We start from the raw sequence: 144,179 nt of genomic DNA, 5'->3' as shown, positions 1-144,179 counted from the left end.
AACATAAATCCAGTAAGGTTCAAAAGTCTGAGACCACTTTCCCAGAATTGGAGAGTCACACTTTCAGACCCTACTGTACATGTATATGTACATGTAAACAATCTATATGGCTAATATTTCCTCACATAAGACGAAAATAAAATACATAACATTAGAAACTGGAAGGCAGTTAGTGTAACACTTATACATAATAGCTCAGCACATTTTATTCAATAAAACTTCTGACATGTGCAGTTCAGTATACAGTATATTGTGTGTGTGTTTGTGTTTGTGTTTGTGTGTGAGTGAGGCGGCTTCAAACGGTTTCAGGGGAAGCTCAGTGAATGGAGTAATAAAATTATGACAGTTATCAAAGGGAGATCATGTAGAATAGCCTAAATGTGTGTGATTTAGTTAAGGAGACAGTTCAGAGATAAAGTAATTTTCCCAGAAACAAATAAATGCCTTGAGACAGATATTTTATGGATTTGGCGTGGTCTGAAGTTACATCAAACAGCAATATCATCCTGGCTCAATTGAGTGTCTATGGATCAAATAGCATAATCATTATCCCATAGCCATCCAAGAATGGAGCATAACTAAGCAAATAAACTAAGGCGAGGGGTGGGTGTGTTTTTCCAAGTCTCGTCTGAGGTGAATCCCACAGTCTCAGACAGAAAACCCATACTTCAGACACAGCTAAATACAAGAGCTTTTATGCAAAAAAAAACCCTTCTTCTCCAGGTGAAATAACTACACATTATTATTCTATGCCAAATACCCTAATTCACCTTGAGCATTTGGGCCAATGACGCACTCTCTTGCTGAGCCATGGACACACCCATCAGCCTTTCTACGTCTCCCAGCTGTCGGACTGACTCTTCAATGGATTCCAGGTACTGGAGCTCTGCTGTCATACGTTGCTGCAAGACAGCGGGCGAATATTGTAGTTCACCTGGGAGAAAATAAATTAATAGAAAGATGATGGTTGAGTGTGATGATTCATAAATAAGGCAGACAACAAACATATTAGTATGCATCTGTGTAACCAACAAATTTTTTCTGTCCTCATTTTTAACAGTCATGACTTCAGCTAGACAGGCATGAAATGTGATGGCAAAGATTAAAACTTGTCACGTGTCATTAAAATTACCTAGTTTTTACATGATTAAGTTATTTATCTGCAATATCTAATGTCAACTGCATCAATAACAGATGTGTTTACTTGCGGTCCTGGTCTCTGCTCTAGCACTGCGGGCTGAGGTTGCTGTATTCAGGTTAGTTGCCCCCGGCAGAGAGCCACCTCTCAGAGGCTCACAGGGAGAACCTGCTCCTGGAGGAGAACCAGAGCCAGAGGGAGAAGCCAGTCTGGGTTGTGCTGCAGGAGACTTCTTACCATCCAGCCCAAAACTACAAGAGCAATTAAACAAAAAGTAAAGAAACATTGATTATTATTGTTATATTAAATTTGAGACCAGAAAAGCTCTATTGTCTTAAGTGAATACATTTGTAACTTTCAGGCTGTTAAGTTTCTCGAGGGTATCTGCAGATGTCTTAAGTAAATGTTATAATTAAAGATGTTTTGGAAACAAAATTTAATACTGACAAAAAAAGCTGACATGTGAAATGGTGATAAATATGTGAAAAATGTTAATGGTAACTAATGTAATATACACTACTATAATTTAAGACATAGTTTTAAAAAATAGATGTTCAAATCATGCACAGGAAAGTGGGATGTTGCAAACTCTACAAAATGGGTTGGTGGATATTATAATAAGGTGCAGGTTGAGCAAATAATTTAGAGAGAAGGGGTCCATGTCCCTGCCTGCAAACGCTTGAACTGACTGTGGCCCTGCTGGGAGGTCCCAGGCTATGAATGGATATATTGTGCTGCTCTGAGATGAACAGAGGCCAAGGACGAGGTCTCAAGAGATCAGGATACAGACTACTTCACTATTAAGGAAAGTAGACAGAGTCACCTTTTTTTGCTCAAAGGATGAAAATCAGATTCAATTACTGTATCATAATACACCAATGTTATTGGGATGTCAATTACATAGGAAAATATAATGAGTGAATATGGATGCATGCTCCGAAAAGTACAAATCAGCGACACTTTAGTAATATATCAGTTGTCACTGAAGAAGTTATTTTTGAGACTGTTTCTGCCAGTAAAAAACTCTTAATCTCTACCTCCACAGTACAACAACCGCTTGCTTTGTAAATGGGGCTAAGAAGAACACAAATCATGTCTGAATGTCTTGCCTTTACCTTTTAAGACATAAAGCCTCCACAGAATGACAGGAATCTGCCACCTGGGCTTCAGAGTACCATTAGAGGGCTCAAATATCACTCCTGGGCACTGAAATTAAGGGGAAAAAACTCCTTTCTTTTGGCAGCAGGCCCAAACTGTGGTGAAGCTGGCTGACCTGACAAACCACCCCGCAGGCCCCCAAAACAAAGTACTAGTGTTTTCAGTCGAGCTGCAGACTCCTCCTTTTGCTGGGCACTCTACGGCTGCTTAAACCCTCAACCCTTCAACCGAACAGCAAGCCACAATGCTGTTTAAACTGGCAGCCTCAACTTGGACTCTCTTTGCAGAGTTTAGTGTTTAGTCATGCCCAGATAAATTAACCTTTAGTAATTACAGAATATACCAAGAGGAGTTCTCTGAGTGGTTTGAACAGGAACAACTGAGATGAACCAGTGCTGAAAAGGTCCCATTCATTTAAGAGTGCACATAGATTTTTAAATTCCATTGAAGTATAGCTCAGTGGTGTAACTTCAAGAGTTTATTTCAATATGCCTTTGAACAGATTAATCTATCAGCAAGTGCAGTTGTAATAGAAAACAAACGTTTCAAATCATTGTGATAAATCTGAGTTTAAAAAAAATTAAGTATTGTGACACAAGACACATTAACAGCCTACAACATGAAGGGTAGCATAACACGCCTCAGTGTTGCACTGAAGGTCACTCTAAACCAGGAAGGAAGGAAATACCAGAGACAACTGGATGTGTGGGTAATTTAAACTTATGGGAACACCATTCCTCATTCCTTCTCCTCACTAATACCACCTTACACACTATTCAATTTGACATCTTAGAGATGCTCTTAACTGAAAACACAGAGTGAAACTTGAACCTTGCAGGTGAAACTTTTACACCAGTTAACTAAACCAAAGTAACAAACCTCCCCTTTAATGTAGACTGTCAAGGATCATTACCTTTGGTGAGAATGCCCTGAAGCTTCCCCTAAAGTGTCATTAGAGTGGACACTCTTGGCTTGGCTGTGAGCAGGGCTTTTTTCTGAGCTTCTCTTCCTGGAGTCTGAGGATGGTGCTTCTGAGGGGGGTGAGCAGGAACTTCTCTGCTCTTCCACCAGAGTGGCATCACTTTGGTCTGATGCTGTGCCTGCAGAGGAACGGGGGGGGGGGGGGTTATCATCACAGATTTATAAAATCAAAAATACAACATACAGCCTTTAAGAGGCAGTTTCACTCAACAACAACAATACATCCTATCAACAAACTTCAATCTATTCCATTTGTGCTTTTTAGTTAATTTTTTAATAAGTTGACAATTCAGAATCATACCACAAAATTATTATAGAAAGTATTTATTCCCACCTCTTTTTCTAGTGGAGTGCTTTGAGAGGGCTGAAGAACCAGATGGGGAACCAGATGAAAGATGCGGTGAGTGAACAGATGAATGGAAGGATGAATGGTGGGAACTGATGCCTCCTGTATTTTTCTCATAAGGAGACCTCCTCATCAGCTCCTCAAAGTGACTGTTCACACTAACAGACAGGGGAGAAAAAGGAAGGGTCACAATCACAGTTTAAAATCCAATTAAGGATCTTTGACACAACACAAATAAATAAAACACACATAAATGTCTAGTGACTGTACTGGTTATTATCCTCTTTATAAAAAGGAGAAAATCAACAAACTGAACAGTACAGAGAATGACTGTTGCCTGAAAGGACTGCATGAGCTTTCCAGTTGTGTGACATGAATGCCACCCAGTGGTCACTTTAAACAGCACTTTTACTGTATTTATCTTACCTGGGTGAATTGGAGCCTCTCTTTAACTGACCACTGGCTCCACTGCTGTGAGATGACACAAAGTCATCTTCATAGACTGCTGCATCTCTGGAGTAATTTCCAGAGTGGGCAGAATGTGCAGAGGGAGAGTTTCTCTCACTCGCTATGAGAGAAGGCAGAGATTGAGAAGAAATAGTATTAATATGACAAACAATACAGCATTACTTTTAGAGTTTGTGCAGCCCTTATAGTTATATAGTCTATCAGATGCTTACTCATAAATTCCTACATCATTCTCACAATTTCCTTTACTTGCATATTTCTGTGTTGGCCACAGGCATGGCAATATTAACAGGAATACACTTAAAAGAGTAAACACCTCAATAGTCCATAAATCCTGAAATAAATACTAAATATTAAATTAAGAGACACCCACTTGACACACACAGTGACTTTGCTACAGGCACAACAATTAAGAGGATGTTTAACACAATTCTTGCCTGACCACCTCCAAAGAAAACTGACAGTTTTCTCTTAGTTGACAGATACTCATCTGTGAACTAACCTTTATGTTGGCCTTGAAGGTTCTTGGTGAAAATGTTGATTACACTTAGAGGGCTTCCTTTGTTCAGCTCCTCCCAGGCTGCTTTGCTGCTGTCCTGCTGAGCAAAGATTGGACTGAGGGCCGAGCACTTTGCTGCCTCCCTCCGGAACTCAGAGAGACGCTGGTAGTCTCTTCTTTGACTTGCACAGAAATCCACTGCCTCCAGGCAATCTGCTGGTCTAGGTACACGATGGCTGGAGGGGTGAGCGGGGCTTGCTTCATCCTCGGAGAAACTGCCTTCACTCAGCAGAGGACCCTCACTGATGGAGCCTGCACTTGAGTCATGGAGGTCTGATCGTTTCTCCTCCTTGTCTTCTACTGCTCCATACTCCATCCTTTGTGGCATTTTATCTATTCTCTCCACCTTCTCCAAGCCATTGACGAGCTTCCTCCTATCTTGTGTATATTTGTTACTGATGTGCCCTGTTAGATCAGCAGAAGTTATTTGTGGATTGGTCAAACTGGGGTGCTTACTATTCTTTTCTTTATGTCCCCTGAGGGTGTGCAGATTTCCTACTCCTGGAAGAGTGTTGCCATTGAATGAGCTATGACCTGTGCTAGTCAAAATCCTCTGGATTCTCATTGCCATGTCATTATTTTCTGTTGGGGCACGAGGAGATGTTTCTGCCCAGCGTCCATCATCAAGATTAGCCTGAGAGGACCTAGGAGCCAAAATAGAATCCACATCCACTGAAGTTGCTGTACCATAGTTGATTCCTTCCCAAGCAAGCTTCCGTGCCTCACTCTCTATACGATTAGAGAGGGACGCGGCTGTGGCCTTTAGGGTTTCTATGCGGGACATTTTGGATTGTGACCTTTTGGAAGGTGCAGTGGCTGGCCGCTGAGTGTGCCTAATGTCACCAGCTGCAACCGTGGTGTCCAGCCTGAGAAGCTGGGAAAGGAGATGGTCATTAACAGGTGCTAGTGCACTGCTGTTAGGACCAATGCTGGGTCGGACAGCTGGGCTCAGGTGGTCGGGCTGAAACAAGGAGGAAACTCCAACATCCAAATCATTCCTACAACAGTGGGAGCAACACAGAATGGGAAAGAGGAAAGAGAAATGTTAACAGCTGTCTTTTAAACAATAATCAAATAAAAAGAATATGTAAGTGTATTAATTATGTCCACTGTGGTGACCAGGTGAGTGAACTCTCATTTTGAATGCTATCGACATCCGCAGATGAGTTGTGTACAGCTATTCTAGGTATTCAGTAAATTCTGTTCAGTAAAACATTTCTGACCAAACTCCCATGCAAAAACAACTTGATGTATAGCAGAAATAATGTCTTTAATAGCTATAGTTTGGAATAAATGTATCCAGCAGCCTGATATGCAACTCAAATGGTATAAAGCATTATACTCTCTATATTTGCAAAAAAAAAAAGAAATCACAGCAGAATAAAGCATAAACAGCAACTGGATGGAAGACTATCAGTAAAAATAACTATTTTTTACATATACAATGATGGTTAATACATTTCACAAGTAAAATCGTTATATTTACACTCAGCTATCTACAATGTTCTTTCATGCACCTTAACCAGAAGCAGTGACTGTAAACGTGCACTACTTTTGTGTATCTTGTACTGAAGTGAAGAGCAATAAAACCTGTGGGGCACTTGCAAGAGGTGTTCATAAAAACCAAACATCTGAGAACAGACAGTTTCTATGTTTGGTGCAGTCAGGTGATTCCCTGGTTATTATCCCTACAAACATTATTTCTAGTAGGAGTATACTTGCAGGGAGTCTTTTGTCTGTGTATAAACATGAATGCATTGTTTGTTTTTCTGGGGAGTTAAGTAGGTAGGCAGTTTTGTGTATGAGTGTGTGCACGTGTCTACCTGGATAATGGCGGAGGTGGCTGATCATTCAAAGACCTATCACTGCTTGAGGGGCTCTGTGGTTGCTCTAGTCTTTTATTCTCTTTATCCGACTCTCCTGAAGGCTGGTACATCGGCCTCTGTGGCAGGACACATGACAACACAATTCAGAAAATCATCAATTCTTTCTTACATGAAATACATTATTGTTTTCACTTAATAAAGCTTTCATATATAAATAAGGTGACCATGTTTAATGCTTGTATTCAGTACCATTTGAATAGAAGGAGCAGCAAGTTGTGTCTGTGTGGCCTCTTCGCCCAGCTGGGCCTCTTCCAGCAGCAGTTTGTTGTAGGTCTCATGTAATCGCTTTTGTACAGGTGCTACAGGTGCCTCACTGGGAAGGGCCACTGTTTTAGCAGCTTCTCTTTGCTTCCTGTAAAGCTCCTGTAGCCTCTGGTTTCTCTTCTCTGCCTCTTCCCTCATTGCCTTCTTCTCTTCAGCTTGACGCCTCTTTCTGTCCTCTTGCTGCCTGGCAATGTACTGGCGAACGCTATCTGCATCATAGTGGCGCTTTTTCTGTCCCCTGTCAGCCATGCTAACAGTCTCTGGTCTGTGTGTAGTGGGGCTGGCACTGCGGCAGCCTCTTGAGGAGCTACCTGTTGGCACAGTAGTTCCCCAAGCAGAGACTGGAGTCCTTGTTCGTGACCATGAGGCCCCTCTCCCTCTTACACCACTGCTCCCTCCTCGAGACCTTTGTCGGGCCCTCTCATCCTTTTCCGCGGCTTTGCACTCCAGCTGAAGGTCATCAAGTATGCCCTGGATATCCACTGACAACAGGTCTGTGCTTACACCCACTGGCGTTTTGTCCTGAGCTGCACATGGGGGGGTGTATGTGGTTGTGTAGTGGCCTCTGGATTGCCCTTGAAATGAACTGCAAGACCTTTCTGTGCTATTAGGACGAGATCGTTGGTTTGATTCTGAGCGTGGGTGTGAACTGGAGCGGTGACGGGAAGCTGGTGAGATTCAAAGAAAATCAAGATGTTAATGCTGTTAGTAGTATTCAATTCAATAATAATAATAATAATAATAATAAATAGCTTCAATGATAAATTAAGACTTGAAATGGAAGGCAGATTGATGAAACACTGAAAATTTCAACTTTACAATCACAATTCATATATGTATCAGACTTATGAATGTGTTGATTTATAAGGTCCATTCTTTCTACATAGTAAGTAAGAAGTAGGTTATAAAGCCTCTTTTCCTGTTTATGTATGATCAATATCTGTAGTAAATAGGTTTAACACTGAATGAATAGCACTGCATTATACAGCAAGTGACAGCAGCAGATTTAAAAACCTCTAAAGCTGAAGCACTCAACCCAGACAAACTACAAATAATAAATGAGGCTTGAGGGGGAAGGCTTGCCATGGCAACTCTAATCTGGGCCAAATAGAAAATTCCCATCTAGATTTTCCAGTATTAATCCAGACAGTTCTTTTGCTGGACATGACTACAGTGAGCCTCACAGCATCTCCCTGCCCTACTCTGCTATCCCCCAGAGAACATGCCGCCTGCAGTGGGGCAACTTCGTGAAATCAGGCCATGTCTAATTGTGCAACCAACCAGAACAGCCAGTCGATCTCTATTCCTTCCGGTCAATGGTACCCAGTACAGACACAGCCAGCACAGACAGAGGTAGATGATGATAGTGTGTATGTGTATAAGAAGAGACAATGGCAACGTGTGTGCAGCAGCAGCCACAGACTATTTATTTATTGATATTCTTTTGGCTGGGTTTATTGTCAATCCCACAAGTGTGGGTCCCCGACATGCAAACCCCCCATAACAAACTAGAAATTGTGTATTTTATAACACCTTCCAATTCAAAAGCTCTGTTACAGGTAAAAGCACAAATGTATGTTAAATTTTACAAGTGAAAGATCATTTGCTCCATGAGACATCAGAGTAAACTGAGAACACAAGATGGCTGAAAAGTGAAGGGTAAAATCTAATTTACACTTTGGCACTATTTGTGACATCAAGTTGGCAAATTATGAGCTTTTCTTCAAAGCCTAGATTGCTAGTCGCCTTCTCTCTACCTCTTGTCACCCTTGATAATGACACTATGTCAATAAGTGAAAGAAGATAATTTGAGAAATGATTACAGCAGAGTTGACTAGGTTTTAGGTAGGCTGAGTCAGCTGTTGGGATCATGAAATGAGCTTACATGGTAATATAAGATAGGGGTGTAGTGGCATGTATAGAAGGGTAAGAGTTTAGGTCTCCAAGCCCCACCTGTTCTGCTCAGTCTGTCATCTGGTAGAGACCTGTCCTCTCTGGACAGCCTGGGAACTGGACCCAGTACCATCTTAACCAGCTTTTGGCCCTCCCGCCACGAAGCAGGGCTAATCACTGCAGAGAAACAGAAAGTTAATACCTTAGACACTGCTACAGAGTAGAACAGCAATTCAATATGGTTCATGTTGACTTCATGGAACATGACTGCATATGTTAGCATCTAGACACACCACCACCACTTGAGCATAAATACACAACTTAGAGAGAGGGAGACATAAAGGAAAAACACTTCCTAGTCAAGGTGCATAGTGTGACCAGTTTAAATGGTCACTTTACTCAAACTTATTAATATGAAAAAAGGACTGGATTCTGACTTCTTTTTTTAAAGTTACAGAAGTTGTTGTGTGGGGAAACTGATGCACCAATAGCAATTGACAAGGTGTCTGATATACTGCTTGTTGTTGTAGATTAAAATAATATTTTCCTCCATTACAGTCCAGTACAATGAATTTGAGTAAAATTTCAGTTGTGGTGTTCAGAGCATTGAACATTTCAAAAACTTAACAACAGTTTCTTTCCTTGGACTAATATGTAGAGCACTTTTCATTATGAGTGTTCCACCAAAGAGCAGTTCCTGGTAATGAAGCTGTACATCTACTAACCAAGCAGCTGTTTGTACTGGGTGGATGAGCCAACTGAACCTGGCCACAGATTGCAGAGGGCTATTTATAGTGCTGTGCCACATGAAACAGAGACAAGCCAGAATTGAGAGGCAATACAAAAGTTGGAAGAAACACAAGAAGACACCAGTCGCAGAGTGAATGAGAGAAAGAAAACAGGACAGAGGAGCTTGTGCGCTCAGGACCTACCACTGTGTGCTTGTTGTGTTTACGCGATAATAATGGGTTCCTGAATCATTTACTTAAGATCCTCTTAAGGTGACAATGCCTAGCATAATATATTATCAAATGCACTTCCTTGTGTCCACATCTACACAGACCTGAAGCAAGCAACCAATAATGTTGACACGTGTGCCTTAGGAAGCATCTTTGTGAGTGGGGAGGGGGGAGTTTTCTCAGCTGTCAGAGGTGTGCTATAAACCAAGTTACTGTAGCATGTGGCTATGATTCTTCTATGAGGGAGTCTGTTTGCTACTTGCTTGTCACAAATTGCATGTCACACATACTGAACATTTCTTCAGGGATTAGAGTCTTAACACAGCCTCAGCACCCAGTGATGGCTCTGTTCATGTACTGGAACACACGCAGGCCTGGTATGGGATGACTGAGGCATCGGGGGATTTATGACATACACTAATTTGGATTAAAATATTTGGGTTATTTCATGTACACAAAGTTAGCACTTTATGTGACTACATTACACATATTGTGTATACACTCACCAAAAGTCTAAAAAATAATGCCATATAAATGATTATTGATGCCAATGAGAGCATCTGTGCAGAATATAATAAGAGCAATATCTACACAGAAATGAATATGGGAATGAAGGTAGATTAGGCAGAACAGCACAGACATGACATGGTTCAGAACGTTTTATAACGTATGCAATGACCGATGACAAAATCCTGCTAGACTATTCTATGGGCTTAGCTTTCCTAATTCCTGCTGTCACTAATTAAAAATAGATCAGAAGGTAGGTTGGCTCTCACATAAAAGAGGATTATTATACCTGGTTTTGCATTTAGGTCAGAGGCGGCAGCAGCTCTGTGGACCTTCCTGACTGGTTTGGGAGCCCTCCTCTCTTTAGGTCTGTCTGTTCTCGGTTCCCTTTGCTGCTGATGCCTGGATCTGGTGCTCTCTGTACACAAAACACATATACAAATAGTAAGACACAGGGCAATAAAGAGTGACACATTTTTCATAATTACATCAAAAAAGACAGTTAAAAAACAGTTAAAAGACGCAGCAATGTGAGCTGTCGTAGAAATCTTTGATGTTATAAAACAAAGAATGTGTTTGCTGAATGCAGACATACTAAACTCGTCAATGGAAAACAGCTGTTACATCATTCAAGTGTGCCTAGAGACTGATGAATACAACTCTGTGTTTTCCATTTACAGAATTTATTTGAGCGGCACACTAATAAATTTTCCCCAATCCAACCGTCAAAGTGAAAATGCTATGAGGGTGCAATCGTTATCTTGTTAATATGGTTTTGAAGATAATTCCAATATGTGCTGAATACAATTACCAGGTCCGCTCCCTTCATGAGAACCATTACATGCAAATTCTTCACCTGTGGGAAGCACTGACAGTTTACAGCAGCCTTTATTGGTTTTCTGTATCAGTGAGTCTGATAACAAACTATATGTAAAAAATGTTCAGTCACACTAGCAGCATGGCTCTATAAAATGCCAGTGGTAATGTCAGTGTGTTGATCTGACCACCACTTTAGTGCAGACTGAAATATCTCTCACCACCTACTGGATGGATTTCAATGAAATGTTTGTATCTTTTTCAAAGCACAGCTGTGTCAAAGTCCAGCATCATAGAGCCACTGGCACAGCTGTAAACGTGTCTTGTTTAAACAACTATTCGTAGAATAAATCAACTGATTCAACACAATAATTTTTGTCACGTTATTTTAGTCGACATACATTTAAATAGTCTGTACATTTCATTCTTCCTCTGAATAAAACTTTTTGAGGGATAATGATCCTTATGTTTTGTACTGCACCTCAGGTTTGTGTGATGCTGGTGGATATTACACATAAAAAACAGTGGACATGAACTGTAAATGTTGTTTGTGCTTACCAGCAAACTGTCGTGACAAGTCTCTGTATATTTCTCTACTGAGGTTATGAAACTCCTCCTCTTTCCAAACTTTCCCGTCAGGAGTCCGGATCTTTGTCTCAGTACTGTTGAACCCTGAAAGTAAAGAAATTGAAGATGTAAGCTGCAACATCGCGTTTTCTACTTAAATGGCTCAAATCTGTATTCCCCAAACTTCAAAGTATCACTTCACATATAATTCTTACTGAATTTAGTCAACACAAAATAAAAGTTAGAAAGTTAGAACGTCTTATAGCCAGAATACCTTTGTATATAGGTGCAGGCGGTGCAGCTGTTACTTTCCGTATTTTGGCTGAGGGCATGTTGCTTGTACCACTATTGTTACTCCCCACGGTGGCCATTATGGGCTGTTCTAGATAACCCAACATCTTCTCTCTCTCTGCAGCCTCCTCCAGATGTTGTCTCTGCCTTCGAATACGCTCTTTGAGCTTCTCCAGCTTATCATCGGGCTGATGTCGCCTCAGGTTCTCCAACCGCTGGGAAGCTGAGCCAGGGCTGGTGGAGGGAGTGCTCTCCCCTCGACGTGTGTAGCCTGGGGCTGGAGCTACACATGAGCTTGACTCTTGGCTGTCCATGCTCTGGGAAAATTGTGCTTTGGGAGTGCTGTCCTCCTTAGCCCCCTCCCTTGCTGGGACTCTTACACCTGTCAGATGTGACAGGTTTGCAACAGTCCTCAGGGTGTCTAGGGCTGGCTGGTCATTGAGGTAGCGGACCTCGGTGCTCTCCAGAGCCGAGGAGTGTGTGCTGTCCAGGTCCCTGTGTGTCTGTTTGTCCCTGGTGTCTCGCTGGTAGACCAGCTGGCTAAGCAGAGGATCTAAGGGAGGTGGAGAGGATGGGTACGAAGACCCTGGCACTGACTGCAGGCTGTAGACCTCCAGCTGAGAGGAGGGATGTGGTGGTGGGGTGGCCTCTCTGCAAGCAAATCAGATTACATGGGATCAGGAAAAGGATCAAGATTTACATTTACCACTCACTGAGCATACAGAGGAACACATTTATGGGTGGTGGAATTTTGAAATTTTGGTAATTCTGACTGATATAATTGTAGAATAAGATTAATGATGGCTCTCCGTGGATAATAATATCAAAAAGTGATCTGAATATGATGCACTATTCTGCACATTTGCTGGTAATAGTAAAACGAACAAAAAAGGAAGTCTGACATTTTATTTCAAAGATAGGTCTTGCTTAAGAGTTACTGTTCAAAAATATATGTTAGAAAGAAAACTTTTTCAACGTACACAATTTAGTTTTAATGTGCAGCATATTCAAATACTAGAAACAACATTTTAAGGTTTTGCAGTATCCCAACACTGGAGCCGAGAGACAAGAGCTACTGAAGTATCGGTGAGCTATTCACCTCCGGACAATTCAGAGGGGACGTCAAAAACATATGGTCTCTGAATGGAGGTCTTGAAGAGTAAATTGCGCTGAGTGACTTGTCATAGAAACAGTCCCTCTGATGTAGGAAGTGTAAACAACGAGCTGGTGCAAAAATTACAATGAAAATATTCCAGCCCAGGTGAGGAATAAACACCATCTTATCCAGCTGTCACCTTACAGAACACATATACAGACTATATTACTATAAAAATATGATCTTCATGTACTTTTAAACATAATGCTATAGAAAACTGGCAAATCATTTTGATTTGTATGTTCAATAAATGCTTTTGGTTATAGATTCAGGTCCATTTTTTGTAAAAGATTCAGCTAGAGAAAAATATTACCAATGTTATATAGTCACTTTAGAGCACAAACTACAGATATCCAGTCCAGAGGATTATTGTATACTATCCTTCCCAAATGTAGCGATGTATCCACAGAGAGCTATACATTTTTCTACAGTATTTGTACCTGTATGAGGCCAGTGGTTCCCTGAACTCCACACTGTTGTTCTTGCGGACATTGCTGTCTTGAGTGGCATTTCTCAGTGGGCTGCGAGAGCTGCTCTTTTCTGGGCTTTGTTGACTACGCCCCCTGTGCTTTGAAGACCCTCCAATGTCATCAACTTGTCCATCTGTGACAAGAGAGAAGTGATGTTAGTCAGTACACATCACACATCACTCCGTGAAATCACAAAACTACAAATACAATAATAATTTGATAAATCATTTATAATTTATTTAATCATAATGTGTTTTAGCTTTACATTTTGGAATAACTCACCCCTGCAGCGGACTGTTCTGGAGGATTTCTTCCTGGGGGGGTCCATGACAGAGTCCAGGAGAACTGATGACCCTGGAGTTGCCTCTATACAGTTTTCTATGTGCCGCAACTAAAAAGAAAGCAGACAAATGTCAGACTCCTTGGGTTATGTGAAGATGAAATTGAATAAATTGTCATTAGATATTGCGGATTCTATTTCATTACTTTTCCTGAAAGGCTGACAAATAATGTATTCATTTATTCAGCAGAAAACTGTTCTGTGTGTACTTACAGCAGCTTTGGACTGAGCCAAACCTTTCCATGCAGTTGTCAGCTCTAACAAAGAGAAAGAAAATTAATTACAACAGGAGACAGATCCTCTTACTGCAACCCACATGACACAGTTACCTTATTAATCATGACAACACTATACTAACTTTGAAACTAAACACCACTAAAACTAAATTGCATTTTTTCTTTACACACCTGTGCCAATATTATGATCAGTGAGCTGCAGAGCAGAGCTTTTAAGAGACGCCTCAGTCCTCTTGCTGCTCCTCATCTCTCCCGTTCACCTGCAGCCAAGAATAGACATAGGCATATATGAAAAAACATTATTCAACATTAATGAGATAAACACAAAAAAGTCATTAAGAGAATAATATACTAATGTACTCTTGCACTATGTACATATTACTGTAAATAATGTTTTTACAAAGGCAGTAACATTTGAAAAAAAAAACCAAGCACTTTCAAACAAAAGAAATGACTCAGACAGAAACGGGTCTCAGACATAACAGTCTCGATGACACCCTGCACTCAATGCCTAGCATCTGAATTAATTCAAATATTCAATATATCCTATTTAGTATGGCCGAGTCCACTCCAAGTGTAACATCTATTATGTCACCCTGTTGACAACGTGCCGTTTAAAACTGGTTCAACAGCAGCACATTCCCCGGAGGATTTCCATGAAGGAAGGTGAGCAGACCTTAACTTTGTCACATGTCAACATTGTGATGTTTACTTAAAACACCTGTAATGCTAGAGAACCGGTGTGTCGTCCCAGCTACGTGCAACCTTGTTAAAGTCAAATATACAGTACAAACTTGCTGCTGACGTTTACTTTGTGTGCATGTTTTTTACTGTGAATTTTTGTGCACACACTTCAACCCAGTTTCTCTTTAGGATAATAATGAAGTTAATGCATTCTTCTCATTAGGGAAACTCTTACTGAGACAATACTGGCTCAATTTGTTGACAACTTTGCTCCATTAATCAGTTAATGAATTATATTATGGCTCTATGAGCAATCCCAGCCTTGTTACTGGGTCATTATGTGTGTTTTGCACTGCAGCACGTCATATTTTACACTCCTGAAGTCATAAGGAGTTCTTCAGAAGTCATGCAGTTTAGTCATAACAATCATGTGACACAGCCCTGAGGTGATCACTTCACACTGAAAGAGCAAACAGGAAGAAAGCAAAGTCTTTCTCCAAAAACAAGATTTCTTGGCAGCAACCCTTTTGGTTAATATATCATCCTACACTTGATAACCATGATTATAAACCTTGATCAATGATGCGTATTAAATTTTGCCTATTAAAGCGGACTACAGACTGCAGTCTGTGTATTTCTGGTATATGTAAGTGAATCCAAAACGTCTGGAATGAGAACCAAAAGCAGCTAGAATTATGTGGCGTTAAATTGTGCACTCATATGAGGAACTAACTTTCATGTTGTCAACTTGACTATCATGAAAAGCTGACGTTAGCTACTTTTGGCACAGGCTGAATACAGACCTCAGTATTATAGAAAACACTTGCCTGCTCGAAGCTAATTTTACATTGATAATTGGCGTGTGTGAAAGAACCTTACTACTGATGTTAACCATCATAGCCAGCTTATCAATTCAAGTTGACATCCAAAGAATCAGAGGTACTGTACTGTATATCCTGTGGTGCTGCCTATGTTAACTGACACCATCCACACATGTAGTGCTCATAAAGTGAGTTAATGAAAGTATATTTTACAAACTCAATGGAGGGAAGGTAAACTTGGAGGAACGTTGAGTGAAAAACAAAACACACGTTCATCCTACAGAGTGACGGTGATCACCATTAAAGCAAACACAACCCGCATACAATCCAAGCTGTCACATGACTTCCTCTTCGCTCACAGACTGCAGCACCATGCACCAATGCACTTGTTGCTGCCACTTAAGGGCAGACTTTACATTACAACAACACTTATGTTGTATTTTTGAGAGCATATTTTGATGATTATCGGATAATATCATTAATTGCATTTATTTGGTTGAGGACAATCATGACATGACATTTTCATATCGTCCCATGCCTCCATAGCTTACGAATGCAGAGTTCGGTCTGGCAGTAACAGGCTGTGTAGATGCAGTCAGGCTTATTTAATGCAACTGGAAAAGCCCACATAGACCAGTGTTGGAAGAATGACTCAAACCCATGACAAAGGGTTGAAGACTGAGATCATTTGAACACCTGCCAGAGTAAATAATGTGCGGAGCATAACTAGCTAAATGTGGCATACATAAAGGGTGTACAACTTTGAGAGGGTTTGGGGTAATGGTTAACATAATATAAAGAGACACTGACATGCAGGAATTGATGTTTTTAACTGCCTTTTCTTTTCTTTTTTTAAATAAATGTTTTGTTCCTATAAATGGGTACTTTGTTTGTTTTACCTTTGATTTAACATATCACACTGACATTATCTGTATTTTTGTACTGTTAAAATGTGAAAACGAATAAAACTTAAATGACAAAAAATACAGAATTCATGCATTGACTGTTGCAATATATCTTCCGGCCACTAATGTCAGCAGTGAAAAATCCTGCGTTAGGCGAGGAAGAAGTTATGCGCCATCTTTGGTTTTACATGGGTTGTATTTACTGTTAATGTAAATCACCTTTACTCCGTGGTAATAAGTCAAGCTTTTAACACTTTTTCACCCAATTGATTTGACTTTTTTTTGTCTCCGGGTCGGTCGCGGAGAAGATAGCCGCCGATTTGGATACTTAATAATGTCATTATTATTTTGCAATAGTATTTTATAAACGCTGAGAGACTAAAACAGATAGATTCAGACCAACACAGCAACCCATTATGCAGTATATACAACCGATACATGTTCTTAAACATTTAATTAAAACTAAATATAGTTAACAATAACAACAACTAAATGAGCTACAACTAAAAACTCAGCATCCAGGAAGTACTCATCCGTGCACAATCCATCATTAATCTACTTTCGGGTGTGTGAACTAACAACCAGTTTATTACCGGTGTTTTAAAACCTAACTATGATTTCAACTACGTCAACTTTTCAATTGTTATCTTCTGTTTTGTAAAAATCATTCGTTTTATGTAAACAATGTTTGCCAGTAACTCAATCTAACCTCTGACTTCAAGATGACTTGTTTCTGAATGTCTTCGGCCCAGGGAATAGTCGGAGCCGCCAAGTCGAGAGTTAATGTTAGCTGACAGGAAAGTCATGAATTAACTTAGCTGAACCTTTTTGAAGAGACATAACACTTACCTTTACGTAAACGACCCGGTGTGTCTAGATGTCCACATTCACGATGGTGGTCTCATGATAAGTAAAATCACCAACTTCTTCAAACTTGTTCAGTTTGGTTCAGCAGTCTGTTTGCTAATGTTAGCGTTAGCTGGCGAACATTAGCTACCACTTGTGCCAACTGAGCTGTACCAACTTTTTCCGCGACATGTACACGTTTGTTGATATCTTTGCCGTCATTCAGGGTAACCAAATATCCAGTCTCGGTTGTGTAATTCCAGGATAAGAAATGTGGCCACCCGCGTCTGGGGGTCGCCTTTCCCGGGTTACTATGTTGATGTTTCTCAGCGGTGAAACTGAGCAACCAGGATGAGTCGGTAGCTGATGAGCAGCCGAAACATCGCGAGAGTTGGGCCACGTCAAACGGTTGAGCCCTACACACCCAACAGACACACACACTCTCAAAGCAAATAGGAAAAAAGAATGACGTATTTTTTCTTAAAAACTTTATCTATTCAACAAACATACACAGGCTCTCTATGAATGAAATGGAAACGCAGGTAACGAGGGATGATAAAAAGAACCAAATAATTAGGCAGAATAGTAGCTACACACTACATTTGAAATTTCCAGTTGAAATTGATTTCGGTTTGTAAATAATTATACAAAATGCATTTGGGGAAGAACTGTAAAAGGAACAGTCAACAAAAATAGCAATTAGAACCAAGGCTTCATAGGTACCCCCAGGGGTCCCTGGGCACTGAAGCTCATGTCCCCCAAAAAGTTTTATTTTATTCCGATTGGATAATACTGCTGTCGGGTGGAAAACTTGTAACTCCATATTTTGTTTTTGGACATACTAAGTTTCTGACAGTGACAATGATCAACATCAAGAGCTTTGGTCAAGTTTTGTGTCGTATTTCTGTCGAGCTGAACAAAAAAAAAAGCACACACATTTTTTTCTTCATCATTGAGGGCCCTTTTATGCTCAAGGGCCCCTGGGACTTGCCCAGATTGCCCTTATGGTAGACCCTGCCATGTTTAGACCTGCTACCAACAAAACAGTATGAAGAATGCAGTACCATAAAGAGTTTCTACAGACTGAAATGATGTTGGCTGAAGTTACAGCTTATTATCCCTCAATCAGAGTTAGAAATAGATTTATTGCCAAGTAGGTTTACATATACATGGAATTTGCCTTGGTGTTGTTGTGCATAACAGTCAAAGAAGAGAAAACACAAGTAAGAGAAAATTACCACTATCACAAAAATAGGTGATTAATAGGTGATTTAAATGTGAAATACAATTAAATAGTAAAAAATATATTCTAATTGAAAAAGAGGAAGTGAGTACATGTGATGTGCAAATGTAAATCTACAATTAATTGTGTTATTTCAACATACACAATACACAATACACAACCTAATAGGTTTCAGTAGTAACATCAGACATATTTTACCCTATCCCTTCCATACTAATGGCTACATTTAATTTGATCCTTTTAACAGATGTACAATATTATTGGCTCACTCTCAGCTTTTGGTTTCTTAAGTTAGAAACTTGTTTTGACAATACAAATGGCTTCGATTAAATTAACAAAAAAGAAAGAAGAAAAGTAAAAAATAAGTAAAAATAGCCCACAGGAAAATAAATTTCATAAAAGAAATGTTGAGCATATACTATAAAAAGGTCAGACTCAAAGCTCATTGACACAACTTAACCCTAGATAGCCCCAGGTAACCCTAGGTAACCCTAAATGTGCCCATAGTTCACTCATTGTGCTAATAATTGTTGGTCACTGAATAAAATAATTATGTTTTAGGAAGTGACAATGCTCTGGTTAAGGTCTGCTTAGGCACTGCTTTAAGCACAAAAACACTTTGTTAGGGTTTCGGGAAAGATCCTGGTTTAGGTTCAAACGATCACTCTCGCGAGATCTTTCGCAAATCTGGGGTTACCATTTAGACACGACTTCAAGTTATGTGCACTTACTGCCATCTTGCGGCTGAAGTGTGTATTTTAGGAGTGGTGCATGGCATCACCTTGAACGTTCCACTCTTTTAAAGAAAATGACCATAGCCTACTAAGCCCGAGTCCAGTCCATTTAAGTCACTCATCATCTCTCGGCTGGCCTGGGAACGCCTCGGGATCCCCCGGGAAGAGCTGGGCGAAGTGGCTGGGGAGAGGGAAGTCTGGGCTTCCCTGCTTAGGCTGCTGCTCCCGCGACCCGACCCCGGATAAGCGGTAGAAGATGGATGGATGGATGGATCATCACAGGATATTGCTTAATTTCTTTTTCATGTCACTGGCCTTTATTGTAGGTCAGAATCTTCTTTTATTGGTCCCTATGGCAACAAATAGAGAGCACATTGTAAACAATAGTTTGATGGTAGGATTTGTGTGCACACTGTTAACAGTTGAGTCATAAATAGATAAACTGCAGTCATGACCATTCAGCCAGAGATTGAGGTTTCCAGGTTAGGGCTGCTTGCTTGACCACGCGGAGACAGAGGCAACAAGTAGGTTACAGTGATATCCATGAGCAGTACGGCTTAATATTAATGTTAGACTAAACAAACAGCATTTTCTGTGTTTTCCTATCTTTTCATTCTCTTTATTCTCGTCTTTTCAATACAAGGTGGTGTAACAGGCAACTGATCCAATTTCCCCTGGCTTGACATGTTATCTCTCTCTCTCTCTCTCTCTCTCTCTCTCTCTCTCTCTCTCTCTCTCTCTCTCTCTCTCTCTCTCTCTCTCTCTCTCTCTCTCTCTCTCTCGGCGGTCGTGGTCGTATCTGCTGCCACATTTTTATTTCCTGTGGAAAGGTGACCGAAATGGAAAGGAGTTCTTCCTTTTTAGGTAAGAAATGTTGCGTGTCTAATATTTTTCTAACAGGTGTTTACTTGGAGGAGAAAAACAACACTCGTGACAGTATTGAGCTCGCAGATGACAACTAGACTAAAGCTTTTTGGCACATAGGTTATGTTTGTGTACGACCCAGAGGAACAGGGTGTAGAAATCCATTTCCTCAGTCTTCATTGTTCATGCAGATCAGTGAGAATGATACAGCTATTGCACGACTATGGAGCTTTTACCTGACTTCTATGGAAACATCCTGCAGTTTTGTTATCGTTGAAAACGCGTTTTGAACAGTAATTATGTTGCTTTCGACATTAAGTCTCTTCTACGACACTATGGTGGGCAGGTACATGTTTCTTTCTAAATGTTTGGAGTTGTTTTGTCACTCAACTTGGATTGTTGCATTCTTATTTAATCTTGCAAAACATGGACACAGCAATGTGATGAACCTTGGAAAGAGTACCAATTTGTGTTAAACCAGTGCAACAGCATGAGAGGACAAGAGAGTGAGTCATCACAGATAAAAAAAAGAAAATATCTTAATTTCCAGAGTGTTGCTCAGAGTGATAGTGCAGGTGTCAGTATGAGGGCCAATTAAATCTGCTTATTACTAAGTGGGCTTTGACCAATTAATGATATCATTTTAAGTGTAGGACAAGAAATCTGCCCAGTTCGATCCCAGAGCTTAGGAAATGCAGCAGTCATTACCACAAGGAGGGAAGAATTAATTAAACATGAGAAAATCGAGACTACATTTTCTTCAGTGAGCAGAGAGAAGTGTGTGTCTGACAAGTTGTTAAGGGGCTTTGACATATTTGCTTGTATTATTCATCTTTAAACTGTGCTTGTTTGTCTCTGCACTTGTGTTTCTTTGATGTGGGGAAATATCAAATCATATGTGTGTGTTTTTTATCATTTTACTGAAAAATGAACCTACTCCCTGGCCTGTAGCAATGTGTTTAGATAAGGTAATCTATTAGAACAAGCAAAACACTATGTATTCTTGGGAGTTTGACAATAAAGACAGAGGCAGTGTTATAGATGACAGGCTGCTGGAGGCAAACACTGTGATGTAAGTCGACTTCATGTCACATTTCTCTTTTAACAGAAGTAAAGCTTTAAAATCGCTGTCATGCAATCTCCTAAGATACCCAGCTGCTGTTCAATGGATAAATAGTTAGCCAAGTCAGTTAGCACACCCAATCTAGTTTGTCAATATTTTCCTGTAATTGTCTTTTATTAATCTTTTCTTGTCAAGGGCTCTGATTATGTTCTGATTAAATAACACCACTCTCCTTAGAAGGGATTTACATTGGTTTTCATGATGTATAAATGAGTGCCTCTGTTGAGCACAAACCTGAACCCGAGTGGACCTCTGAGCTGATTCTGATGGAAAACAAGCTGCATATTTGTTGGACCACCATAGCTACAGTCAGATACAGACGGATTGTGATTCATCAGAGTCTTTCTGTGAAAATGTTATGTGCAAGTTAAACATTTCCACAATTCAAGGTGTTAAAGACAAACAAAGCCTTTATCAAAGTGATTAAAGATTACAGCTGAGTAGATTAGTGCCATGGGTATTTTAAAATGCCTAATGTGTAATCATTGGTTAAAACACAACTTACTGTAGATACTGACTGATAGCACATCAGTTCATCAAGGACAAATGCTGTCTATTGAATTGTGAAATAAATGAGACTCTTACTCACATTGTCAAGCTGTTTCAGGTACAAGGCTCCGTCCACAAGGCTGGTGCCGACTGTAAACTAGTTAGTTTGTTTAGACATCAATGCTTGTTTTCACATATAAGGTCTTAGGTGTACCATGGATATCTAAAAGAGGGCATGTCACTTTTTTCTATTTGATATGATCAGATCTGTATTTCATGGAAACTCCTGTTTGTTTGAGCATTTCATTTCAGTAGTTATCCAAGTCATTGGTTTGTGAGCAAGCAGGGATTTTAAAGGTTCTTCACTGCCATGATGGCTGTAACTGCGATCAAACCTTCTAGTTGTGTGGTAGTACAACCACCCTGCTGTGTCCTTTTTGCAGTTGTGGTTTGGCACTCACTACAATATAATATGCCAGAAATGTAGACAAACACCAAGAAGCAATTCATGCCGATATGCTAAAACCTGCCCATTTGTATCAATTAATTATCAACTAAAGATTTCATTACAGTGATCTCATTTTATCACAGTGTTATAGTTGCCTCTAGTTGGGCTGGATTGAGCTGACTTATGAATGCAACAGATCATTTGCTGCTGGTTTGCACATTTAAGTTATAGTAACAATCAATATCAGCATATGCCTTTCAGCACAATCTCAGAACAGATAGAAATTGTGTTTAGATATTCCTATGTTTTATGAATGGGTCTGTGTTTCAAATACGAAGATGTATCCGCAGAATTCAATTACTGCTACGGTATGGTCCCATTCAATCAAATTATTTATTATTTATATCTGTATATTATTCCATTTATTCTGCACATAAGTGAAAAACAAATCTAGTGTTAGGTGAAGCATGTTTTGTATATAGCACTGTCAGGATATGAGCACCTGCCTGTGTTACAAACCTTTTAATTATCTTAAATTATTAACACATGTTAGAGTCAATACAGAGCACCTAATACATTAAGTATAGTATTGTACAACACATACACACACATGCACATATCCGGAACAGGCCCACAAACCTCTCAAGTGTTAGTGTGGTGTTGTAATAATAATTGTGATACTTCTTCACAAAGCCTTTTATCAAGCATTCAGCCAGAGCTCCTGCAGCCCAGATTTACAGAATTGCTTTTGGCCAGTTTATACAACTGATTTATTCTCCTCACTGTAATGACAGGTGTTTGCTACATGTCTAGCAGTGCAAAATGGGGCGATTTTAATCTAGACTCCTTCCAACACTTTGCAAAACTTCGGTTTACATTTTATAATGTCTGCTGCACACTGTAAAATATGTCTCATCATGACTGACATTTACTTTAAAGCATTGCATACAATTCAGTTTCCCTGCAAGGTTGCATGGCTGCCAAAGTATACAAATCTGATTTACAAGACCTGGGGGACTGAGTGTTTCATATTGGTGGTACTGACAAAGAATATAATATACTTTGCTAAACAACTTCGAGTGGTTTCATGGTCAGCAGGTTGGAACAGGAAAGGATGCCTTCCTTTTTTATCAAACACCTAAACATAATTGACATTTTAATAAGACATTCACTCACGGGACATGGGATTGTACTGTACATTTTCAACCCCTTGTTCCCTCAAAGCAAGGTAGATTTTTTTTCTTGAAAGTGATCCACTAATCTACACATACTCCAGGGCCAGAAAGGAAAAACTCCTGGAATGATTATTGCTTTTCTGAATGGACTAGTTTTAACTTACTCGATAGTTCCACTTCTGTTATTTTATTGTGTTACTTGCACTTACCTACATTAGTAAATTTGGGTATTAGATTATTTATCACAGAATAATAATTACAGCACAGAGTTGAAGAAGTGCTTCACTATCAACCCTATGACCGTTTCTCCAACCCTTTCCAATGAGGCTACTTCACCTTCCAATGATTGGACTGTAATGGTGTGGAGGTCCTATTAGTAATGTTGATCATTACTGACATGCCAGTGGTGGTGCGTAATAGTCTTTCCTGAAGGTCATCACAGCAGTAGGATCTCTTTGAGAAATGTCTTTTCATTATCTGAAGGCTACATGTCATGGAATACCGGGCTGCAGTTAGGGACAACGCCTAAATGCGTAACTTTCCTTTTAAGGTGGGTTGTATTTTTTTCAAGAACTGCTGACAAACTCATAGAACACACAAATACCTTTCATTTTAAATGATATTGTGTTGTCCCACAATGTTTCCGATTAGGTGCAAGTGAACATAGCTATACATGTATACCCAAATCAAAATATAAGAAATTACACCAGTTAAAAGCAAATGATGTCCAGTAGACTATTAAGATGACGGGTCTACAGCCATGCTAGCAGCTCTGTGACACTGTACTTGTGCACAGGTGGTGCTTTGAGCCAAATACTAACATCAACGTGCAACCACAGCACGGACGCGCTGTTCTCGCTGTACGGAAATGCACATTTGAAATGCTACCACTGTACCAAATTTAATGGCAATCTATCCAACAGTTGAGACATATAACAAAATAAAACTAAATATGAGTCAAAAAAGTAAAAGGTATTATAATTCATCCTTTGAGCACCACAAATGTCTGTACAAAACTTTGACAACCTATCCAGTAGTTGTTGAGATATTTCAGTCTAGACCAAAGTGGTGGATTGACTGGCTTACCAATTTACTAAAACATTTAAATAGGCAAACATTTTATAAACCTATTAGGAATGTTCCACATTTGTCCTGAAACATAATTACGTGATTCATCGTGCAGCTTGAAGCTTCTTATTGAATCATCTGCTGCTGGGCTCAGAGCAGAAAAATTCATACACAAGTTGAGTCACCCTGGACGTTCACAGTCACAATGACAACTAATTGATCCACTCAATCTTAGGCCATTCTTTGTTTATGGGACAGAAGTTACATAATGATAGTATGAAACTTTAATAAACCCTAGAGGGAAATTTGATTGTTGCTGTTGTTGTTGTAGGATACAATATAATACTAGTGGGATCCAGAAAAGAATCATGGAGTTAAAATAAGATTAAAGTAAATGGATGCATGAAATGAATGACAGTTAGAGCAAAACTTGGAAAGTATGGAAAAGAGTGTAAATGGAAGATATGAAACATGCAAAGGTGTAAATATGACATGTATAATACATACATGTATACATTGAAATGAAGACTAAACATTAAGAAGAAAATGTATAGGTATAAAATGTATAGGTCCTGTTAGGTAACACTAGGTCATTAAATAAATTACATTTCTATATACAAAGGATGAAGTAATGAAATAGCAACAACAATAGAAGCAGAGGGACGGCCTGTGGGTGGAAAAGACATGAAATGCATGATACAAATAAAAAGTTTGAAAAAAGAAAAAGACTGCTGGCACAGTGCAGTGGAAAAGTTTTGCTGGTTTATTTTTGCCCCCTGTAGTTTCCTTCATCAGTTGCCATCAGAAGCTCTTTTGTTAATATTCAATTCGAAAACATGGTGTTCATTAGTTGGATAAATATGAGATGAATGAACAGTGCAGAGGTTAACATTGTAGTATTTACTTTTTACCTCAACATCTTTGCCATTACCTTAGGCATGCTGCTAACTTTCTGGTTTAGTGTGTAGAAAGGTCACCACTGGTTTTTTCACCCTATGTTTCCTCAATGATCTTAAAATTCTAACATATCCCTCATCTGCATATTGCCTTTGTCCGTTAGCTCACTGAAATGCACCACAGTGTATAATAGAAAGTTGTAAATGTAATATGTAGATGTTGGCACTGCCTAATGCACTCTGTATAATACAGAACAGCAATATGCAGTGGCTGCATTTTAGAGTGAGATGCTAACCGAGAAAATTAGACTCCTCATTGAGAGGATATGTCCACATTGAATAGCTCTTTGTTCTTCTGTTTGTACCAGTCGAACAAAGTTGTAAGATAATCCACAACCTACAGAGTGACTGAAAATGTCTGAAGAAATATTATAACTTTGACACAGTTGAGTCATGTAGCTATCTGCAGCATATTGTTCTGTACCTTCTGTTCCCACTGCATTGTGATGGATAACTTCTATAGGTGCTGGCAGCTGTCTGTATGTCTTTTTTACTGTATATATTTTTTTATTTAAATTGTAGATGCATCACACTAACAGTCTATGAAACCTTTTTCTTTATCTGCGAATTGACACCTTCTTTTATTTTTCCCTTTTGTTGAAGCAGCAGATTTAGACAAACTTAAGCAAATTATAGGAAATATAAAAAGTGTCAGTTATTAACCTTATTCCCTTTATCTTTAGTTTAGAGTTACTATTTGCACTTGTTATCCCTCCTGTACATGAATCTCCAGCACCTCCCTACAAACAGGATGGTTATTTTCAGCTGACAGAATAGTTTACGGCTGATTTCCTTTTTAAACACATCACTCCCATTAGAGTTCCAGGTGACACAACACTTCTTGACACGTTTGGCTTCTATCCAGGTTGACAAGTTGAGGGGACGATGCGGTGAAATATGATGTGTAATCACGCAGGTGTGTGGGCTGATGGGGGTAGCAGGTGTGAGAAGGTTTCCTCGCCTGCCTGAGTGTCTCCTTCACTCCTCATTAGTAACATTGCAGACTACAAGCTGCCCAGCAAAGAGCGTAAAAACAATTTGGTAAGATTTTTATTTTAGTTTTCGCGACTCACATTCTTTTGTCTCCGTTGATCAGACCCTAAGTGACTGAGAAAGCAGTACACAGCTGTGAATAACACATTAGATGTTTGTGGTCAATTTAAGATAATGGCAGGCTCAGAGACTAAGGCTAATCAACAACCAATCTCTTCAAAGCTAATGAGGAGAAATGTATCAAACCACAGTCAAATTTGTTGGCATTGGGATTTTGGTGATTATGAAGAGCAACCGCAATGGAGCATGAACGCAAGCAGTTGAGCCTTGTTGTCCGACTCTGTGCAGTGTGCTTTTAAACTCTGTGATGAAAATCTGTTGTCGAACTGGTGATATGGGTCTTGTTGTACTAATGGTCTTGATAATGGTCACAAAACATGATGCAGACAGGGGATTTAGACTACATCTTTGATTATTACCTCCTGTTTATGCTTCTAATTGTTCTTTTTTCCTCCACTTTGTCATCACAATATTAAATGTGACCCAAAAAGATGATCAACTATAACAAAAAGAATATAGATTAAAAAGACAAAATCTATCATCTAAGGCTAAGGTATTGTATCTGTCTTCTTTATCTCACTTGCAGATGGTAGATGACCACAATCCACAGTGTAAATTGCCTTTATGTAAATGCACCATAGATGAGCAAAGTGCATTTGTTTTTTGATAAGAATCGACTGGATTGACTAAAAAAGTAATCTCGTACTTGTGCCAAAATACAATCAATGTTTATTGTCCTATACAGTATACTTTTCCTGCCAATATCAATACCTGTGTTTATTTTTAAAGCTTTCATCCTCTACAAGAGGCCTGTTACTCATTAAATCCTTAACTATTAGCTGTCTCAAAAAGTGGACTTGTTCCAACATTTAAGTCTTGTAAATATGTGTTTGTGTTTAAATGCTTGTAACTGCCTCTTTTGTTGATATCAACCATGAATATGACAACTTTTTGAGTAAAGTAATTTTATTGTGAGAATTTTTTTCTATTGACCTTGAACAGATGATGTTTGTTTCCTTTTTCTTGTCTGGACAATTTCTAGTCTTTTATGTAAATTGTTGATTTGTCCTTTGATGTATTTTCCTGTTCTTGCTTTTCTTGTTATTGCTCTTTCTTGCTAAAAGTAAAAGATGCGGTACAACCAACGTCAGCCGAGTGTTGCAGGTGCTTTTTCTGGAAGTATCATACCCAGATCCAACCGTTCAACCTCAAACATCTCTACTGTATATATCAGCTAATTGAGTTGGCATTCCTGTTCAAGCAATTTGAAAACATAAATTGTAAAATGGATTCAGTAAGCACTGGATCAATGGAGGTTCTCCTGCCACATCTCAGATAAAGCTTCCACTGCCAGGAACCAAACACTGGACATTTATATGGACAAATGTCTATATAGTCATATGTATATACTGTATCCACTCAGTGAAGGTGGGGGAGAGGAGGAAGAGGGCAGGATTTGGCCACAACAGGTTTTTTCTGTCTTTATTTGAAGCACAGCTCGTATTCATTAAGCAGCCACAATTAAAGACACTTTACCTAGGTCCCAGAGCAGCAACATTGTCATTATATGCCATTAACCCCCAAGAGAGTAAGGATTTTAAAGTGTCAGAGGTAATGGGCAGGGTCAATCAGAAACTACAGAAACACCACAGATTGTTAGGTTTGAAAAGGAAACCTGTAAAAGTCAGTTTCAAGAATTGATTTATTATTTTTATGGTTTTCAGGCTAGGTAGATAATTTCAAACAGTAAAAACTGTATTGACAGTACTTATATTGGCAGTGGAGATTACTCCATATCCAGTAACAGTAGTCATAAAGGTGTCTTCAACTATTATACTGAATTTCTTTCTTCACCAACCCCTCTGTGTAAAAGATAATTTATATATTTAATATTGTCAGAGAGGTGGAGTAATGGTCCTCTGTGTGCCGTGCGGTAAGAACATTATGGCAGGGATAGGAACCTATTGCAGTTGTATCCACAACTGTTTGACTGTCTCTTTGTTGCTGTGTCTCTTATTATAATGCCTTTGATGAATGAAATTAGTTGAGAATAGCTGGAAAAAGCACTGAAGTATGATAATTAGCTTGCTATTGAGTTTGAAATGCAAAGCGTTAATAGCAATGAGGATGGCTTCTCCAAAAAACTGTAATACTAATTATAACGTTTGACTGCATCCTCAGTGGAAAAAAGTCCTCAATCTAACTTAATAAATTAATTTATTGGACATTTAGAGACAGTACAACACACTTTAACAACATAACATTTATTTGCCACAGTGAGACTTTTAAGATCAGATTAATGAACTCCAGCTCCATGTCCTTGTTTGCTTTAGATAGTTTAAGAAATAATGTAAATAATGCATTTTTATTTTTTAGACAGACTCTGTAAAGTGGGTCCATAGGCAATCATAGGACAACTAAAAAACTGTTAACACTGTCACCAACTGGGTCACTTCAATCAGCTCTAATGAGCTGAGCCAGTCACCCATACCTCAGGAAAACATTACATTTGATGATTAATGTGCAGTATTTTTTGTCACCTTTATTTCACATTTTTTTCATTTATTTTTTATGCCCCCAAATGATACCACTTTCTCTCTTGTGAATTCAATGAATACAATTGTTGCTGTTTGATTTGTGTCCTCAGAGGAGAACATTGTATCTGCTGCATCTCAGCCTGAGGTGTGTCTTTGTTATTCATTACATTAGTCAGTCAAGCAGTGTTTTCATAGTTTGTTCAAAACATTTTTGATATCTGGAGGTGTGTGTTGAGACCTCTTGAAATCAAAGAGGCTCAGCTTTCTTGTACAAGTGATACCATCATTGTGATCATCACCTGAACAGCCTCTCATCATGTCCACTTATTGCCACTCCTAGGATGCTTCAGCAGTCTGGAGGTTTTTAAGCTGTTACTCCAGACGGTTGAATGATTTAATCATTTCATCTTATCTGAACTGTACAACTATACATCCTCTTTTTACTGCTCAATATCTTCAAAAGTTATTTAGAGCCCTTCCTCTCAAACAGACTGTAAATCTTACATTCTGCTAACTAAAATGACAAGGGCTCAGTAAAACGGGACCAGTAAAGAGGTTTTTGTAGCTTTAAAATATATTGTGTCAGCATACCTGAAACCAGACTAAATCTCAATGTTCTTACTAGCTAAAGGAGAAAATGGGTTGATGAAATGACTTTCCTTCTCCTTCCTCCCTCTTCCTAATTGCACCAATAAGCCTGCAGTGGCAGTGTTATATGATTGTTTGTTTTGAGGGCTGCATTACAGCTTATCTAATTGGTTCTGATGCTCAGAGGACTGGTAATATTTTAAACTGACTGAGGACAGTGCGAGCTATTGGGCCATTGACACATTGCCTCTGAGGCTCAGATGCATAACTTACACAGAAGTCAGATCTCTTCAGCCATTTGACTGTTGTTGTAATCAAACACGTACAGACTGTTTGGGTATCTGGACCTCTAAATGAGAATGATATAGCTATACCACATCTGTACAACCTCTGTGAAGACACACACACACACACACACACACACACACACACACACACACACACACACACACACACACACACACACACACACACACACACAATAAAATTAGCATGGAAATGAAGTGTTTTGTGACTCTTTGATGTCTCTTAATGATTATACATTAATGTTATGTCTCTCTCGCTTCTCTTCCCCCGTTGCATTCCCTTTCCCTCATTCCTGCTCTTTCCTGCAGCAGTATGCTGAGATCTCGGACAGCCTTTCAACCATGTTGGAACTGGGCTCCTGTTTGGTCAGCTCTCAGTCTCTGACAGGGGAGCACAATGCTTTGGGGCTGTCTAGAAACCCAGGAGGGCCAGAGTGTCCAGATGATGGTCTGGATCTTGGCATTGGTGCAATGTGTGGTAGCAGCAACCCCAGGCGCCAAATCCACCACACATCCCCGACAGACTGTGAAAGCTGGCAGAAGCATCGTGCAGGACTGGCAGGTGACTCAAGCCTGTTTTCTGGGTCCCACTCCCTCCTGGAGCCCCCGAGTCTCTCCACCAGCTATGACACCCTCTACCTCCCACACCTGTCTGGCCCTGCTCCACCTCTACACCAGGACCGCCTCGGCCTGTCTCTTGATGTGACCTCATCGTTCGAAGTCGGAGGGGGAATGCTGGGGGTAGAAGGAGAACTGGTGGTCAGTCCCAATGTGATGAAGAGACGTCGGGGTGGTCTGATCGAACAGAGGGACATTGTGAAAGCCCACCAGGCTCATAAGATACAAAGCACACCACAGGCACGACGCAAGGAGTGGGAGTGAGTATGATTCTGATTTAAACTCTAAACCCTGACTCTTTCTTACTTACCCACTAAAACGCTCTGGGTGTTTTCTACATGACTGTTTTTCTGAATGTTTTGAAACGTATAGATCACATCGGCTCACAACTCTCATAACATGGAGAAACAGACCACAGCAAAACAGTTGTATACAATGTCAACATTTGTTGATATGATAACAGGAACTATTTTTTATTGAACTAGAACTAAACAAACATTACTAAGCTATGTTTACATAGAGCACTGAGAGCATTTTTTTGTCTACAACTTCTGTGGTACATTAAGTTTATTTTATTCTCCACCTGTGAGCAGTGAAGTCAGCATACCTGGGACCAAAGTTTAATTTGAAAAATCTATGCAGCTGAATACCTTATTTACGTAGTGAACGATCAGGTAGAAGTGGGTGAGACACATTTTCCTATTACAGTAATTCTTTTTACAATACATGTATGGTGATATAGTAAACTTTCTTTATAATCAATTGAAAATATAAGACCAAACCAGTGTTTTCTCTCAGATTTCTCTCTTTGGGTACAATTTAAAATAAACTATGAAATACAAAAATACTAACACATGTTTTTTCATTAGCATTTTCAAACTCACAATGAGGACAATGTATGTGTTGACAGAAGTTACAGATGCAAATATGTATTTAAAGCATGGATGTGTCTTTAGTGTCTTTTGATTGCCAGTTTAATTGCAACCATCCTACAGTGGAATGGAGATGGACAATGTCTTCATCGAACTGATTATCGTAAGAGTCTAATTTCAGCAGCTGTTTGTTTGTTATGTTGTCATCCCAGTCACTGACGCAGTGATGATGATTGTAATTCTCAATCATCATCACACATCATATATATATATATTGTATGTAAGTGTGTGTGTTTAAGGTATGCTCATTCACATGCTCATGCCACGTGTATGGGAGTGTGTGTATCTATTTACTGGTTTCCTGCCCTGCGGTGCAGTGGGATTTCTTGCTGATTATAGTGGTGATGCCTCCCTCTGTTTCCCTGCTGAAACTGGGGCTTCATCTCTAGTGGAATTGGCCCCAACTGCGCTTCCACACCCTTCCTCACCACAGGTAGAGGATGCCACATCCCATGCCGTGTTATGTGTATAACTAGAGAGACAGAGACTTGAGGTGCATGATGGCAGGAGACAGATGACATACAATAAATGGAGGGGGATTCATGAGGAGGGTGGGGGCAAAATGTGTATTAGGAATAAGAGGAGTAATTTTGAATGAGAACTTTTTCCATTCAAATCTGCATTTGTTTAAGTCCATGTGACAGTAGTTGATGTGGGCAATTACTGGATTACCAGGCCTGTATAGATGCTCGGTCATGGACTGGATAACTATTCTCTGGCCTGCCTGATATAATTAATATAATATTTGATGTCAGATTTACACTTCTGATACTGAGAGGACAATGACCATAGTGAGTCAGGATCTGTTACAACCATGAACATTTACCTCTCAGGGCCACTTAGAGGCAAACATACAGCCACCTGACAGGACAATGGAAAATGAAATGTTGCACCTGAGCCAAAGTGTGCACCTGCTTTTATATTTTGAAGGGGGGTCATTGTGATTTTAGACCAAACAGGAGAAATGTGTTTATAAAAAAGCTCATGAGGTTTTTTTGTGCCTGTTATTAGCAGAGCAAATTTCACAGGTTGCCATGAAATGTCCTGCCCCTAAGAGCACCCTGTAGCGCACCCCCGGGGCAGATTATCAGTGTTGTATGCAAAGTAACTACTGGCATGAAAGTTGTTTAGGGTATTAATGTTTCCTGGAAGATGACCCTCATGCCTATTAAGAAATGTTAGTATGACAGTGGTGCAAGAGGAAACTTGCACTCTCACTAATATTTCTGCTTGGTACAAAATACAGCATATAGTAGTTTTATTAATTTGCTCTGTTGATTACATTTACAAAATCTTCAATGTGCTTTGTCCATTTTCTTACCTCTTGTTTTGTGGCCTGAAATGAGCAAAGCAGATTCTATGAACCACTGACTTTGTCCTTGTTCATGTGCCTCCAAATGACATCTTCTGAAAGCTTCTCATGTCACATTCAGAGCCCTACTTGAAATACATGCTACAATAGAAAACACGGCAATTAAGCCTCCAATTCTGGTATCTTGTTATCTTGTTCTGCTTTTAGCAGGGGGTTAACTGTGTTTTGTTTGTTTGTGTAACAGATGCATGTGTGTGTCTGTGCATGTACTCTGTGTGTGTGAGCATTTGACATGTGGATAAAGATATCCTTTTTGGAAGTGCTGGATAAAATAACAGTACTCAGTGTTGGCTTTAACGTGACCTCAATGACAGTAATCACACTGAATCAATCTGGCATTTCAACCGCATCAGGAGTAGACATTGGAGAGCGCTAATATCTTTTGGACTCTATTTGACCTCATTGCTGTGTGTGTGTGTGTGTGTGGTGTGTGGTGTGTGGTGTGTGGTGTGGTGTGTGGTGTGTGTGTGTGTGTGTGTGTGTGTGTGTGTGTGTGTGTGTGTGTGTGTGTGTGTGTGTGTGTGTGTGTGTGCTGTAATTTTTGAGACAAAAGGTGGCATAGGGAGAGTGTTTATTGTACAATTTGGTTTCTCTAATTAGTTCCTTGATTTTCTTTGATTTCCATTCTTCTGAGTCCAATGTCATATCTGCAGCTCTTTGTTGTTTCACCTTTCTTCTGCTCTGAATGAGGGCTCATACACACTCCTCTACAGTAAAGGGATGCACCATGAATGAGACTGGTGCTCCACTGTCTCTGGAGGACTGAATTGGGCAGTTATTACTAAAAGCATCTTCATGTCATTATTAAAAGAGATTTCAAAAGGAGAGTAAACAACGCCACAAATGTCTTCTTCTTCTCCCTCTCACAAACAAAACGTAAACATGTGTACATCATCTGTTCAAGTTATTGCTTAAATGTTTTAGTAAGAACATTGGGAAAGGTCCAAGGTGAGTAAAATCAGATTTTATATTCTTTTACGACAACAATGTAGAGAGAGAGATTAAAATAAAAAATGATCTTTGTTTTATTAGAGTTGTTTAACTCTTTGTAAATGAAGTAGGTAATTGTGACGATCATTACAATATTTTCATCTGGGCCTTTTCAAAAATTATATTCGCAGTGCAAATCAGGAACAACTCAGCAGATTAATCAGCTTCACATCAGAAGAGCATTTTGTTATTTCATGAAAATCATCACCCCACTTTTGGAGTAGAATCAGTCAAACCATCAAACCTTCATATTTGTCTCAAAGCAGAATATGATGCACCAACACCTATCAGAAGGATTTATCATTTATTCATGACCTGACATACTGTCTGTATGCTAACCGGTAACATGCACATATATAAACACAGACAATATACTGAGGGTACTGGGACACCAGCACATCATAATTGTGTGTGTGTGTGTGTGTGTGTGTGTGTGTGTGTGTGTGTGTGTGTGTGTGTGTGTGTGTGTGTGTGTGTGTGTGTGTGTGTGTGTGTGTGTGTGTGTGTGTGTGTGTGTGTGTGTTGTGTTATCAGTGGTTATCTGTGAGGCGATGCTGCAAGTGTCCTGTGTTGATACTATTCTCGGCAGGGGTGTTTACGGACTTGGGCAGACAGTGTGTGATCCTCATCTCTTCTGATCACAACGTGATAGAAACACTGGCTGTGCCTCTGGCCATCCATAAAACGTCCGTTGCTCACTGCTGCTGTTGGAAAATTGCCTGTTTGCAGTAGCTTTTTTCATTCTTTACACACTGAGCACAAGCCTCATTATTTATCCACCAGGACAAAGAAAGAGGACCTCTACTACAGGTCTCAGTTTAAGTCTGCATGAGGTTCTGAGCATTGAATTCATCTAGTATTTCTCATTATTTATTTTATTTCTATCTGTATTTGTTTTTTATTCTCTTTTCTATTCTCTTTTCTATTTCTCTTAAAGTTGGTTTTCAGTCAGTACAGACGTGACTGTTGTATAAAAGCTATAACCTTGTGTCTTCCTCTGGCTGAATTATTATTTTCAAAATGACATTCAAAGGAAAAATATTTGCACAGTTTGATCAAAGCAATTTGATGCTGTCATTTCTGTTTCTCTCAGATGAGACTTTTTTGGGAAGCAGCTCTACAGATTGGAAAGCCAGTAATATCGTCCTGGAAACAGTGATACCACCTCTGGTTTCAATTTGTCTGCTTCTCTAAGTGTTTGCCCACAAAGTGTTAGCTCTGAAAGAGCGTATGCATTCTGCTGCCCTCAGAGGACCTCACACTTTGGTTTATTCTCAACCTGTTGACCTGAGAGTCAGACAGATATTCAGGAGAGGAGAGACAGGGATTTAAAAAGTCCATCACTTAGTCCGCCAGCAAGTCTGCTAGCAGCTCATTCACATATTTCCTTATTCATGTTTGTCTGTTGAAAGCTGAGGGAGTGTGTGATTGATGTTTGAAGCAGAGGCACAATTGGACAGCAAGGCATGCAATCTAAATGTCATTGTTCATTCACACCAATTTCACTAGATTTGCTTAAGGGGCTCGACTGCACCTTAAAGTTAATCCTATGCCATATGTGATTTGTTTCGTCTCCTTCATTGTTCATGTTTCTTAAAGCTACAGAAACTCACTTCAACTCAATTTGTGCTCAATGGACCATCTCTAAAAAGGTCATCACAGGCAGCTTCCATCAGTGTTTTACTACTGATGGTTTGACACTTTTAGTAGTCCTGATCCTTTCTAATTTCATTAGTACACAACTGAGAGAGAATCCGTCTCTCGCCCTCTCCGTCTCCTTCTCCTTCATTATTGTCTTGCTGTCAGTGTCAGACAGACACCCAGCGGAGTGTAAATGTCAGAGCTGTTTGTCATAAGTGAATTATTAATGATGACATGCTGAAAGCCATTTTCTGCACCACAAAACCATGTGTCTGTCAAACAATATGCAGAATGGAGACGGCAGCATTATTGAGAGAGCATGTGTGTCGAGGGAAAAGTGTAGAAATGTTTGCTCACTAACACGCACTATAGAAATGTTTTCATTTAATTCAGGCTGGCATATTTGTTTTATGACAATGACATATTTGTGCTGTGTTTATGGTAGCTTCTCATTAATCTCTCTGCATTCATTCTCTCTCTTTACTTCTTCGTTGCTCTCTCTCTCTCCTTCTGTATGTCCGTCTCCCTGAATCTCGATTGCAAAGTGTTGCCAACTAACACTGTTGATGACCATCACAGAGACAGAGCGAGATCATGAGTTACTGAGATGTGTGATCTGTCAGCGGATGATAGTGTCCGAGTTTGACTAAATGTTGCTATGGGGTGCAAAATGAAAGCAGTGTAGGGATGAAAAAGAATTTGGGAGTGTAGCAAAGAGGAAAGAGACAGACACAGGCTCAAATAGTGTTAACTTTTGATTTTGTGTGTGTTCCCTTGTGTTTAACTCATATTTGTGACAGAACGGTTTAAAAAAAGCCCCTACAATGATTTTGATTATTACAATTTCTGCAAATTCTAAAGAATTAGTTCGTGTTTGGTTTTAGTAAGCTTATAATTGCAACATGTCCTTGGTTTGATTCCAGCTGGATACCTTTGTTGCACATTATCCCATCCCCTTTCTCTCGCCCTATGTTCCTGCCTATTTCTGCCACCATTAATAAATGCAAAAATGCCAAAACTAAATATTAAAAAATGGCTTTAGTTTGCTTCAGTCACCATCTCTGTTTCAGAAATGGTCTTTAAAATTTTAATTAAACCTGAATGTGATCAGAGCACACCATCAGATGGCCTATATTTTCTCTCGCCTCAGAATATCACTGGGACGCCCCCCATTCTCCTTTCCCCATTATAATCTTAAATGTTACTACCATGCATCTATGGGCTCATGCCCCGCTTTACTGACACCACCTTCATCCCCTGAGGGAACCCTCTATGAAATATGGCCACTGGTCCTCCCTTTCAGCACCACATGAAGGCAGCATGTGCTCTCATTTACTATTACACACACACACACACACACACACACACACACACACACACACACACACACACACACACACACACACACACACACACACACACACACACACACACACACACACACACATGTTTCCATCACTTCAGGGGACATTACATTGACTTACATTCATTTACTGGACACATATCCTAACCGTAACCATAACCACTACATGCCTAATCTTAACCCTTATCCTAAACTTAACATAACCCTAAACTTATATTAACTTTAAATCAAGTCTTCACCCTAAAATAAATCATTTACCTTAAGGGGACTTGCTTTTTGTCCCCATAAGACAGGCGAGTCCCCATAACATAACTGTGTGAACAGATTTAAGTCCCCACAACATTAGGAATACCTAGTACACACACACACACACACACACACACACACACACACACACACACACACACACACACACACACACACACACACACACACACACACACACACACACACACACACACACACAGCTCTGAGTTGAAGTCTTAATGTACATGGGTTAGTAGACATGTAGATAGATAAACATTTATTATCTGTTTAATAATTAAAAACCATAGATGTGCAGATAATTCACTCGCTACAAGCAATATTGTAAATTATGTTTCAGGCTATGCATTGGAAAAAAGTTTAGTGTCAGTTTAAACATTTACAGTTTTATCTTTTAATGAAGTGCATGCTAAGAAGTGTAGCTGTCTTAATTGTGCTTCTGGAAAATAAAACCGCTGCCAGAGGTGCATAACGCTACATTGAACTCATTTACATTCATCCATAAGAACAATTTATAACTTATTAACATATACTATCAGTACAAGAGAAACATCATCACATTACTCCAATACTTAAATAACTTTACTGGCTTCACATTGATAGGAGAAATCCTTTAAAATCCTCCTGTTGGTTTTTAAGGTAGTACCTTTCTGACCTGCTCACTCACTAAACCCCCAACAGACCTCTCAGGTCATTAGATGGTGGCTTTCTGGTTGTATCCAGAATAAGATCAGGTGCTAGTGCATTTATTTACTGTGCCCTCTGCAGTGCTCTGTCTGATGACAAACTGTATCCACATTAAAGCTGTGTGTGTGTGTGTGTGTGTGTGTGTGTGTGTGTGTGTGTGTGTGTGTGTGTGTGTGTGTGTGTGTGTGTGTGTGTGCGTGTGTGTGTGCGTGTGCATGCGTGTTTGTGTGTGGTTCAGCCCATGAGAACGTTGGACTGCTCTGTATGATCTTCCTCGAGTATGTGTGTGTATGTTCCGTATTTGTGTGTATGTAGGTATTGTGACTATAAATATTTTATATATTGTTGTTGTTTTTATTATTTCTGATAATCTTTTAATCTACTCTTTTCTTTGCATATGCTTGATGTTTTTATGTCTCTTTTAAAAGAAATGTAAAAACACATTGAGTTTCCATGTAATGAAATATGCTCTATAAATAAAGCTGCCTTGCCTATCAGCCTCTTCCTGGAAAAAAAAACCCCATTTCAACTAACCACATAGATAAATACACTATAGTATATTGATTAATGTTAGATTATTATTTTAACTGTGTTTACTCGCTCTTTGTCTCTTAGAGAGGTATATGCTTTTCTGAACAGCTGGTCTGCTATCCAGGCAAGTCTGCTAGAAAAAAGCAGCACTTTGTGTTGACCCCCATATGTGCACACACACCGACAAATAAAACACTCTCATGTAATGATGTTTGCATAGAGAAGAGGCACATTTAACCCCCCTCTTTCAAAATAGGAACAGGTCATCAGCTTACATAAGACAGAAAGTGATGTGGGTCTTGAATGTCCTATTTATTGTCAAGCCCAAATCACTGCATTTTAAACGATAAGACTGGTGTAATTGTCATTGTCAACAAAACCCATGACATCAAAAGATGTGTGGAACAAAAAACTTGAACCACGTGCTGGACATAAAAACCCAAAAGCATCAAGGAAAGAAATTCTGCACACTGTTGCTCCCTTTGCAAATACTGTTTTAACCAGGGGAGTGACGTTTCTAGTGCACTGCTCTTCTTCAGACTAAAACCAAATATATAGTCACCATCTTTAACAGACAAAGGCGCAGGTCACATGACAGTCACATGAAAAATGTTGTGTACTCATAATACACAGAAATATAATCCAAAGTAGTAATAATTTAAAAAGTAAAAAGTTGTACAAAAGCTGTTAAGGACATGTCAGTGAGCCATTAACACATTTCACAATTTCATCATGTCATGTCTGAAAATAGTCCTTAACAGGCAGACCATCTACTGCTGTTTAAGTAACATAGCTAAAAACTACCTTGCCCATCTGTTTTAGAAAAATATTTACCCTTTTAAGGATTAAAAAAAATGTGTGTGACCCTTTTTAAAAGGGAGGTTTTCAGAAGATCTTCATTTAGATCCAATGGGCATGAGGCTGAGAGCCACAGACACATAGGGAAGTAAGAAAGGATTTAGAGACAGTCTAACACACTGTTGGTTTTGGTTCTTTCATGGTATTTAACTTTTTTTCTCAAAATTAAATGTGAAAAAAAATGTAATACTTAATTTACTGTGATAACTGTGTGTGTGTGTGTGTGTGTGTGTGTGTGTGTGTGTGTGTTTGTGTGTGTGTGTGTGTGTGTGTGTGTAAGGTATGTTTATGTTTTTGTGTGTGTACATGCTGAAACTGTGGCTGTCATATGCCTCTTTGGACATTAAAGTCCTGAAATGTCGAGCCCAGTGAATGTGGGCCCCGTCATAGACCTTGAATTCAAAGCTTCAGATTTAAATATCAAAGATGATTGTGCTGTGTTCTCAGAGTTCAATGCTGTTAGCTTATTGGAGCAAATAATACCTTTGTAGTGCAACAGGATTTCTTTCAGCCACTGATGCTTTCAAGCCAAATGGGAACCCTAGCTATATCTAAATTGCCCTTGTTGGCTCCTGTGTTGATATTATAATTCAGTGATAGGTTGTGTAGCATGTGGTCAGCATCAAGATCCACACACTAGGCTTTGTTTGAAGCTAATAGGGAAACAAGCCAGATGCATGCCTAAATTTGTGTTTGTGAAATATTCATCATCCATTTCCCTCAAAACAGGAGGGAGTCTAAATGTTGCTGCTGTGTGACTTATGTTGCTCCAGCATGGAGTAGTTTTGACAAATGAGTAAAAGGCACTTTGTAAGCAAACTGAGTCCATCATAGCAGCAAACTGGGACCTCAGCGTCATGTTTCTGACCTCTAGTGGAGCTACTGAAAAATGCTTACTGCACAGACGGCCTCATGCATGCATGTATTCATGAGACAAATGGATGGTGTTTAGCCTCTAATCATTTGTTTATATTATGATGGCATCTGAAATTACTGGGTAAATATGTTGAGAGGTGTCAGTCCAACTGGGGATTCGCACAAGAAGTGGAATAATTGACATAGATTTTCTTGAGAATTATACATGCGGAGCTACAATGAGAACGAGGATGTGAAATCTGACACATTTATAGTTTAAAATCTCTTTTTAGCTTTATTGTGAATGCATTGTGGTCTTCCTCACACTGGGACCTCCTTGCATTTGTAAAGGGCAGGGGGCAGTGGCAGGAGCCGCAAATACACCAAGAACTGGTGAATTATTCTCCTATTTTCCATTTCAAGTCAGTCTTTTCAGTCCGATAATGTAAAATTAGCCTTGTTTGCTGCACCAGAGGACTTCCCTACTCCACAGTCTTAGTCATTCACCATAGCTTCAGTCGAGCTTGTCTGCACAGTATGTTTTTTTCAGATCAGAGCAGCTGCCACTTTTAGGTAATGATGTAGGGATATACTGTCATGTGGAGTGAAAAATCAAGCATACCCAATCTGCAGTTACTGGGATAGTAATCTGAAGAAAGTCACAAACATGCATGACATTGCTAAACTGCCATCCTGGGGCTAAGGGATTTAATTTTGTAAATATTTGGGCTCATTTCCAATGCCAAGTCTGAACATTGATCCATACTTTCACTGAGGAAAACAAGACAAAATAAACAAAATCACTCAGTCACCTTATATTCATTGCACCTTTGATTGAATCGGTTAATCAAGTTAAGAATTCAGGCATCACTCATGCTAACTGCGTATTAACTGGTTCCTCTCAAAACTCAGGAGTATGCAGCCATCAACCAGCCTACCAGCCATCTGCTTATAACTAGCAAGGCCCTTGCACACCTCCATGATAAATTTACAGCCGCCTGTTGACAATATTGATCTGCCGGGCTGGCAGTTTGATTATTAACACACTTTTTATTCACTCTAATTTTGAGCTAGATAGATATATGAGCTAATGGATGGTTTAATTTAAAAAAGGAAATGACTGCAGCACAGAGCAGTCACTGAGAACTCACTCCCTCTTTGGCTGCACAAGTTGGAAATTCCTTATTCATGGTTTTTTTGATTACCCCACCTGCTTCCTATTCACTGTATTATGATGGATTTCCATCATCAAGATTTGCACCATGTCGTTGAAAGGTTTGGACTAAGAAAGTTCTCTAAACTGCTGACTATTCATACTGTACAATATAAACATTCTCCAAACCCCCTTAATGTTTTGTTTTCTTTGTATAAGCACACTATATTTAAGTTTTTTATTCTACAAACTAACAGTATTCTCCTCATGCCTCCCAAAGTAATTTCAGTTCCTTCATCTGAATAATAACTATGTGCTTTCAGGGAAAACAACTACAGTGGCTGAATAACATAAAAAACGTTCATGTTTCATATGAAAAACGGTATCTCTGTATATGATATTGAAAGATAATATATTATAGTAACGTTTTTTTCTATCTTTTCTTAAGGGAGGTAATACTAGTCAGTGATACCACAGGATTTCATTTAATTTATTTTCAAAATATCCCATTTCTTATTCATGATCTCTATTCACAACAAACTCAAATCAACTGAGAAAAGGAAAATACAAAAATGTCAGTTTTGATTGAATGTCTGCATTCAACATTTTTAAAGAAAACTGGGATGTTGAACAGGAGAATGGGGAATTATCCACATGATAGTTCTCAACTTTGCAAGCACAAACACTGCATACAATACAGTATATGACCACAATTTGGAATTTACAGTTTTGAAATGATCCAAATAGCACACAAGAATTTAAAATGTCTGGTTTGTATTGAATGTAGTACCTCTGTTTGTCACTAGATGGGGATAATTGCTCAGCAATCTTATTTTCTTCCTCGTTTCCTACAACTGAGAATATTGCTAAAGGAAAGTGAGGTATGAAACAGATTTTAGGATTCCTGGAGTGACATGTAATGTTATTACAGACATGAATTAGTGTTAGGCTGATATATGAAGCTAATATTGACCTTTCAAATGTCAGATAGCAGCCAAAAATGTAATCTACCTGCACAAAGGTGGGGGCATGCTCCTGGAAAGTCATTAAAGCAGCCTGATAGACCTGTCACATTTTTGTCACAATTTTCACTGATATTCCATTAACTGTTTAAGTAAGGCTTTCACAACTTAGATTATTTAATTTATAGACAAACAGTTTTCTGTATCATGGGTGTGATGTGTCACCTGGTGTGTCACTTAGCCTCAAGGAACCGCCAATGCTTAAAGACACAAACAAAAAATCATTTTAAATCACTCCCAAATTAAATTATTTTTTTTTTTCACTGCAAGGAAAAAAATTAGACAATAGACAGTTCCAAGTAATTAATGTTCTGTTTCTGTAAATGATTGTTTATATTAGTATTATTTGTAAATAATGAGTGAATATGAGTCAAATTCAGTATTTGAGCATATAAGTCATAAATGTGAATATACATCTAATAATTTATCTCATCAGAAGTAGTTGTTTATTGTATAATGATTTAAATGCCAATGCTTTTCCTTCTTTTAGTTATTAGATGTGAATATGAGGATGCTCATCATGACATGGGCAGTGTTGTTGCTAAAGACTGCATTGCAGTGTTTTTTTATCTACCGCTTAAGGCTGAATATATGAATTTCTCAAAATGATCAGGTCAGTGTCAGGCTAATCCTCTCCCAAGTCAATAAATTCACCACAGCAGCACATTCCGTCCATAAAGTCTCAAAAACGTCCTCAAAAGCGCTCCTCTTCATCTTTCTAAATGAAGTTGCTTAAATTCACTCAGCATCCCAGACAGCTGTGTAATTGTCAGCGTTATATTTGTGTCTTTGGTAACTGCAGTGCACCATTCACTGGCCAATTCGTTGCTTTGACCACTAAACTTGCAATATGGCGGAAAGAACCAGGTTAATAACAACCTGCTTGTAGACTGAGTCGTTTGTCTGGAGACAACAACCATAACTCAGCTCCCCGTTGGGAACAATGATTTATATAGGTTATTCCATAAAATCTAGGGTTATGGCGACAGATTCACAGGGCTGAGAATAGGGGGCATGTCAGTTCAGTTGCTAGGAAACAAGTAGGAGGAAGACAACAGTGGAAAGGAGAAATCTGGGTTGGGTAGCGAGAGGGAGAGAGTAAGACATCTAGAGAGATGGGAGGGTGAGAGAGACAGGAAGAGATATCGTGCCGCAGGGTAAATGTGTTTCATCATATTTCCTACAGGCATTGATCAAGGCCAGGAAAGAAAGCAACAGAGCTGCTATTTTCATGCTGTGTTATTACAGAGAGATGACTATTCATTCTGTCAAATCCACTTGTAATTATTTCTGTTTTTATGATTAAAAAAACTGTCTTCCCTCATGTAAAGCCCAGAAATTCAAATTGTAGCTCTTGTACAGCTCATCATTAACACACACTAAGACAGACACACACACACACATGCACGTACACACATAAGGTCCTCTCATGTTCCAACCATTACCATCTCAATGAAGCTAAATATAGTCCAATCCCCCAGCCCCCTTCATCTCGCCACATCAATAGGTCTGGCTTTGTTGTCTGTCTATCTTGCTCTGTTTACCCCAAGCTGTTCTGTGTCACATTGAAATCTGTGCTCTGGCCGATGGCACACTGACCCAGTGCACATTTATTTTTGGGGGAACTTTATAGGTTTCGTTAGGTTTTTTGGAGATTTGAGCATCGCCAAGTATACAAGCTCATTCATTAGAATATCAAACATCAAAATCCCCTTTGTGTCTCTGGTAGATCCATCAATCAAAGTGCATGATGCTGACAGTTGACTAATGCTGACAATATATCAAGTGATTGTAGGTAAATAATATCCAAAATAATATATTTTTGGCAATAAATATGTGTTAAAATGAATTACTTGAAAATGCAGAAAACAGATTTATTATAACCTCAATACTGTTGTTGTTGTGATTGTTCAAACCACGTCTTCATCCAAGTCTTCAGTTGTGCACTATGCTCATTTCTAATGGAAACAGCAAGTAGTCGCTGGATTTAAAACATATTCTGTTTATGCATTGGCAATGTGGTTATGTTTTCACCCATATCAATTAGTTTGTCAGATATTCAGCAGCGTACATCAGCTGCATCGACAGACTGCAAGAACAGACTGTTTTTGTGCTGATTCAGTTCTACATTTTCCACCAGTCCATGCTAATTGTATTTTGAGGCATATCACTAAAATATGCAACTTGATTTCAGTCCAAATGTAATGGTGCCTTTGCAAGCTGAAGAAAACCGTAAATTCAGCTCAAAATTGAATTGATTGAAATGATGTATTTGTGTGTCTCCCAGAGACTAACAAACATGTTTGATTTAACTTGTTCTTTGCATCTAATCAGTAAATTGTTCTTTACCATAATTGGATATTAATTAGGGCCTGAGCACTGACCAGTGCGAGGCCCTATTGTATCTGTCCTGATTATTATTATAGTTCCTATAAAACAAACGCCTTTTTGACAGCCTAAACGTGCCCCAAAACTTACAATCATGTCCGATCCGGCGAAAAATTCGATATTTTAAGGATCGCTGAAATGGGCGACGCAAAATGGATAAATAGCGCCCCCTAGAAAATTTTTAAAAAACGAGCCCCTCGACTCAGATTGACGTAGTCAAACAAAATTCGGTAAACACATGTATCATGTAAAGACTACTTTACTACTTCACTAAAAAGTCTCTTGGACCCATGACGTCACTCCAACAGGAAGTCGGCCATTTTGAAAAATATGTGCGATTTTGGCGAACAAACTTGTCCGAGGGATTTCATCCGACTGACTTCAAATTCATTCAGAATCATCTTGAGACATTGGGGATAAAAAATTCAAAAAACCTTTCTGATTAGGGATTCGGTTTGGGCGTGGCGGTGCCGACAATTTCCTTCGCCATTCCATCCTTCGCCAAAAAGCAGGAAATCCTTATAACTCCTACAGACATCGTCCGATCTACACCAAATTGATCACGCATGTAGAGGGTCCTGCCCTGAACACGTCTATTCATCAATACTGTGTCATATACACAGCGCCACCTACTGGACACAGGAAGTCAGCCTCATATGACAAACATTATCCGATTTATATGAAATTTACAGGATGTCTTCTCCACATTATACACTACAACATGACATATAATTGGTGGGTGATCTCTAGCGCCACCTACTGGACACAGGAAGTCAGCCTCATATGACAAACATCCGATTTATATGAAATTTACAGGATGTGTTCTCCACATCACATACTACAACATGACATATAATTGGTGTGTGCTCTCTAGCGCCACTTAGTGGACACAGGCAGTGATATTTCACCACATCATGCAACGTCAAATAAAAGCCTGCGAATGAAGACGTCTACCTGCATGCCCTCCGACTGCGCCACAGCCCGACATGCATAGGGGGGGGCGAGGGCCCGTTCATCGCTGCTTGCAGCTTTAATTTTAGGTTGGATTTAAGTATGGATAATTGTTGAGAGACAATTGTTTTCTTCTGGGTTTTGTGTAGCAAATTATCTGTCTCTGAATAGCAGGTGCAAATTTGCACAGGTATGAGCAAATGCTGTGATGGGTAAGAACAAATTTAATCAACCTGTATTCTTCAGAGACCTGCACTGAGAGGGAGCGCAGTAGCTTATAATAAATGAAAACAACATTTGACTGTGTTAGAACACCATACAAAGAGCAGACAGGGAGTTATGGCTCTGTGGTCATTAATCCTCAACCTGAAGTTGAATGTGATGTTCATGGAGATGCTAACTCACTGTGGTGAATGGACTCTTAGGACGCGTATAATGTGTTTTCAAAAGCATTTCAATCACCACAGTGCATTAGCTGTTTAATGGACAGCAAGCAACCTTCTTTGTTGGGTGAGACATTTTATAAAACATTAAGGTGTCATGTTCTTTTTTTTGTCGCTACCTTACTATCAGTCTTTTTTAAAACTTCCACATTATTGTGGTGCACCCCCCCTCCTTCAAAAGAAGAAAAAAAACAAGAATGTCTTTCTTTCCCACCACTTTCTTAATACACCTGCTGAATATACATATACTCCTAAGAGGTGGAAATGCACTGTTCCTTGCAAACTGTGTGGAGTAAAGTTTGGACATCCAGCAGAATGTGCAGTCAACCAGAGTTGTTTTCTGAAAACAATTTAATGCTCGGTTAACCCAGAAAAAGTAAAAAACTTTCAAGTTAACTTTAGTTTCCTCCGGCTTGGATACACATTTAACACACTTCACTTCACTACCCAGAATCCTTTGTTGCAAAGATGCTTATTTGACAAATAGTGTTTAAAACAAACTTAAATTGATGTAAAACATAGTCTGAAATTAGGAGTGATCATGGAATAAGTGCCTAAATGAAAGTACCATTAGACTCTTAAAGGATGTTTATGTGTTATGATCGCACTGCCTAATTGTATTTTGATCTGCTCTTTTATAACCTGCACAATTAAAGCTCCACCCATAGCTGTCATTGAGTGTGTTCATCACACTGATGAAAAAGTGTTGACACGTTTATCTCAGACGGACAAACAGATTACTTATTTGATGCTTCTCTCTTGCTCTGTCTGTCTGTCTGTCTGTCTCACAGCACTGTGTAAATAATATGTTGCTCACTACAGCATTTACACTCGTTCAATTACACTACCTGTCATTTTTTCAGTAATTACGTATTCCTTTCCTTTCCCTATTACCCAACTGGATTTCAAATTTAAGTGGCCAGCAAAGGAACAAAAATTAGAAACAACTTAATCGACAGAAGTATGTGTGAATAATCTGTCATTTAGTATTTGGTAACATAAGATGTATGATATTTCTTAAGCTGTAACATTGGAAGTGGGGTTTTTTCTATATGTAGAGTTGTGTATCCTCTGTTCTCATTATGTGTCTTGCACTGCTCTTTTGCACAGTATGTGTGATCCTGTTTCCTTGCTAAGTTAGCATAATGGCATTAAACGTATGTTGTAGTAATGTGACTGAATCTGATATTTTTAGAGGACACACATGTTTCTGCCTTATAAATGTGTCACCTTCTTTCTTCTCTGCTCCAAATCCATGTCAGACAGAACAAGAGGAATAAAATAAAATAACCTTCAACCGGTAAACATTTTAAATTATATCCTGGCAGTGGGTGTTTTATAGACATTGGCTCTCCTGGTTGTCTTTTGTAGTTATTATTTCTGGGTTTATGTGGATAAAAAACAGGTAAACTCTACACTGCAGCATGAAAATAGTTCTCACAGAAAAGTGGGACAAGCCACGTTGAAAGTGACTGGAGCACATTGGAAAATGGAAACTATTAAAATATTCACAGAAGACAAACAAACATGTGTCCAGTAAGTACATGTGTGTTGAAATAATATGTAGGACTATTATAGTATCTCAAAGGAAAGCAGCTAATTTAGTTAGAGTACTATTAGGCTGAGAGGATGATAATGACCAGGTTTCAGGTACAAGCCCGCCAGGTATCTTCATTTACACGTTCTATTTTTGAATCAAAGTCTTTGTTCACACCTCAGTCCTGTGGCACTAAGTCCTATAGAGACTGTCAACCTGCTGTCAAAACAGTGGGTAACCGTGGTAACCCCATGTTTCTCAGCTCAATTTTTGCAAGTTAGACACCTCATCTTCAACAGCTTAGGGATTTTCCAGGAGTGTATACAATGTCAAATTAAATGTAAGTTCTCCAGCAACATTTATCTTCTATAACTTTATATTTTACATTGTGATAAAATCACAATGTAAAATATAAATAAAAATCCTATTTGACTTTCTGACTTACAGCTGTTTCTAATGTTTTTTAAAGACACAACTCTGTCAGGACCCTTTTAGCTTAGTAACTTAAAGTTTAGTTAAGAAACATTTAAGAAACTTAACTGTAATAATAGAAGATACAATAGATGCATATAATTAAGTAACCACAGAAAAAGAACACTAGATACATCATGCCTAGCTGCTGTGTATAAAATATATAGTATTGAAAAAAGGTGCTAATATGTACACCACAAAACTACTACAAACTACAAAGTCTGTTGAAACACAAAATATTCAAAATAAGTGTTGAAATGAGTTGCAACAGATAATTTGATTTAAAAAAACTGCACTTACAGGAATTGAATCTGGTTTTGAGCAAATTGTGTAGTGTTAAGTTATTTTAATGCCTACAGTAAATTCTAAACTAACTCAACTAGCTTTGATATCATACGATTTGATTTATTTATGTGTGACAGACACAAGAACAAAATCCAAGGGATATAGATTTATAAGTCTGTAAATCTATTAAGCTAATGATGTCAACATACAGATTTGACTGAGTTGGAGGCTAGTTAGTCTGAGCTCATGAGTAAATCCATTAAAGTCATACTGCAGTTGGGTTCAGTCACAGTTATTCAACTAAATAACTTGTTTGATTCAAAATGTGGGTTTTCAATTAGAGAAAGAAACAAACAACTACTGACTTAAAGCATCGTTTACAACAAAGACTCTCTAACCGCTGTCTCTCTGCCTTTATCCAGGAAAGAACCATCAACCTTCCACCCTAATCATCCCAGTTGCTAACACCTAATTACCATTATTCACCCTTCACTTCTCAACCAAGAAAGCTGTGACTGCTGCTTCTGTATGCTATCATCCTGGCAGAAAACGATGTAATGGTATCACTCGCCTAGACTGAAATAACAAAAAAACAAGATAAACATGATGTGTTTCAGCAGTTATAACTCCCAAAGCCGATTGAGAAACACTATCACTTCTCACTGCGCGTAATGAGAAGACGTCTGATTTCTGTCTGTTATGTGTTCTATTTTTAATGCCCATAATATGTTGAAGCACTAATGAGTTGGAGGCCACACACCATTGATCACTGCCTTTGTCATACCACCATCACTAAATACCCGCCCGTGCTTGTGTGGTGGTTAACACTCTCCTGTGGTTCCTCTTTTCTTTGTCTTCTGTTTCCACCAACATCAGTTTATTCTCTCAGTTGATATGATGCTGGTAGCCGGTGACTTTTATTTGCACTGACTCCTCCGGTGTGACACTGGTTGATACTATTTGAGAATAAGAGCTTTTATTTCAGTCGCTTGAAACCTTTATTGGTTTCTTAATCTGTTATTATAAATGTTTTTATTATCAACAAATCCCATGAAAATACCAAAACCAGCAATGTGTTTGTTTGCCTCTTAGTACTTTCCGACGTTCCCTGCCCTAACTATGTCTCTTTGCCTCAAGTACACTGGTTGCTACTGAAGTCATAAATCTTTTTAAAAAGGGTCACAGATAATAGTTTCAATTTCATTGTAGTTTTCACCAAACATTACTCAAACAGGAGTAAATGGAGCATTTGTTGGGGACTATTTTAAAAAGCGGATTAGTACACATTTAGTCACTAATAAGGATTAATGTATGGCTGAAATTGTCCCCAACAAATGCCCTATTTACTCTTAATGTTTGGTAAAACAGGAGTAGATAGTAGATAGTAGATATTTCCAGCCGTGGATTACAGATTTACAGTACTAGTGAATATTTACAGCAGCAGGATGGTGTATGTGGGATCAACAACAAATAAACTACAGTGTCTGTGTTCATTATAATGAAGCAACATGTGCAAAGGTGCAGCTCATTGATAATTTACTTGTTTGTTAGTTTCTTTAAGAGCCACAATATAGATAAATATTGTTTCACAGGGAGCACAGCAACACCACAGATGTTGGCTGGCACTAATTTGCAGCCCAGTTGGTGGTTTTGCACGTCAATATAAGTTACAACAGCCCAACAAACATATTGCCGCAACAGATTTAGAATATAAACAATAGAACAGATGTGTGCATGTGAATGGATGATGGTATATGCACTAAAAAAATGTGTGCATATGTGTATGTACCGTATGTAACAAGTGGGTCTGTTTAGTGTTTGTTTGGCTATTCTGTGGAATTAGTTGACAATTAGAAAAATACCAAAACAGTTATCCTTGAGAGTTAATTCTCCTGGTTCACAGCTTGCTCTGAAGTCATGAAGTCGCGTTTCTCATATCTTACATGTGTGACTCCAACCCCCAACTTTAATGGGTCCTTTCCCCTCCTATTTCCCCTCTTCATTGTGAAAATCCCTGATCCTCATGAGAGTATATGATCAGGCAACACACAGAAGCATGACGCCCCCCCCACTATCACGCCTTGCAATAGTGGGTTTTGAACCCTGTAATTAGGCAAAGATGCGTGCTGCTGTCCTCCTCAGTGTCTTGCTGGCGCTGGGTGTTTCACAACAAGTGTTTACTCTCTCCTCCAGATCTGATGCGTGACCAGCATTTAGTGTGCTCGCCCTGAGGCGTGACCGTGCAGGGCGTGCAGCGAAGATCACAGCGTGGCCCCTCTTCAAATGATAGTTGACCAATCACATAAAGAGCTAGGATGATCCTTCGGGCAATTTAAAGTATTTTCTTACCCCCACCCCGGGATTTTTTTTAGAGTCACAAGAAAACCATGAAGTCGGTGCATATTTGGAGTAACAGGTTTACAGCCTAATGTTAAATATAATTGGTTACATAATCAGTACTGTATGTAGGCAGCAACATCTATTGTTTGTTTTCATTGCATTTTAACTTTATCTGTTCAATACAGTACTGTTTCTGTTGGTCTTTGTTTGCTGTTAATGTGTTTTGTTCGTGCATAGTAAACTGCGCGGGTAGAGAGAGGTTAGACAGAGGTTAGGAGAGAGGTGTGTTGATCTGTCGCATAAGGAGACATTGCCGTCTCCTCTCCAGCTCATGTAGTGTGGGAAAAGGAGACGCTTCTTTCACTATCCCACTGCTGACAAGACGGATTCAGAAGGTCTTTTTTTCTGTTTTGACGCCTCCTCTAGTTGACCGCTTGTTGCTTTCACGTAGGCATTGTTTCTGGGAAAATGTGGAAAATGCCAAAGTTTTTTTTCCGGTCGTGCTCTTACTCAAGCAGTAGTAGGATAATGCTCTTGTGGTAGGTGGTTAGCGGAGAAGAGAGGAGAGGAGACAGGAGTGATGTGCTCTGAATTAGTCAGTGGACTGTTGCTGGTTTATTTAAAAATCCATGGATCAACCTGCACTTCTTCTTTTCGCTCAGAGGACTGATGAGGATGGCTGAAGACGTGACCTGTTGCAGCTTTTCTATAAGCTTTTAGTGTTTGGATGGATAATACCCTGCAGAATGCACCGTCGAAATCTGTTTTTACAGCTTCATTTAAGGTGACGGATTGTGAAATGAAGCAAATATGAGTTACTTTTTGGATTTATGTCCTTTTTACTCAGAGCGCACTTGAAAGGGGGGTTGCTACTTTGACTGGACCTAAGACGCGACAAACTGGACAAAAAACTGTAAATGTTTTGAACTGAAAGCTCTTTTAAGGTGAAAGCGGTGTTTTTGTGACTGAGACCGAGGATGGACTAAAGCTGATCAGGATCTAAATTCTCAGCTGTTACTACACCGAGAGCAGCACCGCGCCCTGCTTTGGAGGAGACTATAACCTCCTTCTACTTTCCTGTCTCACTCTGTCTTCCCTCCCGTGTGGTTTGCTTTTGACAGAATGGCCCGATTTGGAGACGACGTTCCGGGCTTGTTGAGCTCAGGAGATGGAGGGTCCGAGCGCAACAGGAACCGCGATGGTGCGGCCGTGTCCACAGGTGGCATCTCCCCAGCCTTCAAGCAGACCAAAGCGCAGCGTGCCCGAACCATGGCCTTGTACAACCCCATCCCGGTCAGGGAGAACTGTTTCACCGTCAACAGGTCCCTCTTCATCTTTGGCGAGGACAACATGGTCAGGAAGTACGCCAAGAAAATCATTGAATGGCCATATCCTTTTCTGCTTTATGGTGACAATAAAGCGAACAAGGTATGATATACCTACAGTATACAAACACTAACACAAGACATGCAAGTGCACACATGCACACTAACACAAGACAAAAGTCGTGTATGATTGCAAAGGGGGGTAAACTGTTTCTGTTGGTCAACAAACAATCATTGCATAAAAAAGATCATTTTTTCCTCAATCATTTTAAACCCCCTAACATGAGTACAATTAACACGTTTCCACAAGTGCAAACTAATTTAAAGGGAACTAAAGTCCTTAGAGAGGTGAGTCTCTTTTAGTGTTTTATCCTCACATTCTCTGTACTATAGACTGTATGAAAAAATTCAGCACCATGGACAGCAGACACACACACACACACACACACACACACACACACACACACACACAGACACACACACACACACACACACACACATACAGTGAGTTCAGTTTAGAAATAGTTTGAGTGATAAATTGGTGGTTCATTAACCAATTCATTAATTGAAAGAATCCAATACACCACATTAATGTACAACAGAAAATTAGGAATTGAGAAAGTAGACATAAAACATGTTCTAAATCAGACTTTTTCTAGTGTACCACTGGAACTATTTTTTATTTTATAAAACAATACCTCGAAAGTTGATGAAATTATCAGTGTAAATTTGACATACGTTATAGGATAGCTTAATCCAAACAAAAATTAGAAGGGGGAGGAGGCATGCGTCAGTGGAAAGTGGATTACAGGAACACACAGGAGTTTCACTGTTCATGGATGTAAATCTTTCTGTCAACAAAAAGCTATGAAGACCTGATGTTGCAAACATGTTTACTGTCCCTGCTGATTAGTTTTCTACACTATATATCAAATTCAACCACAACAACCTGACCTCCTCACTCATATAAACTCCCAAAATAGAATATATCTGCCACTATCAGCCTTAATACAGAGAGGAGCATTATTTGAATCTTACATAACACTATTATTAACTTTCACTTGTGCTGTTACAATAATGATTATTGGGCTGATTGCTCAAACCTAATGACTCCCTCTACTATTACTGGAAAGGGAGAGGGTGTATTACTTTCTCTGCCTGTTGCTAAGGACGGCGACCACACACAAATGTCCATTAGTGGCGTGTTTGTGCTGCCGCTGTGTAGCTCACCAGGTGTCTGGGACCAGGTGTGGCCTCTTCACTGCTATTGTTCTGCTCTATTCAACAGCTTCCTGACTGACTGACTGGCCTATTGCTGATTTTTAAAAACCCAGCAAATAGAATTCTTGTATTGTTGATTGCCATCTATTGTTGTTTCCCCTGGGCTTGCCTGTTCATTGAGGTGATTAAAAATAGAAACAGGATGAATTTCAATCAACAGCTGTGGAAAAAGGGTTGACGTGTTCGTGTTTGTTAACGTATTACATATGTGTCAGCCCTCCAGTGGCTGCGTCATTACCAGTAACGATAATACAACTTCACCTACAGGCACATCTTATACTCTGGCAGCAAGAACATGGCTTTAAAGCAAAATGTCATGTGTCCTGTGCTATAGTGACCAGAAGGAAAGAAGCCAGACTAGCTAACCTCCAGGTTAATGTGCTGTTTAGGAGGGAGTGTCCCATTACATCTAATGAGTTCTACTGTATCTGATTAACAGACATTAACAGGAATTATATGTAATGATGTCTGATCGCAGTGTCATATGCTATTACAACAAGTCATTCGTCACTGAGTCATATTGTATTATATTGTGTGCTAATATGGTTTTGAAGGGCGTGATGCTGAACTGAATGGTGCTGTGCTTTGGTCAATATCCAGTGTGGCTGCCTGCGATGATTGTCTCAATCTGCTATATGTGAAACATGTACATGGTATATAGATTTACATAGAAATACACAGGTAAGCACAAATAAAGACCAGATGCTGAACATATAAAGACATATAAGCATATAAACACACTGGCATACACACATTTGTTCTTCCATACTTGTGAGGGCCCTCTAACCCACATTGGAGGTTGAAGAAATATCACAATAATTATCACAGTGTATCCTGCATGCAAAGTTACACATAAGTAAAAGTACAGTAAGTAAGTAAGTACAAAAGTATTATCACTTATAGGGATAGTTTCAATATAGTTTGCATTTGGAAATACACTTATTTACTTCTTCTTTTTCTTATAGAGAGTTAGATGAAAAGATTAAAATCACTCTCATATCTGTTGAATATGTTATAGTCAGGGGACTATTAACTTAGCTTAGCACAAATACAGGAAGCAGAAGGGGGGATGGCCTGCCTGGCTCTGTCCGAAGGTAATACAATTGGCCCACCAGCACTTCTAAAGCTCACTTATTGATATTGTTTGTTTCATCCACACAATAACTGAAGTGTAAAAATGACAAGTTGTGGTGTTATCTATGTGTTATTTGTGGTGGAATATTTTTTGTTTGGGAGTAAGTGACTTCCTGGGGTCTTGTTGTCACTTGCCAAACATGTTTCAGAAATGCTTAAACTTAATCTAATCCTACTTCTATTTTTAAATGTGAAGTCTTGGATACAGACCTTTGAAGAAATGACCACAAAAACATAGTCCCCTCCTGCAAACATCCCTAATCTCATGGTCTGAAACTCACATTGGTCCTTACAAAAATGGAAGTATACAAGTGCACACACAATCTTTGTAGGTAAAGGTCAGCCCTGTGTTTGGAGCACAACTTGCCGCTGTCACCTCGCTGTAAGAGGCTCTTTTTTTCTCTGACTGCTCAATTAACAGCAGATGATCAATTCAGGAATTATCTGGAGGCTTCCGCAGCTGGGTGAGTAACAATGCAGCCAGTCTGCTGTGTGTGGGCTTACGAGAGCATATTTTGTGATGTATTTGAGTGTATGCTCTCTCTTATGCCTATGTGTGAGCTCACGGGACTAAGGGATGATATAGTGAGTTTGTGTACATGTATGTGAGAGTTTGACTGTCAGGTGAACTGCATGAGGTTGCAGTCGATGGAGGCCTGGCAGGGAAGAGGCAGAGCTAATGAAGCAAACGGCCAGGGTTAGTATAGCAGGCCTGGGGAGGATTGGCAGCTGCTCTTCCTGTCTGATCCCCACTGGGATCCCCCGCAGTGGGAAGTGTCCCATTGAGTTGGTACACCTCTAAATAATTGATTGTTGGATTTAATAAAATGTGTTTCATCATTGCACACATAAGTAACATGAGTGATTTATTAGGTGGTTAGACTTACAGTTAATTCAGGTTTCATGTCAGTGCTTTTTTTTTTTTAAAGCTATGTTTTGGACACGTGGGTCTCTCTCAGAAACAAAAAACACAAAAGTGAAGACTGGTGAGGTTGAGGTTGGTCTTCCATTTGGTTATTTAATTAGGGGAGCATTTGATGTGCACATGCCTCTAGAGTACGCTTAAACTTGAGAAAGCCCATTCATTCTCCTCTAACTAAATTGCATCCTTGCATGAAAATGGAAAAATTACCAAGGAAATGACCCTAGTGTTACTCTCATTTATTTCCAATCACAAAAGACATTTTTTTGGTTGTTGCTTGCTTTTTCACTTCTTCAACGGATATTTTAGGATGAAACTAGCTGAAAAAATATGTGACTAGTATAAACTGCCATGCACAAGTTCATCTAATCTACAAAGCATCAAGCATGAGGTTTGTTTCACCGCCCTACTCTGGTTACCTCAAGGTCATTAGCATCTACCCACCTCTATATTTCCTGACCTAGAAGTGAAGATAAGAGAGGTTTTAACTCTGAGTTAACACAGTTTGCTTACAGGGCTGCTGTGTATAAACAGGGCTGACTGAACTATGGCCACATTTTTCCTCAAAATTGATCCTCAGGAGCAGGTCACTGTTGCTTGGAAGTGATGAGGAATTGCAGATGGATTGGAGTATATCACATGTTTTTGATGCAGGAGCCCATTTGATCCACAAAGTTGTTAAATAACAGCACGATTTAACATTTTAATAATAGCACAGTCTGAATTTGTTAAGAGATTTAAGTTGCAGTGTGTCAGTGTTTTCTTTCCCTAATGTTAAATGGAGATTACACCCCTGGCTTTCCTCTATGTTTGTCTATGTAACGTTGCTCTCAGCTTCACAGATTTCCAATAAGCCAGACCTCAGATGCCCGTGATTCATTTATGATTTTCACCTCTATGTAATAATAATCACAGGGGCGGCTTGGATCCAATCTGGGCTTGAGCGTATTCACAGATGCACAGGGCATCACACTCTGTCTCCATGTCTATTTTTACACGCATGTTTGAGGAATCGAGGCAGATTGCCAGCGTCACAGTGACTCACAGGATTGCTCACGAGATATCTCGCTGCTAAAGCTGGTAGACGATCCATGAACCACGTGACACACCAGCTGATAGATCCAGAACAGCGCTGAGGAGAGGAAAGAGTTTTCACTTTTTGAGTTTGTAACTTATGGCCTGGCCTGGGATTTCTAGAACATTGTGCAATGTTAGAGGAGCACTTCTTAAAATCATGGAGACTGTTCAACACACTATATGAATGTATATAATGTGTTGAACACTATATGATTACACTTCAAAATGTGGGACAACATTTACAATCAGCTGTTGCCCATTTTCTCAGTGATACCTTTGACAATATGATAAAGTAATTTGTTTCAATGATACTAACATGTTCTTGCTCTTTAAGATATGTCATGTAGAGGTTAAAAGCCTTTTGTACAGCATCAAGCTAAAACCCCAGTCTCTGTGTGTGTGTGTGTGTGTGTGTGTGTGTGTGTGTGTGTGTGTGTGTTTGTGTGTGTGTGTGTGTGTGTGTGTGTGTGTGTGTGTGTGTGTGTGTGTGCGTGCGTGTGTGTGTGTGTGTGTGTGTGTGTGTGTGTGTGTGTGTGTGTGTGTGTGTGTGTACATGTAACCACAGAGATAGTTCAGCTGCCCGGTAACTGTCTCATAGCATTGACTTTTGGCTGGAGGAGAAACCAGTTGCCGTGGATACCTCTCTCCTCTTTCTTTCCATCTTCACCCCCCCACTTTGTACCTCTCTCTCTGTCTGTCCCTCCATCTCCTCTCTCCTGTCCTCCTGTTTGTTGTGTGTGTGTGTGTTTGAGGGAATGTAGGGTGTGGTGGCTAGCTGCTGCTGAGAGCTCTCAGTGAGGCTAAAGTAACAATAGTTATTTTAGGGGAGTGAATCAGACACCCTTCCGCTGTTAAAAATACAAAAACAAACTTGAGAACAACCCCTCATGCTGAGACAGATATTATGTCATTAAAACACTTTTAGAAACTTGTTTTCCTACTCGTCGTCTCCCGTTTGCTGATGGCTACTGTGGTTTTGTTTTTCCAATATCTATTTTAGCAAGAGAGAGAGAGTGATTAACTTGCTACCAGTGAGTCAATCTGTGGCTCAGCCTAGGTTTAAGTTAGGGTCCCTGTGGGCTGGTGGGAGTGAGATTGTATTTGCTCTGTTTATTTAGCTTCTCATAGCTGACATGTCCCTGAGTAACCCTGCTGGGTGCAGCTAGCTGCCAGCGCAACATCGATCCATCCTGTGTCAATCTTATTTGGTCTTGTTGGCTCCTCCTCACCTACCTGTTTCTTCTGACTCTCTATATAACCATCATTTTCTCCTCCACTGATCACCCTTCTTCCCCCGAATCAGTTTCTCCTGCATGGTTCATTCTTTCCTGTTATCTCTCTCTGTGCTACCTAATTTCTTCCGCTCTCTCCCTGTCTCCTCTCTGCAGAGTTAAGCTCCCTTCCTTCCTACCTCTGCTGCACAGAACCAGTAGAAAGGGGACTGCCCACGCAGAGCATTAGATAAAGAGCACATTGCTGGCTGTAGCTCAACCCCAGAGAGGCAGGAGTTGAACCAACAACCAGTGCATGTTTCATCGCACAGGCTGTGAGGCTTGTAGTAAGAGTGACCCTGTTTATAGGATCACGTCTCAGGCCCTCCCACTCAGCCCTCCTTGATGAGCCGTCTGTTGCCTCTGTGTGTGTGTGTGTGTGTGTGTGTGTGTGTGTGTGTGTGTGTGTGTGTGTGTGTGTGTGCGTGTGTGTGTGTGCGTGTGTGTGTGTGTGTACATGCAGAGGTCTGTGTGTCCCTGTCTGTTGCAGCTGACCTCAGATAAGGTTCAGTCTGTGCCTGCTTGTGCCCGCAGCTCCAGGGCTTACAGAATGCCAGGTTAATTTTGTTTCATACAGAGCAATCAATGTTAACCTCTACTTACATGACATTATAATTGCAGTGCAAGCATGATTTACTATATTTAACTAAATTATTTTTTTCCAGTCCTGTATCTGAATGTTAATTGGTGTTATCCTTCTGAAAATTGATGTTCTGTATAGATATATAGTGATTTCAATGCTTTTCAGTGCATATGCTCTGATGAACAGAACTCATTGCATTTGTGTTTTACAGTGACCAATAAATCTTTTTAGAGGTTTCTCTGTTTCTGTTTAGTGTTAATCAATTTTCTCAACCCATATATGTAACTAAATTGACATATATTAACAGACTGTCAACATCTATTCAGTCAAAAGTTCCTTAACTTCAGCTTTCCACTCCGTTTGAGTACATGATCCTCGCCACGATCATCGCCAACTGTATCGTCTTGGCTCTGGAGCAGCACCTTCCCGGAGAGGACAAAACGCCCATGTCTAAGAGGCTGGTGAGATACTCACACATGTAACCATCTGCACACAGCAGCTGAAAAAGTCTAAGCTGTGTCTGTTGAAGCCTACAGATCGAACTGGTGTGATTATCTGACTGATCTGCTGCTTTGCACTAACAGGAGAAGACAGAGCCCTACTTCATAGGGATGTTCTGTTTTGAGGCGGGGATAAAGATCATCGCCCTGGGCTTTGTATTTCATAAAGGCTCCTACCTCAGAAATGGATGGAACGTCATGGACTTCATTGTGGTCCTCAGCGGGTGAGTCGAACAGTGTGTGTGTGTGTGTGTGTGTGTGTGTGTGTGTGTGTGTGTGTGTGTGTGTGTGTGTGTGTGTGTAGGAGGTTGTTTAATAAACAGATTTTTTGTGACTTTTCACACTGGACATCAACACCGGCGCACACACATACAGCTCTTGGCTATGTGGCAATGGTGGCTGTCACCCCTCAGCCCAGAAATAATTGATTGACTGTGGTAAAATGATGAAGAGAATAGGCTATCTGTCATACTTGATCATTTAATGTTCTGTAGATGTGTTGATGAGCAGTTTCCAGTAAAATAATCGATTAGCCATGTTAGGATACCTCGTCGGTCTTGAATACCCTCCACTCAAAAATCTGTTTTGCATCTTGTTCCCACAGTTGGGTGTTTAAGCTTCACTTTGCAGACACTGTTCAACTTACACAAGTTTGATGTGAAAACTTGAAACCTCTAGTACACATATACTGAGAATTGGATATTTCAGTGAAGTAGGAGACATTTTGTGTTCAACGATTAAACTTCTGAAATTAACCATTTGCATATTTGCACCCTAACCTTATATTTTTTAATGAGGGAGAATGAATAGATGTCATACCAAGAATTTTAATTTTTTGTTAAAAAAGACTTATACAACTTATTTTTCCAAGTAGAGTATTTTATATGTATCTTCAAATATGTCTGGAGGGGATCTTTAATTAATAAATCAAAGCTGCTGAATACTGGCAAACTAGTGCTGAAAAATTCTCACTATAAATACCTAAATGAATTCCCTCTTTCCGTGTGTGTGTGTGTGTGTGTGTGTGTGTGTGTGTGTGTGTGTGTGTGTGTGTGTGTGTGTGTGTGTGTGTGTGTGTGTGTGTGTGTGCGCACGCGCATTAGATTAGATCCTGATGAGCAGGTTGGTATGGCATTCAATGTATGAATGTGTGTTTGAGTGGGTGAATGTTGACATGTGTTCAAATGTGCTTGGAGTGGTCAGAAGACTAGAAAGGTGCTTTATAAGTGCAGCTATCAATGCGTAAAAATAGCTACTACACTTGTATTGACCTATACATTCCTCATTTCATTGAATTTCTGATGCTTATAAATAACTGTAGAGTGTTTCACTTTGAATTTGGACCCACAAAGCAAATAAAATAAAACCTGAACATCTTGTTGGATTAACCTGAACACAGATGACTGAGCTGAAGTGACGCCATGAGCAGTTGTGGACTTAGGTGCGGTGGTTACAGTTTCCAAATCATCACCTCACTCTATTGATTACATGCCAGTTAAAGGACTCAGTTTGTTCTGTGGGGTAAAGGTGTTATATTTACGGGCATTTTACAGCAGATACACTCTCAGGAGAGGTAGGAGCCTTGTCGTCAGAGCAGAGAGAGGAAATGTTCATGGTTTCAAAGGAGGAGCTTGATGAGACAGCAGATTAACCTCAACCCCCCTCTCTCTCACTCTCACACACACACAAATGAAATATTAATTAATTCACAGCACAGAAGTACAAAGGGTGGCAGACAGGGTTCTTAGAGAATTCTACATGATTCTGGCTGCTCCATTATTGATGAGCTGAGCTCGGGCTTGGTTCTTAACGATACTCCGCTCACTGCTGGAGAGAGGAAGGATGCAAGGTCGTAGAGGAGAGTGGGATGTCAGATGAAGTTTGTGTAGAGAAAAAATTGTCAGAGCCCCCAGCCTCTCTAGCCTGTTGATCATGTGACAAAGCTTGAGGATACTCAACCCCTCGGCAAGTTACTATGTGACCAAAATTAGAAGCTTAATTAAAACACGGTGAGACAGACACATGTTAATGGATTGTTCTACTCTCACCTGCCTGAATGGGGACAGAGAGGAAGAGGCCAAAGACTGCCACGGCTCTCCCAAGGGTGACAGACACTGTCATCAGACTTTACCTTTCAGTGCACGCTGTTTATAGATCAGGCAGTACTTATTGATGTGTTGGTTTCTTCTGGTGTAGAGGTCAGTGTGTGCCGAGGCTCAAGTGATCTGACTCAAGTAAAAATAACGCAAACCTAAAAGCATCTGCATACTCTCCAAAACATGTGTTTGTTGTTTCAAATGGCAGATATAATTTCCTGAATCATTACTTTGGCAGCAAGATGAAGGCATTTTTCAAAAGTGCAAACAGCAAAGCATTTATTATTCCTTCATGTCCTGTGGGTTGAATTTGAGCCACCAATACTGAGTTATAGGGATACATGTACAGTCTGGATGAAATAGCCTCCCAGGTCTCATTTTATTAATATTCAGCATGATGAAGTGAGCTGTAGATAGAGCCCTCTCTAAATTATCATTCTGGCCACAGTAAAGACAAATGAATGAAAATGTTCTCCCTCTCGCTCTCCCTCTTTCTCTCAAACATCATTCATTTAGTGCTCGCACACACACACACACACACACACACACACACACACACACACACACACACACACACACACACACACACACACACACACACACACACACACATACTCACACACACACACACACACACGTATGGTATAGGACGTCACTGAAGGTTTGCAACCTTACAGTGAATGAAGATTATGAGATATGCTGATAATATTACACAAGACACTAGTGCTGTCAATCAGTTAGTGATTAGGAGGCCTCTGCAGACTGGAAGGGTCACAGGCTGTGTTAGGAATTCAAAACAGTATGCATGCGACTGAATTATTATTATTATTCTCTATTCTGTCTTGCTCTATCTTATTATTCTTGATATTCATATACTCTTCATGAACATGTTGTGGCGATAAATAAAATATGGATTAGAAATACAATTCCATTATTTGTTTAACTTTGTAACAATTGTAGTTGTGTGCAGCATTACCAAGCAGAGCATATGAGAATGAGAAAGGAACACCTGAACTGAAGTGGCAGCTACTGTACAAGAAGATGACAAAATTGCTAATGTAGCAAGTTACTGTAAGTCTGTGATCCACACAATTTAGAAGCAGTTGTGATATATATATTTTTTATATTACATAATGTTTTGAATCATTTATGAGGCCTGGGAGATGAAGTGCTCAAAAGACCTTGTAAACTTTAAATTTATATGATAAAATTAGAAATAAACACTTTGAGTGTCATTTATGGTAGTATGATAGTTGTAATGGGCAATAAAAGGCTTCTGTTTACACACACACAACTGCAACTTGTTCCTTTAGGATTTGTGTGAAAATACACAGAATTACCAGTTTATTACATCTTAACTGATTTCAATACAATAGCCCTACAGTAAATCCAATCTTTTGTGAGGCATATCATTTTAGTTGACATGATTTTATTGAGCTAACTTTGATTGAGGATTTATATTAAACTTTGAGTTGTGAGGGGGACCCCTGCCTAATTTAATTTATTTTAGTATTGTAGAAAATTTTGCCAATGGAGGCAAAAAACATGACTGTGAGCTCGGACTTCAACTTTTCCTCAGAATACCCCTGACTCACTTAACATTACGTGTGAATGTGTAATTATGGAAGCATTTGCTAACTGTGTCAACACTTGAGGCCATGATTACCTCAGAAAACTGCCTTGGAGTCTCAAGATAGTCTGTATTACAGAGAGAGAGAGTGAGTAGGAGGGATGTATGTAAAACCAGATGGTGTTTGATGTTGCCTTAAAGGCTGTTATCGTGGTAGTTGAGAATGGTGTAAGACATCTCGCAGTCATTTCTTTAACAGCATAGATAAAACAGTTTATCTTTCATTTCAAACTGAGACATGGAGAGTGCGTCATGTATTTGTCATGTAAATACCAAAGAATGATATATATACTTTGATATACTTTTAGATACTTTGATAATTCCAGATTTCTTATTACAATTTCTATTTCATGTGATACTGCTGCTCTCTAGAGAAGAGTTCAATTCCTTTACGTTAAGAGTTAATTAATGTTTGGTAACTATTCAATTTTATTTCAAAATTCATTATGGGTTTAACTTTTCATCTATTAACCTCATAGACAATCATATTTTTATTTATTTTTTGACCATAGACACCTTTATTAACAGTAGTGAGACAGGAAATCATGGGAGAGAAGGGGGGGGGGGGGCGGGGGGTGACATGCAGCAAAGGTTAGATAAGCAGTTGTATTGAAAGAAATACGTTTTACATTTTCTTGTTTTATTAAACAATTAAACAATATTTTTATATTATAAAGAGTTATGTTGAATTTATGTTTGAATATGTTTCTTAATGTTTAATCTAACCTAATGACATACGAATTAATGAGTGTTTAATGGTCTTTGCAGTTTCATTGAAAATCACCTAAATGTTAACTTTAATCTTATATTGATAAGCACATAAGATTAAACGTCACTTTGAATGCTTAAAGTTACAGAAGTAGTGAAAACCTGAATTAGTATTTATACATGAATGTTGTGTTTAATCTCACAGAATTGCTGCTCTAACTTTTTATTCAGTATATTACAGCAGGATCATTATTAACCATTATTAATATCATGAAATACTTAAATGTTATGATAATAATGTGTTTACTCTTTTAGTATGAAATACTACAGCGACTTGAATTGTGATTTTGTGTGTACAAATTCAGAGTTAGACAAAAATTCATTTATTTCAGAGGACACCAGTCACACCTAAAGTCCCCAATCAACAAAGAAATTAAATATTCATTGGTTGCCTAATTTAGCACGGAAATGAAAGCACACCCAGAACTCCACCTATCTTGTTCAAAATTATAAAATTTTAATATTTAATCATTTTTCTCTAAACTGGCCTCCAGAAACCTCATGAGTAAGAAACTGCCCCTTTAAGAGGTCTCTTTCTTTTTTTTCTAAGTAAGCGCCTAATTTAAACCTTTAGAAATGAGTTAATTTATCATTTTTTATATAGTAACATTAAGTCTGGTATTTCCACATACATCATTTTATTTTTGAAGCAAGCGCTGCTGAAGATTTGAGTTGAACTTTATTCGGCATTAAACTCCGGTTACTACAAGCCAACCAAAGCCCGAATCCTCAACTTTAACACCTGAAGAAGAAAATTGCCCTCCTCACTTCCACTAGTGTTCAACACCGGACTCACAAACACATGCCATCCGGACTCTTTAACTGCCAATGACCGCTGGTGACTGCACCAAAATAATGCTGACACCTCTTTGTGATCAAGGGTTGATGTAGAATAACGTTAAAGATTAAAAAGATAGTTTCCTCAGCATTCCCCACTGCAATACGTTAACTTCTAGTCACCCACTTTAAGCTACTATTTCTGAACAATTTTCTTAATTATTTTATTTTATTTTTATCATTTAATAGCCTTATTATTCTTTTGTATGTTATTCTATGTATGTCATGTACTCTTCATGCGTTTAGCTATATATAATAAATGTCTGTCTGTTTGCATTCATCTGGAGAGTAGTAGACAGGTCACTGACTGGAATAAGAGCTTACAGTTATAAGACTGATTCACAGATTAAATTGTACAAGGGTTAGTGCTTCTGGCACAAACAAATCCTAACCGAAAAAGTAGATGGTGACCCTAATAACGAGGCAATTCAATAATAAAGTACTAATGCTCCTACAACGGCTGTGATTCAAATTTGATTTGAAGGGCTGAGGGTTTTCTCAGATCTCAGATCACACATGTTTCCCCAGCTGGTTATTCCTGCTAAAACGACAAGCTGTGAGGGAGAGTCAGAGGAGAGGAGAGGAGAGGAGAGGAGAGGAGAGGAGAGGAGAGGAGAGGAGGAGAGCATCAGAAAAACATGAAGAAAGAAAGAAAGTAAAAAATAGAGAGGAGTGAGGACAAAGAGAGTGAAGAGAGAAGAGAAGAGAAAGAGCTGGAGAAAATGAGGAGGTTGCCTCTATGCATAATCGTACGTGCTAATTGACACCTTGGCAGGCTCGTTCTCTGGCAAGCCTTCCATTATACTGGCAACAGTTGGCAGAGGGCAACACCCACCAAGGGTTTGTGTCACCACTATGTGCAAGACACTCAGGGAGGGATGGAGTTAGACTCGGAGGGAGTTGACGAGAAAGGAAGATGAGGAAGCTGAAAGTTTTCTTCATTGAGAGGAGAGAAGAGGAGGAGAGAGGAGAGAGGGTATTTTAGATGTCCTTAAAACTATTTTGGTGCCAGCTTAAGATAAAGACATTATTTGTATATTGTTTAAATACATATTGATTTTATGACGTTTGATTATATGCAAGCTTTTAAAATACCTTAAAATGGATAAATATCTCTAAGACTGGATTATCTTCTCATTTGGCTGCTCTTTTATTGAAGAATAGCCCTGAACATGGAAAAGTAATTGTTCATGTCATGTTAAACTTGCAGACCTTAAAACATGCTGATTTTTATCAGCATTTTATTTGTTGGTATACAGTATGGAGCAGACAGGAAATGAGGGGAGAGGGTGAGCGAGATGGGAGATGGGAGATGAGATGCAGCAAAGGTCGCCAGCTGGACTCAAACTGGGGACATTGTGATTATAACAAGTCAGCATTTTAAATTGCTAGATTATGGTGTACCCAAGTAGCCTTCTGGTTAAGATGCATAACCACAATGTCTGTGGTTCAATTCCCATGGTGGAGCTTTGTTCCCCACCTCTCTCTCCCCTCATTTCCTGTCATGTCACTACTGTCACTATCTAATAAAGGGATAAAGGATTGCCTCCAAAAAAGAAAATCTAATTAAAAAAAACCCATTACAGCATGAGGACGCCCCAAAAGCAAATCACATAATAATCTACTCAATGGTAATGCCAAAGTTGATTTAGTTTTCAAACAGTAATACACATCATTTTTATCTTTTGATATCAAGCATGAGCAGCATTTTTCAAGTTCTAGTTACTCTAATGTGAATTTTGGTGCACAAATTGTCATGTCTGGTTGTGTTCAGGCCTCAAGTTTTAAATAGCAGAGAGAGACAGTGTTATTTGTTGCTTATTTTTACTCTATTACCACTGCAGGCTAAGAAGGAGATCAAACATGAGAGCTTCATATTGATCACACCACACTAAATATGAGCCATCAGGAAAAATACAGGAATATTCAGATTTTCTTGTTCTATGTATTCATATTTTATTTTACATATTTTTATTTTACAGTTTCTCTCTGTATATCCATCTCTTGTCTTGTCCATTATTTTTCCTTTCCTTTTGCCTTTTTCCTTCCTTTTCTTGTTGTTTCTTCTAGCTAAGTTCCTCCAGGGCTGCTAAAGTTGAGCTTCGCATGTTATTATCTCAGAGAAATTGTCAGGTTGTGAACATAGTGTCACAGTGCCTGTTTGAGCCACACTGTACCAGACTTACTGAAAGCTGAAACCACAACCTGTCTGCTGTGTGTGAATGCGGGGTCTGTCATAGGCTACAAATTTCAGACCAGTTAATTGGGGACAACTTGTCCAACTGAGGACAAAAGCCGTATCCCCAATTGGGAAAAAGCTGATTGTTGGGTCAGTGCTTATGGTTAGGGTTAGTCTCCAGGAAATTAATGTAAGTTTATATAATGTCCCCAAAAGTGACCATGTGTGTGTGCATTCATGTGTATGAACCAAATGTACCACTACTGCATGTCTTTTTGCCAAGCAACACCTTCTGTCTGTTTGGCAGTCATACACCTGTTAAAACTGGTTAAAACTGACTATTTCATACTGTCACACACACACACGCGCGCACGCACGCACGCACACACACACACACACACACACACACACACACACACACACACACACACACACACACACACACACACACACAGACCTGTCCTCTCCAATCTTATTTTCCATCTGCTGTCTGATCGATTGATGAGGTCAGACACAGCAGGGGTGGATATGTCCCCATGAGCTGTTACTGTGGTGACTGAGGACCCCACCCCAAGTCAGGCTGTCACTGCCTACAGTCCTGCTGCTTCTCTGGTCAATGTCTCCACAATTAGACTATAGATCAGGATATATTTTTGCCACATTCATGACATTGCATCCACAGATTTCAGAGTCTAATGGGGGAATGTGCTTATATACATCTGCTCTTCATGTGTGCCAAAAAAGGAACAGGGAAACCGCTGGCAAAACCTTTCTCTCACTTTTTAACTAGCCTTTGTTTTGCAGGTCAAACTAAATAAAACATGAATCTGTGAGTGAATAAGATGAAGAAAAAGCATGAGAGGCAGATTGTGTAGTTAGTGACATTCAAACAACGTCCTCTCAGTGAAGGTGGTGTTTTAGCTGTGATCCTGAATTAAGTTAGTGAATAATGATGATGGTGTTGAGGAAATAGACAGTCTAACAAGCTCACGCTCTGTCCCTGTATGCCCTCTTTCTCTCTTTCTTTCTCTCGCTCTCTCTCGCTCTCTCTCTCTTTCTTTCTTTCTCCATCCTTCTTGACTTTATAAAGAGACTAAGTGGGCCATGAAACAAAGACTGCGTCGAGCGTCTTTATGCAGTTTAGTTTGGTATCTAATCAGAGAAGATGAGGTGCTACACTAAGATGAAAGTGGTCCTGATGTTAGCTGGGATTCAAGTTGAATTAAATTCAGTTCAGCTACCAGCAAGAGCTTCCAAAATCCCGCGAAAGGGTCGAGCTGAAATCCGCAGGAATGTTTCTCAATTATGAACTAGCAATGTCATTTTGAAAATTGAATTCCAGGCAGACTGCCCTTTTGATAGACTGTTCCTTATTGTCTTTGATTGACAGCCAATTTCATTCATACAAGCAGTATATCAGTTTCTCTGGTAAAATACTTGTTTAAAAAAAAAACACAAGTAGAAACACAGTATTCCCACAACTTAAATTGTTTTTGAAGCTCCTCACAAGGAGTTCAGAGTGAAATTACATGTTTCAGAGGCAGACAAAGATGGAGGCTCAGCAGGTGTCCGTTCTGGGCAGGCTGCACTGTACACACATACTGCACTGGATGAGATTCAGCTCATTTTACATGATGTATGTCAGTGTGATTTCCAGAGATATTATACCATCAAACAGGCAAAAAGTGCTGCTTGAATCAAGTCTGGCAGACATTTAGTTTACATAAAACCTTTAAAAGGATTGTTATAAAACTGCTGTAGACCATGTAAAGAATCAAGAAAATACACCCAGAACACCTTCCCTTTGTCTGAAATCTTGTGGCTTTTCTTTGAGTGACCCAGAATATAAAAAAATGGCAATATTTAAAATTGTTGTTTTTTAACAAAAAAAAAAAAAAAAAATTCAAAGATGTTGCATTCGTTATAGTCAATAACATTTATGAAATCATGATGACTGCTATGTCCTCCTGTTTTAGGTAGGTTATAAGTGTTAATGTTTTTTCTCCAAAAAAATAGTGTACCTGAAGAATAACCTTTCTCTGCTCTCTGAAAGCTTCTATAAGGATTAATCACCCATTTAATGATGAGGTATTTATGAATAAAAAGAGAGTATAGAGACTAATTATGAGGCAGTACTGTGAATCACAATCAAACAATATTTGTCATCTTCCTTTTTTTAGAATAACTTTCTTTCTGTCATTGAAGTATAAACACTGGGGATTATATGGCTGTGAGTCTTTGTTTTAACCAGCATAAGATGTCTTCTCAGAGGTGTCAGAATCAACCATCCTTGCTGTTGGCAAGAAGAAAGTGACTGCTCTCTAACAGCCACAGTTTCCCTGCAAATGTAGAGTTATTTAATTACACAGTCCACATGGGAGTCTCAAGCAGAGCTAATTTGGAGAGTGTTTTTAGATTTTTGCAGAAACCCCTGTCTCCTCTCTATGTGTTACAGGTCAAGGATATTGAGAAATATCAGAGTGAGTGCCTCTGACAAGCAACTATATTGGATGGATGAGTATCCAGAGGGGAGGGATGTTAAGCGAGACCAAAGAGAGAAATTCAAAAGGCTGCAGGTTGTTTGAAATACTTCCAGTGTGCAGGGCTTTGTGGTCCAGTGTGTTGAATTATCAGTGAATAAAACACCACCAGTGGATTTTCATTTAAACTAGTGCAGCACAACTAGATTTGTTAATGTAGTGAAACAATAAAATCTCACTTGACCCTAGACTTGCACTCTATATTGGGTTGAAGTGGCACTGAGCTACCACTGAGATGAATGCATAAACCATTGCTCTTGGTGAATTATACCAATACACAATGTTTTTACCTTGGAGTCTGGGTGGGGTGGAAATGACAGATATCATTCTCGTCAATCAGCTGTAAATTGGCATCAGCAGGATAATCTAACCAGAAATATGCCTTCAGTCATATCACTGATTAAACCATTTGTACCAGGTGTTGATATGTTTTTTGAAATGAAAAAGAAAGTGAAGAAGTGTATGGCAACAAAATGCAGCACAAGGTTTTCTGAGGACACTGTTTGTTTGTCAGTGTTGCTGTGGAGGGAATATTGAGGCAGCTCCTTGAGATGTATCACTGCCAACAAGCAGTGTGTTACATTTGGCTTTGATGGTCTGCAAGACACAAAGTAGAGCTCCAAGCCAAAATGCAATAACATTTATTTCAGCATATAAAAGAATATGATTTACATACAATAAAAAACTATATATTTCTCTGGATGTTTTCCAGACAAGTTTGCAATCTCACAGAGAAAAGCTGAGAAGGCGGTGTAGTCCTGCTTGGATCGAAATGTTCTCTAAATAGCCCATTAAAAAAAAAGGCTGAATATGATTATACACAACCATTACAGTGAACATCACATTGTTCGAATCAGTTGAACACATTTGACCCTTTATTATTGTACTATCCGTTATTTTATGTTTGCTTGTTCATTTAATATGTCTTTGCATTCAGATTTTTCAAAACCTTCAGCCGTCTTTTTGCCTTGTCCACTTTATAATTTATTAATAAAAACATATTGCATTGAGGTGTTTTGGTTAAACTCTTATGTAACATGGTGATTTTTATTTGGTTTTACATGCTGCATGTGAACCTTTGTGACCTATGAAAGGGTTGGCGTGTCAACAACTCATCTCTGCATTGCATTAAATTATCTCTCACTCACTCTTCCTCTATTTTGTCTTTCTCACTCTATTCCAACAGATGGCAAATAAATCATTAACCCAAATCAATAATTCATTTTGGCCAAACAGCAAACATTTAGCAAACTGACACATAAACCACTATGCTGATGATGCTCAGTTGATTCACATAATGTCTGGCCAGTATCTTCGGCTGTTGATAAAAGGGGCAGTAACATTTGATCTTGCATAACTACTTGAATAAGATGTGTGTGAGTAAGGATTCAGCGTGTGTGTTTGTGTGTGTGAAAGCAAAAGGACAGATGAGGGGGGAGTTAAAAATGAGAAAGCACACTGTGGGAGGCAGAGAGGCTTATATCAGCTAAACCAACCAGAGCAGAACTGTAGGAGTTGCTCCACACAATTCCTTATTCTGTCAAGACAATCCGCTGTACACACACCACCCACTGCACTGTGGGCCACCAGAGCAGCTCTTTTAATTGATCATCTTGCAGAATCAGAGTTCTTTATGGAATAGGGAACATATGATTTATTTTATCCCTGAAGGTAGATACTGTGTTCTGTTCCTTCTATAGAGAGGTTTAAATGCAGTATAATGTGTATGTGCAAAACTTTAAATGGAAATGTTGACCTCGCTGTACGGCAAGATCAGCTATTTGCTCCTTGTGCATGAACAAACTAAATCAACACTTGTTATACTTGTAAAAATAAAATCACATCTGTAATTTATTATCAAATCTATTTTTAAACATTAAATGTTCTCTTGAGCAGATCTTATTGTACGATTTGGCCTTAAAAATGTATTGACTGCTGCACATTCACATGTTGTTCTCTGAGTCGTCACATGTGAAAGCAACAACTGAGTCACTGGTGAAAATGTGTGAGAGCATGTGTCTAGCAGAGACTGCACATTCTGGAGAAAACAGCTTTTTATTATTAGAAAATAACCGAATGCAGTATGGAGCATTAGAAGATATCAACAACAACACAACCAATCACAAAGAAAAATAGATAATATTGTAAAAACCCTGCACATGGTGGAAAGCTGGTGATTGAGGACTGTGTAGGGAAATAAGTGTTAGTATTAGGGGAAATATCAAATAATTATAACATTTAACCCAGTTTAACCATTCATCTATCAATAGTAAGGTTGGTATGGTATTTGTAAAAGTGAAACTCTATTTAAAAAGCTCTCCATCAAGTTGCATGCGTGCAGGTTGATGACCATAGAACAGGTTGATTTCCAACCTCATCTGGTGTAAAACAGGGACATTGTTATGTGGACCGGAGCAGGTGGACCCTAATGCTGGAGACTGCAGGCAAGACCAAGACTGGAGAATAACTTCTTTATTGTAGGTTTTTGCAAGCAAAGTAAAGCTGGCAGAACATAGCAAACCAGAAACAGAACAAACATAGCAGAAAGACTCCAACAAGACTGAGCTGAGATAAGAGATTAAATACAAACTGAACCAGTGAAACAACAAGAAACAGGTACTTATGACTTACTGACCATCTAACCTTTAAAAAAGGAATAAAAAAAAGCCTCATCAGACTCTGCAGATAGGCTACTTGGAGCTCTTAATAAGGTAAAGCTGTGTAGCGACCTTGGTTATGAAACCTATACACAGTTGTATAAATCTTGTGTCTGCCCTATTTTAGATTGTAGTGCAGATGTCTGCAGTTATTGTAAGCAAACACATTTTGATGCAGTTTATAATAGAGTTATGCACTGTTGTCTGCGGGTGCATAAAATGGCCGCAAAACTTGCAGTATGTGGTGACTTGATGAGACATGAGAGATGGGAACCATATGAAGTGCAGCATAACAGTGACATGTTGCGACTGGAATAGATTAATCAACATACCTGATAACACACTTACTAAACCACTAGAACATTTTCTATTTTTCAAATAATTACTCTTGGACAAGGTAACTTGCAAAACATAATTGGCAAGGCAGGTCTTAAATATATATAGAAAAATGAATTATCTTGTTGTGTTAGTCAAATTAAAACTATACTATTTGAAAAATAGTTCCACTTAGAGGAATGTCCCGAGTGAGCGCGTTTGTGTTAGTTCGGGACTAAGACGCACACTCTCCAGGTTGTGGTCCCTAAATGATTCTGGTGTTAAAAGTTATCAAAAGTCTCTTTTGATGTTGACAGTGAATCCTGTTTTCTTTGTAGGGTTGTAGTGTAGTGATACAGGCTCTGTGGGCATCAAGCATCGGTCATGCAGTTGCACCGCCCTCACTCCAGGTCTGGTGTTTTTCAGGTTTAGAGGTCCAGTGCTCTCTGTGGGCATACATTTCACACTGTTTGGGCTATGGTGCCATTTGGTCTTAGGGCTTCAGGTCCAGGTCTGGCATCACCCTGATACCAGAAGGACTGAAGATTCGTATAGTAAGATAAAGGTGGGGAAAACTGTTGTCCTGAGGTCTGGGTTTAACTCTTTGTTGGGGTTTATTGTGTGCTTCAGAGGTCTTGTTATTTTAATGCCTTGTGCTCTTCTGGCTTGATACGGCTGCTACAGTTAATTGATTACTTGAAGGCATCACTGTTGGCTCTGAGAAATTGTGAATGCCATTTTGTCTCAGTTTTTTCATGTTATAGTTTAAACGATTAATCAAGAAAATAATCGGCAGATTAATGAATGATGAAAAGTTACAGGTAAACCAAACCAAAAATGTCCCTTGAAAATATGCCAAGGGGCTAAATACCCTCTTAACGAATGCTGATTATTATGCCCTTAATGGGGGGAATGGCAATATGTTGGTGTAGGTTGTCATGCAATATTTCTGATCATTGTTTTGGTGTATATGTGTGTGATACTGCATGTCAACTGTGGTTTAATTGTACATGTATATATTGTGTGTATATAAGGAGGCTATGTGCTGCTACTTCACCTGGTTTCTCTTGGATGACCACAACACATTTTTCCTAAGGGAGACAATAAAGGCTAATCTTATATTATCTTACATTAGACTGATATTACTAATGACAGCATTTCATTTAGATGATCCAGTTAAAGGCCCTTTTCATGGCAAACATTTTGACTTGTCAAAGCAGAAAAAGTAGAGGTGGAATTGTTAATTACTTTATGGAACAGAGCCATTGTTAATGTTATTATGTACACCTAGGCTGTGAAAAGAGTTTATTGTGCATACTGGTTGGGACAGCTTACACACTCACACAGGTGTTTTCAATTACCCTGTCTGATTAGACCTCCAGTGAAAAACTGAGAACCAGCAGCATGAATAACACATGCTGTACAGTTAATATTATTACAATAGTGCATTCATATCATATAAGTTAGCAGTTTGACAGTGACATGGAGCATAAGTCACAACGTTATCATTATCACGGCATGACAGTTGTCACGACAGATTTGTCATGCGGTGGGGAGCTGTCAGTACTGCGGCGTATGTCACTGTTACTCACTCATCATAGCTGACAACTCTGACCAAGGCAACAGCTCGGTTCACTACAGTGTGTATCTTACATAATGCCTGCAAGGCGAACAAAGATGTTTTTGTGTGTGACAGCTCTGTAGTGACTAAAAGTGACTTTATTATGGATACAACAGGCACCTATCAGATGTGTGTTGTCTCTGAGATCAATTAATGTCTCTATTAAGTTACAACTGCAGTTCAATCAATATAACCCTCTTGACCCTCTCATGCACCATTGGGCTCTGACTCTGGCACAGACTTGTGTTGTCTATTAGTTGTAAGAGAGAGAGAAAATAGAAACACTGGGAGAGATCTGGAAACTATTGGATTTGGGTTTTCAGTTGTTTCTCAAATGTATTGTGAAGACTCTTAGAAATGATCATAGATTAAAAAGTAACTCTGATGCAACAGAAAGCCATAGAGAATAATATTTATTTAAAAAAACAACCACTGGCAAAATGAATAGTCTCTCATTTTTGTTTACACACTGTCTTCATAACCACTGATGTTGTCTGTAAATTAACATTGTGTTTGATACTAATGAGTGATTCTAATTAAAATCTATTTATCAAAAAATACACCAAGCCAAGACAAACAATAAACCAATAAATTAATAGTCCTGCAATTGGGAGAAATCTACAGGGAAGAAAGAAACCGTCTGCCAAATTGTTCATTTGCGCCAAATCAGCCATATGTTGTGCTTTCCTTGGCTGACTTACATCTGCCACTTTCTATCGCTAGCCTCCAATGTCCAGACTGAAAGTGAGTGCAGTGTAGCTGATGTCTGCAGAGAACTGTGACAAAGGTTACAGTTGTTTTTTGATAACATCTTCCTGTATATTCATTTAAAGGTCTGTGTAAAGCAATAATAAATATGAGTTTTTCACACTGCAGAACAATGTGTTATTAACCACCCAGCCAAATTTGACTGATTAAAAAAAACGCCAAGTAAACAAAATCAGTTTTCAAAGTTATGGAAAAACAAGCAGTATTCTGAGCTCTGAAATGCTGGGGGAGTGTCCGCTGAAGGCACTGAAATTGCGCCCCCAGTGCTCAGGAGGAACTCCTTTAAAAAATATACAATTTAAAATAGACTTTGCCTATAGGAGTAAGACAAGCAACATGGATGATATTTCAAAACAAAACACTAGGAGCCATTGTTTAAATCCAGCATATATTCAGTAAGAATGTAACTTAAATGAACAAGCAATACATCCAATCATGGTTATGTTAAATTGTCTGGTTTTTTTATTGAAGTCAACTTTACTCCTAACATCCATTATGTGTTTCAAAAGAAATCTCAGATTCCTTTACTCGGACTTTAACATAGTTTGTTGGTGCACAAGGTTTTTTCCGGTCCTTGTTTGAATCTTATCTGCTAGAAAGTTTTCTGAGGCCTGTATCACAAAGCAAGTTCAACTCAGTCTGACTTTCTTTGGGTGAGTTTGCTTCACTGACCCGAACAATGGCCGTCCTGGTTAACCAGTATCACGTAGCTGGCTATCAACTAGCTCAGTCAACTCAGGGGTTCTCTTTCATAATATTTCGTTCGATGTCTCACTATGGGATGCACGCCTCGCTGCAGCCCTCAGAAGCATTTATCTCATTACGCCAATCCTGATTGGCTGGTGAACGTGTCCGTCCGCCACAGGTAGTCCCACCTACCTTAAATAGCTCATGCGGACGGCACCACCCTCATTCAAACACCTCTTCTCACTCGGAGCATATCTCGCGTCCAGGGCTAGCTAGCTTAACTGTCCATAGACGGATCTTATTTAGCTTCTGTCGCTGGGCGCTACTAGCTTAGGACATTTTTTCTGCTTCGTCGGTCACACCAGATCGAACTCAGTGCTTTCCTGCCCTCCACGGCTTGGTCAGCACTGCTCTCGACGCCCCACCACGGCTACTCGAGCACCGGGCATTAGCACACCAGCTAATTCTCGGCTTCTTCACGGTTAGCACACCAGCTAACTGCCTCGGCTCCCTGCCTGCACACCAGCTCGCACGGAATGGAGGCTAAAACCCCTCACACCAGAGGGCACGGAGACTCCGGAGCCAGACTCTGTCGCTGCGGGAATAAGATATCGAGCATGGATCCACACCAGGTCTGCTCGTGCTGTCTTGGGCTGGAACACGCCCTGGCGGCTATCGAGGTCCCCGGCTCGTGTCAACACTGTGCGGTGTTCACCATCAAGAGTCTCCGCAGACGACTAGCCCGCCAGGCTAGCCTGTCTGGACATGACCCCTATCTCTCTTCCGACGGCGCCGCCGTCGAGGGCGGAGAGGAGGTGGGGGTCGCTGCGGTGGCGACACCGGAGGCTAGCGCCAGCTGGGGCTCCCAGCTCGTGCTAGCCGCGGTTCCCCCGCTGGAGGAAGACGTCCTGGATTTGGACTATGGGGAAGATGATGATGGCGCCTTGGATCTCCTCATATCAGAGGATGAAGAAGAGGATGACATCTTCATCACGCCGGCTCGGGCTGCAAAGCCCGCGGCTTCCGTCGACTCTCGGGATGGAGACGAGAGTAGCACACCAGCTTCTCCCTCCCCCAGCTCGGACATGCTCGACGTGTGCAAACGCGCTGCTGCCCGGCTGGGCATCCCCTGGCCCGCTGTCGTAGCTGAGACCACCAGATCACGCTACGAGGGGAAGAAATTGCCCTTGGCCAAGAGCGCGACGAAGCAACTTCTCCCCGTCTTCCCGGAGCTGCTGGAGGAGGTGGCGCGCTCATGGAGAGACCGCCCCTACAGCAGCCGGAGCCCGGTTCCCGGGGCCTCGTCCCTCGACTGTGAGGCGATGGAGAGCCTGGGTCTGCTCCGCATGCCTCCGATAGAGCCACTTGTTGCAGCTCACCTTCACCCCCAGCTGTCAGCGGTGTCCTCCCGGAGCCCAAGCCTGCCGTCCAAGTCCGACCGTTTTCAGTCAGCCCTGACTGAGAAAGCGTACAAGGCGGCGGCGCTCTCGGCCAGAGCGCTCAATGTCCTCTCGCTGCTCACGGCTTACCAGGCTGAGTTGTGCGAGGATGTTGTGCAAACTCGGGACTCAGCTGCGTGGGAGGAGATACCGGTCATCCCCGACCTGTGTCTCCGTGTCCAACGCTGCGCGGTCCAGGCCACGGGAAGAGCGATGGGGACCATGGTTCTGCAGGAGCGAGCGCGGTGGCTCAACCTCGCCAGCCTGTCAGACAGAGAGAAGGACGACGTCCTGGACATGCCCATTGTCCCGGAGGGGATTTTTGGTTCCGCCCTAGCATCGATGCAACAACGGTGTGAAGCCAAAAAAGAAGGAAGACGAAGCTCTCAAGCTCTGCCTCCCTCGCAAGCCCCCAGCTCCCTCTCCACCTGCGCAGCGTAAATCCTTCACGCAGGCTGCTTCCCAGGTTTCGCAGTTCAAAATACCGAAACATCCGAAGCCTCAGCCCGCCCCGCCGCCCGTGCCCGGTCGGCCCGGCTGGTTCAAGAAGCCCTCGGCCCCAGCTACAGCTCCGCCGGCACAGCCCGCGCAAGCTACCAGCCACCAGGCTGGTGATGCAGCTGGAAGTTCCCCGTTCTCCAGCTCCACCTGTTTGGCTTCCGAGCGTGCACTCCGGGGCCCCCCACGCCCCCATCTCCCGGCTGCCACGGACCGTGCCAGAGCAGACCGGGAGAGACGGACATCTGACGGCAGAGGGTTCAGCGGTTGCCCCTCTCCCATGTCCACAAGCACGCACACACACACAAGTTTTCATAAAGAAAATAAAATGTGTCCCGCTGTCGCATCCGGGCCGAGTGACGAGGGCGCAGCTAATAAAAGCCAAAACTATAAAAATAAACAGCGCAGTGGCGGCACCTGCTGTCCCACCCCCGGGGAAAGCCGCGGCTTTTCCCGGGGTGAGGGCAGTGAGGTCCCCGTCACTGCGTTGTCCTCCCGGGCCAAAGTGCACAGCACCGCCCAGAGGCCATGTCAGTTTTCCACCACGAGAGGGCGCCACCGCACTGCGGTTGGGACCTCTCATGGTGGAAGAGCTGCAGCGCGTCTCACCTCTCTGCCGCAGGTGGCAGAGGTGGGCTGCGCTCGCAGCTTCGCCCTGGGTGTTGAAGACGATTTTGAGGGGTTACAGGCTGCAGTTTGCCGCTGTTCCCCCTCGATTCGCCGGCATAATACACTCCCAGGCTCAGGGAGAGTCAGCTCGTGTTTTGCAAGAGGAAATCCTCTCACTGTTAAACAAAGGAGCAATCTGTGTCGTTCCTCCCGCACAGTGTCAGAGCGGTTTTTACTCCAGGTACTTTCTGGTCCCAAAACGGGGGGGGAGTGGTATTCGCCCTATTCTCACACGGCACCTATTAGACCTGGGTTTTGTGATAAACGCGGAAAAGAGCATGCTGTGCCCGACACAGGACATAATCTTTCTGGGATTATCCCTGGACTCGGTGATTTTCACGGCGCGCCTCTCGGCGGAGCGAGTGAGAGCTTTCAGAGCATGTCTCGCGCTTTTCCATCCAGGCAAATCTGTTCAATTCAGATTGTGTCTTCGATTACTCGGACTGATGGCGTCAGCCATTCTCGTGGTTCGTCTCGGTCGCCTCCATATGAGGGAATTCCAGCTCTGGGTGGCCTCATGCGGGCTGGATCCCGTGCGTCATGGCGCACGGAGAGTGTTGGTTACGCCGGGGTGCGTCAGGGCACTGCGCCACTGGCGAGCCCCGTCGTTTCTGACCCGCGGGGTGCCCATGGGCTCTGTCCTGTCCAGGAAGGTGGTCACTACGGACGCCAGCCTGACAGGGTGGGGCAGAATTCACGAGGGCCGGTCAGTGAGGGGCCGCTGGAGTGTGGACCTCCAGCGGTCTCACATAAATTTTCTGGAACTTTCAGCGGTGTTCCTCTCCCTGAAACACTTCCTTCCGTCTCTCATGGGCCATCATGTCCTGGTGAGGACGGACAATACGACGACGGTAGCGTACATCAACCGCCAAGGGGGGTTGCGCTCTCGTCAGTTGCACATGCTGGCACGCAGACTGATCCTGTGGAGCTGCGGTCGTCTCCTCTCCCTGAGGGCGACGCACGTCCCGGGAGCTCTGAACACCGGCGCGGACCTGTTGTCCAGGGGCGCGCCGGTATACGGGGAGTGGACTCTGCACCCAGAGATTGTGGAACAGATATGGGCCCGTTATGGTCGGACCGCGGTGGATCTGTTCGCGTCAAGAGGAAACGCGCAGTGCGCGCTGTTTTACTCTCTGCGCAACCTGGATGCTCCCCTCGGCATAGACGCACTAGCGCACGTCTGGCCGCACGAGCTTCTTTACGCGTTCCCTCCCCTGGCCCTGATGCCCCCCACTCTGTCCAGAGTGAGGGACCACGGCCACGCGCTGATTCTGATAGCTCCGCATTGGCCTGCAATGCATTGGCTGGCGGAGATATATCGGTTGCTGTGCGCGCAACCTTGGCAGCTCCCGCTGCGCAGGGACCTGTTATCACAGGGGGGGGGGACGGTTTTCCACCCGCACCCAGAACGCCTGGCGCTGTGGGTTTGGCCCCTGAGTGGTTCAATTTGTCAGCTGTGGGACTCCCACAGCGTGTGATTTCCACTATACAAAGTGCTCGAGCCTCTTCCACTAGGTCTCTGTATGACTGTAAGTGGAGAGTGTTTGAGGACTGGTGTCACAGAAATGGCCACGTTCCTTTTCAGTGTCCAGTAGGTGTGATATTGTCATTCTTACAGGACCTGATTGACAAACGAAAAGCCTTCTCCACAGTTAAAGTGTACTTGGCAGCTATAGCCGCCTGTCACGTGGGGTTTGGGAAACAAACAGCGAGCCAGCACCCGCTGGTTTGCCGTTTTATGAAGGGAGCGCGCAGGCTTCTCCCCGTGTCCAGACCGCTGGTGCCACCATGGGATCTGGCTGTGGTTCTGGAGGGGCTCAAGGGTCCTCCTTTTGAGCCGCTGGGGGGAGCAGGCTTGAAACACCTGTCTCTCAAGACAGTGTTGTTACTGGCTCTGGCTTCGGCTAAACGGGTTAGTGACATCCATGCGCTTTCGGTGCATCCATCATGCACTCAGCTTTTCCCGGGGGATGTGAGGATGATTTTGAAGCCCAACCCGGCCTTTGTGCCTAAGGTAGTGGGCTCATGTTCTCCTATTGACCTTGTGGCCTTTGCTGCCTCGCCTGGAGAGCAGCGGTCACATGCGTTATGTCCAGTCCGTGCGGTGCGCACTTACATGGACAGGACTAAGGGTTTCAGGAGGAGCGATCAGCTGTTTGTCTCCTGGGCTAATCCTCATAAGGGGAAACCTGTCACAAAGCAGCGCCTGTCCCAATGGGTCGTGGAGGCGATTGCTTTGGCTTATACGAGTCAGGGTTTGCAGACACCTGCGGGTCTGCGGGCGCACTCGACTCGGGGCTTGGCCGCATCCTGGGCCTTATTCAGGGGAGTTTCTGTCCAGGACATCTGTGCTGCAGCGAGTAGGTCCTCGCCTCTCACTTTTGTCCGTTTTTATATGCTGGACGTCTCCGCTCCGTGCGTGGCACGCGCGGTTTTGCTGTCCTGATTGGAACAGAGTACCTTTTCCCTGTGGGTTGGTGGACGCTCGATAAGCTTGTCTGGCAATACGGGAGCAACCATATCCCATAGTGAGACATCGAACGAAATATTATGAAAGAGAACTTTAGGTTATTTACATAACCCCGGTTCTCTGAGTAATATGAGTGAGATGTCTCACCAGACTACCCTTCTTGCTTGGGCGAGTGAGAAGAGGTGCTTATCTTGAATGAGGGTGGTGTCCGTCTGCCTGTGGCGGACGGACACGTTCACCTGCCAATCAGGATTGGCGTAATGAGATAAATGCTTCTGAGGGCTGCAGCGAGGCGTGCATCCCATAGTGAGACATCTCACTCATATTACTCAGAGAACCGGGGTTATGTAAATAACCTAAAGTTTTCTATCCAGCTGTGATTATGTTCATGTGGAAAAGGCAGGTTTGTTAATTAAGAGCGACATCCTCTGAATCATGAATAAAGCACTGCATATGATATGAATTGAAACAGTGATATCAAATACCTGCAGAAAACTTCTGTTTTACAGACAACAAAAGGTCATATTCAACGAAGTGAAATGTAAACAAGCCTGTAATCATATGACAGGATAAGAACATATAGAAATAAGAAATAATTTTCACATATTAAAAGTAGGATAAGGCTTAAATACATGTAGGTATTATATACTGTATATGACTTAAGTTTAGAGTGTATAGTTTTTGCTATTTAGTTGGATGATGAAGAAACCATTCTGAATATGAAACATAAAAAAGACAACTTAAAAGTAATGCCAGACTGTTTCTTCCACTGAAGCAAAGGTAGTTAATGACTGATGAGGTCTGTCTTATCCAAATGTTGCATTTATAATCATGGGAGCCAATTAACAGCGTGTGGATTATTTTTCTAATAAAAGACAATATTTCTAAATTTAATTTTTAGTTATCATCACAAAGTTGTGTGAGTTTAAAATTATCCACGCTGTCAGCTGTCACTCCGGGGATAATATCAACTTTGTACAATTAAAATGCAGCTAAAATTATCATGATGTTTGTTTGGAAGCTCTGTTTTAAAACCAGAGTGGAAATAGAAAGCCTGGAACAATAAAATATTTCCACTGAGCTATAAAATATATAGTGCTGTTTTTTACTTGTCACTTAATTGTAAACTCAGACTTTTGTCCATGTTTGGATCATGTAGGAAAGATGACTCCTTGGTTGGACAGTAGTCAGGGTGTTGACAGATTGTGATCAAATCATCTGAGGTTTCTTCTGTTTAGTTTGTAAATACTTCCAGTTCATCCAGTCCTGGCCACAACAATTAGTGGCTTTTTAAAACAAAGAGGCTGTTAGTATGTATTTTCTCTGACCATACTCAGCATGACTCCGTAAAGTCTGGACAAGCATGTCAAAGAATGATTGATAATGACCGAAATAACTTTAGGTGCCTCACCAAGGATATCACATTCTGCTCGAACTGTGCATTGTAGATATTTGACCCACTCTGTGACAGTATAAGACTCATGTGTTTGGGAGTGAATCTTTGTCAGTGTCTCAGGCATGTGGACGTGAACCAAGCTCGTATTAAAACATGTATTAAGACGGAACTTCTGATTTGAGAGATAAGATAAAGCAAATAACAAAGGGTTAGGGTTAAAAACAAAAAACAAAAACAAAGAAATAAAAAATAACAACAGATTACTTTAATATTCAGTTCAGAACCATGGACAGCTCTCAACAGTAGAAAAAAAGGGACAAAAAAACAGATTCAAATTTTTATTTTTGTCATAAAGGTGCCCCGTCTGGGCGCATTTCAGTCACAGTATCACTGGGTGTCCAATTTCTTGAATATAGGTGATCAAAACAGGTCTAATCTATTTGAATTAAGCAGTAATCAGCAGTGTTATAATGGCTTAATGCTTATAAAGACACAAACATAAAAGAGCCATACACTGTGAGCCGGCTACATCGTGCCTTGTACCTAAACAAGCTAACAAACAAAACACAAAAATCCCTTTTACATGATTTTTGACGTCAGAAAATAACGAGTTTTGTAACTTTTAGGGCATCACATGCCTTCAAAATACAGAGGTTACTGAAAAACGTGGTCCAGGACATCCACTGAATTAGAGTGGATGACATGAGGAAGCCATTTTTAGACCTTCCATCCTCTAGTCTCCATAACAACTAAAGAGCAGCCAGGACTGACTAATGGTCTGAAGAAAGATGGAGAGATGGAGGAAGTTGGGGATGAAATGACAGAGGTGGTAGGAGCAGCAAAGGGTTATTGAAGGGGAATAAAGGAGGGATGGAGAAAAGACAGTAGAGGGAGGTGTAGAGAATTTGTAAATGCAGGTGAAAAGGGGGAGGAGAAAGTGGCATTGTTAGAGGTGTGAAGCTCATATGGGTAATACAAGTTCTATATTTGTGTGGATGATGGTGAGCTATTTTAATTCTTCACCCCCATTCTCTGTCTCCTTCTCTCCGTATTGTTTCTCAGTCTCTCTCACTCCCTTTCACTTTTTTCCTTATCCTCTCTTAATTAAATCAGATGACAGTTTGTCTGCTAACACTATAGATGGGACTCATTCTCACCACTGTGTCACATTTAATTGGGTGTGCGTTGCAATGTGTCTAACTGTGTGATGATCAAATATGCAATCATCTTAAAGCAAAAGACCAAATATGAAGATGGTACTTTCACACAACGTTGTAAATCATGTGATAACAGATCTGCACATAATCCACTTACCTTCAAATTCCTTCCTTAAAATGTGTGACCACCTTTATCTGTGTCTTTAATGTGTGAAATTATATAGCAATCATCACGTGATTTCACCTCTTCAGTCAGTTTTATTTAGCAATCATAATATTGACTTCAAAGTCTTGCAATAACATAATCTACATTTGGAAAACACATCTACTCAACCTCCCCCTTTTTGCTATTTTTCATTAATGTCTCTTTCCTTGTGTAGGCATCCAGTAGAAAGGGGAATAAATATGTGTTCAGGTCAGTGGAAAATGTAAAAAAACAGAGAAAGAGTCATGGGTGCAAGAATAATTGGGAGGGGTAGTTGGAAAAAAACAGGTGGAGGAAGAGTGAGATAAGAGGAGAGAGGTTTAGTGGATGAAGAGGGAGACAGAAAGGCAAGTGAGAGGAAAGGAAAGCAGGAGGGCAGACTAATGAGGAAGTGGGGAGGGAGATCACCAGACGCTGCTTTTATTTTTTCTCATCAGTCTGAGGACTGAAGGCCACAGAGGTGTATTTACAGGGCGGTGGGAATAAAGGAGACAAAACAAGACAAACAAAGTAAAAATGGAACTTTTGAAGGGCTTTGTGCACCATATAAAGGATAGACGTGTTTGCTGTGTGTGTGTGTGTGTGTGTGTGTGTCCACATATGTGTTTGTTCGTGAGCATACTGTCTATCCATGCTGGGCATGTGCATAGCTAGGCCTTGAAGGGGGCTTGAGCACCTGCCGTTTGGCCTCCTAGAGAGAAAGTGCCCTTTTTCTGGGGTGTTTTTTTTTTTTAATAAATAAATAAATTCCTGTTATTCCTGCTACATCCAGTGTAACACAGCAACAAACTCATATTTTTTTTCTGGGGTTAGCTGTCGGGAGAATTTATATAAGTATAATTTGTGTTAATAGTATTTGCAATTACTATGAGTTAAAGTGACTGCAGTTGACAGAAGGGGGACTATTATCCTACATCCCATGCAAAAAGAGTATGGATACTGCCACACACAACACGTCTCTCCAAGTTCTTTAAGTTAGTTATAAAGCTGTGAAAAATGTATTCATTTTTATCCTCCACAAGCTACAAGATAACAATAATATTATACACTTAAGAAACACAACGGAATTAAGGAAGTTTCCTCCCCTCTGTAACAAGCAACCAATGAGGTGCGTTCAGTGTTAGCTAAATTAATCTGAGTTTCTAATATAAAATTGAATGGCATGAACTCAGCAGTGAAGTTGTCATTGTGCTTGTGTTATTAGGCCTATTGTCAGACACTAAAGTAAAGCTACAGTTAAGCATATATATATTCCTTTCTTTGTATTTTATATGTTATGTTTGCTCAACAGGTGAATATGTGTACATGGACAGTGAATGCGGCTACATTTACATGAATGTTGAATGTGAATGTTTGCTAAATGTCATCATATATTTAGTCAAATAGGAAAGTTCAAGCACTTTTTTCATTACTTTTTCATTATTATGGGGTTGGGGTTAGGGTTAAGGTTAGGGTTAGGGATGTGGTAAGGGATGAGGGAACCTTAACTGTTAAAATCTGAAATCAATAAAAATGAAACCAGTGTCTAATGCACCTTATCTAGAGCTCATGTGTTGCTTTTTTTGTGTCTTCCAAGCTTCAGTATTATTATTATGTGTTGATATAATTGTAGCTGCCTTTGAACCAACCTTAGTCATAGGTTTGTTTGAAATATATATATATTTTAATATCCCTTTCACAGTGTCACAAAGGTATTCATTCCAGGCATATATTTCTTTAATTGAATTATTAATGAATTTGGGCCCCTGTCCCTCTAACATCCTCTCCACATCCCTGCACCATGCCTAAGGGTGTCCTGCCTTCCCCCTGATGGAGCTGCTTTCTTTTTTCTCCTCCTAAATAGCAGTTGTCACAGCCATCCTCCCACACATAGGGAAAAAGCCAAAAGCCCCAAAAACATCCTTGTTGTTTTCTCTGCCTGCTGGAGACCCTCATGTCTTCACAATGCATATCTAAACACTGCAGCCATCCTCAGACACTGTGCGCAGTGGTATTAGTGTGTGTATGTGTGTGCGAGGCCCCTCTGCAACACAGTTCCGAACAGCTTATAAAGCATAAAATCAACAATTAATTCTGCGGTCTTCTGGTTGTGTGTTTGTGTGGGTTAACGTGTGCACTTTTGTGTGTGTATACTTGTTTAGGATCCTGGCTGCAGCAGGGGCTCACCTGAACATCTCAGTGGACCTGAGGACTCTGAGGGCAGTGCGAGTGCTCCGGCCCCTCAAACTAGTCTCAGGCATCCCCAGTGAGTATCTGTCTTTTCATAACAGTTGTGGATGTAGTTTTCACTTTAATTTATATATTTGTTAACACAGAACTCCTACGCTAAACAGTTAAACGGTTCATTCAACCACGTCACAAAAACTAATAAAATCCCTTGTACTTGTTGTATCTACAGTAGCTATATGAATGGTTCTGGTTTTGTTTGGCCATGCGTTGAGGATGGGATTTTGTTTGTGGTGCGTTCACCAAAAAATTTAAAAATTATATTGAAAAAATCAAGAAGAACACCTTTTTATAGAAACTGCGTCCCTATTATTCCACAAAAGTTTTCAGTGTAGAGAGTGCACTCACTAGACTGCAGATCTCCGCCAGGTGCGTATGGTCAAGATGGTAGCAAGGATAATTGACACAGGGATTTATTCATCTGGTATTGTGACTAACCTTATTTGATCATAGCATATCAGGTATAGATTTAATCAGCAGATGCTTTGGTTCAGTATGAGACCAAACTTTTCTATGGATGTCAGGTTTTGAGCCATGACAAAGGCAAAATGTGGCCTGCAACAGACTAGATGAGCCTTGTTTTTAGCCTAGCCAATTGCTGGAAAAGCCTTTTCCTATGTAGTAATGCATACCTTAAAAGGGCAAGGTCTGCTAAAAAGACAAAAGTCTGAGCTTTACGATAGGCTCATAAGGAATTGGGTTATGAAATACATTTTTCAAAAATTGTTAATCACTGCAACCAGGAGAGGTTCTGTAGCCTACAGTCATAAATTTGCACAAAAAATGTTAGACTAATAAGTCCAGTAAGTATGTGAGATTACTTGGAGACCCAGACACGGACACATACGCAACAAACATATCATCCCTTCCAGTTTTACACCCTGCGGAGATAATGAACAAGACCAATGTGAGGCTGATGTATAGGACTTTTAAATCTCTGTAAAGGGAGCTTCATGTATAGTGGATGTGTTTTTCTCATTAACTGAGCTGTCCACTGTGTGCTCTACTTCCAGGTCTGCAGATAGTCCTGAAGTCTATAATGAAGGCCATGGTTCCTCTGCTGCAGATTGGCCTGCTGCTCTTTTTTGCAATCCTCATGTTTGCCATCATCGGCTTGGAGTTTTACAGTGGCAAACTTCATTCTACCTGCCAGCCAGAACCTGGAATACTGGGTACAGACATACACATTGTATATCTATTCAGATTATGCATAGAAATGCTTATCTATACAGACACCTGAGCAGAATGTGTGTATGAACATCTATACATAAAGCACACATTTAAAATCATACATGCTACTAATTCACCACGTTTTGATCACTTTCACCACAATAGTACACCACATAGTAAGTCAGATCGGTTCAGTTACACACACAAGCACACACAATGATTCATACTACTCCATTTATGATGGTATCCAATGTTGATATCTGGTGATTACTGTTATTCAGATGTTGTATTCTTCTTGTGCCGAAATCTAATTCAAACTGCATTGCAAAACTGGAAATAGTCTAATCATCTGCCACACTGGTGGCATGAATGAAACAAAAGCAATTGGTAGAAGGGACCTGAAAAGGTTAATGTGAACAGATAAAGGCATCATTTTAGAGCTATTTTTGACAACAGACTGAGTCACAGAACATAAAAGCAAAGAGTCAGGTTGCTGTTATTATGCAAGTGTGTGTGTGTGTGTGTGTGTGTGTGTGTGTGTGTGTGTGTGTGTGTGTGTGTGTGTGTGTGTGTGTGTGTGTGTGTGTGTGTGTGACTTCATGCTATGTGTATTTACGTAGCTCTTTAGGTGCTAGCCCTATTATCATAATCACAAATGCATACACACATACACACAATGGTATGTCAAGCTGCACCTGGAGACATTATCAAACCAAACTGACAGTGTTGTCCTGTATAATTAAAACCAACAATACGGAGCACCACAATGGCTCATTGTACTTTCACAGCTGTCATTAAACTCCGAGCTCCTCCTGTCTAAAAACTGAATGGACAGTTTGATAATACAAACAGAGCTCTGCTCTTCCACTGTTTTATTGAGGTTGTTTTTTTTATTTATTATGAATTCACTCTTATGGCTGACTGATACATACTCAGACAAGACATCATCTAAGAGTTCACTGCAACATTACTCCACTGCTGACAATCAAGACTGGGAAACATTGCATTAGATGTTTCAAAATCTATCTTATAGTGTTGACCAGTGTTCTACCTGTGGATTGTTTTAAATTGCATGTGCTGGAGCTTAAAACTGAAATTGTTAAAAGCATTCAAGCCTTCAAATTTCATGCACTGTATATACAGTTGTAACAGGAAACATTGCAATGCTTCTAACAGGTCTTTTGTAATGTATATGACATATGCCTGCTTCGTTTCCTCTCTTGTCTTTAAACCTTGCTGTTTAGAAAACGAGACAGTGGACTCTTCCGAGTTTGAGTTCCCATGTGGCGTGCGTCAGTGTCCAGCCAAATACAACTGCAGCGATACTTGGATTGGCCCTAATGATGGCATCACCCAGTTTGACAACATCCTGTTTGCTGTTCTCACTGTCTTCCAGTGCATCACCATGGAGGGATGGACCACTGTACTCTACAATGTAAGGCTCACACACTCAAACACACACATGTGCCACTCATAATATTCCTCTGGATTGCAGTAAATTATAGAGGCGCAGAAGTGTTTTGTCACAATTTAGACTCCATTAACCCTAATGAACACGAGCGGCTTTGGGTCCAACACACTGATGGTTGTTGAGTGGATGTGTGCAACCCCTGCAGCCTCCTTTCTTTCAGGCTCTCTCTCAGGAAAATGTAGGGAGGGGAGTCACGGGCTCTTGATTTCAGTGTTGAAACTGCATGAGCATTCTGTCGATTTCAGTTTTGCTTGCAGATTGCCTTTTTTATTCTCTCTGTCTCAAGAAATGTATAACCTGCTGCAAAATGCTGCCTGAATAGAGATTAGACTGCCCACATACTAGTCAAGAAATATGTCTAATGCTTCAATTTCTCTTAGGATAAAAATGTTGTCTGCTATGTATAAAAAAGTGTAAATGGAAAAATTGCGCTTTTGCTTCTGCTTACTCAAAATACAGATCTAATGTGTTATTTTCTTTATCAAGAATTCATTTTTATATCAAATCTTGCAGAAAACTTCACTTTTGCTTTTATGAATGTCTGCCTGAAACACCTGAAAAGTATACTTTTCCTTCCATGTTAATATCGAATAATTAGATATAGATTATGTGACCACGGGTGTTTAGTTTTGTCATCCTGCTTGACAAAAATGGGCAGATTGCTCAAAGATTGACTCAAAATAGGAGTTAAGGAGCTTTATATTCATCTTAGCCCAATATAAAAAGTCAGCTGCACTTTTTGAGGCAATGTTTTAAAATCCCCTTAAGTTATACAAAAGAGAAGTAGGAGTATAATGTATCATGTTGCATCTCACAGAGACATCTGTTCAAATAATGAGCATTGAAACCAGTAACAATACAATTTTCTGCCGCAGAGGGCTGTCAGACAAGGAGGAGATGCTGCACTATGCCTCAAGAGCCTCTATGTCAGGTAGCCAGACACAGACAGACAGTGTGTAGACAGTGAGGCAAGCAGTGGCACCATTTGCTAATTTGATATAGCTGTTGCCTGCATGACCATCCAACAAATCAAGTCCAATCATGTTCACCTCTGCCTGCAACTGAGCAGAATAACCAGATCCTGTTCAGATAGGAACACTGTACAAAACCGTGCACATGTAAAAAAATAAATAAAAATAAAAAACCCATCAGAACAGCATCTTTGGAAACATAATCAATGGTTTGTTCTTCCTACTATTTACTTTAGTCATTTTAGAAGAGCCTGGGCCATTTAGTGTATTAAGTGTAGGTTAGTGAATTTTAATCAATGTGATTTTTTGAATTTTGGATCATTAAATGGACAATTTTAATGCAAGTTATGTCCTACATGTGCTCTGTCTTACAAATTAATATCACAAAGATTTGGTATTAGTGTTGCCTCAGTTGAAGGAAAATGGAAGGGACTTTTGCAGGCAGACATTTTTGCGTGATACAGAGTCACATTTTTATCAAATTTTGAAAAAAGTCAGTTTTCAAAGATTCTTTGCCAATGTTATGGTCAGATTAGAGCGAGAGAAGAGATGATGTGACAAAAACGCTCCCTCAAGGACAAACGTGCTGGCTGTTTCTTTTATGAAGATTGAAAGTACATTGTTTTGTTCATAGGTTACCACATAACAAGAGAAAGGTCGAAAATTTGGTTTCACTGCTTTTCAGGAAATTCAGATATTACGGAGTTCATTCATTTCACCAGATTACAGTCTGAAGATTGTCGTTACTCTGTGTCAGTTTTAATCAGGTAAAGGATGGAAGAACAGTGTGTTGATAGATGGGTATTTTGCTGTCTGCTTGTTGAAGGCACTACTTCTGAAAGATTATGTGTACTTATTGTGGCTAAAGGTCAGGGTTGTCAGTCACAGACATGGGTGGAAATCAAAAGACAATAAGAATCATTTGCTTTTAGTTCTTTTCATCAAACTCAAAATGATGTCAGTATCAGCAGCAGTTACAATCAACACACACACACACGCACGCACGCAGAGACACACATAAATTGCTGTGTCTGGGTGTACTTTGTAATCAGCTGCCCGCTCTTTCAGTTTTTATTGAGATTGATGAAGGAAGATGATTTTCCAGAGTGATTGTATTATGTTGCCCTAAGTGATGCTGAATGAGAACAAGAAAGGACAGAGGAACGAGACAGATTGTATAATGCTTCTGTGCTACTTCAAAAGGTCCGCTGACCGTACATACGCACTGTAATGATGTTTACCGTAGTCTAGTTTAATCAACGTTGAATACACAGAGGTACATACTGTATGCACACACAAACACTGGAGTGAAGAATCACACTCTATGCATGAAACATTTAAAGACACCCTACATGTTTACTTTCTCAGGTCCAGATGCAGAAATGCAACTCTCCTTTTCTATATTTATTTCATACACTAGTTTTTCTCCAGTGCAGAATACCTTCACTCTCCTCCACACTTTCTCTGTGAGACCGACCAGATCAATACACAGGATGTCTCTGTTCAGTGCCCTACCTGCACTTGGACTGGAACCTCCAGCAGCCGCCCAAACACCTACACTGGTGTATTTCTGTCTTACATCCCAACAGTGGCACAAGTCTGCTCAAGCCTGACTTTATTTCACTGACTTTAAGCCTTTTTTTATGTTACAGACCGACGATGCCTTGGGCCCCAACTGGAACTGGCTCTACTTTATCCCTCTCATCATCATCGGCTCCTTCTTTGTCCTGAACCTGGTGCTGGGAGTCCTCTCTGGGTAGGTCAACTCTTATGTCCAAGCCCCAGGTAGTTGTCTATCAACAACATCTGTATACTTGACAAAGACTTGACTTCTAATAAAAGTTTATGGGGATTTTTTAAACATATTTATTGTCAAAACTTTATTTTTTCATACTCACTGCCTTTGAATTGACTTCATTGTCCACTATCAACCAATTATTGAATTATAAACATTTCTGTAAACGTGTGGAGTCTGCCAGACAGACTCATACTGTGTTCCAGTTCAGAGGCTGTTTATTTCCATATTTGCATTTTTCAAACAATGCCTGTATTGTATTGTATTGTATATTTCAAAATGGAGCCTTCTCTTGCCCTAATTTAGAGGACAAAACCTGCATTTCCTTTACTGTCCCTTTTACAGTGCAATCGAGTCATTATCAACATATAATGTTATTACATTTACCAGGTGTTTGTGTTTAGGCGGTCATCAGTCATTGCTAAATACATTATATGCTACTGCAGTTTGTAAATGATGGAATACAGGCTATTTAGCTGTTTATACTCATTGGCAGCCTAGATATATTGTTTAAAACTTCACAGGGCAATACAAATAAATAGAAGTGACAGTGTATTGATGTGTTTACAGTAAACTACCATTAAATTTGCCATTAACTTGGAAATGTCAACATTATGACTTGGCGAGGACTGATCAAATGGATATCTCACTTTAAGCTTTTAGCAGTGTTTCCAGTTAGTTTTTGGTCTTGGTGAAGGTAGACTATGTGTATGTCCCAATTTCATACTTTGGAGGAATTAAGAGCAAAAATATTTAATTCTTGTTCTTATTTTTTACTCTAACTGTCTCCCCACCAATCACAATTCATTTTGGGGGTTTTCTCAGCTCATTTCCTTTGTGCCTCACGTTATTGAACCTTCAACAGTACACTCAAAAATCTCTCGTATTTAGTATGCATGCTACCCAGTCTGAATAGCTACACTTCCTTCTCTCACTTCTCCAGTATGAACACATTGCATGCTCAAAACCAGCTTAGAATTAGCATGTAGTATAGTGTGAACTTGTGACATGACAGGTGTCCTTTGGAGACATGACACAGATTCAGCCCACTAGTCTTGAGTCTCCCAAAAGCTACTCCACCTTCATGGGCCAATTCCTTTAAAGGAGGCAGCCCCTGAAATGGGTCACAGCTGTACAGTCAGATTTTTTATTGTCTAGTTGGTTCAGGATCTGGCAGACTGGACTGTAGCTTTCATTTTTCACTGTCTGGTTGAGTGGCTGGCACAACAGCTACTGTCATACCAAGCCGTGCTGTTTCAGTGCACGGTGTCAAAGTCTATACAAGTTAATTAGTTTTACAGAAAGGTTAATGGGAGATCTATTGTCATTATTTCCACAGTGAGAGGGACGAAGAAGACAAAGACTCCCCTCTCCTTTCCTCTCCTCTACTCTTCCACTTCCTCTTGTGGTCTAATAAACCGTAACAAGAGCTAAGTTCAAGGCAGCAATAGTTTATCTGATGATTGTCTCCAAGAGGAATTATTTATAAATGTGTGTGTGACTATAAATCCCACTACCCTCAGAGAGTAAAATAAATGATTTTGTGGTTTGGATCTGCAGGGAATTTGCCAAGGAGAGGGAGAGGGTGGAGAACCGCAGGGCCTTCATGAAATTGAGACGCCAACAGCAGATTGAGAGAGAGCTCAACGGCTACCGGGCCTGGATCGACAGAGCAGGTGGCTTTACTCTCAGTCACAGCTCAGGGAGATCAAGGATTTGGCTCATGACGAGAAAAGGGAAATCGTTGTTTTACTTTAAGCTTTAAGACTAACCATCTCCATTGAAGAACACATGACTGTCTGATGCAGCCTGTTGTCTTGCAGCTGTTAGTTCTGCCACAACTAAGATACACATATAACTACAAAAATGCCAGTATACTGTCTCTCCATCTGAGCCATCATCTGCTGCTCATTCCTAATTGCGTTTTAACGTTTTGCTTTCCAGAGGAGGTGATGCTTGCTGAGGAGAATAAGAATTCAGGACCTTCTGCACTTGATGGTAAGTTAGAGGAGGTGTTTGTTTGTCCTACCTCCATTGTGCACATTGTCTTTCTGCTCACATTGCTTTACATTCTGTCTCTCTTAAACTGTTTTAATGCAAATCTGCTTTACAAAGATTTTTCAGGCATATACCATTATAGTATGTTTTGTGTATGTGTCTTTAATTTTAGATTGACACGCACTTTTTTCTAGTGAAGCTGAATCTGGTGGAACTTTACGGCTAAGCTGGAAAATTTGAATTGAAAAAATGGTTTCACATGAGGTGCCAAGATTTTGTTGCTGCTGTGGCGCACTCGCATGCATCACTTACACTGTTACATCCCTTTATACAACTCTCAGTTTCACATAGAGAGAATTAGCCCTGATAGTGCTAAACCTGCCTTTAGACAAGGTGCCCCGCAGACAGCTAAGTGCCTGCTCTGACCCTCTCAACTCTACTTTGACCTTTCCTCTTCGTGAAACCAGCAGGCCTTTTATTAAATGTTGATTGATTGGCAGCTCTCAGGAAGCTCCCAGAGTGGAGTACAGGTGGTGTCTATGGTGAGAACCGTCCTCTGCTCTGCTTTATCCCTCACCAGCTTCACCACCCCATTTGTACACATACACACGCACACTTTAACACAGAAAGACAAAAGCAAATCTTAGGTATGTTTCTGTCATTTGACACACAAAGACACCCTGACCAGGTAAACTGGTAGGAAAATTAGGTAGTGGGTTCAGCTGTTGTGACAGAAATAAATACGGAAGCTCTGATAGCTTTGATTAAAAAGAAAGGTGGCGCACTGTGGTTGCCTTAGCAACCACTTGTCTGGAAAGACATTATCATGCATGGGCTTGTTTTGTGTGTGTGCGTGTATGTGTATGTGTGTTGACAGGGCCCGGTGTTCCTGCCTTTAGCAATCACTCCGGTGTGTGGGATGGCAGCAATATTTGTGTGTGTGTGTGTGTTTGATCAGTGGCTTATTAACAAATCTCCAAGCAAATATTGACCACAAGTAGATTCAGAAATCACAAGGTAGTGGAATGGTGTGAGTCGGGTCGGGTAGGCAGGGGTAAGATGAGAGGTAATCATAAACAAATCCTTCAGCAAAAGGTCAAAACACCCTCATCACACTCACTTCGGCATGAGTGCACTGCATGTCGAGTCCCCTGATACTGTATGACAACACGGCTCAAACAAGACAAATGCACGGACCGCCAAGCCGCCTTGGAGCATGGTTCGCTATGACAGAGATCATAAAATAGCAGCAGAAGGTTTGCATTCAGTTGTTTGGATCATTACACCAACATTAAATGATCATTTTTATTTCATTCAGCTGCAGCGCTAATGAGCTTAACTTTCCCTTTCAGCTAAACCTTCACCAGCATTAGCTTGTTATGCAGATGATCTTCACGTCTTCTCATCATTTGCCTCATCATGATCTTTTCATTGCATTGTATGGTTACACATTTACATACTGCCTAAGACTAACTATGGGTGTCTTAAAAATGTAAGGGTGGTCAAGCATTAGACAGCTTTTGGGGCAATGTTGACATACGACCAGACAAACTATAAATGTGGTCAGTGATTCAACACAAAAATGAGAAGCAAGTATAGCTTGGTCGTGTTGCCCAGAAGTCGGCCTTGGTTTACCACCTTCACATTATGTTGCATCTACTCTAACTTCATTGACTGTATCGGTAACACTGTTTGATCAGCTTGTTCCTGGGACTTTTTATTTTCAACGTTCTCTGTCTGCAGTGTTGAAGAGAGCCACCACCATAAAGAGGAGAGGAATGGATGTGGTGTGTCGAGGGCAACCAGGGGAAGAACAATATGGTGACATCTCCTCTGTGGGTGAGTGGGAGAGTGGACAGGCTCATAAATATGTGCAATGCATACTCTAGTGAGGCACACCAAGCTCCACTTCAGTGTTGGAAATGCATGTTTGATACTGTTGTAAAAATCACATTGTTAGGAGCACAGTTCAAGATTTGGGGGGGGAATATGCTGTACTATACAAGCACTGCTGGTTAAACCACAGTTTCCCCCTCTCTGTCCCTGAAGGTATCCCCATGGCCAGAGCAAGTATTAGGAGTGCTAGACGAGGTCCAACAGCATATTTTCGCCGTAAAGAGCGTCTCTTGCGCATCTCCATCCGCCGCGTGGTGAAGACACACACCTTCTACTGGACAGTGCTGGGCCTGGTGGCTCTCAACACGCTGTGTGTTGCAATTGTTCACCACAATCAGCCTCTCTGGCTGTCCAACTTTCTCTGTGAGTCACACCTCATTTCAGTATGACTTTGAAGTATGAAACATGCTCAGGATTGTAATATCCCCTGCCCATCATCTCTCTTACAGCTGTAAAAGCTGAAAGTTGATGTTTTTAGTTATTTTTGACAATTGTTGTGGTCTTTGTTTGTGCCAAAATGTTTATATCTTTTTGTTTCTGTTCCAGACTATGCAGAGTTCCTGTTCCTCGCTCTGTTCCTGACTGAGATGTTTCTGAAGATGTACAGCTTAGGCCCACGCCTCTACTTCCACTCCTCTTTCAACTGCTTTGACTGCAGTGTCAGTACTTCGTCTCCTTCTCTTCATATTTGTTTTCCCAAAATTCAACTGCTTGTGTTTTTAAATCATGCAGCATCAGCCCTGTATCTCGGTCTCTCTGTCTCTCTCATCTGTATCAAATGTTTGATTTGTTCCTCTATTCGTGATTGAATCTGCTTTTCCTTATTGATATATCTCTACAGGTGATTGTTGGCAGCATCTTTGAAGTGCTGTGGGGTTTCTTCAGGCCTGGCACTTCTTTTGGCATCAGTGTCCTGCGTGCTCTCCGTCTGCTGAGGATCTTCAAGATCACAAAGTCAGTGCAGCAGCCTTCCTTACTCTTTTCCATCTGTTGAGACATTTTGTTCTGTTTATTAGAAACGGTTGCTGGCAGCAGTGTTGCGTATGTAAAGTTTGACACATTAGTGTGATGTGCAATATACTATATTTCACATTAATAAGACATACTAGGTTGTGTTAGAGCTTCATTTAGTCTTTTTTGCAATATTTGCAAAGTGCACAAAAAACTATGTTCCCCCAGCCCAAAACAAGAATAAATGACAGGACCCTAAATATTGAAATACTATATGCCAATGATATTTATATTCCTTACAAAAGAAAGTCCCATGTAGGAAAGTCCCATTCTTCTACACTCACTGCTCGAAGTCTGTATCTTTTATCAGATCAATCAAAAATCTTTCAATATTATTCACTGTCTTTTCTTGTGGGGTTTTGCACTAATTTGTTTTTTTGTGACTGCCAAGGTATTGGGCGTCTCTGAGGAACCTGGTCGTCTCTCTGATGAATTCTATGAAGTCCATCATCTCCCTTATATTCCTTCTCTTCCTCTTCATTGTTGTCTTCGCACTTCTTGGCATGCAGCTCTTTGGTGGAAGGTAACAATAAAAAGTCATGCCTGGTCCTCTGAATAAAATAACAGTGCTCATAGTTCAATGCATCACAGCTTAGGAGTCCATAAAGAAATGGGGTGAAGATGGAAACGACTAATCTTACAGGTAGTAAATACAACACAGCAAAAAAATGAAGGTTTGAGTAGACTTTGTTGTTCAGTAGGTTCCTCTTTATTGAATATACAGAGTTGAGGGGAGAACAAATTGTCCTATGGCCTGTTCACAGTTTTCATTATAATAAGAGACTACATGAGCTCGGTAGGGATTTAAGACTATGCCTTTGTCACAAACACACACACACACACACACACACACACACACACACACACACACACACACACACACACACACACACACACACACACACACACACACACACACACACACACACACACACACACACAGCTATAGTTGCTTGGTTTTCCCCAGAGTAGAAGGCTGTTTCCTGTTAGCCTGTCACTTCAATAAAGGCTGGCTGAGGTAAACAAGATATGGCCTTGTGTATGAACTGCATGGGCTCTAGAATACAGAGCATAGATACAGCTCCATCAGTCAGCCAGCTTTTTGGGGAGGAGGAATGATTTCTCTCTGACTGAACATTAAGATTTTTAAAGACCATATGTGTCAATTTTTTCTCACAGGTTCATCTTCGAAGACTACACCCCGACAAACTTTGACACCTTTCCTGCAGCCATCATGACTGTCTTTCAGGTATTACTATTCTAGTATTTTATTTCTCTCTCTTTCTATGTTTCTTTACTTTGTTTTTATTATTAGTGTGTGTGTGTGTGTGTGTGTGGTTTTTTTTGGGTTTTTTTTTTTTTTTTTGGGGGGGGGGGGGGGGGTATGTGTTTACTATTATTGGGTTTTACTTTTATTTCTCAAATTCCATTGCCATTGTGTATGAAATGCGCTATATAAATAAAACTGCCTTGCCTTGCCTATAACAGTGTAGCAAATTTGGAGAGAAGTGTACTTCATTTCAATAGTGATGCTTAGTGCGTCTGTTTCCCAGATCCTGACAGGAGAGGACTGGAATGAGGTGATGTACAACGGTATTCGCTCTCAAGGAGGAGTGAAATCAGGCATGTGGTCCTCCATCTACTTTATAGTGCTCACACTGTTTGGAAACTGTATCCTTCTTTACTTGTTCCTTCAAAAAATGTAAAAGGTTTCATTCCAATATAGCAAATACAGTACTAATTTATTTCACAATCTGATGTAACAAATCTACTGATGCGCTTGAACACATTATCAGTACTAAAAATGACTGTTATGCCTTATAAAGGTTATCATTGTTATCATTCAGTATAAAGCATTTGGTTCGATCAATCAATCAATCAATCAGTCAATCAATCAATCAATCAATTTTTATGTAAATAGTGCCAAATCACAACAAAAGTCATCTTATGGCACTTATATACATATAGAGCAGGTTTAGACCATACCAATATTTTTAAATTGATGATTTTTTGCTTTACAAATGTTGTCACTTTTATTATAGTTGTATTAGTCATTTTAAAGTGAGATTCTTGATACTGATTGATTGTAGGTTTTTTGCCCCTAGTTGCTGAATCACAAAACACTTACACACACTCACTTATGGGAAACATATTTGCAAATTCTTATTTACACATTCAGCAGACACAGAGCAACATGTGCATCCAATTAGACATATGCTGCTGGAAACCTGTTGAATGTAATTTTAAAATTCACTCATTGTTTAGCTCAGGTTTCGTCCACAAACTCCTCAGAAAAATATCTGGGTTTCAGTTTACTACTGCAAACATTTCACCAGCCATTTCATGCCAAGCAGGTACTATAGCATATCGTCTGTTTGTGTAAACTTGTGTGCTGAGAGTGTTTGCCTACAATATGAAAGCTGCACAGAGGTGAAAACTGCACTAGCAAATGTTACAGTATATCATAGCAAGGAGTCAGTGTTATGCCACTCAGTGTTTTTATTACCATAGCACTTTGAACACATTCTTAACTCACCTGTGACCAGACACTCTGCTGAATGTTTTCTTGGCCATTGCCGTGGACAACCTTGCCAATGCACAAGAACTTACTAAGGTAATAAAAAAGTGAATAATAATAAAAACAAATACCATAATGAAAAGTACAAGCCTGCTTTGATCATCTGGTTTTATTAATGCTAAATAGTTTCAATAATATTTCCACTCTGCCATGTCCAGCTCTGCTATTTCCTCCTTTCATCGCTTTGATTCTGTTAAATTATTTAATGTCACAAATGATACAGTGTTCAGCCGCCTTTTGCTCTTTTCCTCTTTTGATCAGGATGAAGAGGAAGCAGAAGCAGCATTCAATCAGAAGCATGCTCTCCAGAAAGCAAAGGAGGTTGGACCGTTGTCCTCCTTCATGTCTTCAGAGTAAGTGTTGTATGCAACTGCTCTCCCTGCCTGACGCCCTCCTCTCCCCTCCTCCATCTGTCTCTCTTTTCCTCTCCCTCCTCCCTTCCTCCAAGAAGGGTCCATGTAGGACTAAACGACAACACCAACACTTAGCATGAATTGACTCCAGCAAATGGTGAGTCTATCATTTGTTGCAGTAGATTAGAGTTAATAATGAAACTATGGCATGCTGAACAGTTATAGATGGAGGCAAAGGGTCATCAATATAAAGAGCGTCAAGTTGTGCTGCTCTGTAAGCGCTGGCTTGTAGCGCTTAAATATCACTTAGGGCCTGTTGAGTTATCAGTATTTGGTGCTGTCCCACTAGAAACTTGTTGATATATGTCTATACTGAAACATATATAGCCTCTGCCTGCTCCCAGCACTGAAGTCCATGTCTCCATGGTTACTGGTTCCACCACGTGGTGGGAGGTGCTTATATTGTTGTCATGGAGACAGGGTTACTTAGTGTCCAAATTAATATGGTGTGTCCATCACAGTGATGTCCTTTTTTACTCAGCAAAGTGGATATTGTTGCTAGGAGAGAGTGTGAAGAGGTAAAATAAAGTCTGTCTAAGGGTTCTCATATGTGGAAAATTTGATTCATGAGGTAATGTGACCTTGTTTTCTCAATGCCCAGGTTTCCAGCGTGCAGAATAGATTGTTTTTTTTGTTTTTTGTTTTTTTACTCAGGGATTGATTGCAGAGTGTGTTGTAGGTGGTGGAAGTGCATGTGCATGCACAGGAGTGGAGACCACTGCATATATATGCACGCTATGTTCTGAGAAACAAGCAGTTTGTTGCATGGGCATGTGGATATTTTACAACATTTTATTAATATGAATGATGTACTTCTTTCTTTCCTTCTTTCTTTCTGTCTTTCTTTCTGTCTTTCTTTCTTTCATTCTTTCTTTCTTTCTTTCTTTCTTTTTTTCTTTATTTCTTTCTTTCTTTCTTTTTTATCTCCCTGTCTTTCTCTCTGTCTTGGGGTCTTGCCATTTTCTTGAAAGAGAAATGAAATGAGAACAAAAAAGAAAACTAGAGATGTGCGTTAGTTTCAGTTGAGCCAGCCTAGGGTCAGGCTCTTGTCAAAGCCAATAGAGAAGACTGGAATACCATGGGGTCATTTGGACCAGCGTCTGTATTCAGAGAGGACCCTCTGAACATTGAGGGTCTCATCTCTAATGTCAGTTATGAAACCCCCCTGCCCCTGCTGACCTTCAGGAAACTTGCATGACAGAATTTGCTCAATGAAAAAAAAAGTGATGCAGCATGCTGGAGGCTGATGATGATCTTACCTTGGGACCGCATGCATCTGGTCAGCATGATCAAAGGAAGAAAAACAGAAGTTACACACACACACACACACACACACTCAGTCTGACTACTTTTCACATACATTATAACAAAGTGATACTGAAAGGACCGGAATATTTGAATAGTGATTTTAGTGTGTGTACAGTTGTTTTCTTCCATTGCACAGCCTTTAATTCCTCATCCAAATGCTCTTGAGTATTCTGAATATATAAAGCTAATATTTGGAAGCTCGGCACATGAATTTCCCCATTTAGCTGTGCTAGCATGACTTAAAAGAATGCAAATGTGTCAGTGCTCTGAGGTGGCGGTGGTGTTCAGAGCTGCATCCCAATGTGGTGGTTTTGTTTGAAGGGTATCTAAATATGTACTCTTTTCCTGTGTCTGCTGATGGGGTCCATCTCTGTGCTTTTTGTACCTGTGCCCATACTGTAGCTCAGACTGTCTAACATCTCAATCTACTTAAGATGTCTTCTTATCAGTGTTGCGCTCACTGTTGATGTTTATTAATGTTGTTTAATTGGTCTAATACTGCCATCATCTTGTTTGTCAATGTGCTGCTTGGTTCCAATGGAGACACACACCAAAGCATCTAGAGTCCAGTGTTAAAGCTCCAAATTGATTCTTTATTCATTATCAATATTTAAAGAGAGGATGTGGAAAATGAAAATGTTCTGTTACAAACTGAATACATGATGTAGAAATTAGATATTAAATTAATAATTCATCAGTGTGTGTAGTCCTCTAAAAAACAGTTTTACCCTAAAGCTATGAATAACAAATTTGGAACAGCTGGTGAATGGCATTCATCCTCTATATAGATGTTTTTATAACTTTGGTCTTTGTGTTAAAGTTTAGTTTTGTGATCTTTGAGGATTGTTTGCTGTGTGTCTCCTGGCCTGTTTTGTCTTTGCTCACAAAAGCACTAATGTCTTGTTTTCAACCAATCGCTCATTGATAACACGGACCACACAAGAGTCCACGCTCCAGTAAGTAAGACTGTCTGTTCAGCTCTCTGAATCTCTCACTACTGCCTGCTTGCTTTTTCTTAAATGGGTAAATGTCCCAGATTCATCCTGTATACTGTACCATTCTGTTCATGCTCTGTCCTGTTCCTCCAAACTCTCAAACATAATTTGATTCCACATATTTTATATCTATTCCACTGATTTCATTCTGCATTTTTTTTTATTGAAGTCACACAACAATTCCTGGCTTGGTTAATTTATCACTTTACATCTTCATTGATCCAGTAAGTTGTTTCATGTTGAAATGAAATTGCTTTTTGTTGCTGATAAACTGCTTAAACTCTTCTTTTTCCCTTTTTTTACTTAGAACAAATGTTTTCATTGCTAAATAAAAAGGGCCTGTAGAACCTGATAATATAATAATATCCCAATAATGTAATAAAAAACTGTCATAACTCAATAAAAAATGTAATAAAACTTGATAATGTAATAACTTCCTTATAATGTAATAAAGTGTATTTCCCAATAATGTAAAAATATCTGTACCGATGATGTAATGAACTATTACATTAACCAGAGGTTTTTTACATTATTGGGTTAACATTATTTTTGCAGAAACTAATATGTAATAATTTCCTCAATATTGTAATAACATTATTACATTTTTTATTGAGCTTTGATTTTTTTTTATTACATTATTGGGAGTTATTACATTATTGGGAAACTATTACATTATCAGTTTGTACAGGGCCTAAAAATTAGCATTTTAAGTCTACCAGCATGCCAACTAAACTATTAACCTGGATCAATAATTTGAAAAACAAGCTGAAATAAAGTTGTCTCAACTTACATGCTAACTCCTTACTTTAAAGCAGCTGTAGTCTTATGTTAAATTTGGCATTCGATGTATAGAATGTCTCCATGTAAAAACTGACACCTTATCTTTTCTTTCTCTTATTAGGGGAAGCCGGAGAAGGCGGCCCTACCTTTACAGGAAAAGAGCCATCCACCGTAGTCGGCCTACCTACTCCTGCTCCCTGGAAGAGGCCCAGGGCAGCATCAAGGAGTTCCGCCCACCCCCACCACTCAACCCCTCTAACTCTTTCATGTCCAGGAGAGAGAGAAGTAAAAGGATGACCATGTCAGTGTGGGAGCAGAGGACCAGCCAGCTGCGGAAACACCGCCAGATGTCCAGCCGAGAGATCCTGTTCAACAACCCCAGCGAGGAGAAGGATGGGCCGCCTGCTGCAGCTCAGGCCCAGCACGGACATCCGCTGTCACTTCACCGCAAGACCATGCAGCAAACACCATCTGGGAGTCTGAAGGGTCAGACAGACCCCCTGGCGTCACCATCCAAAAACCAGGCTGTGGATATGCCTCTGGATGCTGCCCTCTCTGGTGACATTACAGATCCGTCAATGTCAGTACTGATGCCAGAGTCACTGGATCCAATGAAAGAACCCCTTCCTGATGCTTCTGTGACCATGGCTGTACCAGAGCCTCCTGAAGTACAGCCCGTCACTGAGGGCGGAAAACTTGGTGTTAATCATAACACCAACAGTGAGCGCAGGAGCCCCAGATTGAACGGCGAGCGTCAGCACAGGGCAGTGAAAAAGTTCCGACCACCAGATAACAGTGACACCCTGACACCCGAGATGGGAGGTCATGGTGGGGTCAGAGGCAGGAGGGCGCAACATCACTGTGACAATCAGACTGGGACCAGAAGTCAGGGGTCATTGCCGCGGAACGGAAGCCACCTGGAGAATCGATCAGTCAGCCGGGAGCGAAAGAGAAACCCAGGGAAAGTAGAGGAGAAGGAAGCAGAGTCTGAAAAGAGGGAGGGAGAGGTTTCCAAACCTGAGGAGAGCAGGTGAGAAACTGCTGTTTATCCAACATGATTTTTTGACAGACATGTTTGTTTGGGACTGTTTTTCACATTCAGTAAATAGATCAAATACAATAGTGACAGGAATGATTTGGAGAAGTTAGTAGAATGAAATTTAACAAAGGATCCTGGTCAAATTCAGTTAAGTGTGTCATAATGTCAGTGATTATCACTGGAGATGTAACTGTATCTAACAAAATACAGATATACGTTTTATGTATTACTAACGCAGATCAAATCACGGGATGTCTTTGTTACTTTGTTGAGTTGTTACTTTCAGCACTCAAAATTATTTAACTACCCAGATCTCTCACACACAAAGAATGAGCCCCAAATTTCTCAAATTTGTAAGAGCATCAGCCCACTAGTGACTGCTGCACTGAACACAGTGTGTCACTGTCCTCCTGTCTATCCAGTTAAGTCTTTTTCTCTGTGTCTACAGACAAGGTAACTGTAGTGAGGGAGGGGACACTGACCCACCAGCCAACCATACTGGTGACCAGAAGCAGGAGGAGCCTCAAAAGCAGTCAGACGCATCTCCACCTGTTGTCCCAGAGAGCAACAAAGAGGACAAGGAAGCAGAGCAGGACCAGGATAAATCTCAGCTCACCTCAAGCGTGATCATTGAGGTGCCCAACGACCAGTCGTCTCTGGAGCTCTCCACGATCACAGGTAGCCAGCAGCTGGTCCAACTGTTGGTTTGATAGTTTGCAAGGAATATAATCTGATCATCTGATGAAGTGACTTTTTTCATAGATGGGGATTTTCTCATGGCTTGACATTACTACCTTGACTATAACCTCACAAGACCAGCCCATAATTTTCACTTCAGTCACTGTGATTTGGAAAGGGTCTTCAGTGTGAGCCCTTTATACATCTGATTGGATGAATACACCACCCACTGATCTATTAGTGGTTTTTGCCTTTCAAAAGCAAAACAACTGCACTGGAAATGTGATTTCTCATAACCTCTCAAGCAAATTTAGTTTCTGAATAAATTTGAGACAAGAAATAGATCATGCGGTTGCAGAGTCATGCTTGATTTCATATCTATTTCACACATTTTTGCTCTGGGGGCTCAGGCATTATGGAAAGTAGTCAGTCACAACAGAGGCTCAATCCATTCTCTGTGGATATTCTCCAGATTACAGTTCTCTCCTGAAAACTGAGCTTAGGCTTTGAGAGTGTCCTCATTAATATCCATTCTACCTTGTTCTCATCCCACTTTACGTTTCTTCTTCGTTTTCATTTCATCATCTTCTTCTCCCGACCCTCCCTAGTCAACAGTAAAGACCCTGAAACCTGTAAATCAGAGAAGGAGGAGGCAGAGGAGACACAGCCTGTCAACACTGTGACCCCAGACAGCATGTTCATCTTCAAACCTGACAACCCGTAAGTTGCTACCACACACTGCTCACAGGAAGCTGCTGTTTTACTTTTTTGCCTATTCCCCCGTTTGAGCAGACACTAGAGGCTTTATGGAGGAGTGGTGCATTATTTTTTATATTGGTGCAATAAGGGAATAATGGTGTTCCATATATCACATGTGATCTAAATAAATTTCCAACATTGGAACACATTCAAAATGTTCAGAGTTAATGAAATATTGCAGGGGCATTTTGGGAAATTTATTTATTTGCTTTCTTGTCAAGAGTTAGATGAGAAAATCAATACCACTCCCCCACTCTGACTGGAGTCTCCACTGGTTGCCTGGCAACCTCAAAGTGATGACATGACTCCAGGAAGTCACCTCACCTGACCAAGAGAGAGTCCTGCAGCAAACCCCTCATACAGAAATATGACACAAGACTTGACACCCATTCTTTTGATAATTATGGTATGATAAATATTAGTTAGGTTTCCACCCAACAGCAGCGTTTTCCAATCAGAATAAAATAAAAGTTGTTTGGGGGCCATGAGCTTCAGTGCCCAGGGGCCCCTTGGGATACTAATGCAGCCTTGGCTTGTCATTTAATCCCATGGTTCCTCTATTTTAGCCTGATAATGCTATTTAATTCCAGCCTCACTCTTTTATACATTACCCCCTCTGTATATAATTTGAACCTTCTGTATGCTCTCTCTCTCTCTCTCAGGGTGCGCCGAGTGTGTCATTATGTGGTGAACCTCAGGTACTTTGAAATGTCCATCCTCCTGGTCATAGCTGCTAGTAGTATAGCACTCGCTGCAGAGGACCCTGTGGCCACCTCCTCTGACTGGAATAAGGTTTGTGTGTACACATTTATGTATTTTTGATATTATCTGTTTCAAACAGGGGCATCTGTAATTTTACTGACTTGTTAAAATCCAAAATACTTTTTGCTGTTTCAGTGATTGAATCACTATGTTAACTCCTAAGGCAGCATTTCAATCACTATTTATCGGTGCCTTGGGTCTCATAGCTCCCTTCATCTATGCTAAGCAGCTAAAGTACCATCAAGAGAAAAAAAAACTTTTAGAAGAAACATTTCCTTGTTTTGCATAAGGACGCTAATGTGACTTGATGGGGGGGGCAATTAAATTGCTGATGGGTTAGGCAAATGAAGTCTGATGATGGGAGGAATGAGGCCAATATCTGTGTTGTATAACCATCATTTAAGGAGGCTGTTTTATACTAAACCACAAGCTGGGAATCTGTGAAGTAAATGAAATGAAACAATACAACAATTAGAAAGAATTGACTTTTTTGTGAAGAGAATATATTCATTTTTATCGATGTCTCATCTGAATTTCTGATCTTTCTCTTTGACTTCACAGGTTCTACGATATTTTGATTATGTGTTCACTGGAGTCTTCACATTTGAAATGATTATAAAGGTGAGTTACTGTGTATACATCATTGTTTGTGGACTGATTGCATGCAAAATTTACTGTCAGACTCAGGAAGAGCGTAATTATGTTTAAAGAGAAGTGGGGCTGGAGTTAAGTAGGTCTGCGGGTAGAGGGGGACAGGGGAACGGAGGCAGCTTGGAAGGGTAGGATTGAGGGGAGTCTCAGCGGGAGATTGAAGATGGCTTAGCTGAAGAGGGTCCACAGGTGAGAGCCAGGAGAGGAGACTGGAACAGTTAGTGCAGAAAAAAAGTCTTGACACACTGCTTGGAGACCACCCAGAGACTCAGCCTTAAATACACCAGTCCAGTTAGGAGCATATGTGGGTAATGAGGGCAACGCAGAGCAGACGGAGCAGAGACTGATTCAGGAACAGTGACAGAGAAGAAATTACTTACGGAAACTCTCATCTACTGGTTGTGAACAGTTCTACTAAAGAGATATTTCTTTCTTTGTTTCATTTGAATGATTTGAGTCCTGACAAAATTAAATTAGCCAGTTAAGCTAAAAAAAAATGATGAGTAGAGGAATCTTGCAACCCCTCAAATTTTTTCCTACAACACATTTTGAGCTGTATGTCTATAAGGCCCCCTGCTCTTTCAATTCAACCTGATCAGGAGCTGAATTCTCTTTAAAATTTCAACTGAAACAAAAAAAAAAGATTAGACATTAAATTTGATTCACTTATGTTGTCCTCAGATGATTGACCAGGGTCTAATCCTTCATGATGGCTCCTACTTCAGAGACTTGTGGAACATCCTTGACTTCATTGTTGTTGTGGGAGCACTGGTGGCCTTCGCCCTCACGTTAGTCACATGATTTTTTTTGTGGTCTAATCATATGTCTTAACATTAAAATGTCTATAGAGCAACTATAAGTTGGCTTTTTTTGCTGTAAAGAGGTGTTTCACATCATGTGCTTGGACACTATTGAAGCACCTCTTCCATTTTTCTTACAACATTATAACTGTTGATATACATTTCCCTCTCTTCTGTTTTTCTCCATCTGTCGATGGTGGCCCCGTGGGAATGACCAGCAGCAATGTGATGGGGTAGTCTACTAGAACTAATATCACCTATAGACAAAATAAGTAGAGTATAAGTAGTCTATGTTAAATAGACTATACTAATATAACAGTATGTCATCAGTTTCAGATATCATATAGGAGTCTAAAAATATGATATTTACCCTGCTGCTATGGTGTGATGCTCACACTCTCTGTCTGCCTGTACAGAAATAACAAAGGACGGGACATTAAAACCATCAAATCTCTGAGAGTGTTGCGTGTCCTCAGACCCTTGAAGACCATCAAGAGACTTCCTAAACTCAAGGTCAGCAATGCTCAGTCTTTGTTTATTTACTTGGTTGTGTTTGCATAGGGTCATTAAATGTGTCCTTTCTATTAATATTTTATATTATGGCCTAATTAATTAGAAAAGATGTATACCAGACAAATTTAAAAAATAAATCAAAGATTATAATGAGACAACGACAAGTTTTATTTAATATTATATGTCTATTTATAGGTAATAGTTGAAAACATGTTATGTAAATGTCTAGGAGGTGCAAGGAGCAAAAGATCCCAAGTCTGGATTTAGATATTTATCTGTCAACTATAGTGTAAAAGAATCTCGCTGCAGTTAAGTTTGTGTATATGCCTGCACATTTTATACATTGTATTTTTGCTACAAAATTTGGGCTTTCACACATCTCTACTTGTCCACAAACACACATAGAGGCATAACAAGTATCATGTTAAAGATACATCCTCTCTCGTCTGGTGCGCTTTAAGTTAAAGACGTGAGAGCAGATGAGGTGATAGACCGTGAGGTGACAAACTGTGAGCATTAGGGCATGAAGAGATGTTGTCAGGACTGGGATTCACAAATCTCATATGTAGTCTGTCTGTTGGGGAGAAATCAAGGAGAGGAGAGGATAGGAGAGGCCAAATCACAAAAACTGAAAAAGTCATGCACAGAAGTATAACACCTGAAAATATTCAGGACACAAAATATGTTCAACAATGAAGAGAGGAAGTAAATTGAGGTAAGAAGAATGAAAGAGAATGAAGAAAAAAAAAAAGTCAAGGAAAGAGGAGTGGGGAGGATGAGGAGAGCCAGATGTGAAGGTGGGGAATCAGGCAGCCTAATGACTGTCTGTGTCCAAAACTGCACTAGGTCTGAGTTTCTCACAAGCATTCAAACACACTTACATGAGTTTACAAAACAGTGTCTACACTGTGATCATGGAAGATTTTAAATTCCTAAATAAAAAACAAGTTGAACATAATCAATTAAACAGTAATCACAAGTGTAACTAAATGTAGCTTCAATAGTAGCATCCCCCCGCCAACTGGCCCTCAGGAACCCGTTATAACATGAAAGGCTGCCTGTCATGGCTGCCATCAGGCAATATCAGCACTGGTAAGCCCCACCTATGGTCCTGCTGTGATTGGATAGTTGATAGTGTTTCATTTTGGCATGAGCAGTGCGTCTTCATCTCAAAAAATGAAAAAGCTCACCTCATTAAAACTATTGACAGCATTTTGCATTTAGTACTGGCAGCTCTGTGCTGCTCTCTGCTGGACACACAACACTGAAATCACTGTTTCCTGTGTTGTAATATGATTTTAATGTGGCATTGAAAATTCATGTCCCATTGGAAAACAATTAACACGGTTTCTAAAGACAAAGAGCAAAACAATTACCAGTTAAAATGTTTTTCAATTAATTATGACAAAAAATATATAATACCATAACTTTGAATGGATTAATTTATATATGAATACAACTAAATCTTAATGGTTAAAAGAGAATATTTAAAAATAAAAATGCTCGTCTTGTCTGAACCTCTGCACAGATCTCAGTCCCTGATCTCTCTATATGTTGTTTTCATCTAATCTGTCCTTCTCTCCCTCTCTTCCAGGCGGTGTTTGACTGCGTGGTGACATCTCTGAAAAATGTCTTCAACATCTTGATTGTCTACAAGCTTTTCATGTTCATCTTTGCCGTCATCGCTGTGCAGCTCTTCAAGGGGAAGTTTTTCTACTGTACCGACAGTTCGAAGGACACAGAGAAGGACTGCCAGTAAAACTCGTTTACTTCTTTCTGTTGGTCTTTTTATGTCCTTCCTTTATTCTCTCTGATTAATGAAAGTATTTTATCCTTCCTTACATAGATAGATATAGATAGATAGATAGATAGATAGATAGATAGATAGATAGACAGATAGATATATACTTTATTGTCCACATGGATGTCAACAAATATGAGCACACATTTATTTTGTTTGTCTCTTTCTTTCTTTCTTGATTACTGATTACTTATCTACTTATTCTGTTCTTTTCATTTTCCCACTTACCTCCTTACTTTTATACCATTTAGTTTTTCTTCATCATCTTCTTTTTTGTTTTTTCCTCTTCTTTCCACCCAATTTTCTTTTTCTTTCTTTCTTTCTTTCTTTCTTTCTTTCTTTCTTTCTTTCTTTCTTTCTTTCTTTCTTTCTTTCTTTCTTTCTTTCTTTCTTTTCTTCACTTTTGTTGTTTATGTGTTGTTTGCATTTGTTCTGTGGCTCAACTCATTCTAAAACTGTGCAAATAAGATAACAAACCCTAAATGATACAAACTTTTCTTACTGTAAATTCTACACCTTTTTCTTCTGATGTACCACCTGTTTACTCTCTCTTCTCCTCCAGGGGTTATTACATTGATTATGGGAAAGACAAGAAAGAGGTGAAGAGAAGAGACTGGAAGAGGCATGAGTTCCACTACGACAATGTCATCTGGGCTCTGCTGACTCTCTTCACTGTTTCCACTGGAGAGGGATGGCCTCAGTGAGTCTCTGAGTGGAAGGATGAGGAAATTTAGCGAGAGCTTTCCCACATATCATTTTACAATCTTGGAGGGCTTGTTAGTTTTTATGAGCATTATAACCTTTTAACATCTGGGTTTGTTCTTTGGTAATGGTCAAATCTGACCTTTGACGAAGGAAATATAATAGATGTGATTAATTTAACAAAGATTTTGCCATTCATTATAGCACAATAAGGTTACACCAATATGTCATTGACAGTGCTTGTGGGGTTGTACTGCTCCCACCCTCCTTAATTGACTGCTGCTTTGGAAATGAATTAAAATCATATCCTGTTCCAAATAGCAAATTGGCTTTGGATCTCCAACCCAGTGAACAGATACGTACTTACAGATACTCAAATTGTTTCTGACAGAACTAATAGCTTCTTTGCTGCTGTAGCACAGCACATATTTTTTTGCCACTTTTGAAATGTCACTTTTCAAAAGGGAAAATGTTCCTGTTTTCCTGTTACAGTTGTATTTGCTTGGGACTGACGTTAAACAGTCTTGATATATTTTAAGTGGGTGTTACAGTAAAATTATAACTGTTCTTGTGCTGTTACTATCTTGCTGAGCGGTGGAAGTTTTTCGTTCTCTTTCATCTTTTAGCTTTAGTGTTAGCATTAGCATTGTGTGTCTGCTCTCCCAGGGTCCTGCAGCACTCAGTTGATGTTACAGAGGAGGACAGGGGACCGAGCCACGGCAACAGGATGGAGATGTCCATCTTCTATGTCATCTACTTTGTTGTCTTTCCTTTCTTCTTCGTCAACATCTTCGTGGCTCTCATCATCATCACCTTTCAAGAACAGGGGGATAAGATGATGGAGGAGTGCAGCCTGGAAAAGAATGAGGTTAGGAAAGATCAGTGTGGGCACAACCAGTAAACAGTTTCTCTTCCTTTTTTCTAATTTGCAGCTCTCAGATGCAGTAAAGCAAACAGCAGACACAATTAGATATGCAGGCTTTAAACATAGGTGCAATCTCTCAACTAGGTGTAATTTAACACACTCGTTAGTATGATTCTGGCTGGTCCTAGTTAATATGTTTATTCTCCTGACAAAAAACAGAAACTCCCAAACAAGCTACCTTTTAGTGTTTTTGCTTTGTTAGTTTAATACGCTTTTCTAGTTTCAAAGGATTGCTGTGTTGTATTTTCCTTATACTGAGTTCGCATTGGTGTCCTTCTCTCTGTCTCTCTCCTGTATGCAGAGTATATTATGGATTTGATGTCTAGTCTGTGTGCCTTTTAGGAAACATTTCTCCCTCAAGAGTTTAAATCAAACAGAAATGCTTGCTGTGTAGTTCACTGTTTCACACATCCTCTTTTTTCCTCTCTCTTTGTCTCTCCTGTTGTCTTTATTTTAGAGGGCATGCATAGACTTTGCCATTGGTGCCAAGCCCCTAACCCGTTACATGCCCCAAAACCGGCACACGTTCCAATACCGTCTGTGGCATTTTGTGGTGTCGCCATCTTTTGAGTATACCGTCCTGGCCATGATCGCTCTCAACACCATCGTACTGATGATGAAGGTAAGGAAAATAAAGAGAAGGCAGCAAGAAAATCAAAGAAGAAAATATTACAAGTAAATGCAATATGGCCAAAACATTAGATGATAATGAATAAATTAGGTTCTACCATTACGTACTTCAATCTCTCTCTTCTCCCTCCGTCCTCACTCCTAAAAACGACGTGTCATTTTCCACACATCCTTGTTCTCTGATGGGAAAAACACACCTTGTATTGCTTCTCAGCAGCATATTCTGTCATAAGCTTGCAACTGTTAGCACTTTGGTTTTAAAATAAGCCGAGATGTGTATACACAGTTTTTTTTTCATTTTAGGTACCACAGTACCACCTCAACACACTGTGATGTTTGCGTTTGGATCTGCTGAGCTCTCCTCTGGTTGCTGACATTTTGGTTTTTTTCCCCACACCTCTCATCACTATTTATTTCCTTAAAATGTTCTTTTCCTAGGCAGTGCTGGTCGTTCAGAGAAACAGACAGACGCAGGGTGACTCAGCCTGTGTTAAATATTGATCTATAATGTCCAGGGGCTGCTATTTAGTATGACCTCATTAACTGTGGCTGCCGTCCCTAGAGGAATGACTCCTTTTATAGTGCGACAGATGAGAGGTGCAGAGACTAAGGCACTATTTATGGGCCTGGAGGAATCTTCCATCAACCTGTAGGTCTGCAGAGTGCAGGTCTGAAGATCAAGCTGATATCAGACTGGTATTATGAGGTTGAGCTGCAGTGAATTGGTTAGGGATTTTTTTTTATTTGACTTGTAGCATGGTACATTAACCCCTGCCGCCTTTGTATTTTCAGTATTACTCTGCCCCGCCGACATATGATGCCGTACTGAAGCACCTGAACACAGCTTTTACTGTTCTCTTCTCTGTCGAGTGTGTCCTCAAGATCATGGCCTTCGGCTTTCTGGTGAGAGGAAAAAGAACAACTCACAATGTGAATTCAAGAACTTCTCATGCACTTCAATCTGTAGAAATGACTCAAACCATCTTTTGTGTTTCTACAGAACTACTTTCGAGACACATGGAATATTTTCGACTTCATCACTGTCTTGGGCAGCATCACTGAGATTGTGGTAGAATTGCAGGTAAGAAAGAAAAACATGATAAACAGACTCTGACACTGAAACTGTCATCACTCAACACCAGTGATAAACAACAGTTTCCCTCCCCTCTCATGTTTCCCGCTGCCAGTCTTTTCCATCGTTCAACATGAGTTTCTTGAAGCTGTTCCGAGCAGCTCGCCTGATCAAGCTGCTGAGACAAGGCTACACCATTCGGATCCTTCTGTGGACCTTTGTCCAGTCATTCAAGGCTTTGCCCTACGTTTGCCTGCTCATCGCCATGCTCTTCTTTATCTACGCCATCATTGGCATGCAGGTTGATGCTCTCTGTCTGGAGCCAGTTTTTAATGTGCAGCAATTACCATTTTCACTCAGCGTTCCACAGCATATTTAGAATATTAGTCTGATGGAGAAATAAAATGTTTAATGGTGACTTTATGTTGTGTGCTTCCCATTTTTCATATGTTCATGTGTGTATATCTGGGTGCTATCCCATCCTATGTTGCTGTTTTTGACACTTGTGACCTGTGAATCAGGTGTTTGGGAACATTAAGCTGAATGAGGAGACTCACATTAACCAGCACAACAACTTCAAGACCTTCTCTGGTGCTCTGATGCTGCTCTTCAGGTAGGAAACCTTGGGATCTGCAGTCCTGTTCTCCATGTAGTGTGGGACTTTAAAACATGATCCTGGGAGCTAGTCTGTGATCTGATGTGAAATCTCAACACTCCACTAAATCCAGTGGTTTAGCTTCAACACTAGTTGTTACCGTCTCTGCATCTCGGTTAAATTGAGATCCAGCAGTGATCAAAGCTAAATTTGATTTGCTACACTTGGTTCACTAAATAACACATTTCTTTAATGTAGTCTGAATGATGTTGCTAGGTTACAGCAGAAAGGCTTTGCTTTCAAAATACCCAAAGGGATACTCAGTGTCAGGGGGTGATGGATGCTGCAGTGCACCACTTACTTCCTTAGCAAATAGCTTTGCAGACACTTTGAGAGTTATACACACAGCAGAAGAGGTCAAATAATGGAATGACTTATCTAGGTTAAGAGTGTTAAGAGTTGTTATTGTGTTTGTTTTCCCCAGCTAAAGTGTAAATTTGTTCTCATATGCCATAACTAAAACATTTGTGCATTTAAACATGTAAAACAACATACAAGTTATTTCTCTGGCTCCAGCTGTCTGCCCCTGGAAACAGTGAAATTGCACATGACAAGCATGCAGGCCAAATTAATATTAAAAGAAATTATTCAAATTTTCATTCGTCATCACTGTTGCATATAGAACATATGGTAAATGTGTGTACATCCTATATTCAGAGCATCTAAAAGCTGTCTCTGAAGCGGGTGTCACGAGTTGTGATGCTTTGTTTGCACCCTCCAGATGGCAGATATAACTGTGAATAAACTGTGAGCTGGACAGCACACGTCTTAACCAACTCCTCCTCCTCCTTCTCCTCCTCCATCTCCTCCCAATGTTGTGTAATTTGTGTATATGTGTGTGTCCAGGAGTGCCACAGGGGAGTCATGGCAGGAGATCATGTTGTCATGTCTGGGGGGGCGGCAGTGTGAGACGGATCCATCGCATACAGCAGTACATACGACTGCCCAGGAGGGAGGCTGTGGCTCCGACTTTGCCTATTTCTACTTTGTCTCCTTCATCTTCTTCAGCTCCTTCCTGGTAAGAAAAGGAGCTGAACCACTTTTGTTTCCTAGGACTGTGACAAAATGTTCTGCAGAGACCTGCCCTACTCTGTCTCTGATTGGCTAGTACTCATTGCCTTTGTTGGTTAAGTTTAGGCACAAGGAGTGAGATGGTTAGGGGTAGCATGAGAACATTACGTTGCCATCCTAGGGAATGAAAACTCGTGACAATGAAGCAGTAATCTGATCTGAATAATAAGTTCCAGCAAGGATACCTTTAATTTTCCTGGAAACATATTAAGTGTTTAAACCTTGTGTAAGAATGTGTGTAGAGACTGCACTGTCTAGATTCCATATTTTGTTGTGGTTTTGAGCACCATATTGATGTTTTTTTCACCTTCCAGCCCAATTTAAATGAACCTGTAAGCACCTCCTTCCTCTGCTTGTCTTTTGTCCAGATGCTGAACCTGTTCGTGGCTGTGATCATGGATAACTTTGAGTATCTGACCCGGGACTCATCCATCCTGGGTCCCCACCACCTGGATGAGTTTGTCCGAATCTGGGGGGAGTATGATCGTGCTGCCTGGTCAGTGTCTCACAGTTTTTAAAGTACAAATGTTCAGATACAAATGTCTTTTTATTGACACTAAAAGAGAGTGAAATGTTTATTTGATAAACCTTACATTAACAATGAGGTATTTCAATACAATAAACATATACTCAAGAATAGAAGCAGCTACAGTACTTGAGCTGAATATTTTAATATTTCTGTGCACTTCAAAATCACTCTTAGGTTGGCTAAATCAACCAGCTAGACAAACCTGCATGCAACTATTACTTAACTAACTAGGGACAGTGAAGATACTGAAAATAAAGATAATAATTATAAAGAAAATAATTATTTTGTCTCACTGACACTAGTGAAAGAGCATTATGCAAGTTGGGAAACATTTGGTCTGGTTGGTATTTCTGTTATGAATATGATATTAGTATAATAATATATTATTGTAGATACGGCACATAGAAAAACATTGTTTAAAAACTGATTATCATGAGTATTCTAATAATGTGGACTTTTATACAAAAAAGTTAGGAAATCCTAAAACAGCACAGCCTCTATTTAGGCCTCACTCAACCTTATTTGTGGACTACAAGGCTGTAATAACACACAACTAAAGACATGTATGTTCTTTCCAGTGGTAGGATCCACTATAAGGAGATGTACAAAGTTGTACGCTCCATCTCACCTCCTCTGGGCTTTGGGAAGAACTGCCCCCACAGGGTGGCATGCAAGGTTTGGCTCCCCCATGTCAACAAACCCCCCAGCCCCCAACCCCTACCTGCCTCTTTCATGTGGGATCCCTCTTGACTTCCTTCTTTCCGCTCCCTCCTTTTTTCCCCCTTCACCAACTGTCACCACCTTGCTTGACCCTAGGGGTGTGTTACTCAGGTCTGCCTGGGTCAAAGAATGATGACACTCCAGTCTCAGGGTACTAAGGCACAGGACATCCCTCATTGACAAATTTAATCAGAGTGCCTCTTTTGATGCAATTGTGGAGCAATCTGGGGGAAGCCTGTCTCTTTCTACCTTCTTGATCTGGTTTAAAGATGTACTTTCTCGCACACACACACACACACACACACAACGTAAGTATTTAATTTGCACCAGATCCAGTGAGGCTGTCATTCCTTTGCTTGTGCTGTCCGAGGTTTTCTCCTTCCCCAGATTTCTATGCCCTGATGGCGACATAGAAAGAATACAACCTGTGTTTTTTTTTCTTCTTTATTCTCTCCCTCTGTAATGCATTGGAATAATCCTCTCTCTTGTATCTCCTCCATTCTCTCTTTTATCCTTCACCTTTCCTCCTGTGTTTCTTTTTCCCCTCCTCCATCCCTTGGGAACACACTCCCCAACTCCTCCACCATTATTCAATTTCCCACTTCACCCTCCCTCCTTTCCTCCCCTCCTCTATTCCCTCCCTTTTCTGTTCCTCTTTCTCATCCCCATCTTCATGGCTACCTGGCACCCCCAGTGGTCGCATCCATTACACTGACATGTATGAGATGTTGACCAACATGTCGCCACCTCTAGGCCTGGGCAAGAAATGCCCCTCCAAGGTGGCATATAAGGTAGACTAAACACTGGAGGCTAACAGGTGCTGCCTTCATACATTTAATCAAAAGGACAAGCACTGTTGAAGCTCATTTTGTGTGTCATACATTGGAAAAGCAAGGCATTTTTTTCTGTTGATTGTATAATGCAGTATTGCTTGTTGAAAAAGCTTTAAGTTCCAGTATTTTTTTTATTGGCAGGTGAATAGTGCTGTTGTAATGATTTGCCTGTTTTGCTTTGCATCTTGACAGTGAACTAAGACGTCATACTTGTTTGCTGTTATCTGATGAAAGAGTCTTGGTGGAGTTTATTTATTCTAAGTCAGGACTTTATCAAGAGAGTTGTTAAACATCTACATGCTGTATCTTGTCATCGTCGAAGTCATGTCTTACATACTTACTTCTGTTTCTTCCATACCTGTTTGCATGTGCCTCCTGCTACATCCCAGTGTGATGTCAGTGTGTATTATGTGGTGTACTGTGTGTGTGTGTGTGTCTGTGTGTGTGTGTGTGTGTGTGTGTGTGTGTGTGTGTGTGCGTGTGTGTGTGTGTGTGTGTGTGTGTGTATGTGTGTGATCCTGCAAGCATGCGCCATCACAGATGAAGCCTATTCTCCTATTCTCTTACTGCACATGTGTTGTGTGAGTTTTATCTTCTTTTATAATACCTGATAACAGTTTCAGCCTCTATTTACAAAAGCCCAGAGATGACATGCAAAAACAAGTGTAATTATTTCTCATTGTTTCTTGATTTTGACATAATACATAATACAATTTTCTCATCATTAGCAAATAGTTATTTTGTATCTATATACATGTCCTCTCTGTCCTTCTTGTATCTAGCAGTGTTGTCAAACTAACTCCATTTAAGTAAGATAACTGGAGTTATATGGGGACATGTCAGTTAAGGAAGTACTAGCTATTTGAAACTATGAAATCATGATTAAAATGGAAACCCTCTTTCTAAGTTTCTTATGTGTGTCACACAGAAAGGCCATGGTTGTTCATGACTTTTTAAGCTAGCTGCCCCACCAATAAAGTCCCAAGTCCTGCAATGGCATTGAAGTCCAACCTTGATAATGTAAAATCTGACCTGTTCACTAGCCATGATATATTAGAGCTGCAACGATTAGTCAATTAATTGATTAGTCAATCGACAGAAAATAATTAGGCACTATTTTGGTATTTGAATAATCATTTTAGTCATTTTTTTGCTGGTTGCAGCTTCTGGGGTATGAGGATTTTAAGGTTTTCTGTATCATACTTGATAGTAAATTGAATACCTTTGGATTTCTGACTGTTGATCGGACAAAATAGACATTTGAGGACATCAGCATGAGCTCTAAGAAAATCATAACAGCTATTTTTCACAATTTTGTGACATTTTATTGGCAAAACATTGAATCGATTAATCAAGAAAATAATAAATACTAATGGAATATCTGGTTTTGAAAAATGATTCAGTAAGTAAACACCAAAAACAAAAAAGTTTCATATCATGAGCCACCACAGCAGTTCTGGCCTTCCTCCTATTGAAGTGTGTAATGTTATATCTGTGTTTTGTCATTTAGCGCGGTTATCTGATTGTGATGCTTTCTATGATACCATCAGAGACTAGTCCTGATGAACATGCCTGTGGACGATGACATGTCCGTCCACTTCACTTCCACCCTCATGGCCCTCATCCGCACAGCCCTGGAGATAAAGATAGCCCGAGGTTAGAAGAAACATCAAAACTCTACAGACACATGACTCACTGTCATGTAAAATTATTGGAAATCACACCTGTTGTCTGCCTGTGTCCTATTTGTTTTTTGATTTGTCATCTGTTTATTTTCAGGAGGAGAGGATCGAAATCAGATGGACCTGGACCTTCAGAAGGAGATTAGTGTCATATGGCCTCACCTCTCTCAGAAGACACTGGACCTGCTGGTTCCCATTCACAAGGGTAACATCAGCCAAATTACAATACATTAATACAAAGAGAAGAAAGCTATTATTGCAATCATAATAGTTGAGTTAGTAAAATGGTGTTTCTTGATAAAGTTTTGAAGGGTCATATCCAGTGTCTGATGGTTTCCTCTTTCTTCTTTTCAGCCAGTCACATGACAATAGGGAAGATCTATGCCGCCATGATGATCATGGACTACTACAAGCAGAGCAAGGCCAAGAAGCTCCGACAACAACTGGAGGAACAGGTACTTTTCTTCCTTAATTTTTTTTTTCTTCCAAAAAACATCCAGCATCTCCTAATGTAGTCATGTAAGTTAGTTAGTCTTTTTAGTGTTTCAACCTTGGCCATTAGTTAGTCATTTATACTTTTTTGTCCATTTGGGTCAAAATTTAGGCCCTGCAGTTTCAAATTGAACTTAGTTGATTAAAAAGTATTTTAAAGAGATTTTTCAACTTTCATCTTCATCCAAAATAAGATGTGAACTATATAACAAAACTCAGTAATCATTTTCAGTGACAATTTGCTGGCAATGTTTATGTTTTAATTAGGATGCTGTATTTGTATTTGTTTTTCTTGCCCCATAGAAACATGCGCCTATGTTCCAGCGTATGGATGCCTCCTCTCTGCCTCAAGAAATCCTATGCAATGCCAATATGTTCTTCAAACACAGTGCTGGATCTGCTCTGTAAATATTCAACATTTAGTCTCCTTACACAGCTTTAAATTCTGGCTTGTGATTATTCATAATGGAAGAGTTAAAAATATGATTGTTTTGAAGTTGGAATCTGGTTAGTGAGTTTGCAGTTGATTTCTGTTCCCTTCTCATCTACAACAATCACTGTTAAATGAGCAGTGTCTAAGTGTGTGTTGTAGTCGCCCTGCCTAAGTGTTTGTGTGTCACTGCAGCACCAGAGGAGGCTTTGTGGCACTCAGCCCCATCTCTCCCCAAGAGATGTTCATGCAGCCTCACTCCAGGGAAGAGAAGGAGGGAGATGACGATGACAACTACCATTCACCCTATCACCCGTACCACAACCCACATCATCATCATCACCATTTACAAACACTGGTAACAACCGTTGAGACAACTAAAATATTGCCACATCTAATCTTAAAATTGGATCTGCGTCAAAACATTGTAGACATGTGATCTTTATAAAATAATCTGCTTGATTCTTGACACCCAGTCCTTCTTTCTGTGGTATCTGTATAGGTGCCAGATGTAGTTGAGTATAACCAATTGAAGCAGCAGGAGAGGCAGGACCCAACAGTGATAAAATCACCTCAGCGGACAGCATCTATCAGAGCATCCTCTATGCCCAGACTGGCTGTTGATCCACAGGTAATAAAGAGGGATAACCTTACTTTAACATAGTTCATAGTATAGGTTGCAATTCATAGAAATAAAATGTTCTTTATGTGCCAGTAATGTGTGTGTTTTGACAAGGTTGCCTATGTGAATGCTCATCTGGTTGTTTTGTGTATATGTAGCCTGGAATGTCAGCAGACAGTAAGCTGATGAAGCGCTCCTTCTCCACTATCGGCGACCAGTGCGTGAACAGCCTGTGGCAGGAGCAGCACTCTCTGGAGAGAATAAGCCCTGACGACACATACAGGCCTCGCCAGAAGAACTTCCGAGGTCACTTCCCAACACATAACACTTGTCTGATTTGTATTTATAACCAGTTTAATCCTGGAATTTTAAATTTGGCATTTGAAGCTTATGTTTTTAAAAACTGATTAAATTACAGGAATAAAAGTGGGAAAAGGACATGTATCTTTTTCAGCCTTTTAGCTCTTCCAAAAGTCGTCATTACTGACCGATTATTGAATTAATTCATATTCAATTGACAACCAAAATTACACAGTATTCTTGACTGGAGTCAATGTTTTTAACTGCGATGAACTGTTTTATCTTTTATGGCCCCTGAATTACCCATTATGATTTGGTATAGACGGCTTGTTATGGAAAGTGTTTTCTGTTTTTGAATTGAGATTTGAGACCAATAGTAGACTAATCTAGTGGGACCTTGAATTAAATCAATAACTAATTAATTACTAGTTCTTTGAGTACCAGTCATTAATTATGTTGACAGAGTATTTAGACTTCCCACAATTTATTCAATTATAGTAATTATATTTATGTAGTTGTAATTTACATTGTGGAAAATGACTTGTTATTTTTAAACTTGATAATTTGAATATAGAAGGAGACATGTTTTTATTCGTATTGATTAAAAGCTAATTGGGTTTTACTTGCTTCATTCTATTTTTGACTAAGCTGAATCCTTACCACTCCCAGGCATGAGAATCAACCATAGAGAAACAAGTAGTCATGAGAGAGGGCGATCTAAGGAACGGCGCCACCTACTGTCTCCAGATGTGTCCCGCTGTAACTCTGAGGAGCGCAGCCGCGACCCATCATGTGAGAGGAGACGGTCCCGCTCACCAAGTGAAGGACGTGCACACACCTTACAGAGACAGGTGGGGAGACAACAGGGTAAAATTACACACTAAAGCAGCAGTTTCAGTCCTGCTGATTTGGATTCAAACCACTGAATCAAGGACTGTTATGTAGTCGTTATTCAAAGTGAATCCTAATGAAGGAGAATAACAGCTGAAACTGGAGTAGTCGGAGTAAATGGCAGTGTTTTCTCACTGTTTTGCTTCTAGGTCATTATAACTGTGTGTATTTGTACTGCATATATGTCGTTTAAAGGTCAACACATCAGGCAGCCCCTGCCAGTCAGCCTCAGACTCTGGTACTCCTCGTAATCGGCGCCAGCTTCCCCAGACACCCTCTCGCCCACGGCCTTACATCTCCTACTCACCTCTGGTCTGCCGAGCCCACCCATCTGCTACACCAGCAACCTCCTCTGAGGAACAGACCCAGCCTCAGGATGGCCCTGGTGGCTCTACAGAGAACTCGTGGAGGGCTAATAAGGATGGCAAGCCTCTGGCTGCAGGTCAGGGGTCATCAGGAGGTCAGGTATCGGGACCAAGCCACCCATCTCCTCACCGCTACATCTCAGAGCCCTACCTCCCTTTTCATGAGGACCTCAGTGGTGGTGAAGCAGGCGAGGGGCAGGAGACCCTCACTTTTGAGACTGCCATGGCAACCAGTCTGGGACGTGCCAATGCCATAAACTCCGCCCCTCAGCTCAGACACTCCTGGCAGGTTCCTAATGGCCATTTCCGGAAGCATTTGGGCCAGTCTAGCCCAGCTGACGCCAGCGAGCTGCTAAGTGACACAGACGAGGACGACCGCTGCTAAAATCCAGAGTGGATGATAGGGAAGAGGATGCACAGAAAGGCAGGGCACCCCAGAGCAGCTGTGCCACAAGGCTTTAGCTCCTCTGTGGCTCTGAGAACTTGTATTCTCAGTACCAGTAGCATAACAAGCAGAACTGCACGCCACTGCTATTTATCTGGATACTTTGGGTGTCTGTCTGCAACGTGTGCTTGTGTGTGTGTTTTTGCTGTAGCTGGAGGGAGGCTGCATATGTGGACATGGATGTTTCTTTACATGTGTTTGCTCTCGACAGACAAAATTTGCCAAATCATGACAACAGCGGGGACTGTACTATAAGTAGCTCACTGCAGGCAAACCCATGTCTTGCCAAGCCTTTCCACACAAGTTGGTGTTTTGATTGTTATTTGAACAAAATATATAGAGACGTTGAATCCCAGAAACTGATTTAAGTACATTTTGTGTAGATGAACATAGAGATAGCATGTTAAAAATGTAATACAATGAATGTATTTTAGCTTTTGGTTCTAATTTTCAGGTAATTTGAGAAGGTTGCTGTTAGTCTTTATGTGTATAGTTGTAAGAGTAGCAATGAAACAGGGAGTTAATACAGACAAATTTTGCCAAAATATAAACGGCAACCTGCCATTACAAAAACAGTTCCTGTTTACAAAAACAGTGTCCACATGGTTTATGGGCATTACACAGTCACTAATTGATGAATTCAAACATTAAAGTGAACTGAATTTCTAGTGCTTGTTGAGTTAATTATGTTTCTTTCCTGTTTGATAACAATTAAAAATGTACATTTTTGCAGAGCAGCACAGTGTAGGTTTACAGTATATTGGCTGTGTTGTTGGAAAAAAGAGGCTAGGGATCTTAGAGATACAGAATAAGAGATGTTTTGTCTCAGGATTGGATTTGTTATGTAATGTATGATCCTCTGAAATGTTAAGATGAATATTTTGGATCCAAAACAAAGTAAAAAAGACTAGAGGAGTCTTCAGTCACCCTGATGTCCAGTCTGACAAGACCATCACAAGGACCTTGTGGTCTACATCTGCTCTGTTCATGGATCATAATTGGCTCCGGCCTGAGGAACAGCCATCTGAGGGACAAATAGCCTGGGACTTATTTGTGAGGACAAATGGATTTTCATTCAAAACACTACTGCGCTGAATAGCTGCTGTCGACATTTCGTTTCGGAGAGGTGACTAAAGCCATTTTCTTCCTGTACATAGAGCCGAGGATGTGTCTTCTCCAGGATGTGTTGCCTTCTCTCATGTGACGTTGAAAATGACGAGAAATTAAACGTCCTTTTTTAAATGTGATGCAAATTATTTACGCAACATGGATACTCTTAGAAAAAAAGAGGAATCACAAGCACAGTATAGTTTGTCTCTGTGTTAACTGCTCCATTCTTTCCCTCACATCAAATTAAGTCTATGTTTTAGTCAGTAGAAAATAAGCATTATAGTATTTTCTGTGCTCCAGAGTCATTTCCACATGCATGATGTTCATGGGAGAGAGATGTGTTTCAGAGCTGCCTAATTGTTCTTATTTTAATGTATTCATTATTATGGGATCTAAAAACCACTTCAACAACATCAGGCAGAGAAATGTTTATGCTTTTTATTTGTCCCAGCATTCACTGTTGATATCTTTGAACATCCCAACACCATTTATTGTCCCCCCCTTAGTATGATGTATATTTATATCATGTGCTGTTGTGTTGCTGTAATATGTTGAGTTTGACATGTTTCTGAAATGTGAACACAGGACATTTCTGGTGTGAGATTTCATAAGCCAGAAATTCCTGGACTGAAAAGATGTATCTTAGCAAAGAAACCTCCTTTGAAGTGTGTTGACTACAAGGTTCGGCTTATACAGTATACAGGTTAGGTGAAGGTCGTTTGTAGGACCGTGCTTAATGTGTACAGAACAGCCTAATCTGTGCCTGGGGAAACTTTTCCAGAGTTCCCTATTAAGCCTGGATTTGCTAGATAGAGAAGCTTTCTGGTAAATATGTAGTATAAACTGTACAAAATAAATTCATGTTTAATTTATTGCACTGTTAATATTTTATTTTAATCATGATGCCTGTCTATGACTTTAACAAAAGAAAAGTGTTTACATATCTGTTTAAAGGACCATTAAAGAGAGATCACTTGTCTTTTCTGTACTGAGTGATGCTTTTTTTTATGCCATAGAAGTTTTGTTCTGTTTTCAAAGTCATCTTCAAGGATATTGTTGCTATTGAGGATATTGAGGATAATCATTTGTCCTGTCTTCAAACATTTAAGTCTAGATTAATATCCATTTAAAAAAACATGAAGAGAGCACCCTGACCCCAATTCCAGTCGAAATATCCTTATTGCACCATCCTATTTCTCTTTATCCTCATGTCCTGTCCTGTCACCTCTATACCATTTGCCATCAAATAACAGACAGTACAGAGGTGATAACAGCCTCCCAAAGAAGAAAAAGAAAAAATATGAAAAGTACACTCTTTCAATTGAAAAGATGTTTAACTATATTTGATGGCAGTTACAATGATACAGTTTATTCTGAGAACTTTTCAGAAATGCTTTACACAGAAGAAGAAAAAGAGAAAAATATCTATATAAAACACACTAAAAGCAAGAGAACACTCAAAAGTGCATTAAGAGCAGGGGGCATTAAGTCAAACACTAAAAGCAGCTCTTAAAGGGTGCGTTTTGAGACGTTTTTAAATGTAGAGAGGTTGGTGCAACAGAGGGTCGGTGCAGCAATGGAGAAAGGTCTGGTACTTGTTGAAACATGACTTTGATCAGATGGATTTCATACCTGAAAATACCTGCCCTACTGTTGTTTTTCCTGAATCCCACACGCTGCTCCACGACCATATGTTTGCTCATTTATCTGCGTGCATGTTCAAATGTTCCCAAAATAACCAGGTGCCAAAGATTCATTGGACTGGAAATCGAGCAGAGACGTAGGTGAGATATCTAGTTTGTTGTTGAGAGATCAAAACGTAAGCTGAGTTTGTTTGTGTGAAGAGTGGGATGCCAGTTAGGCCCGGCCCTCCGCTCATCTGTATAGTTCCTCCAGCATCAGTCCTCTGTCTGCCGTCTACTGAGGACATGATGCCGAGCTCCTCTTTGCTCTGTTGTGGCAGGCTACTTGTGGTGCTCTGCGTTCTGGCCTGTTTGGTGAAACCGGACAGGGTGTCTGAGGAAGTGGGGATGCCACTGCAGTGTTCTCCCCATCCCAAAGCAATGGATCATGGGAGGTCAAGAGGAAATGAGCCATTAGCAGGTGGAAGAGGTAAGCAGTTGTAGAGATAAGGTTAATTTATGTGTGCGTGTGCGCGTGCGTGTGCGTGTGTGTGTGTGTGTGTGTGTGTATGTGTGTGTGTGTGTGTTTTTTTTTTACTGCAGTGATAAAGAAACATTTTTGGGCAGATCTGACAAGCAGCAGTGACTCGTCATTTTTGCTTTCACCACATAGGAGCAACTCTAAAACCTGTTTCTGAGCATGCATTATAGTCAAAATTATAAACATCCAGTATTTTGCTGAATAAGATATGGGTCATAAATTGTGTCTGGGATGTTGTGTGTTATTTATCAATATAGCACCATTTATCAATGCTTATTATGTCTGCGGTCAAAAAAACTTTGATTCTCTAACCTCTAGATTTGATATAAACTGATCCAAATTAGATGTAAGACATTCACTAAAACTAAGTGACAGAAGCCAGTCTTCTCAGCCACATTCTGGCCAAAGGTTGCATCTCCAAATGCTAAGTATGTGAATGTGAAGCATTTACTATCTAGTAATGTATTGCTAATTTTTATTTGTTCAATTAACTCTTCTCATAGTAAAAACGTCCTCTGTTACTTTCACATAATTTGTTTAATAATCCAGAATTCCTTGTGTTGGCAGAGGTGAATCTCTTGCAGCTTTTGGACATGCAGTCAGCCACTCATTACAATGTCACTGCAACAGAAGACGACCAAGGCTGTCCAGCATATCAAATAGGACAATATGCCACACTGTTCCTACCAACAGCTAAAGTATTCGGCCCTCTGTAAGTAATAATGAGATTTTACTTAATCTGAAGTTAATCACATTTTTTTATTAGTTTCAGGTGAACTTTAGTGTTAGTTTAGTGTTGGTAAAACCAGTAATAATACTGAGTTTATTGAGTGGACACTTCCTAGTAGAGATGTTTAATTGAGTCATATCCACAAAACAACCAGACAGTTCAACAGGTTGTGTTATCTAATGGGCGCTACATTTGACACTTGTCAAACTGTGTCTACTTCATAGCTGCACCTATACCTTGTTCAGATTCACAATTTCTCAAGTAATAAGTAATCTCTCCTATTATTTTTCCAAACACAAGCATTCACTTATGCAATCAATTAAACTAATATTTCTGCCAACATGTACTCCTAAGTGGATAATTATTGTGCTAATGATTGTAATGAGTCCTCCAAAGTGCCAGTACTCTAACACTGAAATAGTCAACTATGCAGTAAGTTGTGTGAAACTCAAACAGATTAATTGTTTATAATGGAAGAGCTCACAAAAGTGAGTCAAGCCCACTTTATATGTGTTTACTATGTGTTACTAGACAGAATATCATACAATGCATTTATATAATATTTCCAGTTGAATCACAACCTCTGCTTTATTTAAGAATCCAAATTGAGCTGGTGTTTGTTCTTGCTACCAAACTGCACACAAATTATAAAACATTAAACACCAGATAAACTAAGTAGTGAATGTTGTCTCAATGCATATGAGCTGAACATGTCAATGCATCTTTTAACACAGATCAAGATCATTTTTCATTTTCATTGAGTTGACAAGGTCAGACCTGACTGCACTGAGCCGCTTTATCTACTGTGGATTTTCTTTCCATGATGTGTAGGTTGGAAGGATTTACCTCATGGCTTTGGTGTTAAACTTGACCTTGAATGTTTGCACACAGCATACTAATGCCGTCTGAATCTGTCGGCTTTGTGATATAGTTTACATTGACTTGTGAAACAGCTCTCTATGAGTCTTCAGTCTCTGTTTGACACCACAACCATGGGTTTAAAGTCTAATACTGTCCTGTGCTCTTCTCTATCACAACTCTCCATGTCCCGTGAACAATTAAGTCAAAATGTGCATGTGAGCATGTGAATGAGCCTGTGTGTTTTATGGAGTACGTTTGGGAGAGTCTACTCTACTGTATGTGTACGTTTATTTGTGAATGTGCTAACGTTTACATGACAGGTTTCCAGATGAGCTGAGTGTGCTGATGCGTCTGCGTCTGTGTCATCAGTGGTTGGAGGACAGAACACTATTGGCTGTTTTAGGGCCAGAAGGGGAGGAGCTTTTCCAGTTGAAAGTTGGGCCAAGACTCCTCACTCTGGTCACTGTGTGGGAACAACCCTACGAGTGAGGAAACACACTGTGTGTGTGTGTGTGTGTCACACACACACACACACACACACACACACACACACACACACACACACACACACACACACACACACACACACATGTAGTAAGAATGTTTGTATTAGAGAAAGCAATATTCGCTTTAGTGAGTGGAACAATGAAACAGGCCAAACTGGGTTAATCTTCAGATCACAGTACAGTATTTGCCAAATAAATTCACACATTGCTAACTTGTCTTCTGTTGAGCTTGCTTTAAAGTTGCTATTGATAGTATATATCTTATGTGATAATTTGCATCTTTTGGAATGTGCCAGGAGCATACTTTTTATTTTATTTTAAAAGATTAGAATTTGAAAGAGTTCTTGTGCTTTTTGTTTTCAAATATGTTTATTAAGGAACGTTTTAGTGGGAGCGCTTTTGTGATCATGATCACACTCACACAGTTGCTCACATTCACACCTAGAAGTTGCTCACAGTCTGATCTGTTACCCACAGAGCAGCTCCACATGGTGGTTACTTTTCCCAATTAGATTTATTCTGCTGTTTATTCTGCTTTATTATATTTATTATTTATTTTATTGAACCAATAATCTCACAAGCCTTCTCTTACCTTTAAATTAACACTGCCCATTTATCTCTATCTTTATCACCACCAATGGGGGACACCAAAGGATGATATTTCCACCTTCTACACCTAGTGGTTATAAGCTGAAGCAGAGATTCAACGAAAAACGTTATCAGTATCTTAACCTGGAACTGATTTACAACCCTATTTGGCACATGCATGTACTGTATATCATGATCATATTGTGTTGTGCATGTGACAGTCAAAGTCTTTTGGTCTGTCTGACAGGTTTCTTGCAACTCCTCTGTGGGATGAACGGTGGCACAATGTCTCCCTATCCGTCTCTGCGTCCACACTGGAGTTATACCTGGACTGTCATCTACAGGAGGGAATCCCCTGGCGTCGGGCCCCGGGACTGCAGGTCAACACCTTAGGCCTGACGCTGCTGGGTGGAGCCTCAAGTCCTCATCACACACCCTTTACCGTAAGCTCAATCCTCACCCGACACAACTCTCTTCAGGCAGCAGCCCCTTGCTCTTCTGATCCTCATGTCACATTCCTCACCTGGGTCCAAGTCCTCCCCTCATGACCCTGAACAAAAAAAGATGGAGGGAGAGCTCAATGTGAAGTTCAATGGCAAATGACACAGACTTGTGGTGGAAAATAAGACTCATTTCAACAGTTGATGAATAAGTGACAGCTCTTAAAATATTTGGAATCACAGTATCTCTCTGAAAAATATAACAAAGTCCTCTCTGTTAAAAACAAACATAAGAATACTTCAAATGTGATGTCTGAGGAGATTTTCATCTTCTCTTTATCTTACTTAAAAGGAAAGGTTCACAATGTTGCAAGTCTGTCTTAAAACAACAGTCACACATGTTTTTCTTGCTGTAATCATCCCCCCTGTTTATACTGAACATTAAATTCATAATGCACTTTCAACATAAGTGATAGGATACAAAATCTTCTAGCAAATCTTTGTTACAGATCTTCTTCTTTGTAAAATTGTATGTTTATTTCAAGCGGATGTGAAGTTTCAGTCATCCAAATTAGTCAAATCAATTAAATATCTGTCAACGTTACTGTCTGTCCGTTTTAGTGCCCAATTCCCTCTTTTTGTTATGATCCTTTCACTGCAGCTGAACAGGAAAACAGTATCTATCAAGACACGAAGAGGGACACTAAAAGACTAATTGTGGAAGATTTTTACATGATTTGGCTAACTCATACAGCTGAAGCCTCTTATTATATTCAGGTAAACTTTTTAATACATGTTCACTCAAAACAAGGCTTGTTGATTTTGTCCCCCATCACTTACTTTGTCAGTGCATTTGGAGGGGCTCTTCTAACGGTCAGTATAAACACAAGGAATGATTACAGCAGGAAAAACCTGCTTCAATGTGCATATGGACACCTGACTGTTGTTTTAAGACAGACTTGATTGAAAATTGTGTACCTGTCCTTTAACCCATGAGCTAACAAATCTGACCTTTCTGTGTGGATTGAAGAAGTTTGAGTGATAATAGGGTCAAAGTGGAGACAGATGGAGGCTGAAAAGATGACAGGACATGAATATCTCATCCCTCATTCCAGTTTTACATCAGTGACAGCTGTGGTGTCTATAAATTCTCACCTGTGCTGTCCATCTGCCATGATCTGAGAGTCTGGACCACATGAGAAACATCCTACTCTAGAGTACAGAAACAGGCACAGTAGACAACACAACTAAGAGTCTGTTGTTATTCACACTCCAGGGTGTAAGCCACTTGATACATTGCTGAGGATTAAGTGATGGACACTGTGCTGTCTGGCACTGGGTCGCCACAGGAAGCAGAGGGATATGTATATATATGTGTGTGGGGGTGTGTTTTTGTGCTGTCACAGTGTGCCTGTGTTTGTATGCGGCATCACTCCCTGCTGTGACTTTGGGTGTCCAGCTTGCTGCGTTGATTTCATCGTTACTCTGGGCTGTAAATGTGCGGTCAGCCAGGCCAGCGCTGAATTCAGTCCTCCAGGGAGGGGTGTGTGTTTTTCAAGGGCAGCCTCTGGAGGAGTATGTGAGACTGTCTGGAGCGTTGACTTACAGACACAAACGCAAAAGTCAGCAGAGTCCAGAAGTTTATGAGAAGCCATGCAGGGTTTGGTGCTACTGCTACTGAGCTGTGTAAGTCTGAATCATTTGTCTCTTTCAAAATGTTGCTCATGGATTCAGGTTAGAATTTATTGACAACTTGTGTTGGTTAGAAGCAGAAATGTACAGTTGTGTAGCGAGTTTCAAATGATAAAAAAGACATTTAATAATTTGATTGTTCAAAGGGTTGTGGGTCATATTTCAGTTCATAACATTACTTTATATAACATTTATTGCCATCGGTATGTTTCTAGTACTATCTTTTTGACATATTGAGGGTTGTTTTTCACATGTCCCATGTATAATATACTGTACTGTATGTTGTAGAGTAAAGTTTGAATACAGTTTAGATACATGATCTTTAAATGAGCTCTTGACTCTGTTATGGTCAATCAGCATTTCTCCTTAAGTATTTCTTTTTTCTGTAAATGTAGACACTGGTAGCGAATGTGCACCAGGGTCTTCATGTGTTTTTTTAACACAGTATATCACCCATGGCTCAAATATTCCAACATCAGGTTTAAGGGCCTCTTACATAAGCATGTTAAAGGATGAGAGAGAGGGGAGGACTTTCACATCAACAAGTACATTTCACAAAATGTTGCATAGAAAATGTCTTTCTTTGTCACTGTTTATTAAACTTTACATCAAAATGAGGGCTCTGCAGAGAGAAGTACGGGGTTAGTCACATTTTTCATAAGAGCAAATTAGGCTTTAGGGGAAAGCCTGAGAGTGAATCTAACATCACGTTAAGGTGTTATGTACAGTATGTATTTACAAAATACTACACAGATCCACTTTTCCTACATTTACTTCTACATATTGGCTGCTGACACTTTTTTGATTTGACTGACTTGTATAGTTCATAACTTTGCATTTTTCATTATTTTAAATGAGGGCTTGTCATTGAAACTTTTTCCATAATTGTGTTACTAGTAGCATTATTTAGTTATTCAGCTGTTTAGTTAGTTTGTCCACCAGTCAAATGCATATTTAAGGAAAAAAATCATCAATATATGATCCATAGCACAGTCAGGCCAGTGGAAGTGGAGGCCATGAAAAATGTATGGAAGAAACATAGAGGACTCCTACTCCAATTATATTGTTTAAATCACATCAATTCTTCAATATTTGTGTCACTGCTGCACCACATTAGTAGATTATTGTTAACGTTTAGTATAACATTTTAGTAATGTTGTGTAATATAGAAACTGTATAAAGGTACAGACATGACACAACTTAAACCTACTGAAATGACTGTTGTCATGAAATAAAATTCACTTAAAACTCAAACAGTAAGCTTCCTGTACAACCATGGTTTGAAATGAAGCTGGTTTCTTTATGTCATCCTCTGTGCATGTGTGTCTCTGGTGTGTTCAGGGCACTATCCAGCAGATGATCCTTGTCTTGGGAGATTCTACAGCAGCACGGCAGCAATGTCAAGATTACAACAGCAGCTGCTCAGCTCTGACATACACACAGGTACAATAACACACCACTGTCAACTATAAAACACTTGTCTAAATTGTTTTTCTGGGTTTTTCTCATGAGGTTGATGTCCTGAAAACATCTTCTTTTCTTCTTTTCTTGTTCAAATAAAGTAAACTTTACAGCCAGTCAAAGTGTTCCATCAAACATGACAGGCAGTAATTGAAGTCTGTATTAAATTAGCAGTGGATTGGTTGTTATAGTGACTGTATTAATCTACAGGTGTTTTAATTTATCGGGGTTGATTAGATGATGTCACCAAACTCCAAAGCTGACAGGCTGCTCGAGGGCGATATTTATTAAGCTTAGTTTGAACTCACCCAGTCTAATTAGAAGAGGTCTTATTAGGCTAAATAAGTGAAAACACCTGTGTTGATGTACCAAGGTTGTGCAGGACCTTAATTAATCTCTCCTCAGCCCCACTCCATATTAAAAACTAAAGTATGCATTACCTGAGATAGTGGCTGTGCTTCTTATTCATTTATGACATCTTAATGTGAATGTATAGTATTTATTTATCCAGAAGTATGAGTGGTAGCAGACATGTCTGAGCCATCTGTTAGTCTGAGAGGTTTAACATTATAAAACGTTTAAAATACAAACAAACATTTAATTTGTTTTGTATATTAACCTCACCTCCTTCTTGTGTGTGATTTCATCAGAAACATTTTCTTTGGGAGTGTTTACATTACCAAACAGACTGTTTGGCTATCATCACTAAAAAGAGCTCATTATTGATCTATAATGTGTGCTTCACAATTTGGAGGTTTTGTCCTTAGGTCAGACAAATTCTGTACTTTGGAAATGTATTATTTTACTTTATGTGTTAGCATAGAGTAATGCAACTGAACTGAGGAAAATGGCAATTACAAAATGTAAAATCTAATAATAATACATGAAAGATCCTGTTCTCAGGTCTGAGTTACTTACTGTATAATGGAGAGTTAAAACACATGTTAAAATGTCAGAGGCACAGAGTGATATTTCTCCTTGTGTCAAACATTCACAGGAGGCTGGAGCTATAGATGATGTGACCACTCAGCCTGACATCAGAGTATCATCCAGACCAGAAAACTCTCGAGACACAAATCAACAGGTCGGTCCCACTGATCTGACATCAAGACTTGATCCAGTGGGCAGCACCTCCCCTTTGGCCCATCCACTGGAGTCACACCCTGCATCAGATATACAGGATGTAGACATCAAAGCTGTGGTGAAAACCCAGGCTGGCATTGACATTCAGACTGTAGGTTCAACCAACAGAGAAGAAGACAAACCACAGACTGTGAGTAAGGAAGTAAATCGAGGTGGAGATACTGAACCAGAGACTCTGTATTTGACTGTAAATGAGGAACTTTCTGAAATACTACCAACAATGAAGGAACCACAAAGTACAGAAAGTAGCATCATAACCACGACTCAATCTGTTAAAACAAATGACACTGCTCAGCACTCAACACAAGTTTATTATCCTTCTGTTGCAGCCAAGAAAGGCTTCACTAAAAAGGACACCTCAGTCTTGGAAAATGTTGAAACAAATATTTCAAGTCCTGATATTCAACCTGAGAATCCCACAGCTCCAGATCTACCATTGGGATCAGCAGGGGAAGACGCAGAACCTGCAAGTACAGAGAGATCGTTCTCTCATAGGCCAGAGTACTTAGAGTTATTCACATCAACACATGTCATGGGTGTCCCCACAGGGTCAGGTATTGTGGGTCCCAGCAAGTACTCCTCAGCTGAAGAAGGAGAAGTAAAGGCATCACCACGAGTAATAGCACCTCCAGTTTCAGAAGCCACAACAGTTCCCATTTCAGTTAAAGTCTTCAGAGCTACAGAGGAAACTGTATCTCCAGAGAGAGCAGCAACAGAAGACTTTGCTGCTCCCCAGACAGATCCATCCCGAAACTTGACTGTTTTAACTCCCACACCGCAAAGCAGAGATGCACTAAGTAGCAAAGACACAGCGGCTGAGAGAAGTAACATTTTAGTCAGTGACATAAATGAAAAACAGGAAAACGAAGACAGGCTGGCAAATGTTTCATCTGAAACAGAAACAACACAGCAACGACTTCCCTGCGGAGAGCAAGGGAGTGGCAGAGAGACAGATGAAGATGAGATAGATTTAAGGGTGGAGCAGGAAGTGGAAACACATGCAGACATAGAAATGGAAACTTATCATGATGACACTGACATCACTGAGGAATACAATATCTCCTCACGTGACTGGATTTCCCAGCTCAGCACTGAAGACTCCTTCATCCAATCAGAGAGTGAATCTCCACTGCAGACTGTTGAAGCAGCAAATCAGCTTCCTACATATCCAAACAGAAATCATGGGGCAGGACTGAAACCTGGGATCAGAGGTCAAAGGGTAAGGGATTATATTTGGGGGGCGGGGGACTGTGAGATTGTTGATAATGAAAAAAGCTGGATTTCACAACTAAAGTTATATTTTTGTCATTATGGGTCTCAGTATACTTAAACGTCCAGTTTATTGACAGTGACATTGAGGACAGACTGTTAATGATGGCATAAATGCATAAACAAACCACATAAACATTTTTAATCACATTCGTGTGATATTCTCATCTCATTTTCTGTCATGACCTTGGATGAAATTGAGTTTGTGCCGAGATAATTTGATGACTGAGATGGAAACATATATCTGTGTCAATTCTAGCACCTAGAGAGCCATGCAAGTGTGTGTGTGTGTGTGTGTGTGTGTGTGTGTGTGTGTGTGTGTGTGTGTGTGTGTGTGTGTGTGTGTGTGTGTGTGTGTGTGTGTGTGTGTGTGTGTGTGTGTGTGTGTGTGTGTGTGTGTGTGTGTGTGTTTCCTTTCTTCCGTCTGTGGTAGGATTGATCTCTACAATGAAAAGCACCTCCCTCCTCTGGCAACCATGTTATTGTAACCCTGAACTGGGAAATTGTGACATCAAACTAAAGACCAAACATATGCAGTGTAACTTTTACAACAAACAAAGAGATAAATCAGAATTCAGATTTAACAACCTGCACTAATTCTCCTGTTCCACTTCTGTCAAGTGGACAAAGTTAAACTAAGTGAAGAAAATGTTTTACCTTCCTACCTTTCTTTTTTTCTAATATATTAAATATTTCTTTTAAATATCTTAATATTAGGCAATGAATGCCTGTCTCCATTTTGTTAAATGGCTGGTTGATGGTGAAAACATCAGAGGCAACTTAGGAAACAGTCTGATAAACAATCACAGTCTGATATGTTGTACTTTATAGTAGAGAATTGTAAATAAAACCAAAACTGTAATGAATTACAATAGGTCTACATATTTTTTAAGTTATAATTATAAGATATAAGTGTTCAACATCTCTCTTCAGGGGTTGCAGGGTCCACCAGGGCAATCAGGACTTCCAGGACCTAAAGGAGACAAAGTATGTGTTTTATTAACCTCCACCAAGAAATGTGCTTTGTATTCACACTGAATTGTATGACTAATTTCTCCGTGTTCTCTGTATCCATAGTCCCAAACAGATAACCTACCATTGAATAAATTGCCCTTTGAAACTGCTTCTAGCCTCTTTTAGCTGTATTGTTTTGGTCAGTCTGAATTAAAGCAGGCTTCATTATTGAGTCTAAATAAAATGGGCAACATACAGAGTCAGAGTAGTCACACAAAGCTATTGTCTAACAAGCTAAATATCCATACAAGTAGCATTTGACAGGCAGTAGGATATGCTAGTGTTATGCTCATGCTGGATGTGTTGGCAAGTTTGCTTTGTTGGCAAAGCTAGCTAACAGGTTAGTTATGAGGGGATGTTTCTACTATCACAAACATTTAAGAAGTTGAGCTGAAGTGAACAGGAGTAATCATAGAGGTATCTTAATTGACAGATGTATCCTCTACTACAATATATGTTTATATCTTTGTCATTTAAACTTTTTTAGTAATGTATAAAAATGGACACTAAATTTTGGTTTTCATACAAGTAATTTGTAATTTTTACTTAAACAGGGACAGTGCGCAATAAAACATTAACCTTGTATAAAACAAGGTGAGATGCATCGCACCGGGTTTTAGCAAGTTGCTATTTTCCGACCCGTAGTCCCTGGGCAGGTAGATGGAACATACAGTCAATGAATGTTAATAATCTAGACATACTTATTGTATCCTCAATTCTATATACTATACTGTATTCTCAACTATAAAATAAACAGAACTTTAATTCTGTCCAACAATTTTCTTGAATTTAGGCTATTTATTTGTAAGATAGTCAGCAACCGCCCAACCCTGATAAAACCTCAGGTACAATGTTTTCTTTAGACAGCAGCTACAGTTTAGACTGTTTATTGTTTCTGAGGTGAAACTTGTTTAACATCATCTCAAACTATAAACCTAAGCTATTTATTTATTGATTTATTATTAGTTTACACGTGTACAAATGATACAGACTTTACACATATAGACAACTTATGATGTGACCCTCAGGGTGGCTTATTCTAGGCACTGTCCAGTGTGAGGGTTACATTAATTAAAGGAAAAAGAGAAAACTAATACAAATTTGGGAGCTTGTTTGGGTGTTCTTATCTCTGGCCAGTTTTGTCAGTTTCTTGCAGTTCTTCTGCATCCTTGGGGTCAAAACTGGCTCATTGCATCTTTGAATTATCTAACTGAATTGAAAAAGTCTCATTCTTAGTTCACCAATGCTAATCAAAATGTAGACAATGTCATCTAAAATTATCCTGTTTCCCCAACAAAGAAACATGTTTTTTTACGTGTTCTCAGGGCTATCAAGGCGTTATGGGCAGGACTGGGCGGACAGGATACAGAGGTCCCATTGGTCCTCCTGGGATGCCTGCCATTGTTGTGTTTAAAACATCTGAAGAAGAGTGGGTGGTTTTCAAGGTAAACTACTGCTGTTACCTTAGTACCACTCACTAGTTTGAATTCATGCTGAAAATATAAAAAATTGTTGTTATAAACCAATAACGCTGAGTTTGATGATTCTGCTTCTTGTCTGCTGTCACATAAATATTCTGTCTGTTTGTGTATTGTGCTTTAACAAATTAACAGTTTCTTAGTACAAGTGCTACCATGAAAGCATATATATCAAATTGTTGTTCTCATGTGTATTTCAGTATTAGAGTTTTATATGTTGGACTATTGTCACCTCTGTATATTTCATTATAAAATATTTAATATACCACAAACCAGATAAAATATTATTGTAAATTTGCCAATTTTATAACATAGTTCGCTTTCGTGTCAATAATTATTATTTCTCATGCTTGGGTCATTGTTCTGAAAGTTTAGTTTAAAGATCATTTGTTTACAATAACAAACTAACTATAATATATTTTCTGTTGTTTCTTCATAGAAAAAGAAATTCTACAAAAAGCTGGTTTCTTCATGGCCGGTAGGTGAAAAAATTAATTTATTTAAAATCCTTTTTTGTTGCTAACACAACTTCAAGTTGAAATCCAGTAAGTCAAAATCCTTGAACTAATTGCAACAGCATACTGCATTATTACTTTGTGTACTGTTTATATACTGTTTGTACTGTAAAAGCTATGTGGGGTTTTTTATCCTCAGAAACTAAAGGGGCCACTGGGGCCTCCTGGACCTCCTGGAGATGTCGGACCAATTGTAAGTAGGCAGAAGTGTTATGGATTAATTGAAAGGGCAAAGTTTAAACAACTATCTGTGTTTAAACCTGGTCATAAAATACCAAACATAAAGGACATCTGTGGCTAATTTTGTGTTCCAGGGGCCGCCTGGAATTACTGGAAAGCAAGGACCAAAAGGAGTTCAAGGGAAAATCGTAGGTATCTCTACTTTATTTGTATCTTTGCGGTCTACAGTGATGCTTTGCTTTCTATTGTATAAACTCACTTCATCACACATTTTTAATATTTACTTCCTCAAACGTCTCACATTTAGAAAAGTCAATCTTAAGCTTCATGCACAACGCATCATATCAGCCTCTATTACCCCCTATTACATTAAATCCACATTGGATTTTGATTAATAACACATTCATGTAACTGATTTATATAGAACAACATGGTGTTATATGAAACTACTAATGGCAAAATGCTCTTGGAAAAATGTGTGTATGACTGATCAAATAAACATCATCAGGTGGTTGCTACAGTGTTGCTAGGGTGGTAAGTGATAAAGATGCTGAAAAATAATTAACAGGGTGCATTTAGGTGTTTGTTACAGTGTTTTAAGTTACTACAATGGCGGCCTAAGTCGGTTGTTAGGCTGTTGGAGTGGTTGCTAGTGTGTTCTGGGCTGTTGCCATGGTACAGTTAACTGGTTGCACTGGATAATTGTTGGAATATTATCTGGATTTATGGTAATTCTTGGTGGTAGCTACACCAAGTACACTGAGAATAAAATAAAACACAATGCAATGGAATAAAATTCAGTAAAATACAAGTTAAAACAAACTTCATCACTGACTTGTAATGTAAAGAAGAAAATACATTATCAAATTATTCTTTTAGGCCAGACAAGCTGCATTTGTGTTGTTGTGTTGCACTTCAGGGCAGTCCTGGGCCACAAGGTATGCCAGGTCCCCATGGCCGACCTGGGAGTGATGGGACTCCAGGTGAGAATGTTTACCCAGGTCCTCCAGGCTTACCTGGAGAACAGGTGAGTTTGTTAAGGAGCAAAATGTGCATATTGTCATAGTCCTAATGCTGTCAAACAGGTCTTTGATATATTTGTATAATTTAGTTCCACCTGTCTGTGTGATGGCAATCAGCTTGATAATATATTTTGTGTTTATCCCTGTAGGGGCCCCAAGGCTACAGAGGAGAGAAGGGCAGCAAAGGGGAGCTGGGTGAGTGGGTAAGAGTGGCCTGGACTTCTAATGTTATGGCAAATAAAACTATGGAGGCCTATCAATATTAATGTATATATTTTCCTGTCTGTTTAAATGACTATATGAATATTGTTGATTGTAGCTTTTTATCTTCTTATGAGATGCCTGTCACTAAACAGCAGGATTTTAGCTTTTTTTTATATTTGTCAAACCCTTTTGTCTGCCTTTAGGGTTATCAAGGGGAGGCTGGACCACAAGGAAACAGAGGGACAAAAGGAAACAAGGTTAGATTCAGCATCCAGCACACATAGTTTCCTTTTATAAAAATATAGGGATGATATATGTAATTCTAATACCCCCGCCTTTGCTTTAAACAGGGAAATAAAGGAGTCAAAGGCTTCGTTGGCCTTCCTGGCTACATAGTAAGTAGGGATGACTTTACAATTTAATAACAGACCCTTCTGTGCCCATTATTGTAAATTCATTTTAAAGCGCAGTTTCAGATACACAAAAAGATATTATTTGTAAAATCATAAATAAAGTGTTCAAAATAAGGACTATGCTGGAAAAATATTTTTGTTAATATTGATTGTGAAGTTAAAGTTACTACATTGCAAGATCTGAACTCTCCTTTTTAGGGAATGCTCGGACCCAGGGGTCCTCCTGGTTTCCCTGGACGATCAGGACCACCGGTCAGTGCCAGACAGATAACTTAAAATTACCCATAGCTATATAAATGACAATAACTGTACGATTATGCAGATCCACAGCTCTTATAATACTCAATGACACTGATATTCTGGTTTGATACACTGCTGACTGTTTTCAGGGAGACATTGGAAGTCTAGGCTTTAGCGGATCACCAGGCCCACATGTAAGTTATGTAACACAATGTACTACAACAAAGTTGACATACTAGACTTTTTTAAAATGTTATGGATTAAATAATGTGCTACTATTTAAGTAAATCTATTAATGTACATCTATTAATGTGTCTTCTCAGGGAAAAATGGGCCCCAGAGGAATAAAAGGTGTCTTAGGAGTGAAAGGACCTCCAGTAAGTAAACAGCCAGTGAATCATAGTAATAATCCAAATTAAGTAATAAAATATTTATAAAAGAACTGTTTATGCTGTCAGGGTCAGCAAGGTGAAATTGGCCCAAGAGGAGCAGCTGGAGCACAGGTGAGAAAACACTCACAAATGTACACTTGAATAATGAATAATTATCAACCAGTGATATTTACTTACCTGTATCTACATGTGTTGCTTCAGGGAGAGCCTGGTCCTGATGGAACAGTTGGGTTTCCTGGCATTCGTGGCCCACAGGTTCAACAAGACTACAGTATTTGAAGCACTTCAGTCCATAGTGCTATATATTTAGTTTGGCAGGAGTCTGAAACAGTCAGTGTGTTATTGTTGGTTTGCATTTACTGAAACAAGAGATATAACTTGGTAGTTTGGTCATGTTTGATCAAAAATGCAAAAATGTAATATAGGCATAACTTAAGCTTAAGCTTAACAGTCTAATATATGATAAAACTGCAGAATGAAAGATTAAAACAACCAAACTTTTTCTTTTCTCACAGGGAAGCCCAGGACCTGTCGGACCTCCAGGTCCTAAAGGAGACCCTGTGAGTACACCTGTTAGGTAAAACAACCAGAAACAAAAGCTATAAACGCAGCACTGAATCACATCCATCATCTCTGTGTCACTGTGTCTTAACCAGGGTGAACCAGGAGATGAAGGTGAAATAGGGGAACCTGGACCACCTGGACATAATGTAAGACAACAAGGCCAAAGCCTCTGCACAAAAATGTACATTAATCACCAGATAATATACGAATCCAGACATGCAGTTATGAGCTTATAAATATATCTTTTTCTCTTTCCTTTCAGGGAGCCAATGGGAAGCCAGGAGTGCCTGGACCCTCAGGTGATCCCGTAAGATTATTTAAAGCAATTTCTTTGTTGACTGCAGCTAAACTGTTTACATCTATTAAAATGCATAACAATATTTAATTATTTCAACAATATCAAGTCATTAATGCCATTTCATAATACTGTAACAGTTCTTTTGGTTTCAAACCCCTGAGCTAAATATGCAGCTGGGTTGTTTGTTTTTTTTGCGTGCGTGCGTGCGTGCGTGCATGTGTGCGTGTGTGTCTCTGTGTGTATGTGTGTGTGTGTGCATTTTTCTACCTCAGGGGGCTAAAGCCAAGCAAGGGGATAAAGGTGATCCAGGGTTTAACGGGGGCCTGGTAAGTTTGATCCTTACCATCGAACTGTTCAGTTGGCTGTTGATCGGTTCACTGATCAGCTCAGTGAATCAATATCATGTTTACGTTCAGGGACCTCCAGGGCCTCGAGGTAAACAGGGACTCAAGGGGCGTCGGGGCCCGTCAGGATTTGTGGGACTTGTAGGACCAATAGGGCCACCAGGACTTCCTGGAACCAGCGTGAGTGAAATAAACTTGATGAATGAGGAAAAGTTCACTGATGATTTTACATAGATTATAATAATCAGGTTTTGTCATTGTTATAGGGGGTTGATGGCATCATGGGAGAGCAAGGGAAACAGGGAAAAGATGGGCTGAAGGTGTGTTTCTGAAGCATTACTTGAAGGTTTTTTACTTGAATGGTACATTTTTGTAGATTTGTTCGTCTGTGTGAATGTGACTGTGTCTATGTTTTTGTAGGGAAATCGAGGGCCAACAGGTATTCAAGGAGTTCCTGGCCCTCGAGGAGACAAGGTAAGACAAAATGAGTCCTTAATGATGTAAGTTATGAAAAATTGATAAAAGACTAATATTGTTCTTTATTTCAGTGTTTGTGTTGTATAACTGTATTAGCACCACATTCATTTGACAGACATGTCAGTGAGGGAATAGCTACAACTTGGCACAAAAACAAAAATTTCCATTTACCTCACAATTGATAGAAATGATAGAGCCCGGTTCGGATTGAGGTTTCTTCCCCTTAAAGGAGGGCAATTCCTTGCCACTGTTGCCAAGTGCTTGCTCATGGAGGATAGTCGAAACCTGCTCACGAGATAACTTCCGTTATGATTTGGCGCTATATAATTAAAATGAATTGAATATATATACTGATAAATATTGATGATACACTCAAGTCATCACAGGTGTTGGTATATCCCTTTTGAATTGACAATGTCTGAGCTGGTGCTCTCTGCCCACTATTGTTTCTATTTGGAATTATTTCTAGTGACAACAGCTTTATATTGGCTCTATAGTGGGAACTCTCCTTTAGTGTGGATACATTCCTAATCTAATCAATTATGTTCATTGATCCTATAAAGGGTCGAGAAGGTCGAGCAGGATTTTCTGGATTGCCTGGTCCTTTTGTGAGTATGAATGAGTAGAGTATAAATTTATTCTTGATGCTGATTATAATGCTCTATTCATACTAGTGATGTGATCATGTTTTCTGCTTTCAGGGAGAGATGGGAAAATCTGGAGAGAGAGGACCTGAAGGAGAGCCTGGTATTAAGGTTCCTATGTGTCTAAACTTCTTATTCTGACCATTTGTAACTTCAGTCCAAACATATATTCATTGTTACTGTTCACAACTCTTGTGATTTAATGTTGTTGTTGTTGTTGTTGTTGTTGTTGTTGTTGTTGTTGTTGTTGTTGTTGTTGTTGTTGTTGTTGTTGTTGTTGTTGTTGTTGTTTTTAAACTAACACTTTAAGATGATATTTGTAGATCGTAGACTAACTGGTCTACATATCAATCCATCAAACATTCATTTCACAATTATAAATCTGTTGTTTCCACAATAAATATGTTCATGCAACTTTGGATTGCTACCCAAATTGTTGCTAATATGAATGCTAATGAAGCCATGTGTCTTTTATGTGTAAACTGTTTGTATAGGGAACCCCAGGAATCCCAGGGGTGACTGGACCTAAAGGCCTTAAGGTGATCATAATAATATATGTTAGTCATAATGTTGTCAGATATTGACACGTAAACTTTTTAAAACTATTTAAAACATGACATATTCGATCCATGTAAGACTTACAGTTGGACGATGATATTTTCATAGTTCCAAGTTTAGGAAACCCTCACAGCAGTACAGCCAAAGAGAATTGCAATTTAATCTTTTGGATATTTCATCTTCTCCATCCACAAAAACAACAACCACTGGAGAAAAGGGGGGGAAATTATAATAATAATAATAATAATTTGTGTCCCGTTTTAGGGATTACAAGGTCATTTGGGAAACAGGGGACAGGATGGAGTTCACGGAGCGATGGTAAGATCAACCACGAACAATATGTTAACACTCATATTTCTGAAAAACACATATCATCTCACAGAGTTCCTAAGCTCATGTTTGTGTAAAGGCATCTTTGGTATTTACACTAGAAAAGCCATTACACCAAATATCAACAGAATCTTTTAAAATACATAAATGTACTCATCTATGTATTTAAAAAATCGAACCAAAAGTGAATGTTTTATTTACCCCTAACAGTTTCTTTTGAAGCTAGTTTTTAAGATCACTTTCTAATGGAAATTTTGTTAGGATAATCACTTGCATTATTGGTGTTGTGAACTTTTTTCCATTAGGGACCTACTGGTGCAAATGGAGTAAATGGGGACACTGGACCTTCAGGACCAAAGGTGAGATTACTCCTCTGTTAAAAAAAAAAAACACTACAAAGGCACACCTGCATTTAACTGTTCAGTATTACAAGTGGATATTTAATACTTTGCTAAATATTTTCCACAGGGATTGCCTGGGAAAACAGGAGCTCCTGGCCCCCAAGGACCTGTAGGAAAGAGTGTGAGTGTCCATCACATTTGTTTTTTCATCTCTTATAAATCACACGAAAGAGATCACGTTTCTGTTGGAGTAGTTGCAGTAGGGTAAAAGGAGTTATTTATGAATTTGTGCAAAGTATTGTTTTATTGCACAACCTTACTCTGATTAAATATGTAAATTCTCATAGTTGTACATCTGATTCAATTTCTAGGGTGAAGTTGGCAGTAGAGGAATGAAGGGGATGCCAGGAAAGCCAGGAGTGAGAGTATGTTAATACAACCCCACATGGCTTCTTACGATGCTGGACTCTGGAGTGAAAACTTTCTTGAAAAAATGGACACATTAAACCTTGAATAAGACAAGACAGATACTATAATATATAATATAGGGTATCTGATGCTTTGATTGTGGCCATAATGATGCTGAGAAAAAATAATGTGGTTTTCTTTTAGGGGGTTAAAGGTAAAGAAGGCAGCAGAGGACTTCCAGGGAGTGAAGGACTAAAGGTATCATTATTATTTCAAAGATTCTGTCATGTTGGTGAAATGTATTCACTTGGTTGCTCACACACAATGGGCAATTTACATTTCAATTAAATGTGATTTTGACTTTGTTGTGAAGGGTAAAAGAGGTGAGGAAGGTCCAAGAGGAAAACAAGGGCCCCCAGTAAGTACATTATTTTCATCATCAGTTTGAGTGCTATTTTTCATACAGAATCAGGGCTCCTTTATATCATTATTTTATCAATACACTGTTTACACAAGTCTTTTTTTTCTGAACTCTTCATCATGTCTTCCTGTCCTTCAGGGCGAGATGGGCATGTCTGGACCACGGGGATACAGAGGACCTCTTGTAAGATGATTTCAGTGATTAATTTCTTTCAAATAAGGCCATCTAATCCTCTACTTCCTCATTAATTCAGTCAATCTCACTATGCTATTGAAATATTGTCCTACAATGGCTGTCTCTTAATGAAAACAGTATGAATGGATGACAGTCAACTACTTTTTCACATGTGCATATATTAACTGTCTTGGTGGAACAGGGGGTGTGCTTCCCTTTCTGTCTTTTTTTCCCCGAAAAATTGAGGTTGAGCTGTCTGTCCAAGTAAATAGCCTTTTCAAGGGGCACTCATTCATGGTCTAACCTTTTTAAACTTTCAAAGTCAGTTGTGAGCATAACAAGAAAATATATCAGATCTATATATAACAGAAAGATAAGTCTTCTTTCATTAGCAGAGACAGGGAACAATATTCTACTACTCTGAATATTGACCCCTGCATATGCCAATGGATACAGAGCACCCTGTGGAGAAAGCAACAGAGGATTAAGATGTATAGTCTTTCATCTCGCCCTCTGGCCCTCAGCACAGGTACCCACCCAAGGGTTGTATCCTCTCTGGTTCATCTCCCTCTACAAAAAACACTTCATATCCCACCACAGCTCATCCACCATTCCTAACAACACAACCATAATTGGACCAACAACAGCAAAGATCAATACCAGGAGCAGGTATCCCAAACAGTCACTTGGTGCCTTGATAACAACCACCAGCTCAAAAAAATCTAAGACACAATAACTTGTTATATATTTCAGTCACAGCCTCCTGCCCAAAACTCCTATACACATCTCAGGAGAACCCATAACCATCACTGACTCGTTCAATTTTCTTGGCAGACACATCACTGACAGACTCAAATAGAACATAATCACATACTACATTATTGATGATCAAAAAATTCAGAGTAAAATATTTAGGTAAACAGTTTGGTACAGCAGCACGGACAGTCACACACGCAAAAAAAAAAGTAGCCCATAGTTAATAAATCATCCAAGATCATTGATGCCCATCTTTGATCAGTTGAATCACTATTTCACAAACACACAATCAGAAGAGCAAAAATAATCATCTATGTCCTCTCTTTCAACCTACTGACCACCTCTTCCAGCTGATGCCCTCTAGGAGGTGCTATAGGTCCCTTCAAACCAAATGAACCCGATTTTAAAGGGGACCTATTATGCTTTGCCATAATTTCAGTCATATTGTCAGTGTTGTATTCTGATGTTAAAAGTGGCCAACATGTCAAATAATAATATAAATGTATGTAGAAGTGGTTCCTGTGTTGTTCCTTGATGATTGATTGCTTAAATCATACATACTGTATGCACTGAGTTCATCAGCTACACTCTTTTCCACCTCTATGCAGATGATACTCAGTTCTATGTCAGTCTTACATAAACTTAGAGCTCTACAATATACTATAAGCTTACTCTTCAAGATTATTTGTCCTATTTTAGAGAACAGAACTACACAAATAAACCTGACTTGACCTGAAATTTGTTTTGATCACAAAATAGTTTTTTAAATAAAATGTTTCTATATGAAAATACTTTTTCTTCTTCAGGGTATCCAGGGTAACATTGGACCGTGGGGTGAAATTGGGCCAGGTGGGCTTCAAGGTG

At 40.0% G+C, this 144,179-nt stretch overlaps 2 protein-coding genes across 2 annotated transcripts in view; one reads left to right on the top strand and one right to left on the bottom strand.

Annotated features, from left to right (window-relative positions):
* cep350 (centrosomal protein 350) overlaps window positions 1-17,583 on the bottom strand; it is a 35,195-nt gene extending 17,612 nt beyond the window's left edge. The window contains exons 1-17 of the mRNA XM_062424986.1: window positions 17,295-17,583; window positions 14,207-14,295; window positions 14,013-14,056; window positions 13,742-13,850; window positions 13,430-13,592; window positions 11,817-12,484; window positions 11,534-11,647; window positions 10,449-10,577; window positions 8,754-8,870; window positions 6,726-7,468; window positions 6,474-6,592; window positions 4,594-5,648; window positions 4,050-4,191; window positions 3,612-3,781; window positions 3,210-3,396; window positions 1,205-1,389; window positions 771-934 (exon numbers count right to left, since the gene is read on the bottom strand). Of these exons, the coding sequence (XP_062280970.1) occupies window positions 771-934; window positions 1,205-1,389; window positions 3,210-3,396; window positions 3,612-3,781; window positions 4,050-4,191; window positions 4,594-5,648; window positions 6,474-6,592; window positions 6,726-7,468; window positions 8,754-8,870; window positions 10,449-10,577; window positions 11,534-11,647; window positions 11,817-12,484; window positions 13,430-13,592; window positions 13,742-13,850; window positions 14,013-14,056; window positions 14,207-14,282 (4,185 nt within the window). The 5' untranslated portion in view covers window positions 14,283-14,295; window positions 17,295-17,583. The remainder of the gene's footprint in view (window positions 1-770; window positions 935-1,204; window positions 1,390-3,209; window positions 3,397-3,611; window positions 3,782-4,049; window positions 4,192-4,593; window positions 5,649-6,473; window positions 6,593-6,725; window positions 7,469-8,753; window positions 8,871-10,448; window positions 10,578-11,533; window positions 11,648-11,816; window positions 12,485-13,429; window positions 13,593-13,741; window positions 13,851-14,012; window positions 14,057-14,206; window positions 14,296-17,294) is intronic.
* Window positions 17,584-30,665: 13,082 nt separating this feature from the next.
* On the top strand, window positions 30,666-120,564 carry LOC133985365 (voltage-dependent R-type calcium channel subunit alpha-1E). The gene is made up of 48 exons (XM_062424987.1): window positions 30,666-30,752; window positions 51,697-51,963; window positions 58,524-58,629; window positions 58,753-58,892; window positions 84,742-84,845; window positions 85,840-85,998; window positions 87,241-87,431; window positions 90,091-90,194; window positions 91,794-91,909; window positions 92,178-92,231; window positions 92,732-92,773; window positions 93,975-94,070; window positions 94,281-94,490; window positions 94,674-94,786; window positions 94,969-95,081; window positions 95,530-95,661; window positions 96,318-96,387; window positions 96,692-96,809; window positions 97,685-97,752; window positions 97,978-98,069; window positions 101,334-102,242; window positions 102,700-102,929; window positions 103,538-103,649; window positions 104,351-104,480; window positions 105,012-105,071; window positions 105,783-105,889; window positions 106,123-106,134; window positions 106,318-106,414; window positions 108,009-108,169; window positions 108,778-108,915; window positions 109,584-109,785; window positions 110,300-110,464; window positions 111,265-111,375; window positions 111,473-111,553; window positions 111,660-111,845; window positions 112,066-112,157; window positions 113,046-113,217; window positions 113,639-113,766; window positions 115,214-115,310; window positions 116,903-117,008; window positions 117,132-117,239; window positions 117,389-117,489; window positions 117,830-117,930; window positions 118,152-118,314; window positions 118,459-118,587; window positions 118,737-118,884; window positions 119,548-119,729; window positions 119,965-120,564. Exons 2-48 carry the CDS (start codon window positions 51,698-51,700, stop codon window positions 120,517-120,519), a joined length of 7,077 nt encoding a protein of 2,358 aa, XP_062280971.1. The 5' UTR covers window positions 30,666-30,752; window position 51,697; the 3' UTR covers window positions 120,520-120,564.
* Window positions 120,565-144,179: the final 23,615 nt, after the last annotated feature.

Source organism: Scomber scombrus, chromosome 8 (genome assembly GCF_963691925.1).
Source record: "Scomber scombrus chromosome 8, fScoSco1.1, whole genome shotgun sequence".
Classification (NCBI taxonomy): Eukaryota; Metazoa; Chordata; class Actinopteri; order Scombriformes; family Scombridae; genus Scomber; species Scomber scombrus.
This window is presented reverse-complemented; position numbering and strand designations above follow the sequence as displayed.

What these genes read in the sequence shown, in the direction of transcription:
- LOC133985365 (XM_062424987.1), top strand. Translation starts at nt 51,698, where the DNA reads ATGGCCCGATTTGGAGACGACGTTCCGGGCTTGTTGAGCTCAGGAGAT. An exon ending in GAGTACAGGTGGTGTCTATG is followed by an intron (nt 92,774 to 93,974) that starts GTGAGAACCGTC and finishes CTCTGTCTGCAG; the next exon opens with TGTTGAAGAGAGCCACCACC. An exon ending in TCATGGCCTTCGGCTTTCTG is followed by an intron (nt 111,376 to 111,472) that starts GTGAGAGGAAAA and finishes GTGTTTCTACAG; the next exon opens with AACTACTTTCGAGACACATG.